Source organism: Colossoma macropomum, unplaced genomic scaffold, assembly GCF_904425465.1.
Source record: "Colossoma macropomum unplaced genomic scaffold, Colossoma_macropomum, whole genome shotgun sequence".
Taxonomy (NCBI): domain Eukaryota; kingdom Metazoa; phylum Chordata; class Actinopteri; order Characiformes; family Serrasalmidae; genus Colossoma; species Colossoma macropomum.
In genome coordinates this window covers 277,522-421,700 of record NW_023495267.1, presented here as the reverse complement: position 1 = coordinate 421,700, position 144,179 = coordinate 277,522, and the positions used below count along the sequence as shown (strand labels likewise).

Here is a 144,179-nt window from a genome sequence, read left to right as displayed (position 1 = left end):
TTCATTAGGTGCTCTGCTCCTCAGCCCTATACAATAATTCACTCTCTCTCTCCCCCTTTCTCTACGTAACTCTCTCGCTCTCTGTGTCTACCCCTTCTCTACTAGTAGACTCTCCTTCTGAAGGAAAGGTACAAAATTATTCCTGAGAGCGGAAAAAAGACTGGAGGGTGCAGGCTTTTTTTTCTCTCCAGTGCATTTTTTTAATATCCTCTTCAGACTTGAAGTCTCCCCCTTGCCTTTTTTTCTTCTAAATAATCCCTGTCATCTACCCTGTGGGGGCTTCTGTGGAATTCTACTTCAATACACGGTTTGTACCTATACACGCCTGGCTGAAAATGCACGTCTCTGTATTCAAATGGACTTGGGCCTCGGGGGGTGGGGCGGTGGGGTAGCATGGTTATGCAGGCCAGAATATGGAACAGGGTGGAACCGGTACTTTGTTTGTTGCCCTCTGCGCATACCGACACAAAATTGAACACCAATAAAATAAGGGCCAGATGTGCATTACTGGCTCGGACTTCAATTGGCGGCGACCCTGGGCGGGGGGGACTTGGTCATGTGCCGCCGGGAGGTGGACCGGCGCTCTGGGGCCTGTTATCTCTCAAACTGGCCAAGCTGTGCGGATGCCAGGACCTGCTCAATAAACACAACAAGTTCATCTCATCCTCCGTCCTTCACAATCACTCTTTCACTATCTATTTGCTATTTGCTACTCAATACCTATACTAACCCACAGTGTCAGTGTGTATGTGCATGTACAGTACTGTGCAAATGTAAGAGACTACCCTTCATTTATTTAATTTCCAGACAAAATAGCCATTAACAGTGTTTCCTCTTCTTTCCAGCATCAGGAAAAAAACAGAAAATGTATTTAACAGAAAATTACACAGAAATCTTCAAATATAATAACAAGTGTTTCAGTATTTAATGTGTCCACTTTTTGTTTCCATTCTTTTTTGGAGACTTGTTTTCAGTTTTTCCAAGAAATCTGCAGGGATGTTTTTCCACATCTCCAAAGTTCAGTCTAAGAAGCTGCATTTTCTGCTTTTGAGTAACAGCATTTTGACAACTACACGTTTTTCAGACCCATAGCATTGAGTTGCAAAGCAAGAGTGAAGCCTGATTTTCTCTCAAAGATCTCTCAAAGATGCAAACTTTAAACACTGTGTATCTAATAGTTACAGTTAATTACCATTAAGCCAATTCCTTTTAGACAGCAAACTCATCAGGTTTTAACCCGAATAGTTCTAATGGTCTTTTTTCAGAAGGGATAGCAATAGTAATGTCAAGCTTGGATTTCTTCTTTTAAACAGTTAGGAGTGAAGCTCAAATGTTGTCAACCCAAACTTTATTTGATTATTTACAAGAAGCAAAGCATGTTCATACTGATCTATACTACACTGACTAAACTGACTATTGACAAATGCTATCTTCTTTTCCTTAGTGGTACTTTTGGGGGCAATTCAAGTTCTCTTTTTTTGTGCTGTGATGCTCCATGCTAAGAAATCCTTGACTTTAACAGAATAATTTGTAGAAAAATCAATCCTAGGTGTGGTAGTTGGTCAGCCATGTTTGGAGTCCAAATGGGGGCTGTGAGGCTAATGTTGCTAACAATCAATAGAATTTGACTATTTGACTAGAATCAGCCAAATAGTCCAAATAATTTCCATAAAAACATAAAAATAAATGAAAAATCGATGTGTAGCTGAATGCTGTGGGTAGCCTTTTTTAGGCAGTAGTCTCTGTGTTCACAAACACAGAGACTAGAGGTCAGGAGTTAGCAGTCGGCTTTTGTGACAATGACAGTCAGAAATATGGAGGAATCAGGTCCAAGATTGGCCTTCTGACTTATGGCTGCTTTGTGATTACCAGCCCTGGTATTGTCTAAAATATCTGAGAACACATTGACTATCTGCAGGACTTAATTAAGACCTGGAGGGATGGTTTCAGTGGATTGAGAAAAGTTTTTAGGATGCATTGGCTATTCTAATTTGTAAGCAACAAAGCATTGCAGTTCCCGTTCTAAACTAAAGAAGCAAAATTTGGACTCCAAACATGTCTTGGCTAAGAGTTTCTATAAGGCTGTTTGAGAATATGCATAATGTATGGACTTACATATCACAACATTGATTTTTGTGCAACAACCAATATATGACTGGAACTTTATCCATTTCTCTCGCAAGCTGAATTATTCACAGATATAATGACTAGTGCCAAAATTTCCTAGTAGAAACTTCAATATATAATACATTTGACTCAATGTCCTGGCATTGTACAAAAACAAACTGTGTGCGTCTGCTTGTGCACGCAAGTGTATTGTCATTCTCTCCAATTGTTGCCCTTTGACCTTGGGCTTAAGTTCTGACAAACTAACAGTGTTCATTAGCCTCATCTCAGATAAAGTCTGTCTCAGAAAGTCCTACTCTAACCTGGACCGGCTTTCCCCCACTTTTGCTATTTGCCTCATGCTAATACACCACAACATGTGGAAGGAGTTTGACAGAGAAGACAAAAAAGAGATTCCAGGTGAAAGCATTCCTCCAAAAGACAGACTCACACGCACAGCTGGCAATAAACAGATAAATCAGATAAATGAATATGTGACAGTGAGAGCCAAACATTGTTATTATTATTAAACACAATACCTTTGATGAGTAGATGAGTCTTTGAGAACAGGCTTGAGGAAGGGAAAGAGACTCTTGAAATGCAGAGAACATAATCACATTGCATTTCAGACCTGTCCAGGAAACACTTCACACAAATCACAAACTCCAACATGAATCAGGAGAGCTATATAGCCCCCTAAGCACAGGCCACAAAACGTGGCCTGATTTTTTTAACATTCATAATATGATATTACTGTATATAAATCCATATCTATCACATATATAGGCTATTCATAGTATTCAATTATGTCATTAAGAACACCCTGTCGCCATTTTGGTAGATGAGCTGTAACCCTGATTATGCTCTAATAAAGCTCGTCTTTTCAAATGGCTGCAGTGACAACCCTGCAGGTGGATGAAGTCCAAGCAGTATAGACCAGAATAGCCACGAAACAGACGGAAACATATGTGGATACTTTAAATGCAGTATCCAGAAATGACGAACTATTAGAGTATTCTGGGAGTGGATAAACATCTCGACAGCAGTGCAGGCTGCTAGGAAACAAAAGAATAAAGCACCAAGAAATGATAACAGTTTTCTTCAATCCAAGCCAGGTCCCACCTATAAAAAAAGCTGATGCTGATGTATCTGTGACCTCCAGAGAAGTTGCATTTTTTTGCATTTTGTCTCTCTGCTAAGGAGTGTCTTCAGGAGGGGCAGGGTCAGGCCCCAGGGCTCCATTCGCCATCATGAGTAACGCTTCCATCTGTTTCTGAACAACGAAACAACATAGCACTGCTAATTCAGCTGTAACTCTTATGGACCACTCATTAAAGAGTCCCCGCTGGCGTTCCAAATGTTTCTCTGCAATTTTTGAAGTCAGGGTGTGTATGTGTTTTTTGCCATTCATAATTTATAATGTACAGTGGGTGAGTTGGAAGAGGTAGTAATAGACAGGGCTCAATTTTGAGAGGGGAAGCAAAGAGATCATCGTCCTAGGAAAACGGTCATCATCCTTTTTTATTCCTTTTGGATTAATGGTATACCCTGAAACAACAGTGATGTAGTCATTATGTGATGCACACTGAGGTCTATCATCAGTTTTCTAATTCTGTCTATATTTGACATATATACTCCAAGCTGAGTTGTATGTATTGAGCATTCATTATGTCACATCAACACATTTGATCAGAGGAACAGGGCTTGTGTAGAAAAGCATGTTTGTAATTGGAAAAAAAAATCTATAGAATTACAAAGATTTTATAATTTGTCCTATAAACAGTCAGCTTAATGATAGCATGAGACAAGACACATCTGCAAGGGCTGTCTCCCACCTTACCCTCCCTGCGACCACTAGTAATAGTAATCATAGTAGTATTAGTAGAAGAAGCAGCAGACAAAAATGCAGAAGAAGAACAGCACTAAAGAAAGACTTTCACTGTAAAAAGAATCCTGTAAATATAAAAGCAATCAACTGGCAGCAGAGTTCCATGCCATGTACTGTATTTGTACAGGAATATTACTGTCATTCTTATTTACAGCATTACACTGTAATTACATAATACAGCAGTCTACTGTAAATATTTGGATTTACTGTAATCTACTGGCAGCAGAGCTCCCAGCCATATGCTATAAATTTACAACAACCTTACAGTGGATGAAAGTTCCTTGGAATTGCTGTGCATTGTTGAATTTGAAACTGTTTATAGCCTTTGGAAGTCAACAGTCCGGTCATGCTGTTAATTATAAAAGCCTTTACACAACATGTGAGACACATATTCGTGTGATTTCATTTCATCAGCAAATGAAATTTTTTGATATGGTGAAAGGCAATTATTTTAATATTCATTTATTATTGGATTATTTTATTCACTCTCGGTTTGATTTTTGTGAACTTTTGCATGTAACATAACCAGTGATATTATAATGGAGAAGACGGTTCACTGGCTGGAAAATGAATGGGGAAGCTCATAACACTTAACATAGTGTCTGTTTATGGAGAAAGAAACAAAAAAACCCAATCAGCTTGCCAGTAAAGTGGCAAAAACTCTTTTTCATTGTGGAGATATGGGTGTCTGTAATAGCCATAACTATGAGCTATTTATACAATTTTTGTCAGATCTCACCAGTAATTTCAAAAATGTTCTTGAAAGGTTAATATGGTCTTCAGTTTCAAACTTATTGGTCTCTCCTCATTCAAATAGATATTAGCTTGACAAAAAACTCATTGATCAATCACTGTCATCTCTAATGTGTTGTCATGGCTTTTAATAGTCATTGGTGGTCATAGATTTAACTCACACTTACTCTCTGATATGATTCTAACAGTAGATACTGGTTTTCTATTTGTCATTTGTTACTCTGATAGGCCTCTCACAATTCTCAGTAACAGTAGCAGTGACTGTAACAGTAACACTGAAGTATAAAACACGGTCATGGTTGGAATTACAAAACATAAAATATTTTCAAGTGCATCTATGATGTAAGTATAACATGCCGTATAAACTTACCTGAAAGTAATTCTAGGAAAAAGGTAAGAACAGAAACTTACAAAGCTGCAAAAGCTTTGGTGCAAATTCAGGCATAACTTTTTAATGTTACACAAGATAACTGTTGTGAGGTAGCAGGATGGTTGTTGAAAAAGTATATAACATATTTTTCATAATATTTTCCATTAAATCTCCTACACCAATCAAAATATGTTATTGCAAGCTAAAACAGAGTGACTGCGTAAGTAAAAATGCATCTTGCACATCCTGAGCTAAAAAGAATATGTCAGTGTGCAGCAGCACTTAGTGGAGCAGTTAGCCTAACAGCTAACTTCACTACCTTTCATTTTTATCAGCATTACATTTGAACTGTTCGAACCAAGTATATTCAAAGCAACAAAGTGAATTTTTCACTGTGAAGGAAGAAGGTGGTCTTGGGCTCAGCTAGCATGGGAACATTTTAAAATAGTGACCTGCAGTGATTAGCAGAGATAAGCTATCTGTTCCTCCCTGCAAGAGGCCCTGTGTTCTCTATTAGATGGGTGTCTTTAATCAGACTAAACCACAGTCATGTAATGCTTTCCAAATTCTCCTTGCAACATTAATCTCTATCTCTCCGTCTCTCTCAGCAGCCTTGTCTCAGCAAACTTGCCAGCAACTCTACTGCATCTGTCCAGTGTCAGGCTTATCATAGCCTCTACCTCCAAAGCCCAAAGTTAACACAGCAGTCAGCGGAGGAGGAGGGGATGGAAACGGACGAAAACAAACACATGCTTTGCTGCAACATATTGGGGCAAAAAATGACCACTGTGTATAAAAACAGCATGCATGAGTCAAAGAGAGGTAGTACACATTCCAGTGTACCCTGGGGACAGCAGTGTTTTGTCTCAGCAGTTATGTTCGGGCTCTGAAATAATTGAAGTATTTCGAGTTTTGGTGGGCTACATTACAAATGCGTATTCGTTCTGGCTGTTTACTGCAACCTCACTGGCTCTCACCCACTTTCCTTGTCTCTCTTGCTCATTTTTAAAATCTAAAGTCCTTTGCTAGCGCCAATGCATCTTGGACTAGGTTTCTCCAGCCAAAAATATGTGGCAATAACGCAGTTAAGGTTTGTCGTGCAGAGCATCAAACACTATACTCAACAGCTGAACATTTAACACAAGTGTTATTTGTGTACACAGTCTGTCAGAAGTTTGAGGCACCAGCTATTTACTAATGCTTTAGGTGTACTCAGATTCTATCTGACGTATGTTTTATCAGTCTATATACTAACAGTTTTGTTTTCCAAACCATTCTTGAGCCTGTACTTCATGGTGTTACCACATCACAACAAGGACCTTCTATTAATTTTTTGTCTACAATATAAAATTGACTTTCACTTGCAAAGATATTTCAGCAGTTTATCTGTTTGTGTTCGGATGTCAGAGCAAGACAGAGAGAAAGAGAGAGTCCATCCAGCAATATGTGAGAGTGGAGCTGGAATTGTTCGGAACCCCTGCTGCAGCCGGAACATCTGCCCGCTCACTGGAACCAATCAGAGTGGAGAGCGCAGGTCCATGACGAATCAGGCTGCTCAGTGATCTTTTCATGGAATCCTGGGGTGGAGCTGGAACAAAGGCAGCCCCCACTCCCCTCTCGCCACCCTCCCCCTCCTCCCCCCTCCCTCCACACACCCTTCTGGCTTTGATATCTTAGACCCCCGCAAGGGGAAATCACCTCCCCCTCGCTCCATACCAATAATCCCACGGATCATGACAGAAAAATGACGGGATTTAGCATCCCAACTCAGCAGACGACACAAAATGAAAGGCTGTCTGTTTCACTCGTCCAAGACGTCCTAAACCCGGGCAAGACCTTTGATATGGCTCTTTCACAGGATATGTGGAAGGTAGCCTATGGTTTGGGTGCGTTCCACGTTGGCAATAGGAAAGGCCATTGTTATAAAAATCTGACCCTATCAGCACCGCACTGACGGATCATCTTCTGTCGACCCTGGAGCTTAACTAAAATGAAGCAACAGTTCTGGGGCAAAGCTGGAAATGATAGATCAGTGATTCACTGTGAGAATGAGGGAGGAACAAAGTGTCCAGACATGAGACAAAAATTTCCATTCCATTTAGTCATAACAGGCCAAAACTGAGAGAAGTGAACAATAGAGAGACCCATTTTTATTATATTATGCAAAAATGGAGCTCTTGCCAAGTAAAAACATCTTGGCAATATGTCTAATATTTCTTATTACGAGATTATATAAGATAATCATATAATTACTATTTCTACACATGTTTACTTTTTTTAAGGAATGCTACTGCACTGGCAAATAATAAAAGTTGAATAATCATATAATAATCTTACTATTACCGTGTAATTATTTGATATCTTTGATATCTTGCAAACATTTAAGATGTTTTTCCAAGCTTTCATTTCTTGCAGCGTAAAGAAAACGGCAAGCAAAAAAAAAGCATTTGAATACTTTTGGGCTAAGTTGGAGTTGCATTTGTGATCAAGAACTATCATCCAATGTCAGTATCTGATCTCACTACTGCTTGTATGGCTGAATGCAATCAAATCATCACAGCGATGTTCGAACATCTATAGTGTAAAGCCTTGCCAGAAGAGTAGAGGCTGTTACTGCAGCAACGACAGAACAAACTCCTTATTATAGGTTTTGAAATTACACAAAAAACAGTAAAAAAAGTAAAAAAAAATAAATTTAAATTTCTACTTCATTTGCTAAAAGAAAAATTTGTTTGCCAAAACGTTCAGGCAATAATCTATATCTAATAAGTCTTTTTTGCATAATAGTAAACACAAGTTTCATTACAAAGCACAGTTAACCTTATGATGTCATGCCCTAACATTCAATACACAAAACTCCATTTACTACAATGAAATACAGAGAAGACACTGTTATCATGGTTTAAGCACCAACAATCTTAACTCTTCGCAATGTATCACAGTTGGGATAAGTCTAGCAGCCATCAGCCATGTTCTTTTTCATAGTATGACAATGATAGGACACTGACAGTGACAGGGAAATATTTTAGTCTAAGGAGGATGTCTAATATGAAGCTAGATGAGCTAAAGCTAACACTGGAGCAATTAAGTGCAACGTTATGCTGAGGATTTGTTGTCTTTTACACAAGGGCTAAAGTAACCCAGAAAAAGTTTTGCTTAAGTTTTGCAGTGGTCCCTTACTAGTTCTGACATTGACAAAACAATTTACTGCCATCAACATTCTCACTGCAGGTTTGTTCTGAAGAGTTCTGTCTCAATTTTTTCTTTTTTGCTTGACAAAGAAAGCAGTGTTTAGACACTGTAGAGACTGCTGAGAGGCGTGTCAACCATTATTTTGCATACGCTCAAATGGGTCAAAAGTGTGGATTCTAAACTATCAAGCAATACCATATTAGTTTCTTGTTTTGCAAAAAGAAAAAAAAAACATTTCTTATAATGTTGCCATTTCTTGATATCAAAACAAATGGAAAAATCAGAAGTGCAGACTGAACTTGTTAATACAGTTTGTAAATTGAATGTAAATGCTTTATGTAATTACATAATTACAACTGGCTTGACAAATTGAAAGTAATTACTCTCAACTTCATAGTAGTTGAAAATTTGATAAAAGGTAATTACAAACAGTATGATTATCAGTGAATTTTATACTGCAGTATAACATCAAGTAAGCGTTCTGTCCTTAGTGTCAGTATCTAGCAGGCAGACGGGCAACAGGCAGAAAACTCCCTCCACACGCCCATCCAAGACTCTGTAATGACATGCCTCCCTCTGACATCTGAGGAGCTGCCTGCCAGGCAGACACCCAGCGCTCGGCCTGCAGCGGAGAACTTCTCTTGGTAATTATGGGATGGAATAGCCAAAAGACTGACAGGCTAGGGAGGGTGTTGAGGGAGGAGTGATGAGACAGAGGGCACATCTAAGAATGTGGCATCGTGCCCAGTGACACAATGTGTGCCCACGTAGGGCTTAGGCGCTGAGAAACACAGTGTGTTCGGCTCCTGTTACACATTGCTGTAACATGTCAGTCTGCCCACTTTTGCTCCACAGATGAGCCTTGTCTGCAACTTCTGCCTGTTGTGTATTTTGCTTTTGTGTCTAGCCTTGAGCTTGCCTGTTCAAAGGCGGATGTAGGGAGTACCATGACATGTAGTTTCAAAACATTATCCATTTGGAAAAACATTCAATACGTCATCTAGACACACACAGACACACAGATTCTAGCACACACACACACACATGCAGTTGTCTAAGTTCATCAAAATGCCATGCAAGGAAACCCCTTTGAGAGGATGAGGTAGTGAAATTAACTGACTTAGAAGTCTAAATGTGAAGGTTAAAAAAGGTGTGCGGAGGAACATTTGCCAGAAATGCTGCCAATAGTCTTCCTTTTGTGTAAGGCAAACTGACAGAACATACACGCCTTCATTACACACACACCATCTTTTCATCCACCTCAACAACTACGCTACATTTGGTGCTAATTTTAACACATGAGGTAAGGTTAGCAAGCTAATGACTGTAATAGCAGTTCCCTCAGGCAAGTGTCTCAGGCCAATACCTACTGGATCCCCCCAGCTAGCATGTAAGTGGGGAAACTCAGGCAAACGATCACTGTGGCCTCTTCTCTTGTGAAAATATGACTTATACAATAAAATATACAAGCAGTTCATTGGGTACAAATATCATAGTACACTGAAGCACAGTTAAAGTTTACCATTTTACATATTATAAATTCACTAGTTCTATATTCATTTTAGACTAACTTTGGGTCTATAATATACTCGTAAGTTAAGGATGCACATTAAACCATTGCTACATCTGTTATGAACATGGTTTTGCACCTCCAACAGCAATGCTGCACTAGTTTCTAGAGTCAGACTTTCTATCACAACCTCCTTCTAAAGACCTGTTTTGAATAACTGCTTTGGAGCAGAGAAAACACTTCATAATACATTTATTTAATAAGCCTTTAACTGACCATAAATATCTGTGAAAAAAATCATTATTAATCTGAATTGTTACTGGATATTTGAGGGTTGGCTGTTTATAAAGGAGGACAACAAGCTAAAACATGAAGTTAACAAAGTAGCTACCTAGCTCTTTAGATCCCTTTCCTAAGTTTGTCTTCTTTAACTGAAAGGAAAAGGACTCTGGAATCCATTTTGTCCTTAAAAAGATGGAATGGCTGTGAGAACAATGAGCAGTTAAGTGCAATATGTATTTGCTGTATTCCGTATCATACTAAACTTTCCAAGTCCTTCTTCTTTCCAATAATCACTAACCATTTTTTTTCAAAGGTTAAAATATTTTCCTGGGAAAACATTATTATTCAGAGAGATAAGAGTAGTAGCAGAAAGAGGCAATAGCTTGCTTGTTTAGGACCTCTGCCTGGACTGGAAAAACAAATTCTGGTCTCCTTTGTGCTGGACTGGCATGTTAGCCAGTGTGCTAACCGAGCATTTTAACTTTAATGTTTGCTTCTTTGTATTTCCCACATACAAATATGCTGCACTCTGTAGGTTTTCTTCATTTGCACCATCTTTGATAAGCAACAAATGTATCTTGTTAAGTGCATGAGGTAAGAGATACGCCAGTGCTAGCTAGCACCATAGTTGTATTTATTGGCCTACAGATAAGTGGCTCTGAGTAAATAGGGATTCCAATGGGTGCATGATGCATTTGCATTGTGCATACTGGGTATTGCATAGAGAAAACACTGATAAAGGAAAACATAAAAAGCAACACAAAATTGTGAATTCTGCCAACAGAGAAAGTGTCCCTTAGGAAAAATACTTTTGTTTATCAAGCTAAATTCTAGCTAGTCACCAGCAGCAAGCATTTGCTTTGAGTTTGGTTTGAAGTGGGTTTTTGCAAATAAAAAAGTTATCATGTGTATTTGCAGAGTGGTATAACACTTTGCTTTACTCAGCTCTGTTTTTGTTGTAGCACCATTGTGACAACTGCCTGCCCCATACAACACACAACCGTTATAACCATTGTTAAATGTCTTATAATTTCTGTGTGTTGTGTATCTTCATATCAAGGGGACAGCGCTGACTCCTGTTTCTGACAGTGTCTTGTATGTTAGAACTCTATCCTATTCATATTACTTAGGGATACATTTTCCAAAAAGACAACAAAGCAGTTTTGTAGTCTTTCCGTATAAGAGCATCTGATGAATTCCAAAAATGTAAGGGCAATTCTTGGTCATGCTGAACCGACAAAATCCACCAGACTCTCTACCAATACTCAGAAGTCTGGTTTGCTTGATTAATGACTCACTTTATGTCTAAAAGTATGTAGACACCTGTTCATTTAACATTTCTTCTGAAATCAATGGTATTAATAGGAAGTTTATGCCCCATTTGCTGCAATAATAGCCTCTAGTTGCCTGGGACAACTTTATACTTGATGTGAGAATTTGATTACATATAGTCACAAGAGCAGGACAAGGTACTGGTATTAGATAACTAGTTCTGGACGACAAACACCTCTCCAGCTTCTCTCAAAGGTATTTGATGATGCTTCATCACTCAAACAAAGCAGTTCCACTGCTTCACAGCCCAATGCTGAAGAATTTTATAACCCTCTAGCTGATGCTTGGCACTGGGCATGGTTACTTCAGGCTCATGTATTGCTGCTTCAGAGAATCTCATTCTATCTGCAATGCTTTTCTATAAAGATCATACAAGCTGTGTGCCAGAAATAGAATGCTTGTGGCAGCAGTGTGTGCACCTTAAAGAAGCTGAATTCACTAATTATAAGAACTGTCTGGATAATATTCTACAAAAGAACTATTTTTAACAGAATGTTTTAATTCTTTCTCCCCATTTCCAAAAAAAGTTGGGACGCTGTGCAGAATGTAAATGAAAATAGAATGCAATGATATGCAAATCATGTAAACTATATTTTTAAAGGAAAATGTTGCAACTGAGAGATTTTATTGTTTTTTGAAAATTATATGTCCATTTTGAATTTGATGCCAGCAACAAGCTTCAAAAAAGTTGGGATGGGGACATGTTAACCACTGTATTTCATCACCTCTTCTTTTAACAACACTCTGTAGGTGTTTGGAAACTGAGGAGGCCAATTTCTGTAGCTTTGAAAGATAAATGTTTTCCCATTCTTACTTGATATAAGATTTCAGCTGCTCAACAGTTCGGGGTCTCCTTTGTCGTACTTTTCATTCCATAATGCGCCCAATGTTATCAGTAGGTGACAGGTCTGGACTGCTGACAGGCCAGTTCAGCACCCGGACTCTTTTACTGTAGAGGCAGGCTGTTGTAATACGTGCAGAATGTGGTTTTACATTGACTTGCTGAAATAAGCAAGGCCTTCCCTGAAAAAGACGTCATCTGGATGGCAGCATGTGTTGCCAAAACATGTATATATTGTTCAGCATTAATGGTGCCTTCACATATATGCACGTCAACCATGCCATGTGCACTAATGCACCACTATACCATCATGAATACTAGCTTTTGAACTGTGAACTGATAACAAGCTGAGTGGTCTGTAGCCCGGAGGACCCAGCGTCCATGATTTACAAAAAGAATTTTAAATTTTGATTTGTCGGACCACAGGTTCATCAGACCTCAGTCCATTTTAAATTAACTCAGGCCCAGAGAAGGTGGTAGCATTTCTGGATCCTGTTTATGTACGGTTTCTTCTTTTATAGTTTAACTTGCATTTGTGGATGCAGCGACAAACTGTTTTCACAGACAGTGGTTTTCAGAAGTGTTCCTGAGCCCATGCAGTGATTTCCACTACAGAATCATGTCTGTTTTTAATACAGTGCCGCCTGAGGGCTCAAAGTTCATGGCCAGCAAATACTGGTTTCTGGCCTTGTCCCTTGCATACAGAGATTTCTCCAGATTCTCTGAATCTTTTAATGATATTATGTACTGTAGATGATAAAAAGCAAAAGTTCTTTGCTATTTTATGTTGAGAAACATTATTCTTGAATTGTTGTTCTATTTGCTTGTGCAGTCTGTCACAGAGTGGTGAACTTCTCCCCATCTTTACTTCTGAAAGGCTCAGCCTCTCTGGGATGCTTTTTTATAACCAATCATGTTATTGACCTGTTGCCAATCAACCACTAGGTGTTTTTTAGCATTACACAACTTTAACAGCCTTTTGTTGCCATGTCCCAACTTTTTTGGAATGTGTTGTTGGCATCAAATTCAAAATATGCATATATTTAAAAAAACAATAATATTTCTCAGTTTCAACATTTCATATGTTGTCTTTGTACTATTTTTAATTAAATATAGGGTTTAAATGATTTGCACATCATTGCATTTTGTTTCTATTTACATTTTGCACAGCGTCCCAACTTTTTTGGAAATGGGGTTGTATAACAGCAGTGATGTTATGGCAGTATATTGAAAATAAAACTGTAAATATAAATGTACCAACTTGTGGTTACTTTGATAAACTTAGTGTGTTCGTTTTTTTCGGAATGGTGGTTTCAAAACAAACAAGCTGGTTAAAAGGCTAGTAGAAGCATATCGCACATAGACAGGCTCCACCTGTGGCCACCTCACCCTGTTGACAGACCCAGTTCCAATCTCACCCTGCTCAGGCAAACAGGTGCCTAATGGGGCCCAAGTCCGCACCACTGCGCTCATCATTAGCGCTCGGTTTCTCTCATTAGCCAGCACGCCCCTACTTTCATCCACTGGGCATTGTCAGCTCCAATTTAGCTAATTGGTGTTTCTGGTGAAGAGGCACTGACCCTCCACCCTTTAACCCCTCTTCCCCCTCCCCAAATGCCCCCACGCTGGCCCCACGCTAGCCCCACGCTGGCTCCACATGCAGGCCTCAGCCGATCCGCTCCTTTCGCAAAGTGACAGGGCGCAGCTAGCTCCTGTCTCTTTCATTCACTCATCCACACTGACTCCATCTCTCTTTGATGATCTAGCGCTCCCAATCCAGGCCAGCATGATGGAAAAAACATGTACTATACGACACAAAACAAAGACGCATATTGACGACATTGTAAGAAAATCTCATATCCAAAAAAAAAAATTTACTTTAAAAGTGAAGAACATCTGTTAAAGTTAAAAAACAAGAAAGGTTTACATTTCAAATTTCTATTGGTCCATACATCATACAGTGTTTATACAATGTAAAGAGCAGCTGATGTTTTCCAAAAAAACCTGAAAGAATTCAGTTAAGTAGTTTTCCTATGACAGCAATAATATTTTTGTGCTTTTTCCTTCTTTAAAATACTTATTTAATACCTGTTAAACACTTGGTCACAGAATTGCGAGTGAACAATTTTCCAAACACTTTCCAAAACCTTTCACTGCCTAGTGTTTATCATAACATGGTAGGGCAAGGGTCAGTTTGAACACAGGTCACTTAACAACAATACTTGAATACTACATTGCGTGTATTGTGTGCTGTACTGTGCAAAAGTCTTAGGCACCTAAGGTAATTGTTTAAAGCCATTTTTCTCAGCAGTAGCTGTGTTTTGGCCAGTAAAAACACTATTAATCCTGCATTTTCCTAATCTAACACTTAGAATCATCTTTAAAAGGGCAGGCTGAAGCTCAGCTGCTTGGACACTGTATGCTACTATGACAGAATCCACAATTTTAGCCTTCTTAAACAAATACAGCTTTTAAATGGATTCTACAGCAACACTTTCAGCAGACTACACTGCACTAGTGTAGACTAGACTACACTTAAGATCTATGGATAAATCAATGAGCAGCAAACTGACAAAAGCAATAGCAAAATGGAAATTTATAGTTATCTTTGATTGCCTCTGTTGTAACAAGTATTGAAGAGCTGTATGAGTGAGAGTGAGAGCCTACAATCATGGAGGAGTTAGAGCCATTGACTATATATTTGACATATATATAAAATGGGTTGGAACATGCAGTCATGGTTGCTCTCACTGGAAGCTGACAAGTAAAATTGGAAAATGCGTTCACCCTAGTGAAGTCAAAAAATCGAAATCTTTGCTCCATTTTGTATTATATTCTATTGTATATTTATTGTCAGTTATTCTTTATTCATATTGCTGTTGTTGTGTTATTGTTTTGCTGTCTGGTGTCAACCAGAGGAGGATGGGTTTTCCTTTTGAGTATTAGTTTCTCTCTTTCTTCCTCTTGCTCGTAGAGAGTTTTTCTTTGCCACTGGCACCCTTGGCTTGCTCACTTTGAGCTAGGACCTGGATTTCTGTGCAGCTGCTTTATGACTTTTGTAAAAAGTGCTATGCGAATACATTTTGAAGTGAACTGAATTTATGTAGTTACTACAATTATTTGTATATCTTGTGCTTGGCAAATATAAGGTTCTGATTCTGACACTAAATGTGGTGTTTAGATTTTGGGAAAAACATTTCTAGGCATTGAGAAAAGAAGCATCCAAACAGGGGAAGGGGCTATAGTGGACTGAGTTCGCCTCAGGGGAGTAAGTGGGAGATGGACTCCATGGGCAGATACAAGAAGTAAGAGAGGTCAAGGAGAGAGAGAGAGAGAGAGAGAGAGAGAGAGAGAGAGAGAGAGAGAGAGAGAAGACAAGATTCTTTATCACTGTAAGGGAGGGAGAAATGGAGAAAGCAGTGAAGATGGTGGAGAGAGAGAGAGAGAGAGAGAAAGAGACAGAGAAAGAGAGAGAAGGTTAGGAAGGCACAGTGGCTGGCGGGTAATTTATAGCACAGAAAGGCTTGTAGGGTGAAAAACATTATTTTAGCGGCCCCCACATCCTAATAGAAGCCAGATGTGCGGGGATTAACAAAGACCATTCCCTCTCTCTCACTCTCTCTCTATCCATCCCTCCCTCCTTCCCTCCTTCTGTCTCTCTCTTCATTTTTCTCTCATTCATAAAGCCCTGTCTCAGTAGGCACAGAGACCAAGTGGGCTATCTTTATTCAGTGAGGCTGACCACATTAACCTGTGATCTGTGTCATTAAAGCATCTCAGGATAAAATGACTAGTTTTTGGACCAGTTTTTAAAAATTAGCACATGAAAGGTAGTATTCTAAGATCAGACTATCAGCCGGAGCTCAGCTTTCTGACTCTGACTCAGTGAAAAGAATCTCTATCCTTGTTCCTGATCAAATGGAGCTTGTCACGCCTGCTGATGTCATCCTACTCCATGCCAGCGCTGGCGGCGACAGTTACTAAGGTATACTCTCGCATGGCAACAAAATAATGTAGAATAACGCTAGGCTGCATCCAAGGCCAAGCCATTTTATGAGATGATGTCATTATGTTAATAAAACATAATGTGCACTTGTATGCCTGTTGTGTGCCATTCATAAGCCATAAACTTTCATTTTTTAAGAGAGTTTCGTTTAAAAGATTGACGTATTATGACATTAATGTTGGTGTACAGCCTTTATGAGTTTGCATACTGTACACCAGTCAGAATTACAGAGCATCATTAACACCTGACTCAGTCCATTTTAAAGCATGACACATCTGCTCCATTAATGGTGAAATATTCAGTAACATTCAGGGTTTCAGTATACAGCCTAACCTGTAAAACATCTCATAACTTTAGACCGCACTATATCACTATACATAGTTAGCAATGCACAGTGTGCGTGGATGGAGACAGACACTGACAATCATATCAGAGGCACCAAACCTTGTTTCTAATTGAGATCTAAGAGGGGACAATCTATTTTGTTATTTTGTAATGTATATGGCAAAATTGCTGGGCTGCTCCTCGTTTTGTTTCTCTATATGTTGTCTCAGCTAAGGGCTTATGAAAGACTGATTTGTATGGGACAAAGTATCTGTATAATTTCCATAAGTTTCCGTAAGTTGAAATAGTATAGCCTGGGCGATCTGATCATTCATCACTAAGTACAGGTTAGTCTCATGGGGCCAGATGTGATCTTATGAAGAGAATGCCTGGAGACAATCCTAAATGAGGGTGGAATAGTAGACTTTTTAGGGTGGGAACATATTGGGAAAAACACTTCAATTAGCTAACCGTAGCATTTTGCTAACTTATTTTACTTGTGATATTGGATGAGCATAGACTATTGGAGGGCAGATTTTAGAGGGGCATATACGTTTGCGCTATATTTGGCCTATAAGATATTCTAATTGAATAAAACAAATGAAAATAAGTAACACATAAGAGTTTTCAAAATTGTGAGAAGCAGAAGATGCAAACCAACTTGTAAGACTGAACTTTGCAGGTGTTTACGGGAAGCATGGGAAAATGTCCCTGTAGATTTCTTTGAAAAAACAAAAGGTTTCCCTTAATGAATGGAATGTGGAAAGGAGGCAAAGGGTGGACACAGAGTTTTATAACAGGAATAATTTGTACTTAATGGTCGTTTTGACGGCAAGTTAAATGAATAAAGGGTTGTCTCTAACTGTTGCGCAGCACTGTATACCATAGATGATGTAGAATTTGCAGCATGGTGCAGCCTGTAGGCCAAAGTAACAGCCCAATTCAGGACAGATACAGAAGAATGAGGGACAGATGGGGTTCAGCCCACTTAAACCTATTAATTGCTGAAACACGCTGCGAGAGGAACTGCCGGCAAATGCCGGCCTTGGACTCCCTCAGTCTGTAAAGAAAAAAAAAGTGTTCATTTCCAAAGTCAACATATTATGTGAATTGGATCAAATGATTTTCTTTCTTCTCTCCACACTTACATCAGCATGTGGGAATAGGAAAGCATGATAATGTTGTAACCTGAAGTTGGACTGTGGCTGTGTGTGTTCAGGTGAAAGACAAGGATAGTTTGAGGTGACGAAATGAAGGAGACTGTAATGCTTTTGCAACGATACAGGAAAGCGCTAGCAAAATGAGTTTGAGTTTGTTTATTCCTGGAGCTTGTGTTTGTTTACATACGGCATAAGACCATTTGGAAGTAAGGGTGAGAAAGAGTGTATGTAGCATAGTGTAGTGTGTGTCAGCAGGGGCATGAGTGTGGCTGTCTCGGTGGCGGCTGAAAGACGAGCTCTCTGATCTTTCTCTGGCTCTCCTGCTGCCCAGCTGTCTCTTTCTCTCTGTCTCTCTTTCTCTCTCTCTGCTGGCACCCTACTCTGCTCCTCACGCCCCCCAAGCCCCCTCCTCCTGCAGTGCCCTACACTGGCTCCAGCCCTCATCTCCTCTCTGCTGGAGACCGTGCATGCCATTTTAGCATGAGAGAGAGAATGAAAAAGGGAGAGAAGGAAAGAGAGAGAGAAAATCTTGGAAAAGCGCAAGATCACAAGATCTGTTATCTGTTATGGTCTCTGCATTTCATCGAGTTACACACCGTTCTTATCTTTCAGCTGCTTGACTGGGCTGACATCATAGCGCGTTTTGGCAACGGCAACATTTCTCCAGCAATTTCACATTGAGCTCACGTTCCGCACTCAATTCAAACCTTACCGTTAGGGATTACAAAAGAGAGAGAGCACATGGGAGAGAGAGAGAGTGAGAGAGAGAGAGTGAAACAGCTTCTCATCCTCTCCCTTGCTGTGTATGAATGTTTGGCCTGTTACCCTGGCAGATGAGGGGCTGAACTCTGACCCTCCGTCTTGACTTGTCTCACGTGTCCAGACCTTATGGAGTCTTATTGTATGCATATGAAAGGATTACAAGAAGTATGCAGTCATTCTCCCACTCTTTCTTCCTCTCTTTACAAAGATCTTCCTCATAGATCTCATATTTAGGGCCTATCAAATCTCTAGGTAAGAAATGGCTATTATGTCCACAAAGGGAAGTTGACTGAAGTTGATTGAAAGTCTTTGGCTACATACACATTACAAGTTTTTTTTCTTGTCCCGTCTCCTGTCCCAAAACAACCTGCATGTGCACATCTAATTAATAACGTCATGTGAATGAACCATATGCATCATGGACAACAAACTAACCAGCAGAAAAAGACTTCATTGAAAATAATTTGGTCTGAACAGCTCTCAGCTGTTCATTATTAGAGCAAGAAAAAGGTGAAAAAGGGTCAGCTGCCTTGTTTTTTCACCATTTACTGGCACTAACTTCAGGTTAGGTGCTGCTGCCATGTTGACACATGAATTCCAATCTAACCATTCTCATTAAGGTTGCATGGCCAAAGGGATATGTATCTGATCTAGGACCACATATTAAAGGCTACGTTCTCATTACAAGGCTGAGAAGAAACACCCAATGTTTGGCCTTAATGAGACACAGATCAGATTATGTGGTAAATCTGATATTCTCAAATGAGATCTGCCACTTTCATATGTAGTCCTGGATTGGATACATATCTGATTCATTGCCCATGCAGAATTGAGCAATGAGGCTTATAATATGAACATAACCAAAGTGGCTCAGATCTGATTTGAAAAGGACAAATTTGTGTGTCCACTCAGGAGCTGAAAGCTTAGTGTGTCAAATTAACCACTATTATAAATAAGAAGTGACAGCAGAATCAACCAGTCATTTTGATTTGCAATGAATGAGACACATTTCATGAGCAAAATGTCACTATAGGCCTTCTGGAAGACCTAGGTTTGTCAGTGACTGTGAGTAGAATAAAATAAAAGCTTATAATATACCTGTCTAATCTTAAATGGCCAAAAAATGCTATTGGTGAAGTGCTGTTAGCTTAGTGCTAACATACTATTAGAATCCCAAATGAATACTAGCAGAAATAAACATTATCTTTACCATGACTTTTAAAGGCCTAGCTTTTATAGTCATGGTTTCTCAACTGATGGACGGATGGATGGATGGATGGATAGATAGATAGATAGATAGATAGATAGATAGATAGATAGATAGATAGATAGATAGATAGATAGATAGATAGATACGCTGATTAATTGATTGCTTGGTTGATTATGAGAAACACCAGAGAACAGAGAATGAGTGGGAGGCAGGTATGGTTGGTTGTAGAGGCAGAGTGAGGTAAGGGACTACGTCTGGCTACAGTGGGCCTTAAGCCTTTGGGGCAGTTTCAGGCTCTGGCTGTGGGCCTGTAGCTGGCTGCTCTGACAACCTCCTGTCCAACACAGCCTGACTGCCCAACATCACACCATGTTCCACTAGGGGAAGAGAGAGAGCTTTCAGAAATGACTGCTCCACACCATGCCACAGCACACGACCACCCCAAATCAAAAACTTTCCATCCTTCTGCAGAGGAATCCACCACCGTTCACCATTTTTCTCTTTTACCATTCTTTCTCTAAATGAGCCAATGAGAGCAGCAGCATCAGAGTGGTAATATTATCTATTACAGAGACTGTTCAGGGCTTGAATCGGCAGTTCGAACTCGAGTTGCATGTTGACTGACTTGTGACTAGCCTAAATTACTAATCTACTAAACTGATCTACTAAAGACTAAGACTCTACTAGAGACTTGTAGATTCGCACCCCAGAGACTTAACTCGGACTTGAACCTCAGTGAACTGCACGAAGCAACTTGTGAACATCTCTGCAACTCTGCAATACCCTTGGATACGAGAACACTCAGCATTTGTTACTATTATTGTGAATACTGATAAATGAATCCACTGAGATTATGTTACCGGCAGTAGATGGCTACAGTAAGTCAGTAGAGGTGTTTTCATGGTGCACAGGCCACTCTGCCATGTGGTGCCACCAATCCAGATCTAAGGCACAGAATGTGTCTGAGTGAGTGTGTGGGCCAGAGACTTTGCATTGCCTAAAGGGAAAAAGAATGGCATTCCAGAGAAACTGGCACAGCCGCTGAACAGAGACACATACTGAGAAGACCAAGAGAAGAGCAAAAAAAATTATGTCTACAGCACTGTGACTCTGTGACATTTGGTCTATGACTTTCACTCTCACATTCACACAGATACACACACACTCACATATAACCACACACACACACACACACAGTGAACACTACAGATAGCCCAGTTAGCCCCAAAGTGCTTGCAGGGGAGAGAAAAAAAGAGTGGGTTTTAGGGCAAAACCATTATGTGGCCTAAAGTGAGTAAAAGGAAAGTATGAAACCATATAATTACACTGCGCACACTGCCGGGGGGCTTGAGCATAAGGTTAATTTGTCAGACTTGAATGTTAACAGTCCCACAATGCCTGCTACTAGACACAGACACACAGCAGATTGATACGGGGTGTGTGTTTGAGCTCCTCTTTTCTTCACCTCTGTCAACAGAAGCATCACTTCTGTACTGTTCACAGTGAACCCTGAGGCAGTGAGAGAGGCAGAGAGAGAGAGAGAGAGAGAGAGAGAGAGAGAGAGAGAGAGAGAGAGAGAGAGATGGTGGATAACTGCCTCTATATTGTTTGAGAAATTCAATACTGGCTTTTGAGACATTAAAATCTGGCAAGATGTCAAGTACATTGCACACACACATACAGACATGCACGCAAACACATGCTTAGTTATCATGACAGAATCTTTAATGTGAAGATAGCCAGACAAGGGCTCATACACACACAGGCATATACTAATAAGATTACCTTCTGCTATGTAAGAACAGATTCTGTTTTTACTTGGTGACCACTGACAAAATTAAATAATGATATTAAACCAATGAGTGGTTTGCTGTGAAGTAATTCATTAAGTTATTCAGTTTTGGCATCAGGAAATAAAACAGAAAACATATATTTAACAGTAAATTGCACAGAAGTCTAAACAACTAAACTAAAATCATTTTTTTCAGTATACATTGTGTCCACACTTTACCTTTATTACAGCTTCCATTCTTTTCAGGAGACTTGCTTTCAGTTTTTCAAAGACATTTGCAGGGATGTTTTTCCACACCTCCAAAGTTCAACCTAGAAGTTGAATTTTCCACTTCTCAAGATCCAAGTGATCCCAAACACATTAAGTGATGTTGAGGTCTGGGCTCTGGAGTGGACAGTCCATTTTCCTGAGAACACCAGCAGCTTCTTTGTTTGATTTATAAATTTTTCTCTTTTTGTATATTTCCTTTTCACAGTAAGGGCTTCCTGATTGAGCTACACATCCTTTCAGACCCAAAGGGTTGAGTTGTCTTCTCACAGTGGAAGGATGGGCAGAAACACTTGAGGATTTCTTCAGACCTGAGGCAAGAATGGGACTTGATTTTCTGTCATCTCTCAAAGATGAAAGCTTTAAGTACTGTTCATCTGATGATGGACGTTTTGGTGGTCTACCAGGTCTTGCCAGTTGTTAGAAGTCCCATATTGTCTATATACAGCCAGGAAAATATTTTTTTTATGTTAGTTTTGAGAGAACATATTTACATATTGTTTTGAGAGAAAGGTTATTTATAAATGCCATCTACTATAATAAAGAGTGTTACTTCCAACCCAATCACCCACTTCTTCATGGACTCATTATGCAGAAATAATAATAATAAAAAAAAAAGTTTGATCTCCCTTTTAAGATGGAAGCAACAAAAGGCAATAACTTTAGCAGTAACATAAGGAGAAACCTATTAAGTAAGTAATTAATTGATGTCATAAGAAAACATATCTCTGAAACTGTAACTTTACAGAATGTAAAAAAGTGTCAACCAATTTTATTCCAAGTAATTTAAGGTCATTTTTTTGGCTCAGTTTATCATAAAATGTCCATACAGTGTAAAGGGCAGCTGGTATTTTCAAATGGTGTAAATAATAGAAGGAAGCTTAATCACAGTTCTTCTAACGTGGTGATCACAACAGTAATTGGAGTGCAATCTGGTGCATCCTTCCAGGCTAGTAAGCAGGAGATAGACATGTAAACATACATAGCTAGAGAGAGAAAGAGAGAGAGAGAGAGAGAGAGAGTGAGGTGAGGTGACCAGGGACCCATGATGAGATCCTTCAGAATAACTCAAAACAGGAAGCTCGCAGGAAGAAGCATCAGACAGAGAAAAAACACAAACAGAGAGATGGAGCACAGGCAATTACACTCTGACAAAGAGAGATGGATTGAGTATCACACTGTGCTTTAAAACACCACTCATTCGAACACAGCAGCCCTGCAGGCAGAATGAAACAGTGAAGAGCCTTTATCCAACATAGTATGGCAACAGAAAGAAGCATTAAAGGAACCAGCAAAAAAAATTACACAATTTTCTGTTTTTCTACAGTTTAGTGTACAAATTTTAGCTTTTTTACCACTGGCTAGACTTTTTGAACTGATGGTATATGTCTATGAATAGAAGTAAAAGAAACTATGACTATAATCTAGCATCCATTTTCTTGAGTGATGTGCACACACATGGAGAGGATAAAGAATTTGGCACAACACCCGATGATTAAAGTGGCTGTACGCTGCATTCAGCTACACGGTGAATTTGAGCAAGTTGAGAGACGTTTTGGGTGACTATTGACCTCTAGTGTTTGATAGCAACATTAGCCTCTTAGCTCCAGCGATAAACTAAAGAGACAAAATTTGGACGCCACAAACATGTCTTGACCGATCATCTACATCTGGGGTATTGTGTGAATTTGATAATTTGCCGAACCAATACTTTAAAGAGAAGCTATGGAAAAAGAAGAATGAAAAACAGAAGAACGGTAAACAGAGAGAAGAGAGGAGAACAGACACAGGCCTTTGAAATGAAGCTCATTTTTAATGTCTGTCTTTACAAAATTCCTCTAAAGCCAGCACACATGGTGCACTGGTCAGGTCCCAACACAATACATCCATTACACATATACACCTGGAACGGACTAACTGACTTAGAGTGCAGTATAAAAATACTGTTCTTCTTTACATCTGCAATACTGATAACCCCATTACCATGAAGGAATGGATCAGTCCATATACTGCCATAATACCTCTTACTCATCACCTGCACCTCAGTAAAACTTTCACAGGATAGAAACTGCAAGCTAATAAGCATACTTTTACTATATCAAACATTAACTCAGAAACCAATGAAGCACAGATGATTTGGTGAATAAAGAGAGAGAGATACGTTAATAGGCATGACAAAGAGGACTTATCGATTCGTCTTGAGCATGTGTGACATCAGTATTAGTGCATTTGTTATGAAAATACATTACTTCTTGCCAAAAACAGTTTTCCTTGTCTGAAATATTTCTCAGGCTTTGGCATGGACTCACTGACATCAGTTGGCAAGCAGAGTACAGGGAAGGAGAGTAAAGGAAAAGACAGGAGAATAGAAAAGAAAATAGGAGAGGAGAAAAGAAAAGAAGAGAAAACAAGAAAGGAGATGAGAAAATATAAGAAGAGAAAAGATCAGAGAAGAGGAGAAAAGAAGAAAGGAGAGGAGCATATATGAGAAGAAAAAGGAAGAGAAGAGAGGAGAGCAGAGAAGAGAAAGACGAGTGAGGAATTGAAAAGAACAAAAAAGACAAAAAGGAAAAGAGAAAAGAGCAGAGGAAAGTGCAGAATAGAAATAAAAGTGAATAGAAAAGTATTAAAAGGTGAAGAGAAAAAAGAAGAGAGGGGACAAGAAAAAAGGCAATGAGAAAAGAGGTGACAAGGAAAAAAGGGAGGAGAAAAGAACAGTGGAGGGTAGCAAAAAGAGAAAAGGACAGGATGGGAGAAAAAGGAAAGTTAAGAACAGTACAGGAGTGGAGAGGAGAAGAGAGGAAATGAGAAAAGAGTAGAGAAGAGGAGAAAATAGTACAGGAAAAATGAGTAGTGAAGAAAAGAAACAAGGAAGGATAGCCGATTAGATGAGAAGACAAAATGAATAAGAATGAGAAGTAAGGAAATAAAAAAGAAAAGAGTAGAGAAGAGGAGAAGGCAGTAGATGAAACATAAGAAGTAAAGGAAATTAAAAAGAGAAGAGGGGAAAATAAAAGAGAATAGAAAAAAGAAGATGAAAGGAAAGGAGGACAGAAGATAAAGGAGATATTTGAGGAGAGGAGAAAAAATGAGAGGAAAAGAGGAGAGCAGAAAAGAATTGGAGAAACGAGGACAGCAGAAAACAAAGGAGAAAACAGGAGACGAGAGCAGAGGAAATGAGAAGTGAATAGAAACAAAGGTAGAGAACAGGTTAACACAGGAGAACAGAAAAGAAGAGGGGATGAGAAAAGAGAAAAAAGAACAGAATCGGAAACAGGAGGGGAGGAGATAAAAAAGAATGAAAAGAAGAAAAGGACAGGAAAGGAGAAAAGAGGTAGGTAAGGACAGGAGAGGACAGGAAAAATGAGGAGAAGAGGAGGAAAGAGTAGGTAATAGAAAAAAGAAGATAGGAGTCCTGCAGAGGAGAAAATATAAAAGAGGAGAGAGAAAAGAAAAGAAAAGCAAAGAAAAGAAAAGTGGATAAAGGAAAAGTGAAGAGTAGATGAGTAGAAGAGAAGAGAAGAGAAGAGAAGAGAAGAGAAGAAAAGAAAAGAGAAGAGAAAAAAGGACTATGAAATTAGAGCTCCAGGCCTTTTTAGCTGTCAGGTGATCCAGTCACAGGTTCGATCTTCAGGTGTGTACAAAATAAAGAGCCAGGGAAGATATGGGGGCAGGGGGGTCATTTACCCCAGGGCCAGGTCACGGTCTCTGACTCTTGACCTCACTCTGAAAGAAGGGAATTTGGAGGGGAGGGGGCGAGTCTGAACAAGAGTGTGTCAAAGGGGGGACACAGAGAGAAGCAGATGAAGGAGCGTTTTCATAGATGCTGATTTCAGCAATCCAAGTCATCCTACTTTAAAAACCATTTCACAGTTCATAACAGTCATAAACTCACAGTGGACGTCTGCATTTGCAGTGTCATCCATTATAGAGGCTCCACACATGTACGTGCGCTCGCCACCCCGTTTATTCTGCCTCGGAGCAACCACAGAGGTTTGTTCATCACTGTTGTTCCTCACTTTCTTCTTTAATCTCCATTAAAGGGCCCAAATGGCCTCTGACCCCTTTCACATCTGTCTCGTCACCATGTGCCTTCCAGATGTGCAGATGCCACGGCCTGTTGCTGTGGGCATGCGACCACCACACGCACCACTAGGTGGCAGCACTGCTGATACCTCCCATGCAAAGTACTAAGACACTTTCAAAATACTGTATAAATGTGCTGGTGGAATATAATTGATGGAATCGAATTCACATGGCATTGAATAGCTGGTATATTTTTTAGTTTTGGTTCACATTGTTTGGAAAGACACTGAGCTTAACTCGCTCCAGACTGCAGTGTAACCATTGGCAAGCGAAGCAGGAAATGCTTGAATACAGCTTTCTCATAAAGCATGCTGATCGCCTATATGCTTTTCACATCCACCCAACTGAGAGCAGAAACACAGATATCCTCCTTAAAAAGAAATGAGTTATTAGGCATGAAATTTTTAAAACTGACCAGAGAGTCCAACTCCCGTCCAAGTCCCATGAATAACAAGCGACAATAAGTGACATGCCACTTCCCTTCTCCACTCCCCCCCACTCTCTCTCTCTCTCTCGGTCTCTCACCAGATGTTCAGTGTTTGCTGTCTGTAAAAAATCTGGAAAAAAGGGAGAGTTTTCGCTCTTCTCGAGTGTCTGGCAGTGGTCCAGCCAGCAGCCGCTCAAGAAAAATATTACATAAATATTGTTTGTCTTATAATGTGTTAAAATAAACTTTTTCCACATGGGACATGCAGACGACCCCTTAATGATAATAATCATTTTAGCGGCTGACTGCAAGAGAAAGAGAGAGGCCTCCCACCCCAATTTGTCTCTCTCTCTCTGTCTCTCACACACAGGCATTATAGTTTCTTGTACCAAAGAAATACACCTTAAGTACAGAGGGTGACAGACCTTTTGGTTAAAGAGGGACCCCACCAACTGTTCAAGATTTTTGTTGCAAAGATGTTCAGTTGTTAAGATGTAAACAAAGTCCTTCAGAGTAGTTTGATGTGAAATTTGCTGTTCTAGAGAAACTGGCACAGTTAGTGTAACTTTTTAATCAAAACATCCAAAATGCCCCTGTTTACAACTAAAAGACTGAGTTATGTGGAAATATTGAAAAACTTGTTTTGAAAAATGAAAAAAAGGAGAAAAGTTTCCTTTATTCCTTTTTTGTGTTTAAATAGCTTTCTTAATCATAGTCTCATTGGGTCACTTTGGTGATTGTGGTAAAATCTGCAGCTAACAAAGATGCAACTCCTCTAAAACCCACCCCAAATTACTATGCCCTTTAATGTCTGGAGTAACTGGTCACAGAAGGAGAACACGCTGGCTAGCAAAAAACTATCGTTAGCTAACAAAACTTTTTTCCCTCCCGAGAGGCAATGTTTATTTTTACCACATGTAATGTGTTCTCCACACATGTGACACAAATTCACATGCTTATTTTGAGTTCCATGGGCTAACAACAAGCTTGCTGCAGATCTGACAATGTTGATGAGCCCCATGCTTTGAGCTCCACTCTCACAAGGCACTGGACTGATGTTTCGCACTCAGTTTGTTCCCAAACAGATAATTCTATGTTCTCACCCACATTAGTCCACAGGTTTGTTTGTCCACAGATACTCTTGTTATAAATGAAACATCGATCCTTTTCTTTTAACTGACTAGCTGTCTGCTTCCAATTTAGTTTCAGGGCCTTTATTTACTGGCACTGATAGTTTATGAGTCTGAATGATGCCCTTCAAGACTTTAACACTGTCAATGTTCTAAGGCAGATAAAAAGCCAGGCAGATTCTGGTCTCAGCTCTATTGGATCAGTGAATCAGACATACTGTACTGTGACCTGTTCTGCTTGACCCCGTACATAAATACTCAGTGATAACTTGCTAAGCTTTGTTTCTCACCATTGCCCTCACACACTCTCCTCTCTCACTCGCACACATACACACGCTCCCTCCCTCGCAGTTAAGCAGCCGCACACACATTCTCTCAGCGCCTGCAGTCTCTGTTAAAGATCACACTTTTCCCCCGTCCAATTAAGCACGCTAACAAGCTTAGCCGCTCTGTGAAAGGCAGATTTACCGCTACTCCGCTGCACTTGTAATTACGAGCAGAGTACGGTGAAACAATTCGCCGCTTAAAACTGCTTACTGCTCCGTCATGGTTCATATCGCTCTCTCTCGCTCACTCTCTCTCTCTCTTTTCACATTTAACTGTGGCTCTCCAACTCCAGGCCTAGAGCAAAAGAGCTAAAAGAAAGAGAGAACAAGCAAGAGGAAAGAAAGAGAGAGAGAGAGAGAGAGAGAGAGAGAGAGAGAGAGAGTTCTCTTCATGAAGGGGGAAAGGCTGAGAACAAGTCTCAGGGAGAAAGGAGGCCATTGTAGGGGGTTGGCCTGCAGACAAGCTGCCCATTGAGCTTCACCCAGCCGTGTACAATGGCTAAACTAACATCATTGACATTTGGAGCTGCCTAGGCTTTGGAGCATGAGGACAGGGGGCGGGGAGGTTGGCAAGAGAAAGAGTGTTAGAATAGACCCTCTGGAGGCTTCAACTATTGATCAAATATTCATCTCATACAGACCAGAGAACAGTGACAACTGCCCTGGCTTAGACTTTCAAGAGAAGAGAAGAGAAGAGAAGAGAAGAAAAGAGAAGAGAAGAGAAGAGAAGAGAAGAGAAGAGAAGAGAAGAGAAGAGAAGAAAAAGTGTAAGAGTAAAGGTATACCAGCATCAGGAGAACAGCATGGAGCAAAAGAGCGAAGAGAAACAAAGGCCATCCAGACACAGTGGAGGATGGCAGCCATTTGAACTTATGACATCTGAGATGGTCAGCTACCCACTGAAAGCCAGTCTCCACAGGCCCAGCATGGTGCAAATACAGGCTGACCCAGCCACCCAGGACCAGCCGTGTCACAGTGATGAATAGGCAGAGGGATCAAAGCACAAACGTAGCTCTGTCACACACTGCTTTGTGTGGTTCATCTCTCAGATGCTGCTCAGAACCAGATATGCTTGTAAACAGGCAGTGCACTGCAGCATCTCTATGACTGTCAATGGACATGGTCAACAGCGTGGTTATTTGGCCTCCTGTTGCATGGACGGGGGGGGGGCGGTGCGCAATAACTTATCTATTGTGCCATAATATTGTATTAATGTATTATTCTACCAATTTAGTTGTAATAAAACAGAGATATAACTGATAGGCTTACTGGGTCTAAGTTTATAAAAATAAAACTTTATGTGACCTCTGTATCTTTATGATTTATTGGTTTAATTCTCGCGCCACACAGAGGCAGTGTTTTAAATTACAAATACATTCACTAAACAATAATATGAATTAACATCATGAGCAAATCACCATTTCCCCAGAAAGTGATCTCTTCACAATATTAGGAGATAACAGCAGTGCAAATTCATATTATATACTTTATGATAAAAGTATATGATAATACCGAAAATGCAATAAATTATTAATAATATACATGTATTCATCCATGATTCCTGCTCCTACTTCAACATCCGTCCTCTAAATTAAACGACTGTCATCACATTAAACCCAAGTTAGTGCCAATGGGTGCACCCTTTGAAAGAGTGAAACAAGTAACACTCACAGTAATAATCCAACATATATTGTAAAACCATCCTAGAAGAGTAGAAGAGGCTGTTACTGCAGCGAAGGGGGACAAGTTCCATTTTAACACCCTTGAAAAAAAGCAAACTTTTGAACGTACATTTCACCTCAAAACAAAAACTATTATTGTCAAAATTGAAAGACATAGCATTACGGCATTAGAAGAAAAAAACTCTAAAATATGGTGCGTGTGCACTGCTGCCAGTCACCCTGAAACACCTGGAATAATAATTTAAAAGTCAGAGGTGTCAGTTCAAAATTTGATGGAAGTTTTTCAGACCATGTCTTTATATATTAGGTATGGATGTTACTGAAATGCAGCAATATCTAAGAAATGACCATAGCAAAGAGGAATCAGTTCAAACCAACAGAAATGCTGAACATTCAGCTATACCACACCCTTTATCCAGCTGTAGGAGTTAGAGGTTATGTGAAACAATATATGTTTACAAGTTACATAGCTGAGAGGTTGGAAATGAGCATTAGCTGTATTTGATGGCAGTGTTGCTGCCCTAGTTTTTTATTTACTCCCAGTTGCAGGTGAGAAAGCTTATAACTGACTTTATTTTTCAACACAGCTAGACTCTGGTGTGTGCCAGGAGAACTCTCCCAGCCCAAATAAAGAGGCTTTGGTCTGAGCACCCGTCTGCAGTTACACATTTACATGCACTCATTTACTTACATACACTCGCTTATACATACTTGCTTACGTGGTTGCACACATAAGATACGCAATGTGAGGTTAAATAAGTTGGAACAGTACTATACACCAGAAGTGCCACATTTTAGAAATGCTTTTAAGCTGAAGCTGAAGACAGTGTTTTTTTTATTTTATTTTTATTAATTTCACATACAGTGCAGCACTACATCCAATGAGCAGGCCCAATTATAGTGTCTTGGACTCCCAGCATTGTTGGGATTCAAACTCATGATCTCCCAACAATGTCCCCTTTGAATGTCCCCTTTGACTTACTGGAAACTTGTTTGAAATTTGAATTGATATTAGTTGACACATCATCAACAAGGAAATAAAACAAAAGATGGCCCCTAATGTTGTTTACTAGTTAGCTTCAAGGGGAATTCCACCAATTTGTCAAAATTACTGCATAATTCAATGAGGGACATGCAAACAAAATCTTTAAGAAGTTAAGAGTGGTTTGATGTTAAATTGTATTGTTGAGAACCTTATTGACTTATCAAGTGGTGGTGATAGGAATCACGGGTGGTGATGTCTAAAACACATATACAGCCATTTTATTTACTATCCAAAAAGACCAGTGAACCTACACTTGTCTTCTGAGTTTTATATATAATGCTGATAATGGTAAAATAGTAATAAATCTGTACAAATAAGTTTTCTTCGGGGACTATTTGGCCTTACAACACCCTGCATATACATGTCCAAATAACACATAATAATAATAATAATAATAATAATAATAATGTAACATGACAGCTGTTTCAATGGCAGTTTGTGTCAGCATTGGTTCTGCATTGTTAGCTGTCGTATTATGATCTACAAACAGTCATATAAAAAAGGTTTAAATTCTCCATTAAAAACAAATATTTTGTTGATTTTCTTTTTGCACAATATCTATTTATTGCTGAGTTAAACATACTCGAAAAAAAAACCCCCATAAAACATGAAATGTGCCTTAACATTTGCACAGGCCACATTTATGCTTTTTCCCAATATGCTAAATTCAGCAAATAAACAGTAATTATGCATTAAAAATGTACAAAAGTGTGTTCCCTGTAGATGATGTGTACTTATTTTCACTTCAAGTCAACAAAACACATAATATTACCAGAGGTTCCCAAACTTTTGCATATGACTGCTGCTAGGTTGTTCAATTCCCATCTCTTGATATTAAAGTACAAATACAAAGACGTATTACAAAGACAAAAGGCATTTCACAGATTTAGCCAGCATGATATGTAAAATATGTTAGTTACTAATCTTGCTAACTAATGGGATAATTAAATGAAGGTGTTGCATTCAACTTTAATTAGTTTTTAATTGCTTAATGTAATGGTCAAGCCTCTTAACTGGCAGCTATGCAACTTGGAAGAGTGTTCAAGACCTCTTTTTAATAAAACATGCAATTGGTCAGCGTTATAATACCCATAATATGCTCGATAGCGATGTCATCTATCATGATAACAATATCATACCATCATATCACTCACCCCTACTCACACACAGGCAACTATGGTGTTCTGAGTGAGCTGTGGGGGTAGAGGGCCCAGGGCAGCAGCAGCAGCACTGGCCTGATGACGTGCAGGAATCGAAGGGAAGGCTTACACAGGCACCCGCGTTTGTTTAAACAAGCCTGGCTCAGCGCTGCACAGTAAACAAGTCAGGGACCACCAAGCCTGCCTTCACTTTCCTGGCAGGCTGCACACACTGCCACAGCACACAGAAGCACAGGCACCGCAGCCCTGTACTGTACCAGCTCCACTGTTCTACACATTGCTCTAAGGCCATTGCTTTCAGCCACAGCTATTAGGGTTTTGGTGTGTGTGTTAGAGAGCCGGGTGGGGGGGTGGGGCTGAGAGGCTACTTGAGCTCTTAACAGCAATAACAGCTGCTTAAGGCAACAAACGGAGAACTTGATATATACAAGCAGTGAGTGTGTGTGTGTGTGTGTGTGTGTGTGTGTGTGTGTGTGTATGTGTGTGTGTGTGTGTGTGTGAGAAAGAGAGAGAGAGAGAGAGAGAGAGAGAGAGAGATACCCCAAAACATGAGGCAGTCTGCCTAAATGAGGAAGTGCTGTGATGATCAGGGGCACTGAACATGCATGCACACACCCGGCTGAGGCCATGTCGAGGTCAAAGCCCTCAGATGTGCATAATCTCTGGCTTTGATGTTTGATCCTGTACCAAAGACAGTACAGTCCATTTCTACATCTCTAGGGCAAAGAGAGGAGATAATTTTTCATTCATCCACAGTAGAGACAATACATGGTAACCTGGGATAAATAAACACTATTAAGAATTTTGTTACACTCAGATCACTACATATTCCTAAACAATTATATGATATTTACAGATACACAAAACAGTAATCTATTTAAAGTGAAATTCCACCAATTTTACAAAACTGTGTCTAATTTAGTTATTGAGATGTAAACAAAGTCATTCAGGCTGGTTTGATGTGAAATGGTGTCTTGATAGGAACCAGGGGTCACAAAGACTATAACCATTTTTTTCTATCCAAAATGACCAGTGAATCTACACATCTTTATGATATGCATATACTTTCCACATTAACAAAGCACAAATCTGTGTTATATACTGTATTAGAATACAAAACTGTGTTGTGATATATTTTATTCACATGGAATTGATGTCAAATTTGAATCAAGTGAAATTGATGTATTATTTGGTTCCAAAAAAGTCAAAGAGTAAGGAGTAAATCCCAGGCACACAAACACAATACGCAACAAGAATCGGCACACACAGCATGAATGCAGTGAGTGCCCAGTGGTCATTGCGTCACGCATTCCCAGAGTGCCTTGCTGCAGGACAGCTGTGGTGTGCTGTTAACGCTGGCAGGTCCGGGGTGATTACGACTCTCTTAAGATAGCCAGCCACACGCAGACCTTGTCAGACAAAGACCGGCCTGTCCACTCCGGACCTCCGCGGGCCTCCAGAGCCCATACACACACTACTGGAACTAATATCACATTTATCTAGGCAGTAGTCCAGCCTCATTCACGTCTGCTGTCCTCTGAGGCCATGATCGCCTCATTCACAGAAAGTGTACTGGGTACTCATGGAAGTCTACCTTGTATGTCAACAACTTCAGGCAGAAACAATGAATCTCCAATTTTATTATTATTGATTTAATTCTTTTGGTGTAGTTGGAAAACTGCCATTCAGTGTATTGAATTGAGGATCATGGATTCCTAATTAAGATTGCAAAATAAATAAATAAAAAATAAATAAATAAACATTATATCTCACATAAATCATAATCATCAATCATTAAGATATAGTGGTAAAAACATTATAAGCCTATTAATTTTAAGCAATTTTCTCTCATGACATCTTATTTTCTCTCATGACATCTTATTCCATTGTCAGATGGAAACATATAGACATTATATGTCCAAAAGTATGCAGACATGCCTTCTACTGACTTCAGCTATTTCAAAGTGCACCCATTGCTGACACAGGCGTTCAATTGTGCACTTACAGCTTGTATAACATCTATACTCTAATGGAGCCGCACTTGGGCCTAAGGTTACTGTGCACAATGACAAGTGTTGGCTAGAGGGGTATAAAGCTGGGAGCATTGGGCTACTGAGCAGAGGAACTGTGTTCTCTGAAATGATGGAGCTCTATCCAATACCTTTATAAGTTGAGTTCGACTGATGTTTGACATCCAGAACTAATCACCCAATATCAGTAACTGACCTCACTAAGGCTCTTTTGGCTGAATGCAGTAAATCCTCAAAGAAATATTCCAACATTTAACGTAAAGGCTTTCCAGAAGAATACAGGCTGTTACTGCAACAAACGGAGGATAAACTGACCAGCCAAACCACCAAATCTATCACCATTAGATAATCTGTACTTAAAGCTTACATCTTTGAGGCCCAGGAGAAAGTCAAACTCAAATCTTGCTTCAGATCTGAAAAATCCAGAAGAATTTCTGTCTATCATTCCAACTTTACACTATGGGTCTGATCACAGAATGCATTTGTCATTACTTGAATCGTAAGAAGCAGAAAAAGCAACCAACTTCTAAGACTGAATTTTGGAGGTGTGGAAAACTATCCTTGCAGATATAGTCAAAAATACTGAAAGGGAAAGCTGTAAAGCTGTAAAGAAAGCAAATTATATTCAAATTATATTTAATTGTTGAGATGTCTGTGTAATTAACCAAATACATATGTTACCTGCTTTTTTAACACTGAAAAATGAATAACTTTCACTTAATGGCCATTTTGACTGGAAATTAAATAAATGAAAGGTAGTCTCTAACTTTTGCAAAGTACTTTGGTAACACTTTATAATAAGGGTACATGAACTGGCAGTAGTTAAGGCATTTACTAATGAATAACTAATCAGAAAGTAATGAGTCATTAATCAGGAACAAATGAATAAGTCATATATTAACAACCACAAGATTAAATTACTAACACATGTACTAATGAATGAAGATGAAGGTAATAAAGGCTTTATTCAGTGTCTGAATTTATTAGGAATTCATGTGTTAATTAATGTTGTCACAAGATCCCCCTGAGACACAGTGCTCTGGAATACTATGCCTATCAAAGTCAGCTGTTTTTTTTTTTTATAGCTCCATCCTCTCATCATCTTGTCCTTCTTCTTCATCATGTTGTGTAAACAGCCCTTGTATTTGTCTGTTTTTGTCTGTCAGGTCTTGAGTTTAATGTTTTTGATTTCTTATGTTACCTCGTCTGTTTCTACCCACCTAGTGACTGTTTAGTAAAATGAAAAGCTTACACTGACATTGTTTTGCAACTAGTCCTCATTTGTGACAGTTGCCATAGTTTTAATTCATCTTTCATGTTAATAATATAACATGTTTTAAATCCTGTATTGTGCCTCATGAGGAAACAGTTTAGCCTACAGTTACCACTGAACTCAGAAATGAGTTAATTATTGGAGTGTCTTTCTCCTGGGGTCATAAGAATCCTTAATTGAATGCACATTTTTGTGCTTTCCCAGATCTAGTACACCTGATTGAACTCAACTGCTAATTTACAAGCTCCTGTTGTGCTGGTTGAGGTGTCAGAGTGAGGAAAAAATACAAAACTATGCAGTGTCAATTCTCAATTCACTATAAAGAAAGCAATGATTACTGATAACTCATGATGAATTCATAATGTTTGTGCCCCCTGAAGTAAAGTGATGAACCAATCACGCTTTATTACTCATTAAATACTGATTCTTCATAATGAATTCATGTTTGTGCCCCTGAAAGTGATGAGTGAATCACAATTTATTACTGATTATATACTAATTCTTTATGATGAGTTCATGAGCTAATAAAATAGCAGGGGTTAATCATTTTACTTACCAAAATGACAGTCATTCTTTTGCCCTCTCAAGAACAGTGATGAAGGATAAGTAGCTACAATATGGCTCATATGAAAACATGACATTGACGAAATTCACATGAATAAAAAGCATATTTTATTATCATCTTATGACTTCAACACAATACACAGAACTAGAGCACGTGAATCTGTCACTGTAACACGGAAAATGAAGAGAAACCAATACATACTGGTTCTGTAGTTCCAAAACATCTGTAAAACGGACAGAACTTCTAGCTAATTAAAGTCACAAAGATATTCATACTGCAGCGGTGTTTCCAAATAACTCACACAAGCTGAAGATCGAGTCTGTGACTCAGCTTTACTGAAAAACTCAGAACGGAGTACAAAAGAAAGGGGAGAATATGGCGCAACGTCACGCTCGGCTAAGCGCGGTTAACGCCCTCTCGCTGTCTCGGCTCAGTCTGTTTACTACACGGCCCTGTGAAGGACTGCCACCGCACACATAGCCCTTCACAATAAGAGTCCCTGTCAAAGGAGGAATAACAAATGAACCAAGCAGCATAAAATTAACGTGATTTTAATCAGACAGAATAGACGTGCCTGACGCCACATATTACTACTACAATCACACGGCGCTTGTGAGAAACACAAACACCTTACTATTAAAACCAAAAAGGTTTATTGCAAATAACTAAGCACCAAACCAAATATTTAAGCTACTTTATAACGAATTTAGAAATAATAGCTCCTGCAAATCCGTTTTGTTTCACCACAGATAACAGCTGCATGTTTTACACCTTAGTCTAAAAAGAGGTGAGGCACGAACGTACATACTAGCACTCACAACACTCAGACAACAATACCACGTGTAAATATTATATCTGCGATGTAAATTACGTGTATAATGCAGTATGCATATGCATAACTCACTTTTAAAAGTAAGAAAAATGCGAAATATTGCAAAAAGGCGAAAAGAGAAACATTGAATTTTTTTTTTTATTATTTCAATTATTTTCATTCGCTGCTCTTAAACGTTGTACTAGAGATATTCACTCAAGTCTCTATGGCCGCTTGACATATAGCATTTAACGCAATTACTGCCATTTACTAACAAAGAAAAATAGCAGTAATTTCCAGCTGCGGAAACAGTTGAAGTGTTACATTGCAAAATGCTGTGTTTCCATTAATAAAACATTTACATATAGCACATTTTTAAAAAGAATAATAGATGTATAATGGAAAACACATTTTCATTTTCTGAAGGTGGTATTTCTCAGAATAACTGTGGCATATATTAAGATAATTCACAGTTTTAATTAAATCAAATGCCTATTTTCAGTAAATAAACTAGTTTACAGTTTATTAAACATACAACAGTTTATGTTTCTGTTGTAACAGTATGACATTGCAGTATGACATAGGTAATCATAAATTGCATGAATAGAATGAAACTAACAGAGCTTCTAGCAGTTCACTAATGTGTACTAACATTCTTTTTGTATGCTTAATTAACACATGAATTCCTAATTAATTCAGGCACTGAATAAAGCCTTTATTACCTTCATCTTCATTCATTAGCACATGTGTTAGTAATTTAGTCTTGTGGTTGTTAATATATGACTTATTCATTTGTTCCTGATTAATGACTCATTACTTTCTGATTAGTTATTCATTAGTAAATGCCTTAATTACTGCCATGTTCATGTATAAAGCATTACCAGTACTTTTTACTTGATGCAAGACCATTTCAGTTTCAAGATATAATTGTCTGCAGTGTGGTCCATGCCGATCGACTGACATAGGTTTGGAATTATGGTATCCTCATCCATTTGTAGTGTTTCAGTCTACTTAGTCTGCTGGGTCAATAATTCAGTTAATTCAAATACGTTCAATGTTTTCATTTAACTAACTGCCTTTTCTGCAATCCATTCCCAAAAATGTACTGCAATATTTCAATTTCAATTTAATTATGGGACAGTAGGCTTTAGCAAAATGTACTATGCTAAATGCTTACTATGTTACTATAAATCAACACACCACTCTAAATGCCCAATCTTTTACAGTATGATCCTGTATATTTACAGCATTTTCTTACAGTACTGCTACTCACTAGAGCCATATTTGCAAAGTTGGCAATTCCTTTAAACCTCTAGGAGGTATATTCTTATATTATGTATATTTTTAAATTCAGTGAGGTTTTCACTGAACGTACAAACAAAGATAAATGACAGTACAGCATTTTGCTCATTCTCAAAAATGGAAAAAGTTATAAAAACCTTTACAGCAGGCCGACAGCCAGCTCATTTACACGTTTCACAGAAAAAAAAACAATGAATATGTCAACAATCAAGGAAATTTATGTTGCTGAATGTATTTGAAATAAATGACACATATTTGTATTGAATTAGAGGTGAAGCCCCACTGTGAACTACCTGCCTACAGCAGGCGTGGCTTTCTTCCAGAATCTCCATGAAATCAAGCAGCTTTCATGAGACTGCCTGAAGAGCTCCAACATCACGGAGCTTGGGTTTAATTTTCTGTAATATATACAATATCAAATCAATCTCACGGACTTCCATAAACACAGCTCAAATTCAATAAACCTTAGCCTAAAGGCATGCACGTAACCTACAGTGTGCAATGCATGACCACATGCTGATAATAATACACATGGAATTATTATTACAAGAAATGCATATCAATGCACATCATTTCCACATGAAAAACATAACACATCAACATAGTTTTGTCCTTCAATGTAATTCTGGCATCAACTGTGTTGATGTAATCTATTTTGTTTGTGTGGAAATGATGCATTTGAATCTTTCACAGTTGATTTTTTTGTATGTATATCACTTTTTAAGTAAAACCTTTATTAAACATTTTCTTTTATATAGTATGTAAATTTTGTTTAAGCATCAAAACATGCCAATCACTTTTACTCTTGCATTTACTCTTTTTGTGATGTTACCAAAACCAGCACATTTACATGCATATCTACCTATTCAACTTACAGCAGTTTTGCCCCACCCATTCATGCTGAAGTTATAAGAAGTGTTTCAGCATGGACTATTTTTTGAATGACATACGGCAATCACAATAAATCTTATTTGCATACATCAGTCTTAAAGGCATAGTAACAAAAACAGGCTGTTAAAATGTAAAGAATAAAAAGGAGTTGGAAAATGGTCAAGTAAAATTAATTATGACGGTTTTTGTAACAGAACTAATTCATATACAGACCTCACAAATAAAAAAAGAAATCTAGGAAAAAACATGGACTATGGCCCCCATAACCCCTTAAAATCCCAAGCTTAGTTCATACTAAGGCTTATTTTTCAGTAACTACAGGGACTTCAATGCAAACTGGCTGAGCTGTTTTTAGGTTACAGAAGTGTATAATAAAACTTTGGGCCTGCCGGTGAGACCTGGCCATTTAAGGGGCTAAATCAAAAGCATGTAACACTGGGGTATTAAACTTGTGTTTGTACCAGCTATCAATAATGTATAATACTGTAAAGTAACAGTAGTGATTATTTGTAATGCAATGTCTGTGAATGCATTACATTTCAACTTGAGTCCAGTCTCATTCTCTTATTTTAAGCTTAGAGTCTATTTTGTGCTGTTTGCCTCTAGACGCATGCAAAAAATAAACAAAATCATGTTTCGCTCAACTAATCTGAGTTTGCTGCTGTGCTGCATGTCTTCTGACTTGAAACAAACTTGCCTTAGCCTTAGTGCTGTTAACATATTAGGTTCAGTGATAGAAGTCACACAGTAAGCTGGCCAAAGTTTAACCTTAAAACTTTAACTTTAGTCTAATACATCACCATCTACACATAAACATACATATCGCTGCTGTCAGAAGAAAACCTTGTATCTCGAAAATGATAACTTTACACGAAAAGGACAAAACCGACTTCACTTTTAATGTAAGTCAATGGAACCAGAATTTTTTCAAAGTCATTTTGGGCTATTTCTTTTGGTCTGTTCTTCATGAAATTTACAATTTACACACATTGTAAAGGGCGACAGGCATTTTCATATTATGTCAAAAACTGAAAAACAAAATGGAGACAAAAAGACAAACATGGAGTTACGAGGTTTTCTCCTGACAGCAGTGATATATATATATATATATGTATATATATATATATATATATATATATATATATAATGTATTTGTGTGTGTGTGTGTGTGTGTGTGTGTGTGTGTACACATATATATACACTTTTTGACTTTTACTTAGGGAAAGTAGTCTCTGACTTTAGCACAGTATTGTACAGCAAAGGTGAAATGAATAACAAATAAATATATAGCTTTTTATAATCTTAGAATACAAATAAAGTACAACTAAAGAAAAGCTGACATCATCTTATCTGCATTTGACTGTTACTGTATTTAGTTTTACTTTGTAGCACTTGGCTTTACAGCCTTGAATGTAACATTCAGGTTAATGGCAGTGCATTATGGATAATCTGTGTGGGTGCATGCACGTATGTGTGAGGAAGATGAGTAAAACATATATGTCCTTCACGTGCTCGACTCCCCACTCTTCTGCATCTGTCAGAGTCATTTGGACGTAGGAAACACAGCACACGAGTGGCCGTGAAGGCCGAAAGCTGCCATTAGTAAGCCGCTAGGTCCTTGCATTTGCTTTTACAAAGTGGAAAAAGAAAAGAAAAGAGAAAATATGGTGAGTCGCTTGGTCACCTCTGTGGTACATTGATGTATTTGTCATGCTGGGTGGGCATGAAGAGCATTCAGCTAGTCTGCACCTCTCCATGCTCAGAAAACAGTAGCAAAGAAGAGAGAAATGACATTTATATTTAAGCCACTCTGAGGAATATGGCTGTGGTTCAAAAGTGAAGCGTACTGACATGCAGCCTGGCAAAGATATGGATTTATTTTGCATTAGCATTGCTGACCCTAAAACCATTTTGTCTAAATTCATCTATGAATGCATAATGGTAGAAACAGAATGTAGTTTCCCTTAAAATATGTATCTCCCTCCATCTCCCAGCATTCACTGCCAACAGCAATTACAGTTCAACATGATGCTGAATGGCCTGGCTCGCTTTGGAAAATGCCATTTTTCACTCATCTTCAAAGGCTCTTTATCAAGCTGTACTTTTGGGAAAGAGTCAACGTGAACCGGGCAGCAGAGCAGACATCAGAATCCATCAACAAAAAGGAGTATTTCACAACAGCATCCAAAAAAGTACAGCATTCCTGGAAGCCATCAGCATAAAACATAGGGCAGTATTACCGGATCTTTGAGTTATCTGACTTTGAAGTTTCCCAAGAGTTTCTGTTGTGCAAGTGCACTCGCCTAGGGGGAAAAATGGAAAAATGTTTTAAAGATGCATTATTCATCATTTAAAGCTGGGCGCGGTATAATTCTCTTCTGACAATCCTGTCCTCATGACTAAATATTTGACGGTGATGAATGTTGCGCAGACAAGAGCCAAGCATTAGCATTGTTAATGCTCGGAGGTAAACACACTCAAACATTGGCACACAGCTCAGAGACTTCTAGACATTCAGATTAGAAAGCCTAATAATTTCTGTGAAATACAAAAAATACGTGTCTGTAATTTTTAGTTTGTTTTTATTCAAAGAGAGTCATCATGCATGCTGTATTTAAAGGGGAACTTTTTAAAATTCTGCATAATTAAATTGTTAAGATGTAAACAAAGTCATTCAGAGTGGATCGGTGTGAAATGCTTCCAACTCAGAATTGTTCACAGTGGTGGTGACAGGAACCAGATATCCATCTCTAAAAGCTCTCTCACCAAGAGTTATTACATTAGAAATGGTTATGAATACACTGCCTGATGTCTAACACACTGTTTTATGATAGTTTTGTAATAATGTTTTGGCTTGGAATGTATTTGAATCCATTTATTTTAATCCATTCATGGCAGAGGGATACACACAAGGTGTTGTAAGGCAAAACAGTCCCCGCACAAAAACAAAATAAAATGGCTATATTTGTGTTGTAGACATCATGACCCCTGGTTCCTATCACCACCACTGTAAAGAAATCAGAGTCTGTAAGTTTCTCTACAATGAACCACTTCACACCAACCACTCAGAATGACTCTGTTTACATCTAAAGGACTAAATTATTCAGAAATTGTGAACTGGTTTAAGCTATGTATGTATTGTAGTACTACTCTTATTTCATTGTTAAGTTTTGGTTTGAAACAAAAGGGTTAAAATCATGCTAGAAAACTGTCCAATCAGAATTTTTTCTTCGTGGTGTCTAGGTGAATGCAGCAAAAACAAGTGCCCACAACGCTTAGGACCAGGACTGAAGGAGTTAGATTAACGATGAACATAATTAGGAAAAGACAGTGAGATCAGTCATTTATGTTTTGATTTCTGCTGGGTGAAACCAATTCTTTAAGAAGAGCTTTCTGAAAAGTCCTAAATTCATCTATAGCTAGGTTTCCAAAAAAAAGGAGTTTTTAAAAAAATACTTCAAACGCTTCAATAACTTTGTTGGTGCAGGCTGTGGAATTTGTCAGTAATATTTTATAAAAGTCATATATTTTATAAAAATCATCAAAACATTTTTCCGTTCAACTTCAGCAGAAAAAAGTGGTGCTACCTGAAATGTTGTGAAGACTTACACTGAGTCTTCAAAGGACTGCAACATACAGAGAGTCCAGAGAAAGTCCAGAAAAGGCTAGAGCCTTTATAAAAGGAAAGCGCTCGAAAAGCTCTATATGACAGAGAAACCATGTAACAATTCAGAAGAAAAAAAAAATTAAAAATAATAAGAAAAAATTAAAAATAAAATAAATTAAACAAAATGTCCTGAGTCATGGTGGCTAAAGGTACACAAGTTGTGACATACATGCAAATAAAGAAGGAACCGTGTCAAACATCACTCTTTCATCGATAAAACTTAAGCGACTACAGTGTTCGGAAGGAAATTACATCATTACATAAAGCATTTTCATTGCAAAAGCCTGATGGAAGCAAGCTGCTGGGCAGCAAGTATTGCAAATATTTTTGCACACTTTTGTTTTATAGCTTGCAATTTGCACAAAAAGTAGATGGAAACATAGCTACTCTTTGTGAGTAGGAGTCATAGCCTAACCAATGCATTTCAGTTCATTGTTTGAAATGGCAGCTCTATGTTTACAAAGGTCTCACAGTAAAAAGCAACATCCAAAATATATGAACAGTTCATTTGCATTTTAATGTATTTTCATAAATATTTTTTTTATAGTGCATTCTAGGTAATATCAATCAAACTGCAGTTGGGTTGTTTTGATTAAGTAAACATAACAAAATACAGATCACTTACAAAGTTAAACTTTATTATTATTATTTTTATTTTAATTCAAATTTTGTTTTTTCAGCAAAAGTTGATATCTACAATGTTAATTTCATGTTTCACAGTTAAACAAAGCCATGTTATGGATACAAGTTTCTGTAGCGCAATATTTAACATTCATATTTAACATTCAAATTTAACATAAAACAAGTTGGTAAAGTGCTGCAAATTGCAACAGCCAATTAATGGGCAACATTAAACATTTACAAGATCATACCACGGAAAACTCTAAGGCTGAATCTCAAATTCCCTGTGCACTTTGTGTCCAGTAAGGAATTGTGCACACATGACTGAATCCAAAGTGGTTCTTTTTTAGACAGACTGTGTACTGTTTAGATGCAGTAGTCACATTTTAAGACCTATGTAGTGCACTATGTAGGGAGATAGGAGCCATTTGAGATGCTGTCTGAAACTGTTTCCAGCAGTGCTGCATTACCTGACACAAATACTGTGTGTTGATTCGCTGAATGGATTTATTGGGTTCTGCTCAAAAACAGCACTGGCGTTTCTGCTGTAAAACATGAACTTGCAATGTCTTGACAATGGAAAATAATGGCTAAGAATAACTCACGACAGTGAACTTGTTTTTTCAAAGAATTATGTTCATAATTTTTTGCAAATGAACTCTTCACATGTTAATATGGCTTTTAAAAGCTTCTAAAGTCTGTGTTTAATGTGAAAGGACTAAAAATTACTCATGAATCACAGTTAACTTAATGCTAACATACAACTAGAATCCAACAGGGGTACTAGCAGAAACCAGCATTATCGAAGAGGTGTTTTTTTCCTTTTTTTTGACCGTGTTGATCCAAACCAAATGCCGAGCTCTAATAGCCACTGTTAGTCACTAATATTGAGAGAGAAAAATAGAGAGAGGGGCCTCTTCCTCTTCCTTTCACAGGAATAACCCACACCTGACCACAATTACATCCACAAAGCCTTTCTCTAACCTTTGACCTCCACCCTTCAGGCCAGAGCTGAGTGCTTTGAGTATGTCACATTTAATCAGAGGTATATACATGCACACACACACACACATACACACACACACACACATACACTAGTTCTGAGCAATAGGAACACAAACCAGCCAAGACCCCTTCACCTCCTCATCCCTCCTCAGCCCAGTTTAGTCCCTGCAGACCCCACTATAGCTCCCTTTCCAACTGTATAATTCAATTGTCTTTTTATCCATCGGCAATGAATAACCTTTGAATAGTAAATCACATCCTTAGTCTTTGCTTTCTATTCCAGAGCTTTGGGCTTGGGGAGAGCAGAGGAAGGGAAGTGAGGGAAGGAGGTTCTTGGGGTCCTCAGGGTCTTTAGGGGAGCGGAGAGCAAGTCTTTAACCGCAGATCCACACTCCTCTGCTCTTCTCTCTTTACACATCAAAATAAAAGTCTTGCTCACTGAAAAAACTTGCATTGTGCAGGCCCAAGTTCTACAGGGATGCCAAAGCATGCATTGTACCTTCAGTTTGCAATTTTTCAGTTGAAATTAGGGGAAATTACATTTAGACCGCCTGTCTAACTTTTACCTAAGACTTTTCCATAGCATGCAGATACCTTTTCAGGTATGTAGAAGGGCTCTGGTAATATAGTATGAAGACTAATAAATTTACATAGTGCATATGTCTGATAAAGCCTGAAACAGTCGTGTGATCACTCCAAATGGTACCACAGTTAGCATCCTCCATTGCTAACAAACCAGATGTTAGATAATGTTGGGGGGAATTAATCAAACGTAGCAAGTAAGCAGGATTATATCCTAAAGAGAAGCTATTTTATCATACTGTTTTTCATGCAAAGTGCCATTTCTCCATAGCACCATGTTGTATCTTTTGCTTGTAGTCATCTCCATAAAAGAGGTGATTAAAGCATGGGATTCCAGTAAGTTCATGGCCAATTTTTAGTCATATAATCATGAAAAAACTACATTTCATTGTATATTTGAATAATCCTATTGTTAACCCCCACTTGTTTCTGATGCATCCTCAGTGATTTTCTTTCTGAAACCAGGCCTGTTGTTGTGTACTCCAGTTTCACATGATGTGAGGTTGTGTGGAGTGGGGTTCACAGAGTGGGCTGACCATGTAATGATAGTGCATACTAAGGCAAGGAGACAATCTCAAAAAGAACTGATTCCTCAATTCCAGGCATTCATACTTCAAAGCCGTAGCACTGCTGTTTCTCTGTTGGCTGCAAAGCCAAACAGATCTTACACTTGACCTTACACATAAGAACAGTGTTCCTCAATGAGCATTTGCAAGGATTTTAGATGTTTAAATCTCCACAGTGTTGTATATCATCAGGGAATCAGGAGAAATCTCTGTGTTTGCATCGAAAGGCCGAATGCCAATACAGAATGCTTGTGACCTTCAATCTCTCAGACAGAACTGCATTAAAAACTGTCATGCTGCTCCCGAGTGGCGCAACCGTCTAAGCGTTGGCCCTATCATCAGGAGATCGCAAGTTCGATCCCTGGTGATGCTACAGCCATTCGTAGCCGGGAGTCCGAGAGAGCACAATTGGCCTCGCTCTCTCTGGGTGGGTGGGATGATTCCTCCTTCTCCCCCCCATCAATCAGCGCGATGCTAGTCAGCGCAGGCGTCTATCAGCTGATGTAACAGATCTGGCGGTTGGCGCTTTCCTCCGAGCGTGTTCGGCTGTCCAGTGACGTTGCGTGAGCGGCAGTTCGAAAAGAAGCGGTGGTTGGCTTCACAGGTCTTGGAGGAAGCCTGTGTTAGCCTTCACCCTCCTAGCGTTGATAGCATCGTGTGATTGGGGGAGTCCTAACTAGCGGGTGGAATTGGAGACGACTAAATTGGGGAGAAAATCGGGTAACTGTCATGCTTCTGTAATCAATATTACCCCTTGGGCTTGGGAATACTTCGAAAAATCCTTTTCAGTAAACATGGTTCATTGCTGCATCCACAAAAGCAAGGTAAGATTCTACTACGCAGAGCAGAAGCTATATATCAACAACATCTAGAAACGCTGACAACTTCTCTGGGCTAAGCTCACCTGACATTGACTGACGTGAAGTGGAAATGTGTGCTGTGGTCTGACAACTCCACCTTTCAGAAAGTTTTTGGAAATAACAGATGATGTGTTCTCCAGGCCAAAGAGGAAAATGACCATCCTGATTGTTATCATCGTAAAGCTAAAACACCAACATCTGTGATTGTATGGGGTTGTGTTAGTGGGTAAATTGCACATCTGTTAAGACACCAGTAATGCTGAGGGGTACATACACATTTTGTGGCAACATATGCTGCCATCTAGACAACGCTGTGGTAAGACAGTACACGTTCTAGAAATCTGTCTCCTACTGAAAACGTGAGGTGCATTATGAAGTGATGTATACAATAATGGACTGTTGAGCAGCTGATGTGTTACATCAAACAAGAATGGGAAAAATTCCACTTTCCCAACTATAACAATTAGTGTCCTCAGTTACCAAATGATTGCTTAAGTTGTTAAAAGGAAAGGTGATGTAACACTGTGGTAAACATTCTCCTGTCCAACCTTTTTTTGGAACAAGTTGTAGGCATTAACTAAGCATATATATACAAAAAACAATAAAGTTAATTAGTTGAAACATTAAACAATCTTGTCTTTGTACTGTTTTCAACTGAAAATGGGTCAATAGGTTTTGCAAATCAATGCTGTCTGTTTTTATCTGCAGTTTACCTACTCTCCCAACTTTTTTGGAATTGGGTTTGTAATTTATACCCTCAATCTATACCTTTGTACTGCAGCACCATGCATCAGCAGGTGCAGAAAAATAATATTAATCTATAATAAACCAATATTAATCAATAATATGTGTGACCTGTCTTTTCCACCATCCTCATCAATCATCAAGTGAAATGCTCAGCTACCTCAGAGAACCCACCCTCAACTCAACTCCCCTAAGTACAGTGATTCACTTGGAAACACAGCATGGTACAAAAGGAAAATGCATAATAATCTCTGGTTCACACTGTCTTTAGTTTCCATATTTTTTAGTTATATGCCATGCAGGTTTTCATGGATTTTCTTCTCTATTTTGTATAATGATTTTCAATCCCAGCTCATGTTTGTGTTCTCCCAGTTGTGTCTCTCCTTAGTTGGCAATGTTCAGCCTCAGGCCTCCTCCTCTGCACATGGTGCTGTTTTGTCAGAATAATTTGGTGGGAATTTTCATGAGCTGCACAAGGCCACAGCTGGGGTACAGGAGGAGAGTGGAAGGGAAGGAGAGATGGATGAGGAGAGAGAAAGATAGAGTGAGGGAAAAACATAACACTGCACTGCAGGGGAGAGACAAAGCACAGCATCTACTGTGGGACAAAGGTAGACACATTATGAGAAATCATGTGAGAGAGAGAGAAACAGTTTGTTCTGTTTTGGGGTTCATTCTGTTCTGTTGGCTCAGCACTTGGACTGCTTTGTCGCTGCTTACAGCTCTCACTTTTTAACCTTAACATTTAGTTTTAGACCAAACAACAAATTGTTTTTGCTGATATATGCTGGATAGTCTCACCAGGCAGGCTTCTGCATATTGTTAAAGAGAGATATGTTTTGTCACTTAACGTGGCAAAGAACCACCTACTTTGACAGAAAAGGTCCATTTGACTGACATGCAAAATAAGCAGCTTTTTTTTTTTGACAAGTAGATGCACACACACAGAACACACCAGAATACACCCAGACGAAACAAAGTGGTGCTGGCAAACGTGCAAAGATATCTTGTTTTCTAAGATCTAAGTGTGATCTAAGAAAAACTGTTGAAAAACTTTTAAAGATGTTGTATTTCCCATTAGACAGATTAAAACCAGTATATAAAAGTTCATATACACACTCTTGCAGATAGCCAATAAGAAAGCAAGTTACAAATTTCCAATAGCTGTAGTCAGCTTAGCATAGATATCAGACAGTCCATGCAGTTTCTTGCTGGAAAGTCTGAGGCTGGGACTAGATGCTGTATGTACTAAGAGGTTGACTGTAATTGTATAGGTTCTATAGTACTCAGTGATTGGAGAAGTGTTTGGTCTCTTTATTAGTCTTACTCAAGCAACAATATTATTATCTGAGAATGGATTTCGGCTACATTGTAAAATAACTGGAGTTAACTTAGACTTAAAGCTGCACTATGTAAGGAGTTTTTCAGACTATGTTATACGCCTTTACAAATTAATTTCATACACAGGGAGAAAGACAGTAGGAGTTAATTCTGTTTTGGGTTCATTCTGTTCTGTCAGTCCAGCACTTGGACTGCTTTTCTATTGCTTACAGCTCTCACTCTCAAATGTTAGCATTTCATTGTAGACCAAAAAACTTCAGTTCTTCTGATGTCTGCTGGATAGTCTCACAAGCCAGATATCTGCCTATCGTCAGATAGTCTAGTGTAGTTTTCTGCTTAACATGACAAAGAACTGCCTACTTTGACTGACATGCAAAAAAAAAACAATCACAGACTGTTGTTTTGTGTGACTTGTGGATGCATGACCCAAAATGCAACAAAAACACACTTGCAAAAAACAAAGCGGTATGCACTGGCAAACATGCAAGGATATCTAGTTTTCTAACTTTTAAAATGTGATACTGTGAACTTCATACTATCCTGAGTTTTTTTTTAATCATATCATACATCTGTTCATATTAACGTTACATGCGCAAGTTCAAAAAGAAGATCCGGCTTGATGTTTAGGTCTTGAATGCAAAATCAACATTGTACTGATGATGAAGATATGATGACAATAGTAGATCATTTACTCACAGCCTCAGAAGACATGTCCTTCATCAAGTTTTGACTGAGTTCTTTTTTGAGTACTCTTTCAACATGCTCACAGTCATATGATTCATCTGCTCAGAGAGAAAATCCAAAGCACAACGACATTACAGGGTAACTTTAATATGTTTAGTCAAAAAGCAAACAGAATGTAATACTCAGATGTTGATGTTACTGTTAGAAGTTCTTTAAGGTTAAAGTTAGAAGAACTTTAAGGCTTTTTAAGGTATCCAGGTTACTTACTTTCCTACATTGAAAGTAAAAATAGTATGTCCGTTACTGTATGTGGTGACCAATTTTGTTCAGCTCAAATGAATGTAACATTTGTTCATTCAAAATATATATTTGAGTTTGATAAAACCAACTAAACTGCTTGTTACCATGTGAAATAATGTATAAATTTCAGTCAGGTACATTCAATGTAATAAAAAATAAACAATAATAATAATTAGTATTATTATTGTTGTTATTATTATTATTATTATTATTATTATTGTTGTTGTTGTTATTATTATTATTATTGTTATTGTTATTATTTTATAATGCCTTTCTCACACCCCAACATTGCTTAAATATATTACTTTTTCAGTGCTGCCACACCAACTCACACTCATTCAGGCCAGTCGTGCCAGATAGTGACTTCAAAATCCAGTCATGTGTCTGGCAGCGGAGCTTTTCCTGTGCGTGCCCTGTTATTTCCTACCCAGCGTCTGAGAGCTACACACCGTGCATGTTGTTTTCAGACACTGCCTAGATTTCTGGCTCTCTCTCATCTCGATCATACGTACTTTCAGCCATTCCCTCCACCCGCCTCCGCTCCTAGGCTTTGAGAAAAAGGAGAGGAAGGAAAAAAATAGAAAGAAAAGAGAAAGAAAGAAAAAAAGAAAAGACACACTGAGCGGCAATTACCTCAGCTCTTGGCAGGGATTCTAATTAAAACCAAACTTGTTTCCTTCAGTGAACAAACATGACAGGCACTGGACTGCACGGCGTGGAGCGGAGCAGAGGAGGCTTTCTTTAGCTCTGCCAAAATATTAAGTGAGTACAGGTGCCTCAGGAATGCCAAAGAGGGAGGGGGCAAGTGCAAAATGACCTTTCTCTCTCTCCCTTACTCGCTCTCTCACTCTTTCTCTTGGTTACAAACTCTTGCGTTCTCTCTCTCTCTTTGCTGGAGTTTTCTCTCTTTCTCTTGCTCTGACATGCTCTCGGTCATTAACTCCCACTTTCGTTCTTTCCCACCTTGCTTTCATTAAGTTTTAACTGTTTACTTTTTTTTCAGTGTCTTTAATTCTGCGGTATAGTAGATTCCGTTTTTGTTCACAACATAATTTCAGGCGAGCAAATTAGCGTTTAACATTACCATCAGCATTAAAGTGTTCATACAAAATTTTAGCGCAAAACTTGACTTTTGTGATTCAATTCATTAAAAAATCAAGCTGTGTGAACCGCATTAACCAATCAGAGCTTACATTAGCATTATCATTTTCATTAACGTTACATTAGATTTTAGCTAAACCAGCGACTTTTGTTATAAAATAAATATCACTGTCAGCATTAGCATTAAAGTTTTCACACTACATTTTAGCACAATAAGGTTTTAGCTGAAAGATTTAACAGGCTATATACAGCAAATATGCACAGTATAGACTATCAACATGTGCACTGTCCTGCTGTAGGAGAAAGAAATAGGCTACAAAAGCTACTGATAATGCGGTTTGTCTGAGACGAGGGGGTTGTTGTAAGCAGGACCAGATGCGGCGTCCGCGAGCATGGAGGATCCAGGCAGACTCGACAGAGCAGGTCAATTTCCTCTCTCATCTCTCAATACAGACATCCCCCACCTCGCATGACAAGGCCAAGCTCCCTGCTCACATCCATGATCCCCTGGAATGCGTGTATACTGCACAAACACACACACACATACACACAAAACAAATCTCTATGGATGCATAACCACAGAAGTACAGACAGAAAGCCTCTAGTAGCCTGTGGTTTACAACATTACGGCTAAGCTCAGCTGGGACTTTGAGCCTCCACCTCCTTCTCCTCTGCTGTCTTTTGAACGAGCTAAGAAAGAGAGAGAGAATGAAACAGTCAGAGGTTATCTGGGTCAGGAATGACCTGAGGTTATCCTCACACCTGGATGAAGGAACACCTGGACAATCTGGCTGCCCATCAGTCATTGCTTACACATTATTAATGGCTAAGAGAGCTGTTCGGGAAACACGCCGCATCATGCACGATCTAACTATACATATATATATTGTCTGTATATTGCTGTATATTGCCTGTTAAATCATAAATATTCATATTTAGAATTTAGAAACATTGACCAACTGCATTTGCACACAGGAGCAATTAGACCTCCACATTTTACCCATCCGTGCAGTGAAACACCCACATACATGCGCACTAGTGAACACACACACTAGGGGGCAGTAAGCACACTTGCCCAGAGCGGTGGGCAGCCCTATCCACAGCATCCATGGAGCAGTTGGGGGTTAGGTGCCTTGCTCAAGGGCACTTCAGTCATGTACCGTTGGCTCAGGGGATCAAACCGGTGACTTTCCAGTCACAAGGCTGGTTCCCTAACCTCCAGCCCACGACCGCCCTCAGTAGCAAATCAAACTAAAGCCCAGTGTAAACTGTTTGATGACAGCAGTCTTATATTTTATGTCACAAAATGCTGCAAATAATATCTCATTAAAAATTTTTTGCCAGGCACAGGGTTGTGCAAATAAAGGCCTCGGCATAACAGTGACAATGTTATTTCCTTGAAAAACCATGACAAAAAAATGTTTTTCTGCTTTGTTTGTGTTACACAATTGCCTCTGCCATCTGATTGAATTCTCTGCATTGTGCATCATCCCATACTGCTCTCTTGTTTTTTGAACGTGTGTTATTCAACAATCATGCTGCCTGAATTTTGGGCCAAAATTTCTGACACAGGCAGAACTTTATTATTGGTTGTCTTTGCTCACAAAGGCACTTAATTGCCCATTGCAGACCAAGCGTGCAGTGCAAGACTGATATAATTAGATTGGCAGGTGTAGAGCATTAGGAGAACTGTCTAACATAATAGCAGTGGTACGCTCTCCTCAGCTGGGCTGAATCCCTTCTCCCCAAGTGTAGAGAGAGACAATTACAAAATGCACATGTGCACAGCTCAAGAATGATCCTTAATCAACAAATTCCTCAAACTTTTGCTTGGAAATGTTTACTGAGCAGGTAACGTGCAGCACAGTGAAGCTATAATCAGCCATTGGAGCTGCTGAACACATCTCACTGGTGATCTAACGCCGCGTCCCAAACCACACACTTCTGTATACACCTACCACACTAGTGAGTGCACTTCTTAATGGTAAATGGGCTATATTTGCATACTGTTTACTGTGCTAGTATGCAGCTTGGAATGCGAAAATAGTAACGCAGGGGAAATATCATCCGTTTGGATTTTAGTTTTCATTTGTTATCACTACAACCACAAATCAAATGAAATTAAGACAATACACTCGAATACATTACATTAATCAAATACATTGGTTAATGTGCTTTACAAATTTAAAAAAAAAAATGTTTAAAACACATTTTACTGCCTTTGCTGGATTGGTTATTGCTTGTTAAAAATACAGTAAACAAAATGAATGAAACACTACATTGGTACATTCTATGTACCATAAATGTCCAAATTATGAACACCACATTTATGAGTAATTCAACCATTACACATTTCACAATGCCCTCTTGTATTAGCTGGCCAGTTTGCATTTGGAACAAATAGGCATCATAGGCATTAAGCACACACCTGTGGATTACTCCCTCGTTTCCATCTATAGCAGTACTGTAGCAGCAGAGTGTTATAATAATTCTCAGATGTAAAGCTGAATAAATGAACAGTATCTTGAACACAATAGCAAATTTGTAGAAACCTGCACAAAACAGCTCACACGGAAAGTAACAGTTATGTTTAGGCCTAGGGGCATAGTTAGCTGTAACAGCTTTCTTTACAAACTCATAGGAAATCCACAAAACTGTCTTTGCTTATAATAACTGTTATGAATTCTTGGTGTGATCAGGTTGTGTTGAATGTACAGTAAGTATATCCTCACAAACACAGTCCTCTCTGTAGTTGTGCCACTTTTCCCCTCAGGAAAGGATGTTTTGGTGCGGTTGTGTTTGACTTGGTACACTGTGGCATTCTCTGTGGCTCTCCCACCATGTGAGCAGGTTGATTCCATCTTCCCTGCCCCAGCGAGCTGGCACAGATGCCACGGGGGGAATTTTCCACAGCTCGGCCCTATCCAGGGTGCACACACATCCACCTTTGTTAGAGCCGGGGCCTTCCACCCCTCCACCTCCCTGCAAAATGTTCTCAGCAGACTTTCCTGCTCTCTCTCCCCATCTATTTCATGCACTCTCACTCCACCCTTCTCTTTTGGCTCGCTTTCTCATGCTCTGCCCGTACACCAGTATGTTGGCAGGCCTGCATTTCTCCTCTCTCTCCATGGTAAAACCCTGCTCTGCCTCCAGGCTCCACTTCATATCCATGAAATGCAAAACAATGCAGCAAATAAGCTGTAATAAGATTACATTCATACTATGTCTGCAAGAAGAAAAGGAGGCTCTTTGGCTCCCAGAAAGGTCTTATATGAAATGTAGGCTCCCTTTCAAGCTAAAGCTGCTCGATGCCTTTGCATGCTGTCACAGTATCCCTGATGCTGTCACGGTATCCCTGATGCTTTTAGTAATCACTTTTCCCACAGTTCAAAAATATTAAACAAGGACTATTAAGCCTTGATTGATTCGTTTTTTTTAAGCCAATGTAAGCTGTACTAAATCTTTCACTGAGTTTTCTCTCTCTGTCTCTCAGCTTCAGATCATCCTGCTCTTGTAATTTTGACAATGGCTAAACAGAGATTAGTGCATATCCCACTCCCTTACAACGACCCTCAAACACTCGCTAACATTCACCACACACACAAACAGATCGCGTACAAAACATTTTCAGTATTGTGCCGGCTATTGCATTCGGTACCACTGCAAGAACTCTTTTTAGTGTTAATAGCACATACATACTGCACTAATACATGGCTGTCATGGGTAAACAGCTGCAGAGGAATCCAACAATCTGCAGTAAAGCCCAATGAAACTGACACAGATGATCACTCACACAGAGCATTGACCACAATACTTATCAATAAAGAGAAAAATGACCTCAAAAATGTATTGTATGCTGTGTAGAATTTTTGAACGATATTCAGCTCTAGTTTTATATAATATTGCATTTTGATAGGGTGTAGTGGTCTGCCATGAGTATTTACCAGTTTTTTCAGACATTATCATTGAACACAACATTTTTATGACGGTACATCAATAATGTTTGCTAATGTTGCCATATTGTTAACTACTTTTATCCTATACTGAAAAAGTTACATTGCAAAATAAAACCTCCTTTATGGCTGACCTAATAGCAAGTTGATTTTACTTAGCACTATCAACTCTCAGCCAAAGCTTCTAACTAGGCTAATTTCTTTAGGCTGACTTAGCAGCTGTTTTCTAGCTAGGCTAAAGCTTTAGCCCCAAGGCTCTTAAGTGCAGCTGTATTGGTGCAATATTGTTTTTTTATTTTCACATAAAACAATTAAATGTATTTAAAAAATACATTTTTGACCAGATACAGACAATGAGCATATTTCATGGGTACCTACTTTTGGATCACTGCTCTACAACTATGGAAGTGACCTTCATGTTTTTCAGTGCATTTTAAATGACTTTCTGCATTTCTTTAATTCCTCTCTTCTCTCCAACGTGCAGTTCTTCTATTCCTCCTTTTACTTTTTTAAATCACTTTCTTATTCTCCAAGGCCCTGTAGCACCAAAGAGGCAATTACTCACAGTAAGACAGCAGCCTTTCTCTGGTTCTCTGGCTCTGACTGGGCATGGCGTTCAGTCCAGTTTGACCCAAAAAGATAAAGTAGAAGGATTATTCCCATGTACAAACAGAGGGGCTTTGCCCCCGGCCCCTGGCCTTTGCGTTTCTCCCGCAGGGCTCTTTATGGCCCCCTGGTGGCAGGGTAATTAAAGCACCACAGTGGTGCTATCACCCTGGCAACACTGGCAAATCCAGACAGAAAGGGCTAAAGCCACAGGCTCCTCTAATCCTGTTTGGAGCCATCAGGAACCACGATGGCCCTGTCCAGAAGACTGACAATAGAGAGAGAGAGAGAGAGAGAGAGAATGAAAGAGAATAAAATGCACCACAGAGCAAATACATTCACTATTCCTAAGTCATAACTTCAGCACCTCATGTTTAACCCCTTATTCTTCAAGGCATTTTTTCTGATTTTTTCTGACTGCCTCCAATGCTTATTATCCAACAAGTACTTTTAGGGCATTCTGGGCTAAAAGTAGCATCTAATATGTAGCATCTTCATCAGTTTGACATACTTTATGATCTTGTATGCTTTTTGTGTTTTCGTTATTCTCTCACTACAATACCCAGCGTGAATTATGTAAATATGTCATCCAACCACTGGGATTAGCTAATGTAGCTAATAAATACAGATGTAAAGATTCAGCTTCCTGGCAATATCATTAGCTATCTGGTGTCAGCTAGCAGAGGAAAAAAAATTGTCCTTTTCTTTAAACTGTAAAAATCTCATTATAAAGACTATAAAGACTGCTGCACTACTGTACGGGGTGAGTAGGCATGGTTATCACAGAAGTAGTGATGATTGAATTTTAAAGTTTGGCTGGAATTCCTCTTTACTAACTTAATATCTAATTTCTGAGAGTTAAAAGAGTGAAGAAGGTAAGCCCTTGAAGTTAAAGAATTTAGAATTTAGAAGTCAAAGCTTGTTGGCAATAAATAACAGTGTGGTGTAATTAGTGATTGCACACTGCACACTGTGCATTGCATGTCCATCTACTCTACTTCTGCTCAACCAAAAGATATAATTTTGCATGTACTATCTCAGGGCAGTCAATATTGTTCTGACCCGTATTCATCTGTTTATCATTTTTTCTTATCATTTATTTCTCCCATAGACTCACATTCATTTATGCCTCCAAACAAGCCCAGTTATATCTTTGCCTGACAGTCACCAAAATGCATGTACTAAAACAGGGCAGGTCCTCAAACTCTACTGCACAGCCATACTGACCTGCATTCCCCTATGGATATATATAGCTAAAACCTGGCAACTCTCTACCAACGACTAAATAAACACCCCGCACACCATGGCAACTGCTTAGCAACAGCATGGAATACCATAGCAACTGTCTAGCAACACCTTAGCAACCACCTGGCATACCATAGCAACTGCCTAGCAGCACCCTAGCAACCGCCAGGGATACCATAACAATCACCTAGCAGCCACCAAACAACCACCTGGGACACCATAGGAACCATCTCGGGTACCATAGCAACCATCTAGCAACATTTTAACAGCTTCCTTGGATACCATAGCAACCTCCTAGCAACACCCTAGCAACCACCTGTGGTAACATAGCAACCACCTAGCAACATCTTAGCAACCACCTGGGATACCATAGCAACTGCCTAGCAACCATCTAGGATATCATACCAACTGCCCTGCAACACCTTAGCACCCACCTGGGATATCATAGCAACCAGCTAATAACACCTTAGTAACCACCTCTGATACCATAGCAACCACCTAGCAACACCTTAGCAACTACCTTGGATACCATAGCAACCTCCTAGCAACACCCTAGTAACCACCTGGGATACTAGAGCAACCACCTAGCAACAAATCAGCAACTACTTGGAATTTCACAGCTACTACCTATCAACACCCTAGAAACCACATAAAATACAATAGCAACTGCTTGGCAACACCTTAGCAACTGTACTTAAATTGCTTAAGCTGTGCAATCACTGCATTTTCTTCAGGAAGTGCACTATTCTAGTTCTATATTATTTCTCAGTCTTAGCACATTGAAACAAACAGAAATTCTGTCAGTTCTGTCAGTAAGCTTTCAATTAATACCACCTTTGTGTTTGTAAGTAGAAGGAGATTTTATTCTGATTTGAATTTGATTAAATGTTTTTGTTGTGCATAGAGTGTTTTGTGGAAAGAAAAACTGTCCTTCACATTTTTATCTCGTTTTATCATTTCTTGACACTGAAACAAATGTTAGAAGTGCACATGCACCTATTTATACTGAATGCAAACATAATGTAATTAAATATGTACATACAAACCCTACACAATCGCATTTGAACAGTCTAACCAAACAGTATAACACCTACGTTTCTAAGGGTCAAACATGAAATCCACACTCGTTTCCATGCTTATCCATTCTACTTATTCTTTATTCCTCTCAAGTTTGCTGGAAAAAAGACCTATGTGTACCAGCCTAGGCTCTTTAGATTTGGCCTTTTTGGCAGGGTAATGGTTACAAAAAATCAGGAAATATGCATGTTAAATGTAAAGAAATTTCTTAAACCAAGAAGTTACACATGATTCTTCATGATTCTACACGGTTCTAAAAGGCCAAGGACCTCTCTGTAACTGTAAATAACTATGTAACATTGGGGGAAAGTACTGCCTGGAAAGCCTAAAATTCATCCAGAGATAATCTTCCCAGTCATTCATACCATAGACAACTCTTCTAGTGCCTCCACTGCGCAACCGCACCTACGCAAAGGAAACCAAGCCCTTAGAAGAATTCCTGTGCTATTGCTAACAGTAAAAAACAAGCAGTGATTGGTTAGTCATGATTACATACAGCACAGTGCAAAACTCAGAGATCACCCTACATTTTTTTTCTTGTCAAAACAGTAAGTACCCGTTAATAATTTTTCAGTGTGAGGAAAACCTGGACTGGCGACCTGTCCAGGGTGTATCCTGCCTTCCGCCCAATGACAGCTGGGATAGGCTCCAGCACCCCACCGCGACCCAGAAGGATAAGCGGTTTAGATGATGGATGGAGGAAAAAAAGCAAAACATATATTTTACACAGAAATCTCAACAACTAAATATAAGGTCACAACTTTCAGTATTTAGTGTGTTTGCCATATTTTTCAGGTGAAAGATTTCCCAAAATTATCTGAGAGGGAATGTTGTCTCGTCCCTAAGGTTCAGTCTTAGAAGTTGGTTGCATGTTCTGTTTCTCATGATCCACGTAATCCCAAACAAGTTCACTGATGTTGAGGTCAGGACTCTGGGGTGGTCGGTCCATTGTTCTGAGAACACCAGCAGCGTCTTTGTGTAATTGGCAGATTTTCTTTGTTTTGTTTTTGTTTGTTTCCTTTTCTCAGTAATGACATCTTGACAGCTCTACGTCCTTTCAGACCCATAGCACGGAATTGTCTCTTCGCAGTGGAAGAGTGGGATATATTTTCTTATGTCTATTTTTATGTCTTTGGGAGTGTACAGAATAGGAATGAACCATTAAAAAGTACAGCAAGTTTCTGCAGTAACATAACTATTACATCTTCAACAACATGTGCATTACTAACTCTTTTTACACCATATAAAAATAATTCTTCCAATGCTCCCTTCTGCGCCCTTACAATAAACTAACTTTAATTGCATAGTGTGGAAACAGGGCTGCTTTGGTATCCCTACTGGACTTCAGTGCATGAATTGCACCCCCTCTTGACCCCAGTGAACCATAGTATTTGTTAGCCTTTTTAACAAAACAGTTCAGCAGTTTGTTTCAGGGCCAAAGGCCCCAGCTATTCCCCTGTCCCCTCGTGCGTCCTGTTCTTTCCTCTTAACAAGGTTGGACTTAAATGCTGCGCTGGGCGCTACACACACACACACACTCTAATCCTTCACATCAGGAGGACTTGCTGAGTGAATGGAGCCCAGTGGTTGCCCGTCGCCCAGGTTTGCCCCTCTCATCTGGGTGAGCTTCAGGGGTTCCGCCCTGGTCTGGCCAGTTCCTGGACACCCCCGGTCCACCTCCATTTCCCCCCTCATTATCACACACAGCAGGCGGGTCAGGAACAGAGCACACTGCACATTCACACACGTCTACACGCACCCAGGGGTTATATATGAACACACACCCATTCACAAACCCAGCAGACAGAACAAAATGTAGTAACTTTACAGGAGAATAAAAAAAAAAAAGTTCTTAATTTTTAATGTAAGTTGATGTAACAAGATTTTGTCCAAGCAATTTTTGATCATGTCTATTCATCCATTGTTAACACAATGTAAAAGGCAACTGGCATTATCAAAGGCTTTAAAAAACACTGAGTTACAAAGTTTGATATGCTTATTGGTAAATCAGCACCAGAATGGACATGCATATGGTCCGGTTTATGCTAGGGATGCTGCGGTCCGTGTGTGGGGACGTACGTAAGAAATAAGAAAAACATAAGAAAAACAGCTACCAGCACAAGTAAGATATTTACACACTTGTATCCTCAGACCCAGAGACTGTAGTGCAAAATTAAGGGACCTGATTTTAGTTTTCTTGGCCCACGGCTTTGTTGACATGTATGCAACACGCCCGTGGAAGGATTGCGTAATTGACCCTTTGCAAACTGTTTGACAGTGTGTGAGGAGGGAGTGGAGTGCAGGAGTTCCATGATGTGATGTCCCAGGTCTACACAGCGGCCCAGTGTGTGTCTCTCCCATTACAGCATATGTACTACCTCAGCCTATTGAGACAGCAGGACAAGTAAACACATTGACAAGCACAAAAGGATGCAAAAGAGTGTGTGTGGTATATGAGCGTGTATGTGGAAAAGAGAATGAGAGAGGCAGAGAATGAAAGAGTGAGAGAAAGGAAGCAATAGCCTTTATAGTCTGCATGTTTCCACTGTTGGAACCCAGAACAAACAAGTTCAGAGTCCATAAACCTCCTAACAGTCTAACAGGTTGTATTTCTGTTATTTAGCTGTTGTGAGGCAAAATTACTACAGTAGTATTTCCTAGAAAAAAATCAAACACACAGAAAACAATGTGTGGTAAGCCAACATTAACTAAAATAAAATAAACACAACTTTGTTAGCCAGCTAGCTAACCTACCTCCTTTAGTTTCTGAGTGAACACAGCACTGATTGCTTTGTCTGCTCTCAGGAGTAGGATGTTCTGCTCCAACATGTCTGATTACTTCCATTACAGTTACAAAATTTTTTCAAAGTTTTATTATTTTTTCATATGTTTGGGTGTTGTGTTGAGCATAACAATTAAAGGGGACTTTTTATTTTTTAGCAGTTCAATCACCGAGATGTAAACCAAGTCATTTATAGTGACTTGATGTGAAATTGTGCATCATAGAGAAACATAGTGACTTGGATTTCTTTATTTCTCCTGATTTTCTTTAGGAATCAGGGGTAGTGATGTCTACAACAAAAGGATATTTTGTTTGCTATCTAAAACATCTTATGAGTTTCATATGTAACATTCATAATGAAAATAATAGTTGTAAATGCAAAAAAAGATTGTTTTCTCTGGGAACTATTTTGTTATACAACACCCTGCATGTACATATCCACCAATGGCCTTTAAAATAATCATATCTTAAAACAATTGTTCAACAATGTTTTGGACATCAGGCTTTATGCATTCATGCTATTATTTTGTTTATTAACTTTCTGCGAGGTAGCTTTTAAGGGCATTAACCGTTTCAGGCATCTAGTTCCTGTCACTGCCACTGTGCACAATTTAGACTTGATAAGTGTCTCTAGAATGGCATTTCTACATCAAACCACTCTGAATGATCCTGTTTACAAGTTAATATGTGAATAAAAAAAATAAAAAAAATCTGTGGAATTCTCCTCCAAAGCCTATTTTAAAAAAGTGTCTTGCAATGTCTGTTGGTTGAATGTAATCAATATTGAAGGGCTACATGCTAAAAAACCCTACAGACTACTTGCACTAAGCTACGCTATGTAAAATTTTTGCTTTGCTAAGTCAGGAGAAAAAAACACACACTAAAATGTGGTGTCTCTGTGCTGCTGCAAGTCACCCTATAAAGTCACCCTGTAATTTAAAAGTCAGAGGTATCAGGTTGGATTTCGCAGATGTTTTTGTACCACAGCATACTTTATAATAACGTCGCACAAAATATAATGACAATAATAGATAATTCATTTAAATCTTTGGAAAACTTTTTATATGTGCTCACAATCATTCGATTCATCCACTCAGCTAAGGGTTTTGAAGCACAACCGACATCACAAAATGTCTCCAAGTCTGAGAGGCCTCCAAAACTCCAAATCTTACATAGTGGAGCTTTAAGGGAGTATTGTGTAAGTTTTCTTTTCTTTTTGATATATGTATATATATATATATATATATATGTAAATCATATTTATTCAAAAAAGGGCTGGGAAAAAGTCCTAGTGCCTGTTTACTTGAACATTATTTTAATTAGTTCTAGGTTCCAAAAATGTAGGTCCTCTGAGCACAGCTGATCCAGGCCAGGCCAGAGGGAGGCAGCAGTGCAAAGACTTGGGGGGTGGGGTGGGGCTGGCTCTGGATGGGTGAAAGACTGATTGTACAGGAAAGAAGGAAGGTTAGAGTGTGGTTATTGGCTCGAGGTATGTCACAGGCCGGCCTGCAGTGTGCCAGTGTAAATATTCCCCTGCTATACCCTAGTGCCCAACCATCCACTCTCAAATACTGTCCAGACACTCCACATCCACATTCACACATTCAACTGTCGCTTACACAGAGCAGGCCTGGAAAGACTCACACAGCACAGAGTATGCAAGTATGCACATACACCGGTCAGGACAGAGCATACACACTCATGCACACAGACAGGGCTGAGCAAATGGAATGGACTTACACACATGACTGAACCTACAATGAAGAGTGCACACTTTCCTGTTCTATCATGTTGATCCTGTCCCTTCACACCATTATAAGCTCAGATAATGAATTAATGAATTAATTTAATGGGTAGGAATACAGTGAAACGTGTTTATACTCATCATGTTTGATGACTATGGATCAAACTGTACAAAGAAAAGCAAACCTCCTTAGCTTTCTTTCTCTCCTCATCAGTAAGACGAACAGCCTGTCTGAGCTAAAGAAATAATATCTAGACAATCTGTTCATTAACCCCTTCAAATCCTATTCAGTAGTGAATCTTAAGACTTCATAAAGTATTGGGTAACTATTATGACACTTATGTGTATGTTATGTAGTTATGAGAGTGAGAAACTTAGGAACACATCAGCCAAAATGAATAGATTAACCATTGTGACATCTGCGGACATAAAGCAAATTCTCTAGAAACGCTGACTAACGTATGGAAAAAACTATCATATTTCAGCAACATACATGAACTAGCATTGCTTCTGTTGCAGTCTGTTGCAGTTTATTCTATCACATGCATTTATATAAATGACTTAGCCAAGGGCAGCTCATCGGAACAGAGACTACAGGGCTAGACATCAGATCAAAATGCGAATGATTTCACACATTTTCATTGATTTTTAATTTGATTTACTATTCTTGTCTGAGTAGTGAAGCTATGAGGTGAGTTCTTTGAAAAAAGAAAAGTCGAAGACAAAAAAAAGAGTGAATGGACAGAGAACTGTACTTTTTTTTCCCTTATTTCAAGTGCAAAACTGACGAGCCTCCTCTGTTCAGGGTCCGTAGCTTTTATTATTGTTTGTTTTAGTTACATTTTGTATTTTAAATTTATTTAAAATTTCATTTACCTTGTGAAAAGACAGGAATTTCTTTGTTGTACAAATTAAACAAAAAAGATATTTTTTTTACATTTTTTTTGAAAAAATGTTTTAATTAATGATAAAAAATATAAATATACTTAAATGTGTTTCATTTTATTTTATTAGTTGCCATTAAAGGTTAAAGCATTTAAAAGTAGCTGTTGTCACCATTCACTTTTGTTAGTTTGACCTTTGCAAGCAAGAAATTTGATGCAACTGGAACTCTTGCGAGTTTTAGTTGAAAACTGAAACTGAAGGACTAAGAAAACTCTTTTGTGATCTTGAAGGTGGGAGGAACCTTTGAAAAATTGATTTGGGATGAGAATTTTGGAGTGGGATGATTTTTTTAAATTAGCTGGTGAATGCAGAACAAAGTCAGGTAGATAATATTAAAGTTAAGTAGCAGCCTTGTAACTAGTTATTACAGCCATTACAATGGAGACAATGAATTACTCAAGCAACTGAAATGACTCATCAGATTAAGATGATAAAAAGCTATAAGATACAGCAAGGCTGTCTTAATACCTCACTTCAGTTTGGCTTCTTTTCTCTGGTTGAAAGAGTAAAAATTTGTCTCTTGTGTTAGGTTTATGCTGCACTAGCAAGCAGTCAAGATTGAAACTACAGGGATTCCCAGTGGTTGTATGATGTATTTTTGTAATGCTTACTAAGTATTGAAGCAAGAGAAGATTGATGATGAAAAATATGAAAACAATTCAAAATTGTGAATTCCGTGAAACTGATGGAGCTGAGGGATGTAATGATGTGCTATTCAATACTGCATAACATGAAAAATAACATTTTAAACTCTAGTTTTAGACCGAAATTGGCCTTTAGGGGTGGAGCAAGATACTGGCCCTTAGAGTTTAAGGGGTAACTTATGATTTACTGAATGTGTAAATTTCCAGACTGAATCGTTAAAAAGAAGCAAACCATATTTGCCAAACAGAAACACAGGTCGCTGTTCCTGACCTTTTGAATGTATCTAACACTAACCAGAGCACTTCTGCAAAAATCACTCTATTCATTCATTTATCTATGTTTATCTGTCCGTTTCACCCCTCTATTGCCCTGGCAGGGCTGCACACTGCATCAGGGGAGTTGCAGAGGTTAACGAGCGTGGGCTTCTTCGGAGGAAAGGGTTACAGGTGTAAACTGCATTCCAGCCCAAATCACAGAATCAACAGGCATGAAATTTGTTTCTCACACGCTTGCGTGCATGCTGTCCTAATCATAACCTGGACTGACAATTCAATCACGCCTCCCTGCCTTCTCCTCTGCCTCCTCCTCTTGCTCCCTCACTCCATCTCTCCACTAAAACTAATTACACAAGCCAGCCCTCTGCCTCCTCATTAGCCCCACTGAAAAACAATTAACAGTGCCAACTGCAATTACAGTAATGGTTGTAAGAGAACTGGTGACCCGGTTAGTGGCTACATTTACAACATCCCCCACCCCCTCATGTGCACACAGACACACACACGCCCACATGTTTTTATAGTTTAATAGTAGAAGTTTGTTGCATTTTCTATTTTTCACAATCCAAGTAATCCTAATCCCAGTTACAACAAACTTATACTCATCGGTGGACAAGGAATTAAATACAAGAAAGGTGGTCTCAGACTTTTGCATAGTATTGTATATTGTCTGTAAATTTCTATAGGTATTAAGAATTTCCAAACTCTAACCTTCACTTATTATCATTTTTAAAAAATTAAATTTGTCATTTTTCTAAAAAGCACTTTTCTAAAAAGAAAAATTTCATTGATGCTGACAGTGAAGGCTATCCTAGTTTTTTGGTTTGTTTTTCTTACAAAATCAATATACTGTTGCCATGAAACTGTACAAAACAAACACACACATATACACACGAAGAGGTCTACAGATCTAAATAATAATGAAGTAGTGCAGCGATTAGGCAAAGAAAGAGAGGAAAGATGAATGTGTACAGTCAGGTAAATGGCTGAATTACAGTAATTGTTGACTGCTGCAATTTGCTGCAAATTTTGCCAGGTCACACATTCCAGGCGGAGTCATGAGAGATTGCCTAATCCACCTCCATGGAAGAAAGGAGAGAGGCCAGGACAGAATGGCCCCACTGCAAGGGTCCCCAGCAGGGGTAGAGCAGGGGGCCAAGGTATGGATGCATACTGTGGGCCCAGGGCCTGAAGTCTAGAGTGTATGTGTGTGCGTTTGCACATACGAAGAGCCAAGCAAGGGTGAACAGGCTTTTGGGATGGGCCTGTCTGGCAGAGTTGAACTCCAGGGCCCGAACTCACTGGATTAATGCCGATTGTTTGAGAATGACTTGGAGCTCCGGACCACACAAGAAGAGGGAGGGGATCCGGGACCTCTTTGAATAAGAGAGAAAGAGAGAGAGAGAGAGACAGAGAGGGAAAGAGAGAGAGAAAAAAGTTGCTTTACCCCCTACTTTGTTACTCCCTCATCTTTTTTTTCACCATTCTGCTTGTTGTCTCATCTTTTGCTGTTTTTCATCAACCTGAACTTTTGCATTCTTTTGGCATGGATCACTTACTTACAATCTTTGCTTCTCTTTCTCAAGATTACTGTACTATGCATCCCTTTACACTTCTGTTGTTATATTCAATCACTGTTTCTTCTAGTCTCTTAACTCCTACCTGCAGTGAGGAGGAGATTGAGGCCATTTCAGCAGGAGGTCTGAGAGAGGGAGTGAGGAGAGAGAGAGAGAGAGAGAGAGAGAGAGAGAGAGAGAGAGGGCAAATGAAAGGACAAGCAATTAATCACAAAAACACAAGCATGCTTTTACGCACAGTCAGCTGAAATCGCTCTGTTTTCTAATGGCTGTCTTGATGACATCTCTCCCTGAAAGAAAGGCAGTGTCCAATACATTCCTGCACAGATTACAGGGAGAGCGTGGGACTGCATTCTAAAAGAGCCCTCTACACACTGAAGACCCCAATCAAGCAGAATCAGGCTTCCATGCACACTCACATACTAACATGCACATACCCATACATATATCTGCATTGGGGAACAGAGTTAACGATCAGGTTAGAGTCTGGCGGAGTATACAATAGAGTGCTGAATACAATAGCATGCAGTGAAATAACAGTTTAACAAAAGGTAGTTGTCAACTAATAATAATAAACTCCTCTCTCAACACTGGCTGTATACTTAAATTAGCAGTAATCAAACCTCTGATCAAAAATTCTAATCTTGATCTCTGTGAACTTTCCAATTATTATAAATTCCCTTCATATCCAATATTGTGAGGAAAAAAAATCTCTTTTTATATCAGTTGAGGTTTTAGCAGAGACAGCACCACTGATAAATGTAAACTGCAAAGCATTTATACACACACATGTAAAGTGTGGTGTACCGCATAGCTTTGTTCTAGGACCACTGCCATTTCGATAATATATGCTGCCATAATTTCCACTGATATTGTGTGCTGGATATGAACAAAGAGATGGAGTAGTCTGCAATTTAGGAGGATACAAATTCCAGCTCCTGACAGCACACAGGCATATTATAAATCAAACCAATTTGAAATCAGATGATGACATGTCTTCCTATTGCTCAGGATTAACTTAACCTACAGACAGAAGGTAAGTTTTGAGTCAAGAAGGTGGAACAAGAGACAGGCATAAATAGAAAGCTGAGAGATGAAAGATTCACTCATTCAAATGCTTTAAAAATCAAGAAAAGGATAAAAAAAGAAGGGGATAAGCGACTTAGATGATGAGTGAGTGAGTAAAAAAAGAAAGTGCACACTCCCAAGCGGGAAAGAGCACGACCTGGACTAGGCCAAGCACCGTCCGCTACACATGGGCCCAGGGAGGGCGCATGCGTCTGTACTGAGCTGAGATCGATAGTTAAGCAGCGTAGAAGTTCACGACTCACTCGATTCACCAGCTATTCTGCTCAGACTTAGTTCTGGCCACTAGGAGGCCCAAGATTAGCATAGATATATAGTAGTTTGGTCAGTAGATTTTTAAGTGACACATAATCAACACAATCTATCAAGACATCAAAGAGCATATAACATGGGACAGTGAAAGATTAATCATAGAATGTGTAATAAATTCTAAAATGTTATCCAAAGCATTCGATTAGGTCCTGACAAAGGTCTAGTTAGCCGAGTTCACTAATAAGTTAGATACAGTGTAACATCAAAACTGTTGTTTTGCAAGTATTGTATTAATACTCTTACTTCATTGTTAAGTTTTGGTAACAAAAAGGTTAAGTCCTGAACAGGAAATTGTCCAATCAGGATTTTTCTCTCCACTGTATCTAGGTATCTACAGTGTTTACCATTGGTTAGGACATCAGGAGCTGTATATAAGGCCCTACACATCAGATTAACTATCAACAGGAAGTCACAAAAAAAATCTACAATTAGTGGGTGACACCAATTTTGTGAGAAAAAAATGTGACTCTAGGCCTTCTAGAAGTCTGAGATATGTCACTGACTGCAAATACAAGTGGTAGCCTGATCACTGCATTTCAGCCAGTTGTTAGAAATGGACAAAAGCAGCAGCTCTATGCCAGGACTCTTTACAGAAAGTAAACTGCAATACAAGGTAAAATATATGTTAATATGTCTGTTACAAGCTTCAAATGTCCGTATTAATCTAATATGGACAAAATTGTTCCTTTGAATCGCAATTAGCTTAGTGCATCACACTACTAGAGTCCCATAGCTTTGCTAGCAGAAAGAGAATTTGACACTTATGGCCGGACCTGAAAGGCCTAGAATTAATATTCATGGTTCACCACTGAATAGCCGGTGTTTGTATATACATTTGTTCAGGAAGGACTATGGAGGTTCATGCCCATGGCTGAGGATTTATTAATCAGACCTTGCCCCTAAGAGATTAAAACTCATGAGTGGACACTAGTCCATGAGGTGTTTTTTGGTTAGTGAACGCTGAGACCCTTTTCACTTGCGGCCTGTCCTGTTTCCCCTTTGCCTGCAGGCTGCATTATAGAGAATTAATGAAGACTCCCACAAAGATAAGCTGACAGTGACTCACTTTCACCCTTTAAATGCACACTGACATACTTAGCTCACACTCATTTTCACCCAGAAATTGGCAGCCGGACTGACAGCAGCTAACCCCCATACACTCACAAGAAACCACAAGAAAAATAAGAAATGTTGCTGCTTTCAACAATCACCCTTTTTTCCTTCCAATTTCTGTGATTTTCAAACAAGTACAATGAACACATGGATCTCTATCTCGCCCCCTTCCCCTCTCTCCTTTTTGGATGTCATCTCTCACTCTCTTACTTTCACTTACGGTCCTGTACTTTCTCGTGCCCCCCTCCACCTCTGTTTTCCTCTCCCTCTCCTTGTCCAAAAGTGGGAGGCTCCACCCCAAACGCCAACAGTAACCCCACCCCATCCATTCCTCCCTCCTCCGCTGCTGCCAAGAATAAGACAGCCTGCCGAGGGGCCCCGGGGCTGTGCATGAGTGTGAGTGTGTGTTGTGTGTGTGTGCTCCTCCTGCCTGAGTACTTAACCGACTGAATTCAGCCACTTGGCTGTGTTTGTTTAATATTCAGTCAGCTGTGGGGAGTGGGGTTAGCCACAGCTTATAAAACTCAGGCAGCGTGACCAAGATACCCCCCTTTTTCCTTCCCTCCCTAACCTCCACTGAAACACACACACACACTCAGGAACACATATGCGGACACATACCCCCTGATGCATAGACATACCAGCGCTCACACATGCACACTCACGCTGTCCTTAAAAGCACCAGGGGATATGTAAACAAGGTTTACAAACTCATGACAGAGGGGGAGACAGAGAGGGAGGGAAACAGGGAGAGAGACTTATGTACATGTATAAGTATGTGTGCACTAAGGGGCAGGGGTCAATAAAAATGTAGGGAATTATTTACTATGTAATGTTCTACCATTCACAGTAGGCATAAGCCAACTGATGATATTATAAAACACAAATAACTAATTTGAATATCCCAAAGAGAACCCTCAGAGATTTTGTTCCAGAAAAGGTCTGGTCCATGTCCTATATGAGCACTGATACGTTGTCTGGCTTTAGAGCATTCTAGAGCACACAAAGGCTCTTCTTTTTTGCTTGCTAGACAAATAAAGCTGTAATTACTTTCACTGTTTCTCCCATGGTCTGATTGTGGTTCCATCAAAGTCTTCAAAGTTATTCAAAAATCACCAAAGTCTTCACATATACAGCTGGCAATATGTTCAGTTTGATAGAGCTAATGATAAGCAAAAGTATAATGTCACAAAGTCCCAAAAGTTGGACAAAATATTTCCATATAATAAAGTCAAGAACTGCGCAACATTATTCTACTAATTTCTATAGTGAACAAAAGCACTCATCACTGCCAGCTTGTGCATGAGAGGGGCACATTACAGGGTATTGTGAGCACAGAAAGAGAGAGATGGAGAGTCAGAAAGAGAGCCTGTCTATGTGCGTTTGTCTTTTGCAATGGAGGTAATCATTTTCCCAGCAATCCATTTTCTCTCCTTTCCCCGCTGGGTGGAATCCCAGCATGCTCCTGCCCAGCCACGGCTGGCAGACTCCATGGCAACCCTTGGTTCAAAGGTCATGGGGAGAAGTTGCTTTTATCTGCTAATGAGGTTGGTACCTGGGGCTGCCTCTCTCTCTCTCTCTCTCTCACTGTTTCTCCCTCGCCCTATTGCTACATGGAAAGCAGGGGGTTCCAGTGGGAGAAAAAGGAGCACTTGACACCGATGCCATCCTTCCCTAAGATGAAGGGATGAGCAAAGAGAGATTACTGGTCTCTCGGAAAGAAAACAAAAGGAGACTAAATTGCACGCAGGCTCATGCGTGGCTACCTCCCTCACCTAAATGGGTTCAAATGCTAATAAGACAGAGCCACTCACTCACTTTACATCTTTGATGGACTGTCAAAGGCGTTCAATCTTATTGTGTAGCATTTTATTATTGTTTCTGTACATTAGAATATTTGTGCACACTGTATGTTTTATTTACACTGTATACAGTTTAAATAAAACATAAAGTATGGACACACACATTACTGCTATTGGAACAAAACCTCATATCTCCGTTTTTGTCATTTTTCAGTTTTTGGCAAATTTGAAAATGCCTGTTGCCCTATACATTGAGTATAGATTTCATGATGAATGGAGCAAAATAAATGGTTCAAAATGACTTGGAAATAAGTCTGGTTCCCTTATACTTGCATTAAAAGTAAAGTATGTTTTTTCCTTCTCCTGTGAAGTTACTATTTTCGAGATACCAGGTTTTGTTCTGACAGTAGATGTAAACACAGTCATTCAAAGTGGTTTAATATGAAATGATTAATTGTAGAGAAATGTAAATATAGACATTTTATTTACTATCTGAAACCACCAGTGAACCTTCACGTCTTCTGAGTTTTTATATATATATTGTTGATAATAGTAAAATAGTGGTAAATTTGAGTTTTATTGGGGACTATTTTGCCTTACAATGCCCTACACGTATCTCTCTACCATGGGTGCATTTTAAAAAATACGTGGGAAAACAATGTCTCATGCCTCAGACAGCATATTCATAACCATTTCATGTAATGACTTTCTGTGAGGTAAGTTGTGTCAAGGTATGCCAAGGACTAAACAGAATGTCAATTAAATATTCATGACATAATTAGATATTCAATTAACCCCTTAAAATCCCAGGCTTATTACATACAAGGCTTGTTATTCAGTAATCACAGGGACTTCAATGCAAACTATTCTTTGGTTATAGAAGCGTGTAATAAAACTTTGGGCCTGCCTGCAGGCCCTGGCCATTTAAGGGGTTGAAAACCAAGGGCTATTACATTCCTAAGGCTTATTATTCAGTAACTATATGGACCACAATGTAAACTGGCTCAACTGTTCTTAAAGGGGTGTTGCATCACTTTTTCGAAATTTCTGTAGAATTAAATAGTTAAAATGTGAACGAAGTCATTGACAATGGTTTGATGTGAAATGCTCTGTTCTAGAGTAACTTACTGAGTCAGAACTGTTCAGATCAGTGAACAGTTGGTGATGGGAACCAGACATCTGAAACATTTAATGATTTTAAAAGCTACGTCACAGAAAGTTATTACATGAAATGGTTACATAAACTCTGCCAGATGCCTGATACGTTGTTTTATGATGGCCTGAAGTTTGGAGAGGTGCATGCAGGTTGTTGTAAGGCAATATAGTATCCAAAAAAAAAGTTGGGTTTTTTTTTTCGATTTACCACCATTGTTAAAATTGCATGTAAAAACTCAGATGACAAATAAGTTCACTGATCATTTTGGAATAGTAAAAACAATATATTTATAATATATTACCATCACTGTAAATTTGGTATCTTAACTATTTCACATCTCAACAATTGAAATTTGTAAACATTTTGAATAATTGATGGAAGTGTGCTTTATAGAAGTGAACCTGTTGGTGGATCCCTACCATTTAAGGGGGTTAATGATGTACTTACAAATAAATGCTTATGAAATGTAAATCAAATATAAAACCCGGTTTCCAAAAAAGTTGGGACGCTGTACAAATTGTAAATAAAAAAGTGTGCAATGATGTGCAAATCATATTAAAAAAACCTGTATTTGATTGAAAATACTATAAAGACAACATATCAAATGTTGAAACCAAGAAAGTCTACTGTTTTTTGAAAAATATATGCCCATTTTGAATTTGATGCCAGCAACATGCTTCAAAAAATGTGGGATAGAGACTTTTTTACCATTGTGCTGCATCGCCTCTTCTCTCTCAACACTCTGTAAGCATTTGGGAACTGAGGAGAGTTTTGAAAGTGAAATGCTTTCCCATTCTTGCATGATACAGGATTTCAGCTGTTCAACAGATCGGGGTTGTGTTATTTTTTTGTTTCATAATGCTGCAAATGTTTTCAATGGGTGACAGGTCTGAACAGCAGGCAGGTCAGTTTAGCATCCAGACTCTTTTACTACAGAGCCATGCTGTTGTAATACATGCAGAATGTGGTTTGGCATTGTCTTGTTGAAATAAGGAAGGGCCTCTCTGAAAAAGACGTCATCTGGATAGCATATGTTGCTCCAAAAGCTGTGTATATCATTCAGCATTGTTGGTATCCTCATAGATGCTATGTGCACCACTGCACTCCCATACCATCATGGATGCTGGCTTTTGAACTGTGAGCTGATAACAAGATGGATGGTCCCTATCCTCTTTAGCCCAGAGGATGCAATGTGCATGATATCCAAAAAGAATTTCAAATTTTGGTTTATCGGACAACAGGACACTTTTCCTCTTTGCCTCAGTCCAACTTAAATTAGCTCAGGCCCAGAAAAAGGGGCAACATTTCTGGATCCTGTTCATATATGGTTTCTTCTTTTCATGGTAGAGTTTTAATTTGCATTTGTGGATGCAGCAACGAACTTTGTTTACAGACAGTGGTTTTCAGAAGTGTTCCTGAGTCTATGCAGTGATTTCCACTACAGAATTGTGTCTGTTTTTAATGCAGTGCCTGAACATCATGCCCAGCCAATATTGGTTTTCAGCCTTGTCCCTTGCATACAGAGATTTCTCCAGATTCTCTAAATCTTTCAATAATATTATGTACTGGCGATGATGAAATTTCCAAGTTTCCAAGTTTTACATTGAGAAATGATATTCTTGAATTGTTGTACTATTTGCCCAACAATTCAATGGTGGACCCCTCCAATCTTTACCTCCAAAAGACTCAACCTCTCTGGGATGCCCTTTTTATATCCAGTCATGTTACTGATCTGTTGCTAATTAACCTAATTAGTTGTGAGACGCTGCACAAGATGTTTTTTTAGCATGACACAACTTTACCAGTCTTTTGTTGCCCCTGTCCCAACTTAAAAGTGCTGCTGGCATCACATTCAAAATGGGCATATTTTTTTGCAAAAAACAATAACATTACACTATTCCAACAATTGATATGTGGTCTTTGTACTATATTTAATCTATTATGGGGTTTAACTGATTTGCACATCATTGCATTCTGTTTTCATTTACATGTTGCACAGTGTCCCAACTTTTTTGGAAACAGAGTTGTATAGTACCTTGACAGTAATAACTTTAAACTTCTAAAGGTTACATTAAATTGGCCAGCAAACAAATTCTGATTCTTATGCAAAGCCTGGTATTTGCGCTGAGCAGTGAACTCTGTGTGTCCTTCTAGAGAAAGACTACGTGATCTTACATTTGAACTACTTTAATGTCTAACCATATGTGGTTATGCAGATTGAGCTGGTGAACCACGAGATCCTGCCAGTGTTTACCTTTCTCTGCTCAGAGTTTTCTAACAACCAGGTTGAACCTAAAAGGAACCCCGAATGCTGGTAATGTAAGCAGGAAACATGCACACTGCAATGTTAAACAATGCAAGCGCTTATATACATACATACAAACATATACACATTCTAAACACGCACAACTCCACACGCACGCCCCCTGTCATGTCCTGCAGTCCTGAGAAAGAAGTCCATTAACTCCTGATTTACCCTCAGCATCAGGCCTTTGCCTTTGTGAGTGGCTGACAATCTCTGAATGGAGATCACAATGCTCCCTCCTCCTCTCCCTCCCTCTCTGCTCTCTCTCTCTCTGTAAGATGAGGAGGCCCTGAAAGAGGGGAGATGGGGGGATTGCATTGAGGAGTTTTCACTGCCATGCGTCAGGGTGGCAGAGGCTTTGTCTAGAGGCCAAGCTGTTTGTTTAGCCTTTAACTGAGAACGCTGCCTCACACATCGAATGTATGAAGAGGATAGAGAGAGAGAGAGAGCAAGAAAGAGAGAGCGATGGGGGGGGGGTCTGTTAGCTATGGATAGAAAAAAGCCTGGGAAAGCCATCCTGATGCTTTAAGCAAGCAGTAGCTGAATGCACTAAGTAAAAAGTTGTCAACAATCTAAAAACTCGAAGGAAACTAAACTTCCAAAAAAGATAAAATCAAAGGAATCCATACCACAGTCTGATCTGCCTTAAGGAGACATGATAATGCCTGTTGCATGCCTTTTCTTTAAATTTTGAAGTTTAATTTTGTTTCAAGTTTCAGAAATGCAGTGATTACACAAACTGGCATCTGTCTGCATGGCTTCAAAATAAATTGATCAAAAATATAAAGTATCAGAATAACCAGCGACAAAAAAGATCTTAATTGAAAAATTCTTATTGGACAAAAGTATTGGCACCTACGCATTACACCCACAGGAGCTTTTACGAAATCCCATCCTAAATCCATAGGCATTAATATGGAGTTGGTCCCCCCTTTGCAGCTATAACAGCAAAAAAACTGGGATCACTGTTTAAGAGTTATAGAAAAAAGTAGCATCTTGGCATCACCAAGTCTCCAAAACTACCATCAGATGCCACCTACATGCCAACATATTATTTGGAAGGCATGCCAGGAAAAAGCCTTTCCTGACATCGAACCACAAGCATAAACATCTGGAGTTTGCTAAATGCTAGTGGGTTTCTGACTGGAACTGTGTTCTATGGTTAGACGAAACAAAAATTGAGCTTTTTGGCAACAAAAACTAAAGGTGGGTTTTGCATAAAAAGAAGTATGATGGAGGATCTGTGATGTTGTGGGGCTGTTTTTCCTCCAAAGGCCCTGGGAACTGTTTTAGGGTACAGGACATCAGGACATTTTAAATAAATGTCTGTCTGCATCTGCCAAGAATCTAAAAATTGTTCATCACTGGATCTTCCAATAGGACATTAATCCAAAACAAAATCAAGCTGCCATAACCAACTCATTCCCCTGATCTAAACTCCATAGAAAACATGTGGGGTGAGCTAAAGAGGCGAGTGCACAAGAAAGAACTTAGGACTCCGGACAATCTGGAGAGATTCTGCAAAGAAGAATGGTCTCAAATTCCCTGCTCTGTATTCTCTAATGTTATAGGATGTCACAGGAGAAGACAAAGAGCTGTTTTGTTGGCAAAGGGAGGGTGTACAAAATATTAAATACAAGGTTGCCAATATCAGTGTGGTTTTGTTAAAAATAATGATTTCTTGATGAGGGATTTTTTTTATCACAGAATAAATGTACTACAATTAAATGTTGGATTTTTCTATTTTTTTGAGTATGGGATTAAGCTAATTCACCGAAAAGTGAATTTCCAGTAACCCTTTTTATCTTTACCAGGGGTACCAAAAATTGTGGAGGGAACTGTATGTCAAATTGCTCTTTCAAAGAAGAGAAAAGATTTAAATCTTAACTCCTTTTATCTAAAAGCAAAAGAAAAAATCTCTTTTGTTTTTCTCCCTGAGGTCTACTTTTGACATTTGAATAGTTTCATGTACCAAAAACATCATAATTCTTTTTAACATAAATATTTTTTCTTTATCCTTAGGCAGTTTTTTCTGCTGTGTCTTTAACACTGACATATGTAAATGATGTTCTGTTCTGATTGCTTGTCCTGTATTGTACTTCATTTAAAAAGCAGTCCAGGTCCTGAAACATTACTACACACCACCTCAGCATGAATAAGTTGGGCTAAACTGCCATAGGTGTAGTTAGTAGTAAAGTGAGTATGTAAATTTGTTCGTTTTTGTGACATTTTTATGCTTAAGTTTCATATACAGTCTGAATGGAATAAGGAGTGAACTGTTCATTTTGAAACTTCACATAATACATCAAACTCTTTTATTCAAAAAAGCAAGGAAATTTTGTGTTTCTGTGGTATAGGCCCTTTAAAGATTTAATCACTAAATATTTAATTGGACTGGAATTAGACTTGTCTTCATTAACCCCTTAAAATCCCAGGCTTATTACATACTAAGGGCTATTATTCAGTAACTACAGGAACTTCAGTGCAAACTAGCTGAGTTATTCTTAAATTATAGTAGTGTGTGATAAAACTTTGGGCTCACCGGTGGGCCCTGTACATTTAAGGGGTCAATGGTTAAAAGTAAGGGGGTTCCTATTTCAATCCAAATTAACGGTGCTGACAATAGGGGTGGAGAAAGGAGGCCAGCCAGACAGATGCAAATTGTTCTTGCCTTTAAGTTAAATCAGAAGTTATTTTTCACAAATAGGAAGCAGACAGTGCATTTCCTAATGATTGAAGCCACATTTTCTCCCTTCATACACACATTGAATAGACATGAGAATGAATGCACAGCCTCACCAAACGAGACACAAAAAATAAACCCCAAAATCCTAATACATGTCATCTTTTTATTCTGTTTATATTCTTGGAGACATATGCTCAAGGGCTTTGTATGGACTTTTATAAATTAAATACAAAATCAATATTGTAAAAAGGCACACAAGAAATACCAATAAATAAATAAAATCATTAAGGGTGGATTTTCATTTCTAATTGCCCTGTAACTCAGCCATATGAATGTTAATACATAGGTTGGGTCCTTTTCCTTTTGGCTCCATAAAATCATCCATAATAAGTTGGCAGCTTATGGTCTTTTGCTCTCTGAATTTTTCCCATCTTGCTAATTGCACACATCTGTAGCTCATGTTTTGATGTTTGCCCATCTGCACAGCTGTCTTCTTTTTGTATCCAAGAGTTTTGAGCAATAAGCGCTAAGACCTTTAGCCTGTCCATGGCTAGAAATGTCAATGCACTTTAAAAACTCTTCATGCAAGAAAGCAGTTTTACATGCACATTAAAACCACACATCTGCTCTTAAAATTCAAACAGCAACTATCATTTACTACGAAAACCTTCTTACTCATTAGCAAAGATTTCACACACAGATATTAACCCTAGCTTCAACAAGACTATAAAAATCCATTTGAAATCAATTTACACTGTGCACTGTGTGTACACTGTACAGCTGCTGAGTTACACACATAAATGCTGTATAGCACATTTGAAAAGTCTTCATACACATTTATCCTGTGTCGGACAAAGTGAGAGTTTGATCCTAAAAAAGAATGCTTTTACATCCAGAAAGTACATGTAACAAGGACAATGAGTGCAGGTAAAGCATATCTCAAAATGCCATCATTAAGTTACTCCATTGCAAGTGCTACTGTCTAACAGTGGGGAACCCACAGGGCCTTTTAGGCCTTTAGAGAAAGCCTACACTGTAAAAAATTATCCAATGTTTAAACTGAAAAAGTGAGTTCATTGAACTTCTCATAGTAAGTTAACAGAACAGAAAATAGTTATACAAGTATCTACAAGTAATTTTTATTTCATTTTATTTAATAGAATCATCGGGCTTGTTGCATTTACACTCTGCAAGTATTGTGGTAACACTCCTATTAATTGTTAAGTTTTGGATGGAAATAAAAGGATGAAAATTTTGGAATGCCCAACATAAAATTGTCAATCAAAACAGATATAGCCAAGATACCTTTCCCACAGTTTAGGTCTACAGGAGATGGACAGAACGACTGTTGTGTCAGATTACCCACCAACATAATTAAAAACTGACTGGAATTGCTCATCTCGTTTTGATTTCTGAGTGACAGCAATTTCACAAAAATACCACTCTAGGCCTTCTGGAGGTCCTAGATACATCATGCAAGCTTCAAATGTCTGTGCTTAATCTAAAAAAAGCCAAAAAAAATGTTCATGTGCCCCACTGTTAGCTTGGCACTAACATAGTACTAGAAATCTCATATGTTTGCTGACATAAATTAGCATTATAGTAAAGGTTTTTTTCTTGTATTTTTACAAGTTATAATATTTATGGTCCAAATTGAAGGCCTTGTTCTAGTAGTAGCTTTTTCAGCCACTATTTTCAGCATAGTGGAGCGCAGTCTAGCAGCACTGGCAGGCTTAGAAGAGGCTTAACCTTTAGAACACACTGTATTTTCTAAACCAGCAGCAGGGCACGTATCTAGTTTTCTTCTAAGCCCGGAATCTCGTTTGAGTTCAGCTCTCTTGATCATAACCATTACCAAACCAAACAAATGCACACAGACATGAATCAGCAGACAAAGTGTCTCATACAGCATACACATAGGAACAAAACTGCATCCAAACTGCAGACTGAAGTAGCATGGACTAAATAAAACTGGCCTTTGATTCAAATGTGTACATCATGGATAAAACATACTGCATTAATACAATTGTCAGAAGTGAACAGTGAAAGATAAAACTATGTTGACATTTTATTCATGTGGAAGTACGTTCAATACACAACTGTTTTTTAATAAAATATAAATGTTATTCTCTGAAAAAAAAATAATAATAAAAAAGATTGCATAGTCTGGCATAGATGTGCCCATTAAGTTTGTCAGTGCTGTGGTGGGTGTCTGTCGACACATTTCTAGCATAACCTGGCTCTCTCTAGAGGAAGGACATCCAAAGAGCTGAGCTCACACATCAGCAATGCCAAAGCTAGGACTTTATCAGGGGAATTTCTCTCTGCTCTGCCTGGTACATGGAGGAGATGTCTTGTTCTATCTGCTTTACTGCTTTTTACTGCTTTTCCTTACAATCCCACAGCATCAAATTAATCAGTACTGATTCAAACGAATCTGATAATGGATGATTGAGTATAAACAGTGCTGGAAATTTTTATTTATGTGATCCCTAAGAAACCCAGTGCCATGCCCGTGAGGACAACATGCGAATTACATGACATTATACTGTATAATTACTGCCATTTTGAGGACCAAATAGGGGACTGACTACACTAATTTAAGGAAATGCCTTTCTATTTGCTGTGCTGTAATACCCATAAAGTAAGCAAAGGATTTCATGCATTCAGCTGCAAAATATTCAGAATAAACCATAGCTAATTCTAAGATTAGTCAGGATTTTCAACCACGATAAGCCTCCTTCATTCCTATTTGATGTGATCAAACCCAACTTTGTCCAACTGTCTTAAAACTACCTAAAATAAATTCAACAATTTTATCTTCCTGTATCAGCTTTTAATAGGAAAATCATATACCAGTGGCAATACCTCAATAATACATCACAGAAATCAGAGACAGGTCTCACTCTTTACTGGCATATGCCTTTTAAGCCAACATGTTAAATGTCATTCTCTTCAATGTCAGTGGCAACTGCCACATGCAGTGTTGGGCAGAATACTTTGAGTAGTTATGGCTGAATTCTGAATACACTGTCCTAAATGTTTTCAGTATCATATTTCATTATAATACCTGAAAAAGTCACACATTCAGAACATAGAACATACAGAGTACATATTGCTAAGGCAGGTGGGAAAAGCTGTGTTGCTGTAATTTAATTCACACTGTTACTGGTTGGCAGTTTCAACAATTCAACATATCCCAATAACAAAATCTTGTAATTTGAATTAATTTGTAATAAAATGGGTAGCAATGTGACTTTCAGGTAATGACATTAACACGTTGTGTGCTGATTTTAAAAATGGTTAATAAACAAGTATTAATGCTGTTTCTTTTAAAAATAAGTATTAAAGTATTAAAAATGACATGTATTCTGAATACTTACCTTCGAAATGTAACAGAATACAGACACTTACTTTCTGTATTTTGAATACGTATTACAAACGATTCCATTACATCCAAAACTTTGGCACAGGATGTCCATAGAATGCTCCTGCCACCAGTCACTTTTTTTCAAATGAACATAGCAGACTTCATATTTAAGCATATTACCTAGATAGAGACAAACTCAAAAAGAATCGATTCCTTGATTCTAGGCATTTTGAAATTGAGAGTTGACTCTAGTGATTTGGACTCACTAATTTTCAAGCTGCCTGCAGCTGCACACACAAAGTGCAAGATTTTAGCTGTACAGACAACCTTTATGAAAAATACATCCTTCCACAACTCACACATCTATAGTTCAGCTGTATTTTACTGTAGACAAAGTGGAAAACATTTGTGAGGAAAACTTAGCTTACAATTAAACAACACTGCCAATGCCAAAACATCTACTCACCTGAAGGAGTTGACAGAGGAGAATCAGGTACAGTTACTCCAGCCCCCCCTTTTTCAGCTAAGTTAATTTAGCTAATGTTAGCTTGCCAAATTTCCATACGAAGGTTAATTCTAAATACTAAAGGGCTCTTTTTTTGCCAGATATCGTTATCGACTCCTAGAATCAACTCCATCAATTCCTATCACTTGGAATTGGAATTAGAGTCAACTCCAAAATTTCTGGAATCGAACAGCCCTGATAATAGTTACACTATAAGCTTGTAGCGAGACTTTTAGTGATCACTCAAGTTAGTTAGCTGCTAAATAAATGGTGTTAGCTTATTAAGTACACATATTATACTTGTGTACTTAATTAGACTCCAGTCTGATAGGAACCAAGAGGTACAAGGGGCCATAATACACAATCAAGTTTTTAAGATATAGTATTTTACACAAGACAAGCATGCACTGCATTCATAATTTAAATAAGATGTGAGAAAGAACTTCAAAAATCAGATGCCAGTGGTTAAAGGTGATTTCCTGATGTGCCATGTTCTACATATATTTATTACATTAACGATTTCAATGAGACATGGAAAAAATCAGTCGTCAAAATACTGTTTAACCTACCCCAAGGAAAGCATCATAGCCTATTTTATACTTTGTTGAGGTACCTTTAAAATCATTTTAGTCATCTTTCAATTCCAGTTATGCTAGCTTTGTGCAGCCATGCCAGAAATTCAGTCCCAAATACAACACCAGCAATAGAAAAATCACACGACTGAAACAAAAGGATGAAATCATTTTGCTGAAGTAACTTTGCACGCACTGTATGACCCTTGACCTTTATGCTCACTCTCCCTCCCTCTCTCACTATGTGTGTGCATGTCCGGTATTGTGACAGCTCCTGTCCTGTAGTGCTTAAGCACACATTCCATTCCTCCAAGAAACCCCCTGGGCACGGGGCATGGCCCACCCTTTTCAATTAGACTCCAGCCTGATAGGGACCAACAGGTGCAAGGGGGCCACAAAACACGATCAGTTAGGCACTGGGCCAACCAAGCCTCTGAAATACACCCATTTATGCATACACTATATTCAAACACAAATTGGACATGTTTGCGTCTAGTTAAGCTGTGGTTTTGGGGTTTAGAGAGAGCTTGAGTGCTGCACAGTTATAAGCTGCCTCGCTCTCCGCTCTGCTAAAGCAAACTCTCTCAGTCTGCTGGACAGATTTGTGCACATCTCAGCATTAAATATGCTCTTGATCTCATCCTCTGCTCGCGATCCAATTCCATAAAAGTACTGAAATGGCTTATCCACTCCATAAACGTTTCACACATGTTGGAATGCCATTGGCGAGGGCTGCTCGAATAACAAGCTCAGGCAAAGATCGATATGTTTAAACCATCCCTCCCTCAGACATCGGGGGGGTGGAGGGGGGATGAAGGAAAATCAAAATCTCCCGAAACATGTATCACTGGTATCGTTCACCTTTGAAGAAACTCTCTAGGCAGTTTCTTCAGTTGACTGAGCTGTATAGCATAACCTATCACTAAGTGATTGCACATGATCTGTCAATGTCAGAGGAGGTGAAGGTAATTGAATTTGGATCAAAGGCGCTTGCTGCTCCAGAGAGGGTCCAGAAGGCTGCTCAGTTTTTAGTAATAACAGACACGCTTCCGGCACTGACCCTCTGTGCCCCTCCTCCCCACTCCTCTTCTCCCCTTTTCTCCTTTTTTCTCCTTTCCTCCTCCCTTCGCACCTCTGGCCCAATCTCTTATTGTGTTGTCCATTGCTGAAGGCCTTGAAAGGTCAGTGATGGCGTCTTTGTCATTTTGGAGCCTCTCATTAACAATAACATTCACATTCAATAAAACTAGACTAGAGTCTATTATTAGTCAGACATACAGTGTAGGGTACAACTAGACTCTGTGTAGGGTACACAGACTCTAGTTGTAACAGCAGGACAGTTGTAACACTTTAACACCATTTTATTTGCGACATAAACTTTGAGTGCCATTTTCATACTGCATAATGCATGATATCATCCTCTTATAGCTTATTAAGTTTCAACCACATAAACATCTCCACTACGAAGATATTGGAAATTTCATTTCCTTGCATTACAGACACTCTTAAGTCCAGGTTTAATAGTTACAGGCAAATACAAAACAATAACATTCAATAACAATAACAAATCAATAACATTAAAATTTAAATTGCATATATTTACTGTCATTATTGTTTCATAATTGTTTCATCATTTGTTGTTTGTGGTTGCTGTTATTATATTTATTATTAATACTATTTATTTTTATAAGGTGCTGTTTGCAATTATTTTAAAAAATATGAAAAATCTTGACTATATCTTGTAGTGTGTAGAGCAACAAATGATTTTTTTTGTTTGAAAAATATAGAACTTCTACACATTTCAAAAGAAATATATGTGACCATTAACAGTTTAGAAAAATAAAAAAAGAAAGTAATGAGATTACACATCTCTTATTATTCCATAGGCCAAATCACAGTATAACAAATGGGTGTTACACCTGTCCCATGGCACAATTACAGCCATGCTGGTAGAATGTGCACCTTGTCTTTAGTCACATATTATAGAAAATATGAACTATGTACATACTTTTTTACTATGTATATTAGTAGACAGATAAATGAAATACATCTAGAAAAATAAGATGATTTCCATCTACAGTTTTAGAGCAAGTAATGCAACTGTAAACCGTCTACCTTAATGTCAGAAGGGGCAGTGTGTTACAGGCCATACAACACTGTCCAAATGATCAATCAATCTATCAGTTATTCTATTAAATACAAAATCTTCAAAATGGAAACTTCGTAGGTGATGCAAAAAAAGGTAAATGGCTGGATTTTCCAAATGGTGTAAAAAGTATAAACACCAAAAACTGGAGTTGCAAGGTTTTGATCTGATATTGGCTGTATATATTGTACACCAACTGTGCGACGAGACAAGGAGAAAAAGGAAAGAAAAGCTTGAATATCTATTATAAACAGTAGCAACAGGCGTAAATCTCTTTATACAGTCATTTAAACTACTAGTATGTTCCCTTAAGCATATTATTTTCTTTTTGAATAAGTATGCACAGCTTAAAACACCCTGAGAGCTCGTCATGAACAGCCAAATGAAAATTTTTCAGAAAACCATGAGAGGAAGCATGTGGGGAAACTGCACCCCAGCTCTCACAGATAAAACTCATCTTTCCCTGAAACACATTTACAGACCTAGAGCAAATTCTTTCCCACTATAAAGCTGATTTGGCAGAAAGAGGTTGGCTGCACTGTGTTCAGTGGGAAGAAAAATGACTAAAATCTGGCTGAAATATGGACAGATGGAAAACATACCCCAGTGCTTTAGCCAAAAAGAGGGTTTGCTAAAGTGTTGTTAAAGTTTGCCTCCTTGTGGCGGTTTATAACAATGGCAACTGTGAGGTGAACACAATTCTCACAAAAACTCAAGAACAGGACCGTAGTGCAACATTTTGTGCATCCAGCATCTATCAGTGTAAGAAGAAAGTTTTTAAGGTGTTGTTCTCTTCTTTCTGGGATGCTTTTGGTCTAAAAAATGCTCAAGCTAGAAAGTGAGAGGTATGAGCAACAGCAAAGCAGTCCAGTTGTTTAACCAACAGAACAGAATGAAATGTAACACTAAAAAGGAATGAGTAACTCAGTATGATTGACTAAAATGGAATGAATGAAAAAGCAGATTGCTTTCCACATAGATTATGTAATAATAAATAAACATAACATCACTTGAAAATACACAGGAAAGTACAAATCCATCAATATAATACTTACATACATATATACATGTACCTGGGTAAGTACACTGTGGTTCAAAAGTTTGTAATCACTGTTTTAAACGATAGAAAATCAGTTTGTTGCAGAGACGTATATTTTATAGGTTTCAAACCATTTGCAGCATACCGTAAAAATAAAAAAAACATTTTTGATAATGAACAGAGATGTAGATGACTCCATAATAACTGAGAAAGCTGTGTAACATCAAGAATGGACTTAATTAATACCCAGAATGAAAAGCACTAGTCAAATCTTGCTGATCAAATAGCTTTTCATAGTAAGTTTTGCAACAAAAATTGTTTATTGTTTAACAACATTTACAATTTTTTTACCATGTTATAAATTCTTGTATTGCCAAAATACTTTAAATTGTAAATAAACCTTACATTTTGGCTTATAGTTTATAATAGGTCAGTCTACACATATGTTGCTGTATAAGTTATCATTAAATAACAATTGTTAATCTGACAAGTGATTCCAAACTTTTGAATGGTATTGAACATGTGAATACACAGAACTCATACACAACTTTTTTTGTTTGTATAGTTACTTTGTAAACACAGTCTATTACTTGTTTGGCATATTTATATTTAGAGACTAAAGCAGATTTATTTTATATATGTCTTTCTAATTGTCTTACAATTTAGTTGTAGTCAGTCAGCAGTGTGATAGAAGGCATTTCCCTTTCCATAATTCAAATTGAAGCACTGCAGCTGTAGTGACTGCAGAGCACTAGACATGGACAGCACACAGCCAACAATCAACTGGAATTTTCCAGTCAAAACTGTCAATAAGTACAAGTTATTCAGTTTCTGCATGATGAAAAAAGCAGAAAACATATATTTGTCAAAAAGACTCAACAACACATATACATAATTTATTTTTTTTCTGAAACTTGCTCTCAGTTTTTCAAAGAAATCTGCAGGAAAAAAATCCACACAAAGTTCAGCCTTAGAAGTCTCAAAATACATTTTCTGCTTCTTACAATCCAAAAGAATCCCAAACACATTCTGTGATGTGGAGGTCTGGGGCGACCAGTGCATTGTTCTGAGAACACCAGCAGCTTTTATGTTTGATTTGAAAATTTTCTTTTTTTGTCAAATCAGCTTCTTAACAGCTACACATTCTTTCAGACTCATAGCGTTGATTTGTCTTCCCACAGTGGAAAAATTGAATAAATACCTGAGAATTTTTTAGATCCGAAGCAAGAATGGAGTATGATTTTCTTCTATTACTTAAAGCTTTCATCTTTGAAAGATAGAAGAAAATCAATCTCCAGTCTTGCTTCAGATCTAAAAAAGTCCTTGAAGACCACTGCATGGTTGTTAGTCCCATTTTATCTCTTTTTTAATTTGTTCTGGAAACTCCTTTTCCTCCTGGTGCTCCGGTTTCCTCCCACATTCCAAAGACATGCATTCAGGTGAATCAGAGATGCTATATTGCCCCTACGTGTGAGTGTGTGTGTGAATGTACATGTCTGTGTCTCTGCCGTGTGATGGACTGGTGACCTGTCCAGGGGGTTTCCTGCCTTCTGCCCAATGACTGCTGGGAAAGACTCCAAGCCCCGTCCCCATGACCCGTGGCCGAGGATAAGTGGCTCAGATAATGTGTGTGTGTGTTGTGTGTGTGTGTGTGTAAACTCCTGTTTTTTCAGTAAATTTCTTTTCGCCTTCCTTATACAAGTGAATTATCTTACATCTACTCTCCTCAGAAATATCTCAGATAATTGAAAAACTTGCACTTAATGGGTCTTAAAACTGGAAAATAAATAAATGAAGGTTGGCCTCTGACTTTTGCACAGTACATGTGATTTTGCTATACATTAATTAGATTTTTATTTCCAAATTCATCTCCCGTCATTGAGCAAGTCTTCAGTGCCAAGCATACACTTCAAACATAACAGATGCACTGACAAATCTTTTTCTCAAATTCAAAGTTACGAGTTCACTTCCTCCGTCTCACCCCACACAGGCAGTTCATGGCTGAGAGTTTGGAGCTAGATTTGGGTGGGGGTTCTGGATCAGGGTCCAGGATGGGATTCTCTGTGGCCAGAGCAACGCTGTATACAGGTACCGCTGAGACAGGTGATGATGGAGCGCTCTGACTGTGCTCCAAATCAGACAAGCTTACTTTACTCCCCTCTTCAGACACTCTGAGGCCTCTCAGGTGTGTCACAAAGGTCAGAGTCTGCTGTTCCAGGGACATGAAATCCTCATGGACTTTTTCAAACTGTGAGTAATGGGAAATAAAGTGTAACGATTACGTTTGCATCTTGGTCATGAATAGATTGGATTTAAAGTCTTTATGGTCATATGGATTTAAGTGAAATTTCACAGTTTTTTTTCAAAAATATTGCATAATTCAATCATTGAGATGTAAAGTCATTGGCATTATATATATATACAGTGGTGTGAAAAAGTGTTTGTCCCCTTCCTGATTTCTTATTCTTTTGCATGTTTGTCACACTTAAATGTTTCAGATCACCAAACAAATTTAAATATTAGACAAAGATAACACAAGTAAACACAAAATGCAGTTTATAAATGAAGGTCTTTATTATTAAGGGAAAAAGTGATTGCCCCCCCGTGTGAAAAAGTGATTGCCCCCCCTTTTATAAAGCCATTTATAAATGGCTTTATGAAAGGTTATAAAGCCATTTCTAAAGCTTTGTGACGCCAGTGAACCACAGTAAGAGCCATTATCCACAAATGGCGAAAACATGGAACAGTGGTGAACGTTCCCAGGAGTGGCCGGCCGACCAAAATTACCCCAAGAGCACAGCAACGACTCATCCAAGAGGTCACAAAAGACCCCACAACAACATCCAAAGAACTGCAGGCCTCACTTGCTTCAGTTAAGGTCAGTGTTCATGACTCCACCATAAGGAAGAGACTGGGCAAAAATGGCCTACATGGCAGAGTTCCAAGACGAAAACCACTGCTGAGCAAAAAGAACATAAAGGCTCGTCTCAGTTTTGCCAGAAAACATCTTGATGATCCCCAAGGAAGGTATATGTCCCATTACATCTGGCGTAGAAGTAACACAGCATTTCAGAAAAGGAACATCATACCAACAGTAAAATATGGTGGTGGTAGTGTGATGGTCTGGGGCTGTTTTGCTGCTTCAGGACCTGGAAGACTTGCTGTGGTAAATGGAACCATGAATTCTGCTGTCTACCAAAAAATCCTGAAGGAGAATGTCCGGCCATCTGTTCGTGACCTCAAGCTGAAGCGCACTTGGGTTCTGCAGCAGGACAATGATCCAAAACACACCAGCAAGTCCACCTCTGAATGGCTTGAGAAAAACAAAATTAAGACTTTGGAGTGGCGTAGTCAAAGTCCTGACCTGAATCCGATTGAAATGCTGTGGCATGACCTTAAAAAGGAGGTTCATGCTCGGAAACCCTCTAATGTGGCTGAATTACAATTCTGCAAAGATGAGTGGGCCAAAATTCCTCCACAGCTCTGTAAAAGACTCATTGCCAGTTATCGCAAATGCTTGATCGCAGTTGTTGCTGCTATGGGTGGCCCAACCAGTTATTAGGTTTAGGGGGCAATCACTTTTTCACACAGGGCCCTGTAGGTTTGGATTTCTTTTTCCCTCAATAATAAAGGTCTTCATTTATAAACTGCATTTTGTGTTTACTTGTGTTATCTTTGTCTAATATTTAAATTTGTTTGGTGATCTGAAACATCAAAGTGTGACAAACATGCAAAAGAATAAGAAATCAGGAAGGGGCAAACACTTTTTCTCACCACTGTGTGTGTATATATATATATATATATATATATATATATATATACACATATGTGTGTGTGTTTAGGCCAAAATCTTAAAACTATCATACAGCAGTGTCTTGGGCATCAAACAAAGTATTTGTAACCACTTCATGTAATAACTGTGTGTGAGGTAGCTTTCAAAGGCATTAAACACATCTAACAGGAATGTCTCGTTCCTTTCACTACTGTCGTGAACAATTCTGGTACACTAAGTTTCACAGAATTTCACATCAAATATACTAAATGACTTTATTTACATCTTAATGACTGATTTATGCAGATGTTTAAAATGGTTTTCCCCTTTCCCCTTTAACAAACAAAGTCGAAAAAAGTCAGTCTTCCAAGACATGTTTGGTGTTTAAAGTTTGCTTCTTTAGTTTTTCTTTAGTTATATCACTAGCAAGTGATGGTAGTTTATGTACACCCATTAAGATTCTGCAGTCATCTTATACTTGCATCAGACCACACTGAGTTGTTTCTGGCGCTGTATAGATTCTGTTATCTGTAAAAACTGACAAAAGAACCAATAAAATCAATGTCTTACAGTTCCAGAAACCACATAAGCAAGTCTATTTGGCACTCCAGCCTAAATGAAAACTTTAACCACTGCTTCACTGCTACCCGCCTCCTACAGAGGTACCACAAAAGTCTTTAGAGTAAGATTTTGTGGTTTAAAGACAAAGAATCTAGGACTAGGAAACGCCCTTTCGATGATGAATTTTGAAAGTGGAAGGAACCCTTGAAAACTAAAACAGCTTAGGGGCGGGAACATGAGGTCAGGCTGTTTTGAAGGAGGAAGACAGCACAACAAAGCTTGGCGTAAGTGTGTAGAACTAGGTATGTAGTTTGCACAATGCTAATTAGTGAGATATTAACCCTTGTGAGGTGTTTGGGTCTGTGTGACCCATTTTTGATGTTTATCAAAAGAAGAAATTATTTAATTTATTATTATTTCAACCCCAGATTCATTGGCCTCTACTCATTTTCTGTGAAGAACATACGAAAAAACACATTTTCAATGACTTCACACTGTACACCCCGTACACATTTACATCACACGTGGTGTTGGGGTGAACCCACGGGGAATAAAAGTGTGGAGGTGCTGTGTCCCTTCACTCTGTTCTGTCTGTGTGTATGTGTTTGTATATGTGTGCATGTGTGTGAGGGTGGACAACATGGACAGGCTGCTGACTGGCAACAGCTGCTAAAGGAGAACCCTACGCTGGCCACTTGTGATATTTTAAACATCTGGTATTTTTACATAAATTGTTATGGCTGTATTGATTTAAAAAAAACAATAATGTGGTGGGTCAACCAGACCACTGAGTAACAACAACATCACCACCACACAAGGGTTAACTTTCATTACTTACCGCCCATTTCAGTACCTGTTTTAATAAGCCCTTGTCCACTTGGCCTTGCCATTTTCCTTCAGGAGAATCCCTGACACCAATGGAAGGACTGTTCCATTACATTATTACCTCAAGTGAAGGATGTTAGATGAGCCTTCAGAAGCTTTGAAGCTCTAGTGTGAAACTAAAGAAGTGAACCTCAGATACCAAATATGTCTTGGCTGATGGACTACATTTGGGATAAGTGGGTTGGTAGTGTAAATCTCACTATTCATTTAAACATTCAATCTATAATACATCCTATTTTTGTTATTTGTGTACCTGTTGAGTGTTGCACTGCAGAAAGTCTTTGGTCCATGTAGCTTCCAGTGTCACACCTACAGTGTCAGCCAGCACCTGCTGACTGCTCTCCAGTTCCTGTAGAATAGGGAACATAGATCATTCTCTCTAGGACTAAATGATGGCTATACGTATGTGAGAGAAACAGAGAGAGAGAGTAAAAGCATGTGTTTATAAGGAGGTATGAGTCTAGATGTGTATGTTCATTTTTCACCTGAAGCAGCTGTGTGCTGGTGTTTAGGTGTGTCTGACACTCATGAACTCTGCTCCTGAACAGACCCAGCTGTGTGTAGAGGCTCTGAAACATAGATGCACTAAAAATAAACTCTCATTTGACTATTGCTGTATCATTTTTCATATTACACTTTACTATTCAGTTTTATATGTTTGTAACTAGTGCCTTTTTACACTAAAATTTGGAGGCCAACTAAGATTAATGATCATATGCTCAGAAATTTGACAGATACCCTCTTGTATTTTATTTTTTCCTGATGTCTGCTGATAACATTTGTGTGGTCTTACATGCCATATTTCAACTTCTCTTCATCCCTCAGGATTAAACAAGCTCTCTTGTTGCTTAGTTTTTAGGACTGATGCATGTAAATGAGTGCTGTCCTGTTCTATGCCTTACTAAAAAGCCGTCTGGGCTAAAACACTTTGTAAAATTTCAGTGGGAAATTGGGAGGGGCTTAACTGCTGTAGGGAAAAAAAGGTGGATATATGAAAATTAGTTGGTTCTTAGGACATCACAAAAACACTGAATTCAAAGAATTTCTTTTAGCTTTTCCATATACGGACTGTATGGACTGATATGTTTTGGAATTTTAACACTGCTTGAACATAACATCAAAGGCTTTTGAGACGAGGGAAATTTGATTTTTCATGATATGGGCTCTTTAATTTAAACTAGGGATGAGAAACTTTTTTTCATTTAAACCAGGGCTTTAAACTTGGGAAGGGGAAGTCCATCTTTTCATTTAAACCAAGGGGAACTCTAATTGCTCTAGTTTCTTGGAGAGGAAAACATTTTCATTTCTGATTTACCTCAGTATCCAAGAGGACAGTGTGAGGATCTTCAAGGCTCTGGCACTTTTCAGGCTTCAGGGTCACTCTGGTGTGCAGATTCTCCAGCAGCTCCCAATGAACCTGAAGACCTTCCTGAACATCAGCCACGCACACTCCATAATGATCCTGAACCTGCAGGAGAGAGCACAGCACACTCACCCTGAGCGAGAAAGAAGAAAAGAGATGTTAATATTAAATAGCTTCATAAATCGTAACAATTATTAAGTTTGATTATGATTCTTTAGGAAACAATTCCATGGATCAAGAAATTTCACAATGATTCAATTAAATTTAGTCATTTTGGTATGATGCAAGGGCGGCACGGTGGCGCAGTGGGTAGCGCTGTCGCCTCACAGCAAGAAGGGCCTGGGTTCGATTCCCGGCCGGGTGACCAGGGTCCTTTCTGTGTGGAGTTTGCCTGTTCTCCCCGTGTCTGCGTGGGTTTCCTCCGGGTACTCCGGTTTCCTCCCACAGTCCAAAAACATGCAGTCAGGCTGATTGGACATGCTAAATTGCCCCTAGGTGTGAGTGTGTGTGTGAATGTGTATGTCTGTCTGTCTGCCCTGCGATGGACTGGCGACCTGTCCAGGGTGTATCCTGCCTTCCGCCCAATGACAGCTGGGATAGGCTCCAGCACCCCACCGCAACCCAGAAGGATAAGTGGTTTAGATGATGGATGGATGGATGGTATGATGCAGAACTATTCTTAAAAAATACAACTGAAAAGACTATTTACATGGTAGTGGACTAAGGACAACCAAGACAATACACTACGTAGGACTACACAGTATGACAATATTTATCATTATCATGCTAAATTCTATCACATTACATAACAGTATGCTTTCCTAAGCATGTCATGGATATCATCAGTATATAAAGAACACTGACTAACTGCATGTTTGATTTTAAAAAAAGCACTATTAGGCCTGTTTATTGGATATGGACAGTATATGAATCACTGAATAAAAATTACTGTACATCGTTTTTGATCACATTAAAACTTTAGAAAAACTAAATATCATAATGTGTATTGTGTACTGAGATATTTTTAAAATTGGGTGCATACTTTATGATCATTATAATTTATTATAATTGATGCTACATGCAATTACAACACTCAGATTGATGCATTAATGCATTTTTCCATGCCTTATGTTAAAATATGGATAATAAAATAGGGATGACATTATTAAGGAATCAAACAATTTATGTCAATAAATACTGTACTGTACTGGCAAAAGGCATGCGGGTGGCATAGGGTTCACCTGTCCTGCAGGTAAGTGCAGATGTGTTTGAATTTGTCTTTCAGTGAAGATTCTTCCTCACTGACTTTTCCCTCCTCATCACTGGCCTGCAGCTGTTGCCCCTTGTGAAGGCTGCCCTTACAGACTGCTTGAGACACAGCCTGCCAGAAAGAGAATAAAAGAATAACAGTTGCCCCTAAGGGCACTCATGTTGAGTGTATCCTACAGGTAGATTTTGATTCAGGCTCTAGGTGTGGCTGACGAAGACTGTAGATAGATGTTTCAGAGGATGCAAAGCGATGTGCTAACTGGTTTGGTGCATCTGTGTTAATGTGGTTGATAACGCAACATGTCTGGTAGTTAATTTCCAGTCAAAACGGCCTTTTTAAGTTACTGATTTTCAGTGTCAGAAAAAAATTGCCAGAAAATTATACAAAAGCCTCCAACACAAGTGTAATATCAAATGTCAGTATTTAATATGTCCACTCTTTTGCGCACCCTACTGCAACTTCAATTCTTCTATCCATCTTAAGATGTCACTGATATTATTTTTCCCTCAAAGAGACACTAACATTCTCACAAGCAACAACCCAAACACACCTTAGCTGGCTTACAAATTCCTTTTGCATGTGCTGCTAAAATGGGTAAATGAAATATTTCTGAGGAGATTAGATATATGATAATAAACTTGCATAAAGAGAGGGAGAGTCAAAGAAAAATAAGTTTCCAAAATTGGTCTGTAAGGATGTGTAGCTGTCAAGAAACGTGGACATCTGAGATGAGCAGTGAGGTTTTATGGACTGTTGAGTCTAAATTTGTATTTGTGACTGCATACTGTGAGAGGCACAAAATGCAACCAACTTCTAAGACTGAACTTTTGAGGTGTGGATAAAATTCCTGAAGATTTCTCTGAAAAACTGAAAGAACATCTCCTGAAAAGAATGGAAGCTTTAATAAAGGCAGTGTGGACGAGCCAATGAAAATTTACACTCATGATTTATGCATAGCTTGGTTTACACAGCAATTCGGAGTAAACAAGCAACTTACACTTTTTTATTAATTCAATGCAAGTAATTTTCATATGGGGTCCATTAATCTTCTTTTGCAAGATCCTAGTTATGCCACTGTGTAACATACAGAGAAACAGGTCAATAAACTGCCAAACACTTTTAAAGTCAGGTTGCCTAAAATGGCCCAGATAGGAACCATTTCTGGCCTATTTTTGGCACAGAATGTAGGAAATAACATCATATTGGGCTGAGTTTTGTCTGCAAACCAAATTGTCTAACTGTGACAAGCAGAGTAGTTTTCTCTTACTATTGGAAGCTAAAGTAGAGATAGTGAATCAGCTTCCAGGTGGCCAGATTTACAGGGTCTGAGTCATCTCAAGGATTAGCATTCATGTCAGGGTGTGGGAAAGCACACTATGTGTCCTCAGTTCCTCTCAGACATGTATTTAGAGACAGTGGACTGACAGCTAAATGACTGTCATGGCATAACTCATTCCATTAATGCTACAAAAAAAAAAAAAATTAACAGTGAAAAAAAAACATTGCATTGCCTGAAGCTACTCAGAATTTTGCACTCCACCCAGACAACACCCAGAAACAACAAGTTCAAATTTAAATTCCACACTGATTAAATGGAATACTGCTGCAGCAGATGTTACTACTATTTAATGCATGTCCATATTACTTATTTCAGAAAATAACAGACAAAGTTTTAAAAGGGTAAATTAGTTAGGCCTACAATTCAGGCCTTCAATGACAAAACTCTGTCAAAAAAGAGGGGGAAAAAAACACCTCTACAATAATATTCATTTCTGCTAGCACCTCTATGGGATTCTAGTAGCATGTTAGCACTAAGCTAAGGATTATTCTAGATTAAACATGATCACCTGAGGCTTAAAAGACACTATGAGTATATGTGGAACTTGTAACAGACATATTAACATATATTTTACCTTGTATGTAGCAGTTTTACAGTGACTCTTTCCGTAAAGAGCTGTGGCATAGACCTGCCACCATTGTTTTCCATTTATAACAACTGAAAGAAGTGAATTAGTCAAGCTTCCACTTGTACTATCAGTTCCTAATCATTGACACGCTCCATTTACTTGTGCTGGCTCTTTTTACATTTCAGCAAGGGCAAAGGAACCCATTTAAATGGAATGGACTGATGCCAGCACATCTAAATTGGCTCTGATGAACTAGGTTTAACAGGTTTCACTTCATATTGTCATTGAACAACCTATTGGTGACTACCTAGATAGCAAAACATTCATTCAGGCTGCTTTTTAAAGGCCAACTGACCTAGTTTTAGTTTTTTTTTTTACTCTGTCTTGCAAAAACAGTCAAAAATGCCCCAAGAGTTACAAAATGCACACACAGAAAGCTACAATATTTAGAGAGATCTCACTGACCTCAAGCCTGGTGAGGAGGCCACGTATCTGTGAAAGACTGGAGTTGGACAGGGGTTCATGGAGGAGGGAGACCACCATGCCATCCAGCAGAGCACTGACCATAGCTACAAGATGACCTGCGTCTTGCTGACTGAAGAGGCCAAAGATAAAGAACACAAGCATAACATAAACTAAGAGAAAACATATCACAAGACAAGGCCCACATTCACTGTGCATCAAAACTTAGTCACCTAGTTTTTAAAAATTTTCTCATACAAACATACGCATCAAGTCTCACGCACCAGCCATGACACTCACACACCAGGGCCAGATCTCATAGTTTCATGCCAAACCAAAATTTGTGTAATTTCTGCCAAAATGTTTTAAATCACTCTCTTGGCACCAATCTCATAATCTAAAATATTCAAGCCGACAACTTATGGCAAGCCATTTTAGCCTAAAATGACACCAGCGATACAAGCCGTAACTCTGTATTTATTCAAGAGCTCTGTAATGCAGTTTCTACTAGTAAAAACTATGACTCCAGATATCTACTATGTAATTTTTACTAACCATAATAACAAGTATACATATCTATAAAGTTATTTTGACTAGTCATATTGCGAGGATGACACATCCATAATGTAATTTTGACTAGTCATATGTTACCATTGATTTACATGGAATTTCATTCTGCCTTATCTATAATTACAAAAATACAATTACAGGTATCTACAATTACATTTGTAGTAGTAGAAATTCTAATTACAGATATTTACACTTTAATTTTGACTAGTAAATAATCCGGGTCCAGATATCCACTGAATCTTCCAATTTGGATTTTCACTAGTAGAAATACTAATTGAATACATCGTTAATTTAGTTATGACTATTATAATAGGCACTAGAGATATGCATAGTTTCAGATCTGTATAATACAGGATTCTCTTGTCTGATAAGATTAATATTATTGATATCTAAATGTAGAATTATAACATATACACACACACACACATACATAGGTACATACATACATACATACATACATATATATGTTATATATGTGTGTGTGTGTGTATATGTTATATATAAGGGTATATATATATATATATATATATATATATATATATATACCCTTCCTGGATTGGGGCCTTGTCGAGGTGGAAGGGCTTGTGTGGTCTAGGGATCTTCAGAGCTAAGTCGTCGGGAGCAATATGCTCCTGGTAGGGTCTCCCAGGGCAAACAGGTCTGGAGTGAAGACCCAGACTAACTCGATCCAAAAATCCTCTATGAAAAATGGACATGGACAATCGTGTACCCTGCCCGGGAGAGGGTCACCGGGACCTACCCAGGCCTGGGGGTAGTGTCCCCCGGCGAGCGCCTGGGGGCCGGGCAGCCCACGTAACCCGGCCGGACTCAGCCTGAAGAGGCAACGTGGGAAGACCATGTTGGCCCGCCACCCGCAAGTTCCAGCATGGGGGAGCGGTGCAGTGCCGTATAGGCAGTGGGAGATTGCGGGGGGGCCCCTGGTGGCCTAGGCCCCTACGGCAGAAACTGGCTCTTGGTACGTGGAATGTAACCTCACTGGGGGGGGAAGGAGCTGGAGCTTGTGCGGGAGGTTGAGAGGTACCAACTAGATATAGTTGGGCTCACCTCCACCCACAGTGTCGGCTCTGGAACTAAACTCCTTGATAGGAGCTGGTCCCTCTCCTACTCAGGGGTTGCACAGGGTGAGAGGCGCCGGGCGGGTGTGGGGATACTCACGAGTCCCCGGCTGGCAGCTGTGTAGTTGGAGTTTGTCCTGGTGGATGAGAGGGTCGCCTCAATGCGAATTAAAATCGCAGAGAGGAAAACTCTGACTGTTGTGTGTGCTTATGCACCAAACAACAGGTCGGAGTATTCGGCCTTCTTGGAGCAAGTGGGCGGGGTTCTGGAAAGGGTCCCGCCTACAGACTCCATAGTCTTACTGGGAGACTTCAATGCTCATGTTGGCAATGACTGGGAGACCTGGAAAGGCATGATTGGGAAGAACAGCCTGTCCGTTCTAAACCTGAATGGTGAATTGTTATTGGACTTTTGTGCCAGGCACGGATTGTCCATAACGAACACCAAGTTCGAACACAAGGATGTTCATAAGTGTACATGGTACCAGAGCTCCTTGGGTCATAGGTCAATGATCGACTTTGTTGTCATTTCATCTGACACTTGGGTGAAGAGAGGTGCTGAGCTGTCAACTTATCACCATCTGGTGGTGAGTTGGATCAGATGGCAGGGAAGACCGATGGTCAGACCCGGTAGGCCCAAGCGAATAGTGAGCGTGTGATGGGAACGACTGTCAGAGGCCCCTGTTCAGAAAGATTTTAACTCCCACCTCCGGGAGAGCTTTTCTCATGTCCCAGAGGAGGTAGAGGACATGGAGTCTGAATGGACCCTGTTCAAAACCTCCACTGTGGAAGCTGCCGGGTGTAGCTGTGGCCAAAAGCTTGTTGGTGCCTGTCAGGGCGGTAACCCAAGAACCCCCTGGTGGACACCAGGGGTGAGGGAGGCCGTCAAGCCGAAGAAAGAGGCCTTTAGGGACTGGATGGCCCGAAGGACTCCCGACTCAGCAGATAGATACCGACAGGCAAAAAAGGTGGCAGCCGCAACGGTGGAAGAAGCAAAATCCAGGGTGTGGGAGCAGTTTGGAGAAGCCATGGAAAAAGACTTTCGGTCGGCCTCAAGGAGGTTCTGGACGACTGTTCGGCGACTCAGGAGAGGTCAGGGTGGCTGCGCCCAAGCTGTATTCGGCAGGGTTGAAACTCTGGGTGGAGGGTGGAGAAACTCTGACTTCAAATGAGGATATTGTCAGTCGGTGGAAGGAGCACTTTGAGGAACTCCTTAATCCGGGAGACATGCCTCCCTCATGGGAGTCAGGGCCAGGGGCTTCTGGCGTGTCAAGCTCCATTTCCCTGGTGGAGGTCACTGAGGTAGTTGGCAAGCTCTTCAGTGGCAAGGCACCGGGGGTGGATGAGATTCGTCCGGAGATGCTTAAGGCTCTGGATATTGTGGGGCTGTCGTGCCTGGCACGCCTCTGCAATATTGCATGGACCTCAGGAACAGTACCCTTGGACTGGCAGACCGGGGTGGTGGTCCCTATTTTTAAGAAAGGGGACTGGAGGGTGTGTGCCAACTATCGGGGTATCACACTGCTCAGCCACCCTGGGAAAGTCTATGCCAAGGTGCTAGAAAGGTGACTTCGACCGATAGTTGAACCTCGGATTGAGGAGAAACAATGCGGATTCTGTCCAGGCTGTGGAACAATGGACCAGCTTTTCACCCTCTCATGGATTGTTGAGGGGGCATGGGAATTTGCCAACCCAGTCTACACGTGTTTTGTGGATTTGGAGAAGGCTTACGACCGTGTTCCCCAAAATATCTTGTGGGAGGTCCTCTGGGAGTATGGGGTACCGGGGCTGCTACTCTGGGCCATTCAATCTCTGTACTGCCGGAGTGTGATGTGTTCATATACTCGGCATTAAGTCGGACTCTTTCAGTGTTAGCGTTGGACTCCACCCGGGTTGTGCCCTGTCTCCACTCCTGTTCATGATATTCATGGACAGGGTGTCAGGGCATAGCCGTGGTCAGGAGGGCATTACGTGTGGAGGCCGGAGGGTGGAGTCTCTGCTATTTGCAGACGATGTTGTTCTTTTGGCTGGATCACATGGATGCCTCCAGCGTGCACTGGAGCAGTTTGCGACCCCGGTCATGACCTATGGTCATGAGCTATGGGTAATGACCAAAAGAATGAGATTGCGAATACAAGCGGCGGAAATGAGCTTTCTTCACAGGGTGGAGGGCTACACTCTATTTGATAGGGTGAGGAGCTCGGCCATCTGGGAGGAGCTTGGAGTAGAGACACTACTCCTCCGCATTGAGAGGAGCCAGCTGAGGTGGTTCGGGCATCTGATCCGGATGCCCCCTGGACGCCTCCCGGTGGGGGTGTACCAGGCACGGCCTACCGGGACAAGACCCCGGGGTTGTCCTAGGACATGCTGGAGGGATTACATCTCCAGGTTGGCCTGGGAGCGGCTTGGGGTCCCTGGGAATGAGCTGGAGGAAGTTGCGGGGGACAGGGTCGTCTGGGATTCTCTGCTCTCCCAGCTGCTACCGCGACCCTAGTTAAATTATCGCCAATGATCAACAGTTTAACTAACTAATTGGTGTGCCAAGTAGTTTTACTGGCTGTGATGTTTTTATGGTGGGTTAGACCCTAAAATAAAGCGTTTAAAGAGTAAAGAGTTTATTATCTAGGATTTATTTTAGATCTAGTTGTACTGCACCATATAGTTTAAAAAGTAGGTTAATGTGTGATTTGACTTGTTATCAAGTGTGCCTGATGGATGTGCCAGTGTAAATAAACAGCAGGTTGTTTCTGAGACTAGTTATTGCAGATGGGTTGCTTTTGTTCTTCCAGTTTAAATGAAAACTAGGCTTATTCAAAGTTATTTTTTCTGGTCTAGTTCAGGTTAAAATCTATGTCTTGCACAGCCAACGAATTAAAAAATTAAAAGGTTAACCAGAATTTGACCAAATAAGCTAAAAATGTATTAGCAGGTATACAATTTTGCATGTCTTGAAAAATGCATTATTATATCAATTAAAAGATCAATGAGAATGCCAAATGCAGGTGAATGTTGGCAAGAGGTTTGCCTCGTCCACCAGACACTATGCAGACGTTGTGCAAAGGTCAAAGTTATTGAGTGCAAAGATAGACTGCTGCATGTGGGATAACAAGGCTTTAACCCTACGCAGTGAGCTACCATTATTATAATTTTATTCAGCAAACATGGGAGTAACCTGCCATACACCATCAGTGACTTTTAAATTGAAATATGGTCTACACTAAGCATGTGACAGAAAAGAGGTGTGCTGTCCTCTACAAATTAGGATATGCTGAATATGAGTTCTGAGTAGTAAGAAGTCAGCTGTAGATATCTGAAGTTGAATTTATAACTAGTCAGAACTCCAATTTTACCAGGCATTAATAAAATTAGTCTCGTAAAAAAGAAAAATCCTAGTGAGAATCCTTACAGGTACATAAACAACACCACAGGGATAAACGTAGCATTTGAGATAATAAAATATGATTCTGGACTGGATGTTAAGTTTTTAAGGCTCATAATTACACATTGTCACACATAGTACACATAGTATTTCATATGTCATAGCATATAGTTGTTTATTATTCATTTTCAAACTAAACAAAAATTATTATATCTGCAAAAAAATGAAATTCCAGCACGTTTAACAAAGGTAGACTCTTATTTTAACTGAATAGATTTGCAAAAAAAAAAACACATGATCACGCATTTTAACCAATGGTGTGAAGACAGCGCTTTAGTCCCACCTACATTTACCAATCAAAGTAATCAACCGTACGTTCGTTTTGTAGACATGAAGGAGATGAGAAGAATTTGGGCTGAATTCTTGTTTCTTAGTTGTCATTGTTGCAATCTTAATCATGTCTTAAACATGATATGTAATGGCATTGCTTTATGGTTTTATGCCTGTACCTGACCATGTAAACAAAATTAAAATGAAACGACTTTATTGGTATAAGCAGGTCATGTGCATTAATAGTGCCCTCTGCCGAAAGCATTTCTTTTAACACTATTTCAGGTTTGTGTTTCAAACTGTGGTTCAGTGTTGCCCAATCGATTACAAAGTTCAGCACAAAAGGATTAAAGCATCCAAACAATAAAGATTATGTAGATTTTTGTTTATCCTTGAACACTTCAAAAGCAGTTTTTGCTCTGTAACTTGTTACAGCATCAATCACCCTAAGTCTGTGAAAACACTACTTGAACACAAGTTGTCCCCCAAACTGCTGACAGGCAGTGAACTGTGCATTACTGCGCCAGTTGCAATGAGAAAGCTTCACCTGCTAAACTTTCCATACGAGTGGCTGAGCAATCAAAATGAAACAAGGTTGTGGTGCCAAGGTGTGTTCCTGTAAGATATGTTTTGTTTGTTTGTCTCTCTTTATTTCCTCACCATGCCTGCTGGACTTGTTCAGGCCCTCTCACAGCCACCTCACTGTTCTCACTGTTCTGGGATACTTCTCTGCTCTCCTGTGAAAACAGTATATTAGCCTATTGTTAATATCACACAGATGACCCATTGTTTATGTTAAAATATATGCTAAAGGATATACAACCGCAAGCAAAAAGGTGACATAGTTTTTTTTCAGATTCTTATGGGAAAGGTGCTACATAAATAAAAAGTTATGATGATGATGATGATAAAAAGACATCATTAGTGAAAAGTACATAATGTTACAAAAGTCGGCTGGATAAGCTTCAGAAATTAATTCACACAAATTATTATCAAGCTGACTTACGTAAATCATTTTGGTGCATACTTTAACATACCTGCTTGTGTGTCTTCCTGTAGTGGTAAAGAAATTGGAGTAGAGAAACACAAAGGCCAAGGCCCGCCCACAGCAAGCCAGCCAGCAATAACCTGTACCCGGACTCAAGAAGACTGACTGAGGGGTGTAGTGGGGCCTCCTCTTGGACCACCAGCCACAGTGCTGCCACCTGGGCCAAACACTGGAGCCCAGAGGGGCCAGTGTTTCCAGCGCAGACTGAAAAGTTAAGTGACAGTACTGACGTTAAAATGAAGAAAACTAAAAAAACAAACATGAATAAGGAAAATATTAGAAATATACATAGAGTTGTTCACTTATTGACAGTTTAAAGGGGCACTCCAGCCAAAATAAAGTGTTTAATCATTGCTACATTTGTTGTAAACATACCTACTTGCTTCTTACAGTGTTGCCACAATAGTTTTGAGAGCGAGATTTGAAGTTTAAAGACTGGGAAAACCCCCTTCTGATGATATATCTTGAAAAAACTACACATGCTTTGGGGTGGATACCTTAGGGCACAATGTTTTTAATGTTAACAATGTTCTTGTTCTGTTTTGTTTTTTGCTGCAAGCTGGCTGTTGGCTGTTGCTAGGAAGCTAAATATGACGTTTATATTTCTTTGCAGCCATGGGGGGAATCCTGGGGAATGTTCTCAAAACTATAGTTTTCCAATCATAACAAAAGCTTTTTGGACTATCCACTTCATCTTCACACATTGCTTCTCGTAACCAAAAAGCACTGACCCAAAAAATACCATAGGACTCAAAACTGATTTATGCAAATCCTTAAAACAATTTTAATTCAATGATTTAGAATAAAAAAATAAAATGAACAATGTTTCTAAATCATTTAATATATTCTGTGACAAATAATAAATAATAATACATAACAGTTAAATACAAAAATACAAAATGTCGCAGGTCAAGAAGAAAATCATTTCACATTTCAGCATCATCAGGATAAGGTTGTTCTGTCATTTAATTTCTAAATGTGTTAAACCATTTAACATTAGTTTTGTTAATTTTTTTGAACAACAAGATCTAAAAACAAACGTCAGTGTCACTGCTTTGCTTAGATTGGTCCACCACCTAAAAAATATCTGGTCACTGATGATTCTATGGGCCATTGATGGTTTTGGCAGAGGACTGTTTTGTAGGAGTACCTGATTAAAGTATTACATAGCCAAAAATATGTGGACATCCCTTCTAATTAGTGGATGTGTCAGTCAGCCAACCCACGGGCACCGACGACAGGCTCAAAAGAGGGCGAGAAGGCAGTGCCTGAACCTTACATGCCAACAAAGGTTGCGACTGTAGCTGTGTTTGAAGTAGCATACTGTGTACTGTATACTGCATACTGCTTTTCATCAGTAGTATACAGAACAGTATCCAGTATACAACACAAGCCATGTACTACAGGACAGGGAAGCAACAAGACCAACAACTGTAATTGCACCAACAACCAGAAATGAGCCAATCAGAACCATCTCAAGACCTGTCCCATTTTCCTCAGCCTTGGGGCACACTCCTTTTTCAGCAGGACAACTCCCCCACGCACAAAACAAACTTAATAAAGAAATGTTCTAGTGAGTTTGGGGGGGGGGGACTTGGCCTGCACAGAGAACCTCAATCCCATCCAACATCTTTGCGATGAACTAAAACTTCAACTGCATTGCCTGACATCAGTACCTGACCTCACTAATGCTCCTGTGGCTGAATGGAAGCACATCTCGGCAGCCATGGTCCAAAATCTAGCGCAAACCCTTCCAAGAAGAGAAGTGGCTGTTACTGCTGCAAAGTGGTTGCGAACGCCTTATTAATACCCCTGATTTTGGAATGAGACATTCAGCAAGTGTTCAAGGGTATGACTTTGAGAGCCCAAATATTTTTACCCATGTAGTGAAGGTATGCATAATAAACTGACGTAACAGTGGACTTCACAGTGTGCCTCAGTATTGTAGTGATGGTGATTTTGTGCAGTTATCTAGCTGTACAGTTGCCTTTGTGTTAATGTTAGTGTTATCACAGTGTTGTTGCTCAGTAGCCAGTAGCATTGCTATACGTGTCTTAGTGGGAAGTATATTCGGAAGAGTATTTTTTTTTGTTGTTGTAAGTTCAGTGCTCATTCTCCTCGGTGTGAATGGTTTTTTGCCTATACCACTGAACTGAGAAAGAGCACTTTTCTCCCTATGCATGTTTTTTGTGGCAAGCCTCTATCTACAAGTAAATCCACCTTCTGATTACATTTCAGTTGCTGTGTGAGTCATTCCACACCTCCAGCCACACAGAGAAGACGAATACGTCAATATTGCAAGCTTTTTGTTGCAATATTGCTCAGTCTTGTCTCCTTTTTATCATGTCTGCATGTTTTGTTCACAACGCTGCCCTGTAATCTGTGTTCCCAACTGTGTCTAATGACTTTTCTGTGTGTTTATATTCTTTTGCTTGCTATTAATAAGTTGATGCAGGCAGCAGATCCAATCAGTTCGTAGAAGAACTAAAGTTCCTTAGTACAGCACAGGTTTCTGCAATACTACTACTACTATTTCTACTACTACTGATGATGATGATGATGATGATGATAATAATAATAATAATAATAAGAAGAAGAAGAAGAAGAAGAAGAAATGCTTATTATTGTCAGTAAATAGATTCAATAAGTAAATTATAGTTTCTGTCCATCAAAGAAAATGTCTTAATTAGTCAGTTCTTCCTTGGGTAGAGGTATTTAACTTTTAGATGCCACTATATCATTATCACTGCTGTATTAAAAATGGCCCACCCGTTTTTATTTTCAGAGTCATGAATTCTCTTCTGTGAGAAAGTCTGGCGTATGTCATATATTAGTACCTGTAGCCAGGCTAAACTAACTGTGTGGTGTGAGTGCACAATATTGGACAAATATACTGCTTCCAGAGGAGGAGATGATGGATATTACCCATAAAGGAGCAGAAACTATGAATGATGAATATAAGCAGGGAAAAGTTCATGCGAGTTTGCCTACACTTTACACCGACCATACAAACACACTCAGAAACACACACATCCATCTATCATCAGTTCCTCAAACCTGGGCAACAAACACATACATGATTTACACTCACCTCTTCCAGCTCCAACTCTGCACTCTTTCTGTCCTCTCCTGCTCTTTCCTTCCCCCTTCTTTTCCCCTCTCCTCCTTTCCATACCCCTTACGGTCCCTCGCATCCACCGTTGTCAGCTGAGGCATCAGCGCCACACTCCTGCATTGGCACACGCTCACTCTCTGTGTGTCTACAGTTCTCCATTAGAGGGAAAAGACCCGTTCGTCCTGTAGCACCAGTTAGGCTGGCAGGTTTAATTTTACTTGCTCTAGTGGCTTTTGTTTTGTGAATTTTCATTCAGTGAAAGAATGTGTGGAATGTGGTTGGATACACAGCTCCTATCTGCCCAACTTCCAGCATGTCATTTGGAGGTGTGGATAGATCCATTGGTAAATATGTTTGATAAACGTTATGGAAATGTTATTTCTTTGTGAGCTCAGACTATGACTTCAACAATTTGTTGTAGTACGAGAAGAGACTATATCCTCCTGAGACCCAGAAAAATTAAAGTTTGAGAATTTCTGTAATTTTAGGATAAAAGTCTATTGGCTGAAAAAAAAAACGTCACACTGAAATGTTTTTCAAAAACACTTTTTATTTTTTTATGTAATGTCCCTTTATAGTGAACAACAGGACGTTGGATAGTAATTATGTTGGTGTCATTTTTCTTGTTTCCTATACTGCATCAGCCCAAAACCCTGCTGCAAAACTTCAAAAATCTTGTCAATCTTGTCTTTCAAAGTCCTGTTCACCAATGTACTGCTCAAAGTAATTCAGTACAACTTTGGGTGTTGTCATTTAGCAGCAAACTGTTCCATGGTAGGGATGAATCTTAGGTATGAACGGACAGGGAAGAGAATTAATTTATATTTAATGTTTTAAATGTACAATTACGCAAAAAGAGATTTTCTAATAAATTAGCAAATTAAATAAAGCTCAGATCCCGAGCTTAAATGCCTGCATACACTTGTTCCAATTGTCTATTTAGCAGTAAGAGTAATACTTAAAATACTGGCGGTAGAAAAAAATGAGGACCAAGAAAAAAAAAAATAGATAGCCAAAACATTTTTCTACATAAAACCTATCAACTATAGGCTTTAGAGACATCATAAATGCATATTTTTCAACCACTTACTTCTCCTGCTCCCATAAAATGTGGTTGCTAAGATGGCAGCCATTTTAAAAAGGCAGAATTCCTGTTGCTAGTAACACACCAACAAATATCGTTGGAAAGGCCAGGATGTCCTCTACATGGCACATCAGGTTTCAGCACTGTAGCTCATACGGCTTTTGAAATATGCTTTGGGGACTTATGTCCCCCACAGTGGACAAAAATGCCTTACCAGGTCTCACAAGGATATGACATTCAGTTTGTTTATGGCATGAGGGGAGAGAACTCTCAGAACTTGGGCTAGAGTTCAGGGCAAAAACGTAATCATAGGTAGGACGGAGAGAGGGATTTTTTTTATGACGTTTGATTTGAAGGAGAAGGAACCTCAGGTATGGTCCCACTCCCAAAGTTCAGTAATTTCATAACTCCATGTATGACTCACATGTACACGATACATAACCCATGGAACCTCATACTGACAGAAATGAGTGATTTTCATGACGTTTGGTGACAAGTTATGGTTGCCTTTTTAAATGTACACAATCAATAGAAAATGCTTACATACTACTCTTTGATGTTTTTAAGACATGCACTAAAGAATAAATGTGTATTCAACTGTTCTACATAAGTTTCTATCAACACCTCTTGAAAAAGTCTTCTTGCAGGTCTTCCTCCTATCAAAAAGGCCTTTTTATGCTTCCATACAGTATTTAAAATATTTAGGTGTCCTGGTGACCAAAAATGATTTATTTAAAACACAATTTTCCCCTCTGCTTTCTAGTTTAGGTCAAAATTTCCATAGTTGTCTTCTTCCTTTATCACTGGTATATATACTTACTGAGCATTTTATTAGGAACACTTCACTGTATTTACACTCACTGTTTATCAGCTCCACTTACCATATAGGACATGCAGGGACATTTTTCCACATCTCCAAAGTTAAGGTTTAAAAGTTGTTTATCCTGTAAGCTCTGGGATGGACAGTCTATTATTGCGAAAAAAACAGCAGCTTCTTTTATTTCTTCACAGCTACACATCCTTCCAGACCCTTAGCAGATCTGAAACCAGATTGGAGGTTGATTTTGTCTTTCAAAGCTGAAAGTTTTAAGTACTGTTTATCTGATGGTGACAGTTTTGGTGGTCTACCAGGTTTTGCATGCTTGCTAGGAGTCCTATTTCCTTTATAGCTTTTATTCATTTTTTTTTTTAAATCACTCCAGATTTAGAAACTTTTTTTTTTTTTGGCAGCACTTATTTTACTTTGACTTTACCGTCCTTATGCGGGTGGATTATTGTATATTTAATCACCTGAGAAATGAATAACTTTGCTGTTTTGACTGGAAATTGACTACATGAAGGGTGATATCTGACTTTTGCACAGTATTGTACACAATGTACAGCCACTGACCGTCCTCCAGTTTTTACTCCAGTGCCTGAAGTACTTTTCCCCTTTAAATTCCGTTTTTTTTTAATTACACAGGAACTTTTTACCCCTAATTAATTATTTACCAATTTTATTATTGTGTAAAATCTTACAAATAAATCATAAAGCACTAATTAGAAAGAACTCCGCCAAGCAGCCTGACTAAACAAGTGTAGAAAAAAACATGTTTATTTTCTCCCAACACTACTGACAATAGGACACACTCACCTTGAGACACACAAGGTTCTTACTGTACACACACTGTAAACTCAGCCATTAGGCTAATAATATCAGAATAATACAGCTACTACATTGTACAGGCCTCCCACTGTATACATAGTGACTTTTTTGTTTTCCCTTTTAATGTACACTCTTAAGAAAGATGGTGCTTCAAGGGTTCTTAAGTAAAGAAAATGATTCTACATGGTTCTTTGCGTGTTCATGGTTCTATGAAGAACCATTTTCTTCACTAAAGAACCCCTATAGCGCCATCTTTTCTAAGAGCGTAACACAGATTCAGCTGACCATTAGCTGAAGTGCATGTCCCAAATAAATACCAAATGTTCATGAACTGAGAGTTAGATAAACAGAATGATCATTAGTACATGTGCACGACACAAACACAGTACTGTAAATAAACAAATAAACATATCCACAAACCAAAAGGGCACTTTTTAAAGAGGATGCTAAAAATGTTCTCAAGAACAGAATTTTTTCTCCTTTTCATTTCAGAGGTTCAATTTCAAACTCAAGTTTGGTCTGTGACTGTGCTAATGTAGCTCAATTCCAGACCAGCTGGAGAGTTGTCCGCAATAACAAACCATTAGTCAACTGACCTCTGATCTAGTAACATTTTATAATGAACCCAGTTTTCATCACTGTAAGTAACGTTAGTTTTAACACTCATTAGATTAGTGTTAAATAAAAATGCTAACTCCTCAAAATGAACTCAAATGATATGAAGAATTCACAGAATCGGACCTGTACTATTTTGGGAAATCTCCATATTCCCGTATTTAAAAAAGAAAAAAAATCCCCTTGATGGGTTCTTCAATGAAGTCCTATACATAAACTCTTAAAGATGGTTCGTCATGGGTTCTTTAGTAAGCACAATGGTTCTATATGGAAACATGAACACTCAAAGAACCATTTGCATGCTTAAAGGGTTCTTAACATCAGGAAATGTTTCTCCTCATTGATAGACGTGTTGTATAGGGTTCTATGTAGAACCTTATGGAAATGGGTTTTACATAGCACCAAAAATGGTTTGTCCATTGTTACAAGCTTGACACTGTAACAATACAAGAAACCTTTTTGGTACTGTTTAGAATCCATTTAAAAAGGTTGTAAATAGAACCATATACAACATATTCTCCATCAATCTAAAGAACAAGTTCTTTAGGCATTCATGGTTCTATATAGAACCACTGTCTTTACTAAAGCACCCTTGAAAAAACACTTTAAGAGTGTAGACTTAAATGAACCTACTCTACACAAGGCTCCAATTATTTCTTTAAGTGTTCAAGAAAGCATTGCAAATTACAGTTAAAATGATGAAAGATGCTGAGCAGGAATTAAAAGCCCATGAGCAACAGTTAGTGATCATGCTTATGCTGTGTTTGGGCTAGTGGGGTTGCCATAATCACATATCAATTTTCCACTGTTTCTCATAATAATGAAATAAAGTTGTTTCCATCATTTTACAATAATTCTTTTTACTCTATTAAAGTCCAAGAAAATATCAATCATATATCTCTTTGTCCATTTAAAGTTCACCAGTTCATCAGAATCTACAGACCGAAGTTAATCCCAAGACCAACCAAGCTCCAAGTCAGGTGTTAGAGAGTGGGTAATCAGATTTAGCATTAACAGTTTCAGTGTTTGAGTGCATGTATGTTCAAAGGCACCTAGGTTCAGGGTTTAGTAATATGAACCTCGCTGGCACCAGCTCCGTTGGTTGTTGTGGTGATTATGTACTGGGTGGTAGCCTGTTGATTGGTGGATGGCTGCTCTAATGGATCAGTGTGTACCTGGCTGGTGGTGGGTGGGGCATTAACTTGTTTACTGTCCAGCTCAGCCTGCCCCTCTGAGATCACATAGTGAGTCTGCACCTCAAACAAACAAAAAAAATAGAGGGTCACAAAAATTATACCTAACAAAACCAAATTATTTAAATTTTACCATTGTAAACAGCAGCTTACTATGTTGGGACAAAAGGTGACTAAACCTGACACTTTGGGCCTCACTGACTAAAGAATTAACCCATGTTTAATGGTTTAGGTTTCACTAGTCTAAAATACATGAACAAGGATCAGTGGTCTCAGGAGTGTTGCAGTTCAAGTCAAGACTGAAACTTGGACACATCGAGTCCTTGTCCTTATAAAAGTGAAAAGAAGAAAGGGCAATTTTTTTTTTCCTGAACTGAAACTTGATCCACTCATACCAGCGCAACACACACTACTGAGAATGATCCACCACCCAAATAATACCTGCTCCGTGGTGGTCCTGACCACTGAAAAACAGGGTAAAAGGGGGCTAACAAAGTATGTAGAGAAACAGATGGACTACAGTCCGTAATTATAGAACTACAAAATGCCCCTATAAGTTGAGTTGATAAAATAGACAGTGAGTGTAGAAACAAGGAGGTGATTTTAATAAAGCCAAATGTAAACCTAACTATATACACCATTTTTATTACTTCATGAAAACACAGTAGTAACAAGACCAAGGCAAGGCTAGGTCAAAATGATGTAGACACCAAAACAAGACTGAAACTGGTAATTTACTGTCCCGAAACAGAGACTGTAATCGAGTACTACGACAGTAGGTGTAGCAATGTGAAAGTGACTCTGTTTGAAATATAATACTGCGTACTGTAAGTATATAGTAAGTGTATACTGCATACCCAATACCACTCTTCATATGACTATGCAGTATAGAATCCAGTATGCCACAATTACCATCATGTACCATGTACTGTACTGCATTGCATTTCCTTAACCATCTAAATCAATGTTTAGCAACTGCTGCTAGCCACTTTTCTGCATTGCATTATAAGATGCAGCATACTGCAAAGATAGCTCTGGCTGAATACTGGAACATTTGGCCCATATAGTACCATCATTCAGGTATTTTTGGCATACTAGAGAAATTCATGTTGGTTGCAGGCTAGACACAGTACACAAGCAGTATGTAGCAGTGTATTTCAAACACAGCCTCTGACTTGTCCAACCATTTCACTCACCGTTTTGACCTGGCTGCTGTTGACAGCAGCAGTGACTGGCGTGCTAGCCTCTGCTAACACATACTGAGTATGAGGCAGAGTCATCATCTGGATCTCAGAAGCTGAGAGAGAGAGAGAGAGAGAGAGAGAGAGAGAGGAGAGAGAGAGAGAGAGAGAGAGAGAACGAACCTCTGATACCAAACACTACAAAGTTACACAGTTTTTAACAAAGGGCAAATTTACTGTGTGGACACAACAATCAAAATAAACTGCACAAGAGGGAAACATGAGAGACAGTGTAATATATAGACTCACGATAACTCCTGTAGTTCCAATTGCTAGGCAAGTAAGCATGCTGCACTGTCCCTTGCGTTTGACTGGTGGATGTCTGTAGGGTTTGGCTCTGGGCCAGAGTCACAGGGGTCAGCTGGGCGGGGCTTAACTCCTGTGCCGTTTGCTGAGAGGAGGGGCTTAGAGGCTGACCAGTCACCTAATATGAAGGAAAAATATAAACAACCAAGTAATCAAATTAACCATTATGACAAGCTGCGGTCAGCAAATTTGGACACACTCTGAATGTTAAACTTAGTTGTTATTGGGGAAAATAACACAAGCACCAATGCACAGTCTAAACACGCCCTTTGGGAGTTGTATTAGACGCGCTGCATTTAGGGCCGCCACAATCAGTCAATTAAATTAAATCACTTAGTTAAAAAAAATTAACATATTATGTAAATTTTGCGTAAATAAATCTTGCTCAGTATTGATAACTTGGCAAGTTATTTCAGTGTTTGACACCAATTTGTATCAATCTACAGGGACACTTCATAGCTTACAGGAGTCAGTTTAACTTAAGCTAAAGTTAGCTAGCCTTTTATGTCTGTGTTTTCCCACTTCCCAGCTAGTCTCATCTCCTCAACTACACTGACCAAATGAATGACCATGTACACACTCAGCTTCCTCATTCTGAGTGTCATTCAGCAGTCAACATTAGAGCCAAAAAATGAACTTGGATTTTCCATTTGTGTAAACACTGGTTATCTGTTAATATGTCTTGCTTCAGTCAGTCAAAGAAATTGGCAGGCTCATGAATTTCTAACTTGCTTGGGGAGAGTTCTTAGGCTAAGTGTGAAACCTTCAGCTTTCTACTACTACTCCAGGTCTCCCAGGAAAAAAGTCTTGGTCTTGAATGATGGATGTGCAATTTGTAAATAACCCATGTGTTGATGTAAGCAGACCTGTGCACTGGCCTGTACAGCCCCTGTGGCCTCAGAAACTTGGATGTGCTGCACCTGGATGGAGTGCTGAGTGAAGCTATGCGGATCTTGCAGCTGGGTCATATCCACCGTAGAGTGCTGGGACTGCGGAGAGGATGCCTAGGGGAAGACAAACAGTCAAAAATCTAACAGCCATAACAGTCAAAAAGGAACAAAGGAAGAACGAAAAGTTACATACATGAACAGATGGACAATTGTAAATGGTCTTTTTGTATATGAATGACTTGCTCATTTAGAGTGTGAAGGAATGTGTTCTTACCGGGGCCACTTGCACCACCTGCAGCTGAATGTGCTGGGGCTGGGCCAAGCCTCCTCCAGTCTGAGACACAGGAATGTACTGGATCCTCTGGAAGTCTCCCTGCACTGTGCGGTAGTCTGTGGTCAAAGTCTGAGACAGCTCAGTCATTGCCTGTGTCAACAGGTCTGTTGTCTAAGAAGACAAAAGCGACTCTGAGTGATTGCTGATCACTGATGATAACAGAGCACGTTTAAACGTGTGTGAGTGTGTATGTGTGTGTACACACACACACACACACACACACACACACACACACACACACACACACACACACACACACACCACATTGTACTGTATTGACTAACATGTTAGCTTGTAGCTAGTGTGTTAGCTTGGGGCTGCTATATTAGCTTGTGGCTATATCATTAGATCAAGAAACTATTAAGGATACGTTTATAATTTTGAATGTTCTAATAGACAGGCGGTGCTTATTTTGATGTATAGAAAAAACATATTGAACTGAATTCTGAACTTTGTGCATCATTACACTGCTACTATGTGTGTATGTGGGGGTTTGTGTTCTCACCACCACAGCCTCAGCTGTTGTGCCATCAGTTGTAATAACAGCTGGAGTGCTGCTGATGACTGTTGTAGCCAGAGGAGCTTGGATGCTGTTGGCTATCTGCGCACATTCTGGATGCTTTTTGCGAATGTGCTGCACCATCTTTGTCTGTAAACACAACACAAAGCAACTATATGCCATTAGACTTCTTGGGAAAAATAGTGATAAAGAGACTGGCACTGAGCAGTGATCTACACCTATTAAAACACAACTAAAACACAAACACACATACACATACCTTGCTGCTATACTGCTTGGCGCAGTGCGGGCAGCAGACGGGCGCCGTAGCAATAGTGCCCGTTAGTTGGGTGTGCGTGCTTAACATGGGGTCTGGTTCACCTGGCCCAGCCGGGCGAAGCTTTCGGATGCTGGGTGGTAATTCAGCACCAGGGTGGTTCTTTAGGATGTGCGCTTTCCGCTTGCTTGCACTCTTATACACCTGCAGATTTACAAAACCACAACACTGTAATTCAGTAAAATATGACAAATGTGTCAAATTCAAGATTAGGGCATCAAATTCCAAGTCTCTCCACGAGTCATTTTTTCCCATTTATATCTATTTGCACTGCTCGATGTGACTGGCAAAAAAAATTATCTGTCATAAACTGTAAAATATTAAAATGATCAATATAGTGTAAAACATGTCATTTATTGTTCAAGATAGCAGGAAATCTGTCCATTTTCAATGATCTTGTGATTGTAAACTAAAAAGACACTACATAGTCATTTAACGATTGGATGGGCAATAGCTTCAAAGCTTTTTAGGCATATGTGAAAGGAACATTCAAACAGTTGCAAACCTTATCACAGTACTGACAGAAGTAATCTCTGTTCGGCTTAATGATGGGCAGGGTGAGCTCAGGGACCTCATCTATTCGCATTTCAGGATGACGCTTTGATAGGTGATTTACCTGCAAAAACAAAATTCATGCCCATATACAAACATTTATTATTTACCAGCAAATAAAAATGTAGGTAGAGAATGGTAAAGGTCATCACCAGCATGCCTCTTCGCCTGAAGCCCATCATGCAAAGCCGGCATTTAAACATGAAGCTCTCAAAGTCGGTGGTGGGCTCCTTCTGCTTCAGAGCCTTTGTACGGTGGATGCGGTCAGCCTTCTTGGCCTCACGCTCCGGATTGTGCATGCGCTGCATGTGTTCCCGCAGTTTATCCTTCCTCTGCACAAGAAACAGTAGACACTTTGATAGACTTTAATAATAATAAATAGTTACAGTGAAGCTGACCCTAGCATTTGTTGTAAAAGTATGCAACATGCTGTTCAATTCACAGAAGTTCACCAGCCCAATTTTTCTTAAACTTCCAAAGGCAAAACCCATCAAAAGAAAAATCATGTTTGTTAGAGATGCCTTATTCACACATAAAACAACAGAAAAGCTACTGAAAAGGACGTACTAAAAAGCTCTTTACTTACAAAAATAAGCCAGTGAGATACAGATGGGTGGCAAATTAAAGGAAAACCTGAATAAATGGGTGGAGGAACATAAGTGTAGAACCATCCAGACAGGTGTCCTTCATGAAACAATTAGGCAATTAACACCTACCATGCTCTGTGGCATTTATTAAAAAAAAGTTGGACAGGCCCAGTTGACCTAAATATTGGATAAAGACTGCAAGAGGAAAGATTTATGTGACACTGAAAGAAGGTCCATTTTGGGGTACCAATGCCAGGAGCATCACTTACGGAGTCCGCTCCGTAACCAACTGGTTTGTGTTTTAATAGAAACAGTGACTAAAGTGACATATGTATTTATATCTATGGGAAAGATATCATAAAACAGAATTGGAAATTGTAGCTGAAAGCACATAAAATGGCCGCTATCTTATCACACATTAGTGTGATATGTACAAAAAAAATACTGAGCAACTGTTTCTCACGTGACTGAGAATGTCTACTTGGCATGTGATCACAGTGTCACAACGACATGGAGATGAATGAACATTGAGAGTTGAGAGGTGTAAATACCACAGGCACTGGTCTACAGAGGTCTGGTAAAGTATGGTCAGATGAGTCATCCATATTCTTAACAAATGAGAGTGTGTATGTGTAGAGTAAGAGAACAGTACAGGCCTGAATAATTGAACACTACAGTAAGAGGTTCTAGTGGCTCATTATGCTGTGGGGAACATTCTGCTGGCATGGTTCGAGTCCACTTATACCTTTAGAGGGAAGGGTCAGTGCAAATCACTTCCATATAATACATTATTCGGACTGATCACCATTATCCTATAATGAAACATTTGTACCTTGATGGGATTGTGCTCTTCCAGGATGATAATGCCCCCACCCCAAGGGCATGAGGGGTCACTGAATGAGTTGATGAATATAAAAATGATGTAAATGATATTCTATAGCCCTCACAGATCTCATCCTAGATGAAAACTTATGAAACATTTTGGACCGATGTGTTAGACAGCGAACTCAATCATCATCATCATCAAAATACCAACTGACGGAATATCTTTTGGAAGAATGGTGTTTCGTCTCTTCAGTAAAGTTCTAGAGATGTATAGAATCTATGCCAAGGAGGACTGAAGCTATTCTGCTGGCTCATGGTAGCCCAACACCTTACTAAAGAACTTCATTTGTTTTTTCTTTAATTTGTCACCTAACTATAGTTACTAATGTAGTATATATTTCAGAACTAACTTTAAATAAGCTCTAATTAAAACAATGCCACGTTTGAACATTCTAACCTTGAACTGCTTGCCGCAGGTGGAACACAGGAAGTCTTTCCGGTCAGAGTGGCGAAGCATGTGCAGCCGCAGCTTGTCTGGCCGGCAGAAAGCCTTATCACATTCTGTACACTGGAAGATCTTCTCTGAGTGGAAGCTGCGTACATGCTTCTTAACCTGCACATTTTAACAACAGAGTTGCTGGTAAACAGATTAAATTATATAAAATAAACATGTTAATGATAATAATTTGATATAATTTAAAATCAGTCAATATTAATTGATATAATTCCATATGTTTTATAATAAAAATTATTTTAAAATATTTAAGATTTATATAATTTTGGGAGGGGGTGATATGATGATACTAAACAACTGCATCTCATAAAAAAGAAACTTAGACTAATTTGTAAGAAGTCTGTACATAACAACCAGACGTGTCGCACTGTCAACTTTTAAGTACATAGTATCAAGAATATAAAATTAAAATTACTGTACTACTGTAGTATAGTTATTCAGATTTTTTTTGGTCCTACTCTTTTGCTACTGCATTCAGTTTGTTCTAACTTGTTAGCAAATCTCCAAAAAACCAAACATTGAGAGATGTATTGTGTATCATTAAGATGTGAACAAATTTAGCAAAACTGCACTTTTGCATATCACCTCCACCTAATATATAACACTAACCAAGTAATTTAGTCCACAAAACAGGCCTAAATGTCCTGAAGCAAACCTGTATAAAGTCAGTAAAGGTCTTCTTGCAGGAGGGACAAGAGAAGCAGCCGTTGACTAGGTGAACCCCAACATGCTCTTTTAGCAGGTCCAGTCTGTCGTAAGACTCAGTGCAAAACAAGCAGGAGTAGGTGCGCTGGTCTGAATGTAGTTGCAAGTGGTCCTCCAGAGCAGCGCTGCTGAGGAAACCCTTGTTACAGTGATGGCAGGCATGGCGGCAGTCATCTCGGCCGTGGTAGCGCATGTGTTGATCCAGTTTGTCCTTCTCACGAAAGGCTTTTCCACACTGAGAGCACTTGAAGGGCCGGAAGGATTTCCTAATAAAAAGGTGCTGCAGAGCGGCATTCTGGAAAAGAGAGGAGACAAAAAATGTCAATTAGGACTAAAAGGAAACATAAGCGGGTATAAAAAAATGAAAGCTACTGCACATTGCACACGTCAGGCAGACAACACACAGCGTCAAAAAATTGTAAACCATTGTTTTTGGTAAAGGTGCACACACCACTGCCAATGTTCAGCACTGATGCACACTGCGACTCAGCAACTTTTAGAACTGCTCAGTGTCCTCGGGCAGAACTTGTCATATGCTATTACTGCATTACATTAAACTCAGAACAAGACTGCAAAAATCCATAGTAGATAAGACTGGAAATTTACATAGGAAAAGGTAATCCATCTCATATTTATAAAATAAACAAGTTGCTCAAGTTGTGAAGAGTTAATTTATACAAACCGAGATTAATTTAGTAATTATTAACTTAAAATGGGCTCTGGCTGCATTTTGTCTTATCTGCTATGCAATACGGTGTGGCTGACCAGTGTGCAGTAGCCTTGAGAATGAGTTTGGGTAGGAGCTCCAAGGTGCGAACAAATGAGAAGGATATTTGCTTAATTCAGGTCGAGGTGAAAGTAATGACGCAATGCATCTGAATTTGGACAACAGTGATTTCATCACAGCCATGTCTCGCATCTCTTAATGATATATGCCTTCAGGGATGTATGCATAAGATTATAATATTCCTGTCTGCAGATGGAGTGAAGAAACCACTGAACTGATACAGACAGATGTAATGAGGATGCAGGAGTCGTATATTGTCAATGTAACAAAAAAATTACAATAATACAATTGCTTAAGACTCCTTTCTGGTCCACATTAGACCTACCTGCAAGTCCACCTTAACGTGCAGCGCACAGCGAAAGAGAAAGACACACACACTTCTGTCAATCAATCCCACTCCCACTAAATGCACTATATTTCACAGATGGATGAGGGGTGGTGTTGTATTGGCAGACCTCAATCTTACCCGAATCCTTCGGGCCCGCCTGATGTCCTGTGGAGAGAGATGGGAATCACCAGCAGCTGCTAGAGACTGGTCCTCCTTATTAGGTGGAGGAACACTAGAGGTTGTCGTTGAGGTGTCAGTATTATCCACATCCTGAAGAGCCTCAGGCTGGCCTGCTGAGGTCTCTACTGTTCCCTCTGTCACAGTCCCCACAGCATCGTCTCCCATTTCACCCATCTTCAACCCATTCAGGGGCCCGCCTGCCGGTTCCTCATATGGTAGTTTATCAGGAAACGGCAGTATGTCCTACAACCACCATTTTTTTTTGGCAAAATTAGTAAGAGCAGTTTTTTTATTTTAATACTGACTAAATGCCAGTGAATTCAGTGCAGCTTAATAAAAGCACTTTAGGTATTAAATAGGATGTTACCTGGGTCTTATCCGTGCTCTCTGCTGGTGTTTCTAGACGGATAAATTTGGGTCGACGTCCAGGTCGCCTTCCAGCACCAAATCTTTTCCTTCCACGACCTCGACCTCGTCCTTTTGGCCTACACAAAGGACATCCATAAATTTCAGCAAACAGCTAGTCATCTGAATGCAAAACAAACGCCATCACAGATAAATAACATATCCTTTGTTGAGTAATGATTGTGCTGTGTGCTTCATTTAATGCCATGTGTGTAATGCGTGTGCAAGGGCTGAACCTTTGAATAAGGTCCAGCTTGTCATCGTGCATGTTGAGATGCTGTTGGAGCTGCTCCGAGCTCATGAAGCGCCTGTTACACTCATAACATGGCCAGTTCTTCTCCTGCTCTCGCAGTGCTGACATACACAGAAGACATGACTGAGTAAGCAGGTGAATTGCATTATAAGCTATAAACAGTAAACAACTTTTCACATTATACTGTGCTTAAAGATACACTCTGGCCAAAATGACAAATGTAACCATCCTTACATTTATTGTAAATATACCCACTCATCTCTTACAGCGGTGCTGTAGCAGTCTCTAGAGGGAGATTTTCCAGTTTAAAGGCTAGGAAACTCCCCTTCTAATGATGGATCTTGACGGTGGGAGGACATTTTGAAAAACTACAACTGGGGTGCATTTTTGGGGAAGGGTTGTTTTGAATTTTGTCCATTTTGTGCTGAATAAAGATGGACTTGCTATTTACTTGTTTGTGCAATGATCCAGTTAGAAGTCACAATAATGCTGGTTTGGCTGTATTTATTAGCCTATAGATCAGTGCCTAGGTTACTAGTCAGGATAGTTTGACACCACAGCGATTCCAGTGATGCTGAGTATAGTAGTGAGAGAACATTAATGAACAAAAACATGTAAAACAAAATTAAATTATGAATTGTGTCAAGCTGAGACTGAAGAATATAGTGCTGCTGTGCTCTAGGCCAGAATGCTGGATTCAACAATTACCATGGTACAAGTCTTGTAAGACACCACTTTTCTAGGTTTGGCTAGCTACCCTTACCAGATGAGACATGTCACTTGCAAAAATAAAAAAAACAAAAAAACAAAACAACATCTCATACCCTTCCTCTCTTCCTCAGTGACATCATGAATCTTCTTGTTGACAAATTCTGCATAAGATGCAGCATACCAGACCTGGAGAAAGCACATATGTCAAATTCAGAAACAGTGACATGAGATTATCCAAAATAAATCATGGCATAGTTTTAGGATCCTACTAAAATGTAATAAATAGATTGTACTCTACAGAGCTGGACCTCTTCTGGACTCAAGTATCATTGCTATTGCCCACCTTTAGCTCCTGTTTTGGCTGAATGTTCTTGATGGTGGTGTAGAAGATGTCTGAGCCATACTGATAGGCCACGAGGTTCTGCTCCAGGTGGTTCTCAGCTGGCCGAACAAACATCATCCAGTTGCAGCGATCCTCATCAGACAAGTCCAGCCACAAGTCCTCTGCTCTCTCACCATCTTTTTCTGGGTCCAACATACATAACTACAACAGAGAAAACAAACAGGTATGTTTGAGAGCAAGGCCTGAGCAGACTACAAAACATACTTCATTTACTAATCTATTTAAACAGAGAACATCTCAAGACCCATTTTAAGACCCATTTTTGTTTACAACTTTTCACAAACATAAACTGTGTGCTTACACCACGCATACAGCAAGACATAAAAATAGATATAAACAGAACACATTTGGTTCCGTTCAAAGTCATAGATCAAAAGGTTTGGTGCCTCTGGTCAATTTATGTGACAATAAGTTAGGTAAACACATACTCTGCATCCTGTGCACAAGTTAAGGCACATTTTACATTTTTTCAATATGTTAAATTCAGCAAACAAATAGAAGTTGAGCATTAAAAATTGCAGAAAACACCATATTTAAGAGAATGTGTTCTTTGTGTATTTTCACTTAGAACATCAACAAAAATATAATTTGACCAGGGTCTTGCATACAACCGTATATAATTGTTACAAGCTCCCACAGACACAATTTGTAAAATGTATAACTTTACAAATCATATTCAACTCAGAATTAAAACATACTTTGAGCTGGAAATGTGTGTCCTGCAGCTCACTCTGTGGCACCAGAGGGCCCTCCACAGGCCCAAACTGAGTGCGTTTGGGAATGCGCCTTTTGGAGAAGACTCCTCCCAGGAAATGATCAATGTACAGAATGAGGGGTAGGCTGGCGCGAGCTCTGGACATCACAGGCCTGTTAGCGATTGGGTGGAGAGGGCCATGCTTCATACATGCACCAGGGTTGGCATTATTACATTCCTCACACCCTGTAATGAAAAGAAAATTACAATGGAAATAACAATAAAAAGGGGCAAAAATCCAGAAGGTGCTTGCACTAAATACTGTTGATTGGAAGAGAATTATTCAAGTAACTTTAAGTAAAATCTTAAAAGTCAACTACAAATCTTTGAGGGCTAGTCAATCATAACATGGCATGGAAATTAGATAAATGTTGAAAGTTCTTTACCATGCCTAGTGACATTACTGGTGATGCTCCCTACTCACACAGATGTTGAGGGGTGAAAGGTTGAGGTAGTCTAGGTTCCCAATCTTCGAGTTCAGAATCATCTCTATCGTCATCGTCATCATCCTCATCCTCATCTTCAGAGTCCACGGTAGAGTCTGTGGCCCCCAGAGGACTAGGTGCAGGGTCTGTCATTGCAGGGAGAGCAGTGCTGGCCTTGTGTGAGAAAAAAATGGAAGCACTCAAGCCAAAAAGAATCACATACAAAGAAAACACACAACTACAAGGTGCACCTATAAGATAACAGATAAATAAGATAGATAAGTGACCCTTATTAGTCCCACAACGGGGACTAATGCAGTGAAACACCACACACACATTAGTGAACACAAACACTAGGGGGCAGTGAGCACACTTGCCCGGAGCGGTGGTCAGCCCTATCCGCAGCGCCCGGGGAGCAGTTGGGGGTTAGGTGCCTTGCTCAAGAGCACTTCAGTCATGTACTGTCGGCTCAGGGGATCAAACCGGTGACCTTCCGGTCACAGGGCTGGTTCCCTAACCTCCAGCCCATGACTGCCCCTTGGTAAGTGGTAACAAAATGAACAAAGCGTGCAGATACAAGGTTAAAATACAAGATACAAGGTAAATACAAGGAGGTGTACCTAATGAGAAAGCTGGTCGATGTAAGCCACCCTCATTCTGTCAGCACACATGCTAAAAACATTAGAATTTCCTATACAGCTAAAAAAGAAACACATAAATATGCGAGAGCACTAGGTTAAAAGATTTTTCATAAGGCTCATGATGTCTCAATGAATGTATTTATTGCTTTCTTTTATTTACATTTATTTGCCTCAACTCAACCCAATATGCATCCAATTTATATTTTGTTTGTTGCAGCACAATATGAGTGAACACTAACGACTGTAGAAAATTACTGCTGTCAGCTTAAATAGTTCCAATCAGGCGATTATGTAATACTTGCAACAGACCTAATCTTGAGTTCAGTTATCGGTATCAGGGAGAAAACATTGGATCGGTGTTTCTAGTATGACATGGAAGGTTATATATTGATGCTGACAAGAGAAACATTCACAAATGTCTTCACTCTCACCTGTGCCACAGGCTCTAGTATAGCCTGAGGGGCATCTGCTACATTACTGAGCACATGTAGATTGGCAGCATTCATGTTCTGGCCACTTGGCAGCAACACAGTGACCTGAGGCAAAAGACAATTATCTAACAGTTATTCACAGACTACAAGAATAATCTCATAGAACTACATCTTATATGACTGTGCATACTTGCTGAGTTGTACCATCTTGCTGAATGTAGGCCACTTGGGGCTGGTCTGCAAACACAGCCTAAGAAGAGAAACAACCAAATTCAGAATCTCAGTGGAAGCGATGATCAGTTCAAAACTCAAATTTCAGACATCAAGCATTTCTTGGCTGATTGACTACATTCGGAGGAAAGGGGAAAATTGCGTTTTTGGCTAAACCATTACATTAAGAACCAAAATGCTAATTTTTATCTGAAAATCATAGACCAACACACAGTAGCCATTGTAACAAAAGATAAAAATAAAAATAAAGCATGTCCACACATACAGATCTGATACAAATCTGAAATGGATATCTAACAGTAGTCTGTGTCACCTGTGCTCCATCTGCAGGATGTATGTACACCAGCGTGTGTTCTGCTGACTCTACTGATGTGTAGGAGCTTCCATCTGCAGTGTAGACAACCTGCTGCTGCCCTCTGTCAGGCTGTTCTCCACTGTATACAATTTGAGCCACTGCACCACCCTCAAAATGCACCTACAGTGAATCATGAGAACACATAATAACACATAACACCTCAGCAAATTCAACTACTAACATTAGTACTTCATAGAAGAGCTTATTAAAAGTAGGATATGCAAAGAATGCGTGCAGCTTGTGAATAAATAACAACATGCGTTATGCTCAATTAATGTACAGAACAGAACTTGATCAAAATCTGGCATGTTTGAGTACAGACAACATACTACATAGAATACATTTCTGACTCTGTGAACACTACAAAGAAACAAAAAATATGAAGTGGTAAAACTCTGATATGTGTGTACAAATGTACCTGCGGGGGATTGCTGGCTTCACTGTTGGGGGCCTGACTCCACACAGGGGATGATTCCCGTTTTGCCTCCATAGCAACTTTTTGAGGATACCCCAAAATCACCTCCCACACCTAGTGCCTCCTCATGAACCACTAAAGAGCAACCAGGGAGTAAACTAAAAGGGAGGAAGAAGTCTAGCAACAAAAATGGGGAGCACAACATTTTAAGATCTCATTGTAGCACAGAGAATACAGTATAAACAAAATTCGGTGTATGTAACACTTAAGTGAGAGCTTTCCATTTGCTGCAATACTATCAAACTAGAACCTTAAGCCTGGAAACGGCTCAATGGGACAAATTATAATTTAGGCCACTGAAAAATTATAAAAACGAGACAAGAAAATATTTTTTTAAAGTAAAAGAAGCATTCTTACTGTTTTAACTAGTAAAGCATAAATGTTTGTTTTTATTGTGTTCGATTAGCTTGCTGGCTAGTGTAAATGGAAAATATTTGGAGAAAAGTTATCTAACTAGCTAAAGGGCTGAATCCTTCATCAGAGAAATCGGTAAGAAAAAACTGCTAGGCAGCTGATTGTATGAATTGATACTAAATATGAACGCAGTTTTGTTACTTGCTAGCGGGCTATATCCCACTCTTGTGGACACCGAAGACGTTATCAAACTGGGAACGTTTCATGGGATGGAAGCTACTAAAATCATTCTAATGTTTACACGAGCTGTGGCAGTCGCGTTTCTAGTGACTGAGGGTTGGTTTTACCATAATAAACCAACGTGTTAGCTACTGCAAGGAACGGTCAGTCTAATAACTCTCCGGGGGTAGAAGGGAAACGCGGGTGAAACTGTGCCAACGGCCGCGGACGAAAATGGATGCAAATATACTATAACACGGCCTTGCTATAACTGTGAAAGAAAAACCACAGATTATAAAATGTGTTACTACAATATAGAGGTTAAATTATTTTCCTACTCTTCCCCCCTGCTTTGACCCCTCAGGTTCTGAGTTCCAACCGGACCATACCACAAAAATCATAGCGGCAGAAACACGGGCATTTGGTGCACAGCAACACCAACATTATTGAAGATAACCCCAGAGAGGTAGCCATTAACATTACAGGGACAAGAACACAGCCATATCTCTGTTGGCACAGAGCTTTACCATAATTTTGACGAAACGGAGCAGATTTTTAAAGGATTCTAAATATTAGAAACAGACCCTTCGCTCCCCACTTATAGTTGAGCCCAGCCCTGTGCCTTCTGTAGAACAAGGAAGGAAAGTCTCCATTTTGGGTGGGACTACACAACAACAAGCTCGTTCAAGAGAACCGAAAAACATGTATATTGTAACAGCGAAAAGATAGTCGGTCGCCAAATCCTCAAAAATACTTACAGAAAGATAATCTTGAAACCGTGCTTAACGTTCGGGGATCAATTTCACTAGAGTATGTATTATTTTAACAAAATCGTTCAAGTTGGTCTTACCTCAGAATGGTAGCTGCAGAGATGGCCGCGTTGCATATATTAACATATTCTGCCTAGCAACAGACGCCGACCGGAGCAGTGACTTTAGAACTGTTAATGTTTTTTGAGGTATTTGAAAGATTATCCATTTGGTTTCTATCATAAATATTAATGTATATAGTACTCCTTCAATTCAACACCATTTATTTTATGGTCACCATAGTATTTCTGAGGACTGTGGCGTTGGAGTGGCCGTTCTCCCTCCTTTCAGGACCAATGGGAAAATTCTGCCATTTCTTTTGACCAATGATAAAAGACCTGCGTTAATGAGGAGTCGTAGCCTCCGTTGAGTTTCTCTTACCGATGTCGTTTTGCTTAAGCTTGAATAAGAATTCGTGGATACAAGTATGACTACCTGTCATTATTTCTGCTGCTGATATTAATGTTAATTTTGAAAATTGTTTTAATCATACACAAATTTTGCTTTTTATATCAGATTCTTATGTGGTGTTCCTGCTGTAAATTGCTTAGCAGAGGCATAATTTCCTTAGGTTAGATTTTAGGTTAGATTAGGTTGATTTTTTTTTTCCAGATGTAACATTTTACATATTAAAATAATTTGTCCTAATAGTAACTGGATTTTCATTGAGTTGTTTGACTGTTTTTGACCTGTGGGTGATATGTAATTAGTGCTTATTTTACATGTCATGTAAAAAATTCACCACACCACGTGAGATGCTCTAACAGTAAAATTAACCATAGTAAAAGGTATGAAATGCAAAGTATTATAATCAGAGTTTGAGAGTAACAGAGGACAAGCACCCCACTGAAATACTACTTACATACCATTTTAAGAAATTATAGAGCATACATTTTCATGGGAATTGAGCACTTTCTGTCAGTTTAATTGGTCATGAATTTAGGAATATAGTTCATGCAAAGTCCTCAGGATGTGTAAGCTTTAGTAGACTTTTTTCCTCTCTGTAGTATGCCTACATTTGACTGACTGATTTAAGATTTGACACATGCCCTCTATATTTCTTTCCCCTGTGATGCATATAAGACTTTGCATAAATTTGGCCCCGTTTTCTTTTTTTAGAATACTTCTGGGCACATTTATGCGTAGCCTTCTCTCTGGTGCGGTTTATATAGTTATTGGAACCAAACTGGGTACATATGAGCAATCCCTCTATGCCGGTTTCCTTACAACCAAAGCAACAGTTCTGCTATTGTGTTTTGGGTGACAATTATAGTTGCTATTTCTCAGTTTATATGAGGAATGATGCATGGAGTGTTTTGCAGCTAAAATTGTGTTATTAGTTATATTTTCTCTGAGTATTGTAGTGGTATAGTGGCCGACATGAAAAACTCACTTCCTTTGCCGAGAGCTCCTTTTGGGCAATAATTTCATTTGAAAAACTTTCTACATTTAAAAAGTGAAAACAGTAAACTTGTTTTCTCATGTTTTGTGATTAGTTTGCTCAGTCTGTTTTAAAATAGCATTAAGAAATATGTAGTGTATATATTGTGATTTCTCAAAAGCTCTTGAGCTCATACAGATAAACAAGAGAAAGTGGCCTTCACTGTGTGGAAGCAATGAGAGTGATGAGTTTTTACCTCTAACAATAAAGCCATTTCTCATAATTCATGGACTTGTCTCTGTTTAATGCCTGAGGTATACTTCCAACAGGTGTTGCTTGAGGGTCAGTACTGTTTATATGCCTGTTTGGATCAGGTGTATAAACATGATCTGAAATAAATTTATGTCCATGTGGAACTCAAGACAGCTGCAAGTGATTGATTAAGGTCTTCAACCTGTCAGTTGAAGTCTCTGGGGCCTTAAAATTGGTCCTAGCTCACTACCTCTTTCCATCACTTGCCTTAACTGAGGTGGATGACTGAGGGGACTCTTACAGCTCTAAAAACCAAATCCTATTTCTCATGAGAAGATCTAACTATTACTTAAAGCCACATCTTGCTTGAACCCTATTAAGAACACATTGCAACATAAAATTGGTATCAACAAGAAACAGTCTCTGTCAATGTGCAAAAAAGTAATAATAAAAGTTTTTAAACGATAATAAGCAATTTCCTATCACATAACAAATTCTTTATCACTTTGTCATATATCTTAACACATTTTTCCAGAATATTTCCACAAGATTGGAGATCAAAATAGTGTGCAAATATAGCTTGCAATACCATTAGATAACCACTAGAAGGTTCTCTAGTCGCTTGAGTTCAAATTCACTTAATCACTTTTTCAAAACATCTAGTTACATACATGTTTGTACAAAATAATGTAAATACAACATTAATTACTCATTTATTGGCTATTTTGAGGTATACCTACCATGTAAGTGCACTTTGTAGGTTTATAGTTACTGACTATAACCTGTCTCTTACTATACAGTTTGTCAGTCACCATCATTCCCTGTCTATCAATGGAAAGGGAGAAGCAGCTGGTCACCATTAGGCAGATATTTTTTGGGTGATGGATCATTCTTAGCACAGCAGTGACACTGATGTGATAGTCTGTGCTCTTGTATCAGGCACAACAGCTTTGCTTGGGTTTTTACCAGTGCCTACACTCACCACCTACCTTGATCGTACATTAAAGACTGTGGCTCATCTTTTTCAAGCAGAGAAAGTCACCATTGGTATACGGTCATAACAATGCCTTTTTTATGTGAATCATTTGATCAGACTCCAGTGTTTTGTATTACAGTTTTATGTATCTGTACACTTAAGGTACATATTTTTAAATAATTTGCCTAATTCAGCACTGCAAATTACTGTATAACCCAAGGTTCTGCAAGAAAATGACAAATTAATAGATCCTTAAAGCCAGAAAATATGTTTGTCTGTTAGATATCTGATAGATTTACTACTTGCTGATCTGCTCAATATTCTGTTTAAAATAGCTAACTGTAGTAAGTAATCTGTAATTTACAAGTTTCCACATACGTGAATGGTCTCTGCATCACACTTGCAATATGTTAATACCATTTCTCGGCCCCACATCCTGTCCCAAGCCAGAAAAGGCACCACAGCAACAGGTGGTTTGATCTTTCAGGTAACATAAATGCTATAAATCTGTGTTCTAGGCAAAAGAGAGGACTCTTATAGGCATATATTGTAGAACAAAGCTGAAAATTAAAAATAAAAAAATAAAAAAAACAGAACAAAACATCTTTTGCTCTGAGTTTCTTTGGGTCCTCTAAATTACAAGGTCATTAAGGAGTAAATATTGTTACAATCAAGTGAGCACTCTTTCTCATTCAACTGACATAAGATTGGCAGTGCCACCACCCTTTTTCCTTGGCAGAATTTAGTCCAAGTCCTTATTTGGGCATGCTATCATCTACAAAATGACAACTCAGAGAACGATAGTCTAAGAGATCTATAAAAATGAACACATACTTTTGAATATTATCCTAATTATAACTAAATTTAACATTCCAAACTCAATGTAGTTGAATCACAGGGTACTTTGGTTAAGTTATGGTTAATGATATCACTTCCACTGTGTTTTGCATATAAAGCTGTCAGCTAATGTAGGCCTACTCTTGCTCCAATATTCTTTCCTCTTACTGGCTAAAACAGCTTCAATCACCATGACATGGTTTCACCATCGGAGCAACATTTAGAGAATCAAACATATGTCTGAAATTGACCATTCAAATTGCAATGTTCAAATGCAGGTGAGTAAAGTTGAGTGACTATTGTTGGAGTGACAGAAAAATGGAATCTAATCTGTTCTGTGGCATGTCAAGTTATGAGCTTACTAAGCTATCGATAGCATAACCAGTTTCACTGTACTCTTCTCACTCAGCATTTGGCATTTGTTTTTCAGTTTATGGTTTATGTGTATTGGGTGATGAATACTCTATTTTCTGATTAGCAATGGGAGCTTTTTTGTGTCTGCTCTATTTCATTTCATCTGCTCAGTCTGGTTAAACAAGGAAAGGCATGGCATGCTGGGTGGAGGGAAGAGGCAGGGGAAAGAAACTGAGAGGCAGGGGGCTTTTACAATTTGAAGAATCATGCATATTTATACTCCTTCATATTTTTAATAAGTGTAAAGGTTTAGGGATGCTCCTGTGCCTTTTTAAAAGTTTCTTATGTCCATGATAAATTATCACATTTGCTAATGGGAGTGTAAGACAACAGTGTCATGTATAGACACAAAAATAGACACTTGACATTTTTTACATTATAATTAATATGTATATAATATCATATTTGAACAAGGAAGGTTAATATTTTGTTGCAAAGTGGTTGCTTTGATAACTTTTTATGTTTTGCCTGGCTTCTAGCAGTCTACCTTGTCAAAAAGCTTGTGCCATTAGCCTTTAGGAAATGTTTTTATGTGGTTTTGTTGGTTTAACTTAAATAATATCTATTTCTATTTATGATTTATGACCCATTCAAGTGCTGTTTTTTTCAAATATTCCAAGAGCCATGGTTTCATCTTCATGTATATATAACAAAACTGAGGATTAAGTTGTGTTTTGTTAGTAATCAAAGCATTGTACTGAAAATGTCTTGACTGGACAGAGTTATTTGCAACAATCAATCAAATGTACTTTTACTAGTAACATGCAGAATATGAATGTTTTTGTTCTATTCAGCCTTAACAAAAAGACAAAGAGAAGACGACAAAAGAGAGGTGTAAGGAGGCAGGAAGAAAAAAGCAAGGGCCTAAGGACACCCTGATGAGTGGTAAAATCTAAAAGGAAACATTCAGGCTTTCAACTTCTGACTTTAACAGCAAAAACTGTTATATTACTGCTTAAGTTAAGTGCATGTTGCAAGATTTAACTGTTCATGTGAAAATCTTGCTGTTGATGTATAAGTTTAGTAAGCCACTAATACATCAACAACTCCTTATAAATGTGCTTATTTCATCATCATTTATCTGAAATGTACATTCTAAATGAACAAACTGACTGAACAAATATCACCTAAAAGAGCAGATTAGATGGTCAGACTAAAGTTAATCAGTGCAGTGTTAGATGCTGAGGATATGTCATCTTTTATACAAGGTCTTTTAGCAAACTTCAAAGAATGCAAAGGAATGCATACAAAGGAATGCATTGCTATTTATCTTTAAACTGAATATCATAATTGCAAATATGAGCCCGCAGTCTTGTTTAATGTGACTGTATTTATTAAACTGTCAGCAATGTCAGCAGTTAAGCTATAAGCTAACTAACATAGCTAGCCTAGCAAACTGGTCTTAACATTGTTTTTAGCAAGGTTAGTAAGGTTATTTTGCATTGTATATTAATTAAAATGATTTCTTATTAAAATTGATGTTAGCTGAGATTAAGCTGCCTGTTTTTCAGCTTCAGTAATAAAATGAAAACAGTTCAGCCCCCCAGATGAGCATGATAATGTGTGTCAGTTATTACATTTTATTCAGTAACACCTTTCCACCATCTCTTTGTCCAATAATTCTGACTAATTTACAACCACCATGTTCTCACTGCGTGTTTGTTCTGAATTTTTCATTCACTTGTCAGAAGATTTCATGCTTAAAGAGGGTTACAGTCCACAAGATTATTTTAATTTATAACATGGATAGCAAATTCCTCTGGTGGCCCGAATAAGAATAATAATCGGGCCTGTCCCAGCCCGCAGGCCATATTTTTGACACCCCTGGCTTAGGCCGTGTAGTGGTCAGTGACGCATTCTGGGATTTCAGGCCAATATGTAGTCTATAAAAGTCATCCTGTAAGAATCTTTACCTGACTCTGGTGAAAAGCTTGCTCTACCCCACCACAAGTGTGGTCTGTGTCTGGTTACGTGTGGGGGAGTGTTTATAAAGTACAGCCACTTTTGAGCGGTCAGTGGCAGGTACAAGATAGTACTGAAGAAATTCAGAGCCTTGCTCAGGTGGAGCATTCTCCTCACTGTGAGAGAAATATTGGTACTTACTGAGACATCTGAAGGGATCTAGTTCAACTTTCTAAATGGCATTTCATAAAGTGTAGATAAATGGCTAAATGTAAGCTAAACAGTATAATAGTGACTTTAAGAATAGCGTCACTTATGTTTTGGTGCTATGAAAGAATTAACAGCTTTCTGTAGTACTTAGTATGTAATAGTTTTACAGATTTCTGCCTTCAGATACAACTTGGTGTATGATATTAACCAGTGTTTGGACTCTTTAACACTCCCAAATCTAGATTTTAGGATACAACTTAATTTCAAGAAAAAAACATTTGTTTTTATGTATTATTTTTATTTATATTTTCATTTAGCTGATAATAGTGACTTCTCCAAAAAAAAAAACATACAGCAAATGCAAAATTAGGTAAATATTTTTTCCATTTGTTCATTTTGTAATCACCTTTATGTACACTTATACTTGATAAATTGGTCCCATGTTGGAGTAGCAAGAGTGAGACTGCTGTGAAGATCATGATTGTTGTTCCATTGGACAGTCCTTCTTATAGAGTGCCAAACTCCTGTTGAAATTAGTTCTAAAACTATCAAACCACTGTGTAATTTTGAGAGGCCTTTCATTATTTTAATGACCTGAGGTAGGTGTCTATACAATCAGTGCAGTATAAGTTAATATATTCAGTGACACTTCAGGAGGACTGCCTAATCCCACTATAACCAGTATGTTTTAGGCCTTAAGAGGCAATTAACTGTATCTGTATCATCCATATTATCAGTACTTTTAAATCTCAGTAATAAATTCAAATTCTCCATTTGACACTATTTGACATAAAAACCTCAATTCTAAATCTGAGACCAAGTTCTTGTATCAGAAATCATGACCTAATACATTCAAATCCTTCATTTGACACTTAAACTTAAGTGATACTGTACAGAATTGATTCCTAGGACTTAAAGCAAGCATATGAATTTATGATAGAATTTACAGCACAACAAAGGAATTTCCTGGATCTTGATGAAGAACACACAAATTTTGTTGATAAATTAGAAAATGGGGCAATATTAAAACTTCCTCCATTCCAGTCCACATTTTACATTTTAGTGACGCTGGCAGGATCACCAATGTTAATGACCTCAAAACCTTGATTGTCAATGCCTTTTGTGGAGAGGTGCTTACGGCATTTCTCGTTGTGGAAGCATTCAGCACAGCTGGCAGTCGGTACTGGTTCCACTTTAGCAAAATTGGAGAAGTTCACACAATACTTTCCCTCTTTGCTGCGGGATATGATGGGGAGGAACTTGTAGCCCCACATGATCTCCTGAGGAATGTAGGAAGTCCTGACCTGGCAGGAGGAGCTGGTGGACTCATCTGTGCCATCCAGAAACACCACCAGCTCAAACTCTTGCTGGTTCAGAGTGTCCACTGCCATCTCAAAGAATGGACTTGTTTTGTCAATCACATGACAAAGTGTCAAAGGGCACACAAAGAACAGGCTGTCCTTCCCAGCTTCCACCATGAAATCAACATTGACCTGGTCCAGGATGGTGGTCTCACCTTCAGAACTGACTTTTGTCCGAAGCAGCTTTCCGAAGATCTGGCTGCCAATCATCAAAGATTTGCGCAAGTTAGCCACTCGTATCTGCAAGCAGAGGGCGCCCTTGTTTGGACAGATGACGGCTACTTCACTAAATCTGATGGTCTTGACTCTTTTCTTGGGAAGAGCAATTTTGGTCATGACCACTCCACACCAGAAGCAGTTAATAATTGCACCAACAAGAGTCTGGATGATGAGGAGAGCAATAGCACCAGGGCAGTATGGGGTAATGTCTCGTCCACCGTAGCCCACAGTTGTCTGAGTTTCCAGGGAGAAAAGGAAGGCAGTGGTCAAGCCTTTTAGATTAAGTACACATGGTTTGTGGCCTTGTGGTGGGTTTTGCCATGCCAGGTCACCATTGTTACGGCAGATCCAGTACCAGAGGAGCCCGAAAATGAACCAGCTAAGAGTGAAGGAGGCCACAAAGAAGAGGATAACAAAGCGCCAGCGGATCTCAACAAAGGTGGTCCAGAAGTCTAGAATATATGCAAAGAAGTTTTTGTATTTCACATTGCCATATTCAATGTTGCAGTGACCATCTTTGGTCACTAAACGATTTTGGCAAAGCCGACGCTTGTTCAAGTAACTTCTGAGCAGCTGTCTCACAGAGCACTTCATTTTCAAAATACAGGAAGCTCAGTCTGGAGAGAGAATACAGACATGGGTTCATATAGTACACTGAATAACAGTTGTTTTAATTTTTAGCTAAGTATGCAAGGAAGAAGAGTTTCTGGGTATATATTAAACCTAGAGAGGAAATTTGAGCTTAGAGTACTTCATGCAAAGACTTCAAAGCGTGAAATAAAAACATTAAGTAAGTTTAACCTAAAACCATGCCTATGTTCACAGGTCTATAAAACTAATGAGGCAAAATGACTCAGCTCAAACCTCATTATTCAGTCCTGGAAATATCCATTACAGCACCCCAAATGAATATGTGAAATGCAAAAGATTAAATATACATAGCTTCTACCTGAGAGCATGAATGTCTTATTATTGTGCTTTTCAGAAGTTGACGTTTAATGCAGTCTGCATAATATTGTCTGGTGCAACACCGTATTTTGTCTAAATAGGTTTATGGACTGATCTCAAATTACTGAGACTCTTAACGTTACACTGAGCCATGTTCTGTCATATCATTTGGTTTCCCCTTATAATAATAATACTATTTTTTTCTGACATTCCAGTACTGACAGTGGTGTGCGCAAAAAGAATGAGAGGGATACAGGCTTTACTGCTCTTCCTCAAACACTGTAAGTTTGCAGCATGGTGCTACATCCCTGTTATGGGTAAATAAACAAAGTGTGAGCCTTCTGAGTGCACTGTGTTAGGTTTTAGGTACATTGGATATTTCATTGTGTTTGACCCCTGAGAAAATCCTGTTCACAATGCGGGTCTGTCCATTGTAGGCAGGATTTTCTCAGTGGTCATAAACAATGAAAAATGTTCCCAGTTTAGTTCTGTTGTTCTCTGTTTTTAAGTCAAACAATAAACATTTTGAAACCAAATTCATTATGACATCTAAAGAAGCTAAATAGCTTCACTCAGGGAAATTGCTTCAACAAAAATAAGTGTTTCCTAGATAGTTCTGACGTGTCATGATCTCGAGCAGCCATAACAATGTAGCACAAACGCTAATGTTGTCCTCATCATTAAACTTAAATAATAAGTTGTTGAAACTACGTCCATCCTGGCAACATGCTAATACTACAGGCAACTTTATTGTCCATTACAATTAAAAGGGCAATCTGGCCAAAATCAAAAATATAATCATTGCTACATCTGCACATCTGTCTACAGTATTCTCTAGAGTGAGGTTTTCCAGTTTAAAAACTAGATAAAAAAACTTTTTGATGACATATTTTGAGAGTGGGAGGAAAAAATTATAAATCGTTTGGTGTGAATTTCTGGAAAAGGACTGTTAGAAATTTCTAAGAGCCAAGAGCCACATTACTGCTAGGAAACTGAATATCTGATTGCAGCTGTATACCAGTGGTAACTGTCTCCAAATTGTTATTACAATGGAGAGAAAGGAATATTAAAGTGACAGAAATGCCTTGTCAGATGAGGAGGACAATAAGCTAAAAGCTTAAGTTAGCAAGGTAGCTAACTGGCTATCTAGACATCTTACCTCAGTTTGGACTCTTTTCTATGGCTGGAAGTGTGAAAACATTTGTGCAGAATAATGATAGAGTCACTGTTTTCTTTACAATTTTGTTCAACAATCAAAGTAAGTGACACTAATTAGCCTATAGCCTATAACCGAATGAGCCTAGAATTAATTAGCCTATTGATCTGTGGCTAGACTAGCAGTCAGAATTGGTTTACACCACAGGGATTCCAATGGTTGTATGATGTATTTGTGTAATGCACCCTGACTAATGTAATAAACGAAGAGTGACAAAGGAAAACATAATAACAACATAAAATTGTGAATTCTGTCAAGGCACTGAGGCTGAGGGATAAAAGTCTGAACTACAGAATACTGCGTAACAAAAAAAAACATATTAAACTCTAATGTTAGGCTGGAGTGCCCCTTTAAATTTTTACCAGCCAGTCAAAAAAAAATAGCTTTAAATTAATAAGAGCTGTAGAGAATCTAATCGATCCAGACATTGATAAATAGTTAGCAGACTAAATTTATCTGTATAATTTATTGTTATATTTGGTCTGAAACCTACCTGCTAGAGAAGCTCTTCTGTGGATTCCCAGATAGAAGATTGTTGCAGGTCACAAGAATGCAGTCGCTTGTGCTCTGTTGATCTTTCTTCTTGACTTTCTCTCTGTCTCTTTCTCTTTTCCTCTGTCGCTGTTGTTGCCTCGTTTTTAACAGATTATAAGCAGGAAATATCAAAAGGAAATGTAAAATCTAGCGCTCATAACTCACGTTACTGATAGCAAAACAATCTCTCTCCTTAGCTCTCCTCAAAAGTATGCTTCCAACAACTTGTTTCTCAGGTCTGGGACTGCCCCACCTTGTCCAGCTACCCTCCTATTTATAAGACTGGACTGAATGTTTGTAATGTTTACTGTAAACAAAAATCAATAGAGATATCATGGGACCTGACATCCTTATACACCAGTGCAATTACATAATATCAAAATGCAGATATTCCGAATAGAATAAAGACACACAATGTTTTAACATAGATTCAAATTTAATACTCTTGAAGTAATTAAGAACAACATGTACACCATGTGTTTGTGATGCATTCAGTACTGTTAAGTCATTAAGTATTACTTTTTTTGAGTTTGCTTAATTATATCAAAACAGTTTTGTGCTAAGAGAGTTTTATAGTTTAAGTACATGTCAGTAAAAGTCTCGCTGATAAATCATCTTTTCAATTCAAAACATAATCAAATCAAATATTGCAAGCAAAAAAAGAAAAGGAATGGACTACAAAGGCCATTTAGAGGAGAAACGGATAAAAATGGAGAAACATTAGTGTATTGACAAGGTTTTCTGTCCTGCAATTCGCGATGCACATGATGCAGTTCATTATTGTGAGATTGGTCAAGGTGACCCAAGGAAGACCTATTGTATCTGTGGTGTCACTTCCCAATGCACAGGGTAATGCAGCATGCCAAATCAAATCACCTCTGTGTTTACCATAGACACATCCCACTGGTGTTGGTAATTAAGAGATGTATGAAGTATGAGGGTCTAGAACAGCTGACAGGTGATGGGCATAAAAGAACTTGAATTCATGCCACTGCTTGTGCTTAATTCTAATTGGAGCCTGTATATTATTAAAGAATGTGTGATGTCTCAATTGAAACCCAAGGCACTTATCTATGGCTACCTCAGTGCAGTAAGTGTAATAAAATATCATCTAAAAGATTTGGCACAGAGATTCATGTGACAAAATACACTTTAAAACTATACTAATGCTAGAGCAACGTTTGCCCATTCTCTGACCATAAGACTACAGCAGTGCAAGCTCCCAAGCTGTCATAATAATGTACTGAAAAGGCTGTGAGATTTCAATTTTTGACAAAGATCCAAAACTTAATACTAGGTTAATACTATAAGTCATTTCATCACTTGGAGATCTTGAATCAAAACAGTTTTATTATATCAAGTTCAAGAATGTTAAATTCAAGATGAAAATTGATAAACTAAAGCAAGGCTTTATAAGAACTACGATTTAAAAAAAACAAAAAAACTTACTCAAAGGGAAGTTTAAATGTTTTAACTTGTGTTGTTTGTCACACTATATTTTTGTTATGCCTCTTAATTACTGCTCTGGTCTGTAACAAGTGCAGCTATGCATACACTATTGCATACTGATAAGAGAAAAATAAAATAAGTTCACTTCTACACTGGCTGCCCTCCTTTTTGGGAGATATATTGGCCTTAATTGCTGGTTTTGTCGTTCTAAGGACTGTGGATTATGTGTTCCGGCAAGAGAGAAAAAGGAAATCAGTCAGTAACTTCAGTCTACACCTGTACTAGAGTTTATGCATGTCATCTCAACAATAGAGCATCTGATTTGAGCTGAGGAAACTGGCTATTCATCTCCCAAGTTCTTCTGCACATGAGCTGGAAAAATATGAGAGTAAGAGCAGATGTATTACATAAAGCTAATGAGTAATGTCAATCTTTAAATATGTTTGATTTGATACTTTTTTTAAAGGAATTTCAGCAGAAATATCAGCAAATCAACAATGTATATATACTTTAATACACAGGGACCAGAAATTCCAGGACTGCATATTCCAAATGAAGGATTTGCAGTTTGCCAACTTTCAAGTTGACTCAAGTTCGTTAATGGTTGATTATTCTCTTGAAGTTATTCTCTCTCAACATTTCACATCATTGACACCAGGTGGCACAGTTAATGAGCCACCAGGGGCCTACTCAGCACCTGTAACCTCTAACCGCCCCATTAACACGCTCGCATGACCCAAATGAAAAGATTTGTAAGGTTGTATTATCTGTAGAACAGCCTAGTTCTCCCACTGAAACAAGTTGTGGTTCAATAATCATCTAGATCAAGTAGCCCATATGAAAAGGGCTTCTTCTGAATGAAAGGGAGGCCACTATGAAATCACTTCGCTTCGTAACTGGACACAGCTTGTGCCCTCTGCAAACAGACCTCCAAAAACAATGCTGTTAAGAAGCAGCAGTTTAGTGGGTGTGGTGGTATCGAATGTCGTTTTCCAACAGGGTAACGCGAGATGGGGATCAAGTACATCATGTGCAAAAGGAGATAAAAGCCAAATGAAACATTTTATTTCTCCCTACAGGTTGAGTAAGACCATGTCTTCTATTACACAACACAACACAGATTTTTTTCAAAACAGGTGTTGTTTCTTCATTCACGGAAAACTCTAAATCTGTGTTTAACACTTCGACTTCTGTGCCTCTGCTGTGAGAAAAAAACTCATAAAAGAGACTAAAAAGTAGATACAATACCTGTTGCAACCAGAGTGGTCAGAGAAACCTGTAGATCTGGTAGGTATGACAACAGGTGACCAATCATTTACATCAACCAGAAACTAGATTTCAAACCTAGAGCTGAAGGCCTCTGCTTTAGACACTGATGGTGGGCTTAACTGCTGGAGAAATTCAACAGAACTCATGTATTAAAGGGGTAATTATAGTGGGTACAGGCCATACCCCTAAAGAATTAACCTCATAATATTTTTAAACAGAAATAAATTACCCTGTGGGTATTGTGAAAAGGCATAATGCAAGACATATTTTGGCTGTAATGACTCCAACACTTCCAACAAAGCCATACATCAAGAAAGAGCTGTTTGGCTTTATTAGCTATTTTAGAGATAATAAAAGAATTTAGCTCAATGATTGTAAATCTTATCATTTGATAAAAAGAATATAAATATGAAGAATCATACTAAAAAAGGTGGGGGGTTACAAGTGTACATAAACTCTTTGTATTTTGGTTACAATGCACCCAGATCCATATCTTTCATACTACTCCTCTTTAGGCTTTTCAGCATAGCTGACTACATAGTCAGATAGACATAGACATACGGAGATCAAGCAGGATTTTTTTTTTATTAATGTTAAAGCCATGTGGGAATATATGAAAAATACACAATTTAGGACATCCTTGTCAATAATCAGTGAGACTAAATGAATGACCCTTTCCAGAAATCCTGTATCAAAGTGCATTCCCACAAATAGTGTAGCTTTATTCTGTTTATACTTTATACAAGTATCCAGAATATTTGGGGTAAAGTGGCATAATCTGGATGGGGTAATGTACAATGTACCTAGCCACTTGTATTGGAGAAGTTTTAAGTTAGTATTGAATGTTTGCACCTGGGCCTTTAGACAGGTGAGCCTCCATTCCCCCTTTATTTTCCTGTAGGTCCTTTGTTCAGGCTTAAAGTTTACAGTTAGATGATTATTTTGATTTACCCACCAGAAAACTATAGATAGAAAGGATAGAAACCTGGCCTCTTTCTCCTAAATGATCTAGGTTTACTTTTTTCTAGTGAAGATAATGGTGGTATATCAAGGCATTGGTATGTTGAAAGAATAAAGCTTTTTGAAGATATGCTTTAGAAGAATATTATAAGTGTTCCTAAGAAGTGTGCAAAATACCCCCTGGTATTTGGGGGGGTCCTATGTTGGCTGGCTGCAACTCACTTACCATAGCAGCGCTGATCCTAGCTTCAGTGGCAACAAAAAGTTTGGTTTAACTATTCTTCTTTTGGAAATGCTCCAATGCTTTTTTGCTTGGTCTTCCACGTATTTATTTATCTTAAACATCTCTTCAGTTTGGGAAATGAGTAACAATCCATTCTTTCCACTAATTTCAAGTTTTTAGATTTACAAATATACTACGGCAATGGTTCCCAACAAAGTCTCCAGGGCCACCTAGAAAGTCCACATTTTTGCTCCAACCCAACTAGCGGGTTTAGTGGGCTATACAGTGACTTTTCACTGAATTTGTATTTGAGTGTTTGTTTTTTCCTAACAGACAGCATAACATCATGATAAGTTTATTGTCAGGGACCCCCTTGAAAATTTTGATTTTTCAAATTCAGGGGGTCCAATAGGTCAGTTAGGGGTCCCCTTGTGTAAGATCTTCAAATGTCATAATATTCCCTTAGTAATAAAGGTCTGACGTACTACTTATTCCTTGCCTTAACCACATCCTAAAACATAGTCAGAGTTCCCAGGATACAAATCATTGCCAAAAAAATTGGACTGAAATGGGAGAAATGTGAGGCTTCTCTGAGGTAAAAGAGAGTTTCATACAAACATATTGTATTTGACAAACGGATTTTGTGTTTGTTTATAAGTTTTGTACCTTCAAATGAGAAAAGATGTAACTTTGTTATTCAATTAATGCCCAAGCTGGTGAAGGTTCTGCCATGAAGTAAAACATTGCTGCACATATTTGTGCTGCCCAGTACGACCACTTAAAATTGGGTAACAGCAAACCTCTTGTGCATTTGTTTGGAGAATGTGAGGATATGGCCATAGATGGGCATAAACTTGTATGTACTGATGACGGCTCCAGTCGTGATGTAGAATTATAGATTCGATAGTGGTACCCTTAGTTTGGAAGTTGATGTTGAAAATAGTGAACTAGAAGTTTGCACAAACTGTATCTGAAAAAAGTACACAGAGGCAGCTTCGGTCTATTTAGTGTGTTTTATGATAAACAGGTCAGCATTATTTTTCAGGGATGATGCATATCATAGAAATGCCGGAAGCGGGTAGGTTGTTGAGAATGTTAAACCCTGCAGGAAGATGGCTATCTTTTTAAACCATTCATTCATTTTTTAACATTTCGAGGAAGGAGACAGTTTTATCATGTGAGTAACTGGAGCAGTGCACACTCCAGGATGTTGAAAGATATCAGGATGGTATGAATGGCTTTCTCTGTTAAACATATTTTTTGACTCTTGTCAAGAAGAGGAAGAAGAGATGGAGATATGATATTAAGTTAGAAAGTTCCCTGAGGCCATCAACACCTGTAAAGAGACATGCAATACCTGGATGAAGACTGTGCATTAATTGAATGACTTCCACATTTGGTAACATCAGGAAATAATCATGACTAAGTGTTTTAACCAGTTCAAAATGCTCCAGACTTTGGAGCAACAGAAACGTGTATTCATTTTTAAAGTTAAACGAGGGTTAAAAAGCTGTCAAAAATGTCAGCTGCTCAAACTAGGGATGTGCACAAGTACTTGAGTATTCGAGGTGCCAGAATTCAAATACTGAATTCCTCATCAGCATCCAATGCTCTGTTAGCTCTTTAGCTTACCTAAAGATTAGCCGAAATGCACCTCTATAGTTCACATAGTTGTCAAATTAACCCCTTAAAATCCCAGGCTTATTATTTACTAAGACTTATTATTCAGTAACTACAGGGACTTCAAAGAAAACTGTCTGAGCCACTCTTAGATTATAGAGCTGTGTAATAAAACTTTTCTGGCCATGTAAGGGGTTAATGTTATCCTGCTAGCTAGAGAGAGAATTGCATTAAACAAAATAAAAAAAGTTAGATTATATAGCTACTATAGCCAGTTATATTTGCACACGAAATGCATTTGTGTTCTCTGTGTCCAGCTATGCCACAGATGTTTGGTGATGCCTGATGTGAAGGATCTGTGTTGATTATACTGTCTGGTTTTGCCCAGCATTAAGCAGTAATATTGGACCTAAGGGATGAGCTGGCAGCTGCAGTTAGAATTAGCTTACTTTGGCTCACTTTGACTCAAACCCCACCATTGTCACCTGCAACATATCGGCCGCTAGGACTGTGCTTTCACAGACGCAGAACGGCGTCAAGAAGCCTGTCGCCTTTGCCCCTCAGCCCTCAGCTTAACCAAACTGTGGTACTCCATGGGTGAGTGTGAGGTGCTGGCCTGCATCTGGACCTGTGAAAGGTGGCACCTGTACCTTATAGCCGTCCTCTCACACTGAGGAAAGATCACAAGGCCCTGACTACTCTGCTGTCTACTTCAGTTACAGACCATAGACCTATCCCTCAACAGGCTTCGCCCTTTCCCACCCTGGGTACCTTCCCCTGCGATTAAAGGCTCCGTTAACTGCCAGCAGAGGCAAATAAAACAGCTCTTTGACCAGTCAAAATGGGCCAGGGTGCCAAATATGACATTTTTGGGCTGGATTAGGGTCCGGAGGCCTCACAGAGACAACAAAATGGCTACAGACTGGTCCTTTCCTCTCCAAGTGACTCTTTGACTGGGTCCAGCTGCCTACTTTCTCAGTGATGGCACTCTGTGGCATTCCAGTCACCTTTGAATGATGCCAGCATTAGCATGCGTGGTAGATGACACACCCCAGATTACACCCTCAGCGTTGCACGATGCACCTGTGCCTTCAGCAGCCCCTGCACAGGTCTCAGATGCCCTGTTGTCTCAGCTGCCTGAGCAGTTGGCTGAGCCTTGCAGCTCCCTGCCCCAGCACCACACCCTACCCTTGACCTGTTCACATTCGTTCGCACCTGGTCGCTTGAAGGACTTTGTGGTGACTTATCATGTCTGAAATTCTTTTTTCATGTTATGTTTGCATGTTATGTTAACATGTTATGGAGCTAATGTTAATGCAAACACAGTGTTGGTTCGCACTTATTAAGAACACAACATAACAGCCAAAAATGAAGGTGGAATACAGCGGTTTCAGTCTGCCACAGCAGAAGTGGAGGTTGTAGTTAGAATTTATTTAACATTCATATGTGAGTATTATCCTGTATAATTTAATTTAGTTCATTATTTAATTATTGATATACCTATTTTATTTCATTTACCTCTTTCTCTTTGTGCTTGTTAGTTTTTCTCTGTTCCTTCTCAGTCTTCACTGACTACCGAAAAAACACAGTTTTTATATATGTTATAAAAGGAAAAGGCTGTCTCTACTAGCTAACAGGAAGGTAGGCTACTCATACAGTTAGCAAGACATAATATAGCCTAATGTACATGTTCATTTCTTGAGTATGTTAATGATAGAGTATACTATTAATATGCTAGTTAACAGTGAACTTTTTCATGCTTGTTGTATGTTATAAGTAGGTAGCAGAATACAACAACGTCGAACTACCATTAATTTCCCATTTGATTGCTAATATAGGCAACTAAGGACCTTGTAGCCTAAACTAAGCAGCTACTGAAACTAGGACAAGGTAGGCTGATTTAGCTAGGAATTTTCTTGATGATCCAAATAAAAAACAAATACAACACCATTTTATACAAGACTGATACCCTGTCTATAGAAATGTGCTACAGGCCTTTACAGTCTTTTACAGTTAAAAAAAAAAATCCCATTCTTCAGTTGGGAGACAGGGCTGGTTCATTGGTAGGGGTAGGGGTAAGGGGATGTAGAGACAGGGCTGATTCATTGGTAGGGGTGGGGCTAAGGGAATGGGGAGACATGGCTGATTCATTGGTAGGGGTAGCGGAATGGGCATAGGGAGACAGGGCTGCTGAGCCTGAAGCTGTATCTGTTGGGCCTGGCACCAGGCAGGGGCAGAATTAGTATGAAAAGCTTTAAACGTCTGCTAAAAGAGGATGATGCAAAATGTAAACACTCAGAAATTTCTGTGAAGATTAGGTAGCTAATGTTAGGAGCTCAAAATTAGCCTACTTCACTTCAGTTCCACCACTCACAGACTACACCCTCCTTTCTTTGTAAAAGAAATGTGTGACATACTGTCACCCTTTCTTTTCTCCCTCCTGTACCCAGTATGCTTTGTGGTGCAGTTTGAATAAGATTTCCAGAGCAAATATGCTGAGGCTATAAAGAACATTTTAACCCTCCAATTATATATCATTTAGGGAAGGCACTGTGCAGTAAGGCTATACAATTATTTCAAAAGTAGATTTTAAGTCAGTTGAGCTAAGTTTGCTTGCGTGAAAAAAATCAACAAGGTGTTAGGGCTGTCCAGTTGTTTTTGGAAGTCGTTCACAATTGTGTGTTTTTGATGTGAGGAGATTCATCTGAGCAGATTCTGTGTTTGGTCATACATACCCAATTCCAAAAAAGCTTGCACAGTAGGTTAAATGCAAATAAAAAACAGGAAGCAGTTATTTGTGGCAGCTGAAGTGTTATATCAAGCAAGAATGGGGAAAAAATCCATATTTACAATTGGTGTTCTCAGTTCTTAAATGATTAGTGGATGTTGGTAAAAGGAAAGATGATGTAACACTGTGGTAAACATGCCCCTGTCCCAACTTTTTTGGGGATGTGTGAACTTACTTTCACCCAGAAAATCAATAAAATATGTAATTTGACCAGAGGTATTCAAACTTTTGCATACAAATATATAAATAAACTTGGCTTGCCTCTAAAGCAGGGGTGAACAACTCCAGTCCTGGAAGGCCGGTGTCCAGCGAAGTTTGGTGTTTCACATACTCACAGCTAGTTATTTAAAGCCAAATGTATATTAAATTGTCAGAGCACTCTTAAGTAAGCAATAAATGTTTGTGTGTGTGTGTGTGTGTGTGTGTGTGTTTATATGCATCTTGCTGGTATTGTTATACTTTTGAGAATTAAATGTTTCTAGTATCTGTGAAAAAACACTGACTTGGTTGGTACTAGGGATGTACACAGATACTTGAATACTGTTTGAGGTGCCAGCATTAGAATACTGAAATCACACACTATTTAAAGAAACACATAAGCACACACCTACAGTACCACTTAAAAGTGTGGACACACAATTTTTCATGTGTAAGAATATTAGTGAAGATGTCAAAACATTATACATGTGGAATTATGCTGAGACCATAAAATGTTAAACAAACAATGAAATACATTACGTTCTTCAAAACTAACCATAACATTTCCGTGGTTAATGTCAGGTAGGCTAAGGATTATTTTATTACAGTAGAAATAGACTGGTTGAAATTTCATGTGAATAATGAAGATGATGCAAGATTTTGTCATGACAGCAGCAATATGCAAGAATAAGATTTTCTTTTTTAAAGAAACAGCACTGAATAAATGTCCTCAGAGTGACAATCCTCAAAAGTATGCAGTGTCAATATTGCAAACAGCCAGAGGAACCCCCAGCCTTTGGGCTCCGTTCCCATATTTACAGACAGTAGGCCAGACAGCAGTTTCCCTAAGCTTGCAGTGTTGTACACATACGAAGGGACAATCACATATGTGTTTACACACATACACAAGTACTGTCACAGACACATAGCTTGGCATGTAAAAGTGTGCACGTATCACCTGTGTCCCATGCAGTTTGAAAGCATGTGAAATGAAACAAGAGACATAGAGTTTCAGCTTTTCATCAACACTGCATGATAACACGCGGGTAGGGTCACCCTCTACATAGCCTCTATGTCATGGCAACAACATTGCCTGCCCATATTCTGGAAGTGTCCCTCTGATTCTGGGGATCCTGTGTTTAAAATGTACATCAGTCATTTTCTACTGCAGATCGGATAACATCAGAGACATGACAATGCAGGATTTTCTGCTCTGAGCATTTCATCTTCTGTCACGCATGGTGTTTGCTGCTGCTCAGATTCAACCTCTTCAGCTCTATGACAAAGTAGTACAATGTTATAATAAAGGTTAAAGCAAAATGTTGGCACAATTTTCCCTTTTCCCTTTCAAATGTAGTCAATCAGCTCAGACATGTTTGGCATCTGAGGGTTGCTTCTAAAGGTTTGCACTGTGAGCTACGAGACTGATGTAGCTAGTACTGAAAGCTTATACTCCACCAATCAGCATCATGCAAACTGCCTTCCTAAATCATCACACACTACAAAGCATGTTGAGTCTTTAACTGACACTGTATGACATAAAACGGATAAAAGTACATTGCACCGCAAGCTTAGTTTTGCTGGACCACAATCAGCTGCATGGCATTTGTCACACAAATTTCTATGATACAGGATATATAAATCGTGCAATATTTTAACAGCTCCAGTCAACTGACATGTTTTGTTGAGCAAAAATATGTTAACACATCCTTTATAGGGAATAAACATAAAAAAGTTCTATTTAAATGCTGAATTTAGCATATTGTAAAAAACGTAAAACAATATAAAATTTGCCATAACCTTTGCCCAGGCCACATTTGATCTGTAATTTTTTTCCAAACATGTTAAATTCAGCAAAAAAAAATAAATAAATTACTCATTAAAATGGGCAGAAGTTTGTTCTCTGTAGGGGACATGTTAAAACATTAACAATTAGACCAGGAGTGCCCAAACTTTTACATAAAAAATCTTCACTTTTACGTGCTTGTCTTTAGGGCTGGGCAATATGACAATATTTATCGTTATCATGATAAATAAAGTCACAATATGTCACAATATACTGAGTATATTGCAGACCTCATCATACTTAAAAATACTTCCCAACTGTATATAATATCACAGTACTTCACGATACAAATTTTTTTGAAGTATTGTGATATTATATTTTTGCCATATCGCCCACTTGTCTTTTGATCAGGTGAAATCACTTGTTTTAAATGATGTTGTTCAGCATGATCGCTTCTTAATGCATTTTTTTGTTGGCTGTTTAATGGAGCTTGTTTCAGGAAGTTGAGATTGCTGCAGTTGTTGCAGCTGAGTTTCAAGTAAGTTGAAGGACGCTTTACATTATGCAACTCAAGTGCAATTTAGGTTTATGCAGGTTGCTGGAGCTGCATGAAGATCTTAGTGTATGAAGCCAGACTAAGAAAACTTCTACTTGCACACACACACATAAAATTGTACTGTTACTATATATGTAGAGTCAAAATGTACTTTTTCTCTTGAGAATGTAAAAATAAGAGCAAAAACAACTTGTTCTCTAAATGTCAGCATACATGGTAACAGCAACTTGCAAACATAAATGTCTACAGTAACTCAGAATCACGTGTAGACTGAAGTAAAATATACATCTTCCAGAGAGTGTAAAAACGTTCATTCTGTGACTGATCTATAGGTTCTGAGCATATATTACAGCAAGACGAAGGAAAAGTTCCTATTGAAGTCACAGCTGAATCTCAAATACAAATACTTCAATCAGGTTTTGTAAGACCCATGATGTGTTTCAATGAAAGCATTTCTTTTTTTCATTATATGTTAGCCTTATTGGTAGTACTGTGAATGTGTAAGGGTGGCGTCTAATAGTGTATAGGGCCTCCTGCTGCTTGCCTCGGTTGATGTTTGTCCATACATATTTCAACAGTATTCATCAGTCAGTGACTGTGTAAAACCCTATTCAAGCTGGATTCGTTTTACCAGGATCAAAGCGTCATATCCCAAACGTTTCACTTCAGCATATTGAGACAAGAATAGATAGAAAATGGCCACTCAAATTTTTTCCCTTCTTTCTCGTGAAGTGAAGTCAAGACTAACAGCTAAAATGGAGCTTGATTTGACCTAATTTCCTAATGCTTAGGTTCATGATAAGACTACTAATCACCATCATTTCAAATTGCCTTTAATAATGAATAAAACACTGAAATCAGGTGTAAAGTCTCCTTCCTCGTCCAGTGTCACGTTTTGGGGTTTTTGTTGGTGTCATATCTGTCATTTAGCTGCCCAAAGTAGTGTTACTGCTCAGAGGCATGGTGCCTGTCGCATAATGCTGATGTAAACATCTGCACAATGATGTTTCGGTCCAGGCAATTTAAGGTAATTTGGGGCAATTATAGAGATCATTTATCCCATATGAATCGGCCTGTCACATTATGTACAAATTACATTGCTGGACCTCCACTGGCAAAACTAATCCAGCTCAAATTAGGCTTATAATTCATCAAATTCGGATCTCCTTCAGTAACAGTAGTTTGTAAAACCAGTTTGAAATGACCTCGCCATGATGTAATAGTAAATCCATGACCAGGAAACAAGACTAACCAAAAAAATGGAGCTTGACTTGGCCAGTTCAAAAGTTCAAAACAGGAGCTGTAATCTAAAACATTTT

At 38.9% G+C, this 144,179-nt stretch overlaps 3 protein-coding genes across 6 annotated transcripts; all 3 read right to left on the bottom strand.

Moving 5' to 3' along the window:
* Positions 1–84,706: 84,706 nt before the first annotated feature.
* Positions 84,707–102,844, bottom strand: si:ch211-151h10.2 (uncharacterized protein LOC567699 homolog). Its single transcript, XM_036561672.1, has 9 exons — positions 102,650–102,844; positions 99,548–99,762; positions 99,171–99,247; positions 93,159–93,288; positions 90,758–90,897; positions 89,469–89,649; positions 88,639–88,722; positions 88,407–88,502; positions 84,707–85,183 (listed from the first exon to the last, which is right to left on the bottom strand). The coding sequence occupies exons 1-9, from the start codon at positions 102,750–102,752 to the stop codon at positions 84,899–84,901; spliced, it is 1,311 nt and encodes a 436-aa protein (XP_036417565.1). The 5' UTR covers positions 102,753–102,844; the 3' UTR covers positions 84,707–84,898.
* A 2,990-nt stretch (positions 102,845–105,834) lies between these two features.
* prdm10 (PR domain containing 10) lies at positions 105,835–121,847 on the bottom strand. 4 transcript variants are annotated; one of them, XM_036561705.1, is made up of 23 exons: positions 121,803–121,847; positions 120,323–120,496; positions 119,863–120,024; positions 119,509–119,568; positions 119,319–119,423; positions 118,246–118,420; positions 117,766–118,007; positions 117,008–117,208; positions 116,778–116,850; positions 115,937–116,054; positions 115,663–115,780; positions 115,254–115,538; positions 113,951–114,295; positions 113,239–113,394; positions 111,522–111,701; positions 111,323–111,433; positions 110,761–110,961; positions 110,487–110,630; positions 109,922–110,092; positions 109,624–109,761; positions 108,701–108,875; positions 108,407–108,507; positions 105,835–107,267 (listed from the first exon to the last, which is right to left on the bottom strand). In XM_036561705.1, the coding sequence occupies exons 2-23, from the start codon at positions 120,392–120,394 to the stop codon at positions 107,076–107,078; spliced, it is 3,525 nt and encodes a 1,174-aa protein (XP_036417598.1). In that variant the 5' UTR covers positions 120,395–120,496; positions 121,803–121,847; the 3' UTR covers positions 105,835–107,075. The 4 variants fall into 4 exon arrangements, with proteins under 4 accessions (XP_036417598.1, XP_036417599.1, XP_036417595.1 ...); XM_036561706.1 differs by having other exon boundaries at positions 107,076–107,267; positions 120,323–120,454; positions 121,803–121,832; XM_036561702.1 differs by having other exon boundaries at positions 107,076–107,267; positions 121,291–121,810.
* A 6,911-nt stretch (positions 121,848–128,758) lies between these two features.
* On the bottom strand, positions 128,759–132,208 carry LOC118801409 (ATP-sensitive inward rectifier potassium channel 1-like). The gene is made up of 2 exons (XM_036561736.1): positions 131,971–132,208; positions 128,759–129,930 (listed from the first exon to the last, which is right to left on the bottom strand). The coding sequence occupies exon 2, from the start codon at positions 129,905–129,907 to the stop codon at positions 128,786–128,788; it is 1,122 nt and encodes a 373-aa protein (XP_036417629.1). The 5' UTR covers positions 129,908–129,930; positions 131,971–132,208; the 3' UTR covers positions 128,759–128,785.
* Positions 132,209–144,179: the final 11,971 nt, after the last annotated feature.

Excerpts from the sequence above, each read along its gene's own strand:
- si:ch211-151h10.2 (XM_036561672.1), bottom strand. The coding sequence starts at position 102,752 with ATGCGAGGGACCGTAAGGGGTATGGAAAGGAGGAGAGGGGAAAAGAAG. Across the intron at positions 99,763-102,649 it reads CAGAGTTGGAGCTGGAAGAG|TCTGCGCTGGAAACACTGGC; the intron begins GTGAGTGTAAAT and ends TTAACTTTTCAG. Across the intron at positions 89,650-90,757 it reads TGCACTTACCTGCAGGACAG|GGTGAGTGTGCTGTGCTCTC; the intron begins GTGAACCCTATG and ends TTTCTCGCTCAG.
- prdm10 (XM_036561705.1), bottom strand. The coding sequence starts at position 120,394 with ATGGAGGCAAAACGGGAATCATCCCCTGTGTGGAGTCAGGCCCCCAAC. Across the intron at positions 114,296-115,253 it reads GGCGGGCCCGAAGGATTCGG|AATGCCGCTCTGCAGCACCT; the intron begins GTAAGATTGAGG and ends TCTCTTTTCCAG. Across the intron at positions 107,268-108,406 it reads ACAGCAGCCAGGTCAAAACG|ACTCACTATGTGATCTCAGA; the intron begins GTGAGTGAAATG and ends TTTGAGGTGCAG.
- LOC118801409 (XM_036561736.1), bottom strand. The coding sequence starts at position 129,907 with ATGAAGTGCTCTGTGAGACAGCTGCTCAGAAGTTACTTGAACAAGCGT.